The sequence below is a fragment of the Cuculus canorus genome, chromosome 1, assembly GCF_017976375.1.
Source record: "Cuculus canorus isolate bCucCan1 chromosome 1, bCucCan1.pri, whole genome shotgun sequence".
NCBI classification, from domain to species: Eukaryota; Metazoa; Chordata; class Aves; order Cuculiformes; family Cuculidae; genus Cuculus; species Cuculus canorus.
The window spans coordinates 147,819,344-147,932,376 of NC_071401.1; the positions used below are offsets into that span (position 1 = coordinate 147,819,344).

General features: G+C 43.2%; 2 protein-coding genes across 3 annotated transcripts; one reads left to right on the forward strand and one right to left on the reverse strand.

Annotated features, from left to right (window-relative positions):
* Positions 1-58,955: 58,955 nt before the first annotated feature.
* ASCL1 (achaete-scute family bHLH transcription factor 1) lies at positions 58,956-59,927 on the reverse strand. The gene is made up of 2 exons (XM_009560549.2): positions 59,241-59,927; positions 58,956-59,078 (listed from the first exon to the last, which is right to left on the reverse strand). Exon 1 carries the CDS (start codon positions 59,877-59,879, stop codon positions 59,247-59,249), a length of 633 nt encoding a protein of 210 aa, XP_009558844.2. The 5' UTR covers positions 59,880-59,927; the 3' UTR covers positions 58,956-59,078; positions 59,241-59,246.
* A 9,648-nt stretch (positions 59,928-69,575) lies between these two features.
* PAH (phenylalanine hydroxylase) lies at positions 69,576-110,893 on the forward strand. 2 transcript variants are annotated; one of them, XM_054056277.1, is made up of 14 exons: positions 69,576-69,649; positions 70,005-70,089; positions 74,236-74,343; positions 84,647-84,830; positions 93,478-93,566; positions 95,738-95,805; positions 98,585-98,781; positions 99,145-99,280; positions 100,549-100,618; positions 102,213-102,269; positions 103,254-103,349; positions 103,682-103,815; positions 106,501-106,616; positions 107,238-110,893. In XM_054056277.1, exons 1-14 carry the CDS (start codon positions 69,591-69,593, stop codon positions 107,279-107,281), a joined length of 1,443 nt encoding a protein of 480 aa, XP_053912252.1. In that variant the 5' UTR covers positions 69,576-69,590; the 3' UTR covers positions 107,282-110,893. The 2 variants fall into 2 exon arrangements, with proteins under 2 accessions (XP_053912252.1, XP_009558803.1); XM_009560508.2 differs by lacking the exon at positions 69,576-69,649 and adding an exon at positions 69,665-69,683 and having other exon boundaries at positions 107,238-110,892.
* The last annotated feature ends 2,140 nt before the right edge of the window (positions 110,894-113,033 follow it).

The following is a 113,033-nucleotide window of genomic DNA, read 5'->3' on the forward strand; positions in this document are numbered from 1 at the left end:
TTCATGATAAGATATTCTGGGGGTAAAATTCGGACCTTGAATTTGAACAGACACCCATTTGGAGGGAGTTCCAAGGAGATTGGTGGTAAGACCTGCAGTGCACCTACAGCAGTATGTTTCCGAATACCAAGAAAATCAAGAAAGTGCCAGTATTATTACTGGTAGATTAAGCTCTGGAAGCACTAGTGAATGGAACAACTATAAGACCGGACAGAGCTGGACAAAGCAGAAAGGTCAGCTCTTAGTTACTAGAGTTTTAATACAGCTGGGTGGCTCACCAGCCAGTATTATTGCTGGTAATATTCCAATGGATGCAGAGGTGGTTAATGGATAGTATGTCTCCTGAGAGCATTTTACACTGGATATCATTAGTCCTGTTTAAAATGTGGACGTATAATAAGACAAATATGAGGTAGCTGAGCCCTACTTACAAGTTCTCACCATTCTGATGTTGTAAAAATCTGCAAACACCTCTTTTGCAAAGAGAAGGGAGAAAGAGGAAAGGACAAGGAATGAAAAGGAAAAAAAATACACCTAATTTCTTGTGATACACCAAAAATCATGTGATATAATACCAAGACAGAAAGATTTGGGATGTGTTTCTTTAATGCTTTAGAGTGTGTTCTCGAAGACTCGTCAGTGCCTAGTTGTGTATGGCAATGCCTAAATTACAGATGTAATGTTTCGGGGCCTTCTTCAGTTTTCCTGCCCCAAAGCAATCTTTTTCCCAAACAGTTTGTTCTCGTCAACTTTAGCATTAAAATTTTGGGTGCTATTTTGCTGGCTGTGCTAGTAGGGCTTGTCTCTGCTTCCATCAGAGCTTATTACCCAGCCTTCTCCCCTTCCCCCTACCTCCCTCCCCTCCAAGCAAGGCAGCAATCTGTTCTTTTTAAAACCTTCATCATCTTTGCTCTCTCCATCTCTGTTTCCCCAGATTTTAGAGATTGTTCACTATTATGTAACAGATGGCCTGACAGACCTCCGACTCTTTGCAGTGATGGCTAGCTTGGCGCAGAAAATAGCAGCACTGGAGTAAGTATTCAGCAGCATAGACGCTCATGAATTTTAACTCCTCGGTGACAAAGGAATTCAAGGGGGTAAGAGCCAATCTATCAGTAGTTGAAGTAATTAGAAGACTTAGATGACTCTCTAGTGCAGAGTATCCCTTCACCACTACAGGCTGTTCATAGTAGATTAGGACAGTCTATGTCCCATTGATCTCTAAACCATAACTATGCTTCAAAACAATGGGACAGCCTAATCTAGACATTGAGACATTTGAGTAACCATCAGTGAGGGCTGTTCTTTTGGCTCATAATGAAAAGTACTTTGCAGCATCAAGTTGGGACAATATATATTGAGCACAGTTAAATTTTGATTTTTGTTTCTGTCGCATTCCAAGTTAGTAGCAGAAATCACTTGTACTAAATGACCAGTATTCTGTTTCTAAACATTTAATACTTGGGGAATTAATTTTCCTACAGACTTTACATCTTCTATACTCTTCCTTCTTTTTCATTCTTATTTCTATGTATATACATTAAAAGAAGTATTATAAATAACCACAGTTTTTGCATGCTCATATAGTTTTTCGTCATCTCTAAGAAGTTTCTGAATATATTGTTCCTTTTTCAGAAATCTAGCTGCTTAACTTTGTGAAATACTTCAGTGTTTGACTAGTTAATGGAAGATTTCACTGCTAAACTAGTGGAAAGAGGGAGAAAAGACAGTCAGCTCAGAGCAGTATCTTGAAAACAATTTTTTAAAGTATTCAAACCAGGGCTGGTTTATATTATTTTTGAGATTAGTTTAAATTAATTTAAAATATAATGCCTGGACTAGATTGCTGCATGGACAGAAGAGCGTGGAAGTAAAGATGAGGTCAAATGAGCTTCCAGTGAACTGAAAATAAAGGGAGGGCTGAGTTTGAAGCTTGACTTCTTATAGATTTCTGTTGACACTATGCTGTATTTATATGCCAGTCTGTGTAACCTGGCTAAAATCTTGTTGAGGAGCATAAGAGAGCTGGACGTGTGTCTGAGCAGGCAGAGTATGGCTGAGGTAGGTGCTGCAATATCTCCAACGCCAGGGCCACCAGCTCCACAGGGGCACAACAAGAGCTACCATGTCCTCACACACATGCCCACAGCAGGGACTCCAGGGGCTCCTTCTAGCCCAGAATTTTTTTAGTTACCTTGAACAACCTTCTTTTTTCAGTAGGAGACTTACCAAGTTATCAGTCAAAACAAATCTCCCCTTTCTGCTCTTATGTGTACTATGACACCCCTATAGATGAGGGGTGGACTTTCCACACATGCTCCTGCAGTTTAAGAATATTTGTCCCATTCAAAACCACTTGTGGCTAAGTTTAATTCCAACCCATAAAGTCCACAAAGACTAATCGCAGTATATACTTCCCAGCAAAATGTTTGCTCACCCGTAGTTTACGTTGGATCCAAACCCAGAGCTAGCTCACAGCCCTAAACACTGGTAAATGGTATAGACAATCCTGCAGGGACAAAATTCTCTCTGAAGGGCTCAATTACCTGTTGTCCGCTGTCCCTGCCCATATGTAGATGCACATATACACACAGACACAGGCCCCTTCCCTCAGCACATCTCTAACCTGCTGTTAGTGCTGTAAGACTGTGAGACCCCAGAGACCCTCCAATGCACCTTTGGGACATAGAAAATCATCCCGCCCCCTCTCAGGGCTCCTTGGCTCTATGCCAGTGTTGAGTTCCCAAGGCTGATGTATCAAGGAGAGGATGCAACAGTGAGGTCAGCTGGCGACTCCAAGCTCAACAACAAGTGACAATCTGCCTAGACTCTGTGAGTGCTAATAATGTCACTTAGCAGCAATAAATCTCTCTGTTTTAAATTGAGTGACTGTCCCATATGGCCATTTTAATAAGATTTGCTGATTCTGGACACAGAGCTTTCCTTTTGCAGCCCATAGTAACTAGTTAGTTGTACTTGAGGTCAAACAGCAATGTTTGGTTGGCAAAATTTTTGTTTTACAAAATAGCTTAGAATGAGATGAGCTAATGGCATCAGTGTTGTAAAATTGGCTTCTCCATCTCTGCCAATTGTTTATCCAAGTGTCACAGCTATGAAATAATTCCCACAAAAGGAACTCCAGCATTCAGTCTTGGGCAAAAGAAACCTTGGTAAGCATTCCAGCTGGCTGGAGATATTAACATGTGACGTGATCATTTTGTTCGTTCTTAGTTTATACAGAAAGAGAGACTTGAAACATGATTTTTTCAGACATTAAAAAATAAACATTTCATTCTTAGGTCACTATTGTTTCTGGGTGCACAGTCCAGTGGGGCTGGGAGAGAGGGAGAGAAAGATGTTTTTTCCTCCCTGGGGTTAATCTCAACTGTGGCTCCACAAAAGGAGCCCCAGATGGGAGAGGGCAAACTTGCCCAATCATCTCTGTCTCAGATGAAAGTAAGCAGGGGATGTGCTTCAGTTACTTATATTTTCAGTAGGGGCCTATAAGAGGGAAAAAAAGAACAGGTTAGGGAATTCTAGCTTGGGCAATGTGCCACGGCATGTGCCTCTGCAGTTGCAGTTTCACTCTGTGTGCTACCTATTCATAGCAGAGCCTCAGAGAATAGCAGCAGTTCAGGGTGTTTTTCACCTCCATGTAGCCAGGCTGAGGCTGCTGAGATCACATCTTACCAGAAGTTATGACTGTCTACCAGCTGTTGGATGGTCTGTATAGTTAGTTTGGTTTCAGCCCAGCTGCTGAAGGAAAGCTGGATGCTTCATGAAGCCTATTGCTCTGCTGGGCACGCTGTTTGTCTTGCAGAGCCATCCAAATTCCACTGCTGCAAGGAATAGGGGACCTAACTCTAGCAAGAACATTAGTTTCTCATGGTCATTGCAGTCTTCCAGCAGCAAGAGCAAGGCTGGACTTGTGATTGGGGAGGCTGCTGCCAGGATCCAGAAGGCAAGATCTCTGCTTCACAGTGTAGGCACTGAGCTCTTCTCTTTTGTAATATTCCATATGCAAAGTTCAGAATAGCAGTACTTACCTGTAACTTCAGGCAGGACACAGCTGGGGACTGTAAGGTGATTGAGAGGAGGAGCTGTAAAATTCAACAGAGACCTCTACTCACAAGTAAAACTTGTCACGTAACTAACCTTAATGGGTCTGTTCTGCAGCTGGGGAAATATTTAGCGTCTTTGAATCACAACCAGAAACAGTTAATTCTTGTCTCCCACTTTGTTGTGCAAATATTTTTCATGCAATTTTGTATCTTCATGTTTTCATTTTTTTATGTTTTTATTTTTGTGCAACAATGCCTCCAAAGCTCTTTCTATATAATGTTTCAGTAACTACCACAATTTAATAGTTCAGAGAACTTTTATTATTGCTAATACAGGGCAGCTAACTGAGAAATGGAGTTACACAGAAACCTCCTGCTGAAATCATATCAGACATCCAGGATTTCTCTGACAGGAACCATGCTGTTCTGCTTTATTTTTGCTGGGCTAATGTTTATGCTTCCATGTAACAGCAATAATAATTTTAAAAAGCCTTTTTACATTATTTGTTGTTGAATTTATCCTGTTTAGATGAGCCACTTTCTGAACTTCAGGCAAGTAAACAGATAGGAATATCCTGCATCTAAAATCAATAAGACAAGTGCAGTGTGGTCTGCTGTTTCTTTACGAGTCAAACGTTCCAGCCCCAAAATAAACATCTGCAAAAAAGAAAAGAGGTCATTTTGATCGGGTGTCACATGTGAGAACTACCTGAGGGCACATAAATGTGAGGATCACATTCTTATCAGCTCTTTCTGATAATAATAGCCCAGTCACTGGGGACAGTCTGTTAGTGTTGGCCCGCTGGGTCAGATAACAAACAATCCTGAGTCTCTCCCTCTCTTCCCCTGCTGTGACCCAGCCCATCTGCTTCTCTCTGGCCATATGGTACAGAAGTATCTGGGACTGGAGACATTATAGTTTTATGCATCTGAATGCTCCTTGCTTTCATTGAAACTTTGCTGACATGACATTCCTTTGAATATTCCCTGACAAAAGTGGGGTTTGTTTTGGTTTTGGTTTTCACTTCAAAGTATAGATGAACAGTTGGGTTTATACTGACAGAGGAGGTATCTAACAGATACATGGGTGGGTAAGAAGTCTGGCTATTCATTGCCTCCTCGACTTACTTTAAATGAAATCTTATTTATTCTGTCTCTTAACAAATAAAATTGACCACAGCAAATGCAAAAGAGTGGGATGTGTTTGGTGACGTTGTAAATAAGCTCAGCCTGACAGGGTGCCTGCACACCATGGATCAAGTGCAGTGTAACCTGAAAGTTTTAATGCTGCTTTACGAAAATGGGAGGAAATAAACCCAAGGGACAAACCGTGCTCAGACCAAGCATCCTTCCCCTACTCCAGACCAGGCAAGAGGGGGGTCTCAGGATGTTGAAGTGCTGTGCATCAGTGCAGCTGAGATCTCAGCCCCCAAGAAATACAGTCTGGTTGTATCCTTACTGCTGCTCCTGAGGTCTGTCAGTCATGCTCTGGTGCTGCTGGCCCTTGTAGATCTTCAGCTTGTCAGCAGAGAACAGCCCCGAAACCTCCCTTAAGGAGACATGCCATTCCCCAGGCACACCTTGGGCACAGGGAACACTCAGGTATATCCTTCACTGAGGACACGTTGCAGAAGTCCAATTAGGCTTAATGAGAGTTCAGCCCAGGCGTCAAAGGAGGGAGAGGTAATAGCAAATGCACAATATACCTCTTCAATGATCCCTTTACCAAGATGAGGATGTAATTATTGTGTGGGCTTTAACGCAACAAAGTCTATATGTTCATAATGTGCCCTCATCCTGGGGCCCCTCTCAGCTGGGACCTCTGGACATAGTAGCAGCCACCTGTGTGATGGAGGCCTGAACTGAAAAAGTAGAATAGGGATTATAACACAAATATTAGCACAACAAACTGATTTACAAATCCTCTGGAAAAAAAGTATCCAGCAACACACTGGTCTTTAAGCTTCTGTAACAATTTTAAATAGTAATAAAAACCCAAGCAGCTGAATCCATATCTACGTCACATCTTCCACTTATACATCTTACAGCATCCCCTGATGTTTTCATCTGCTTTGTGGAAAACCCCATGAATTAGTCTTGGAAAGCTCCAGGGAATTATAAAATCTGTGAGTCTCTTTGAAGAATGCAAGGGCTTTGTCTATATTTTCACTTTGTCAATCAACCCTGTTATATCACTTTTCCAGGGAGGTGCCTAAAATTTGTTCATTTAAAAAAAAAAGTGTTTTCATTTATGACAGGCTTTAAAAGTCTTGAGATTTGCTATCTGAAGCTATTTCTGATGACTAGAAGTCAGAAAGTAATTGACAGGTTTTCTTGGGACATCTGAAAATTCAGTCTTGATCGAGAGTCTTAGTGCTGGAATTTGATGTAGATAGGCTGCCTTTCCTGCCAGACAAAGAGGCTGACCACCTGCTGCTTGTGTAAAATAGACCCCCCCAACCTCATGAGGTCACAGTGAGTTTTGCCATGCCCTGGACTGGCATTTAATGGATCAAAATGTGTAAGTCTATCACCTCTACAGCCCAGTCTGTGTGTGCTCAAAGGGGTGGTGGTGGCACTGTTGGGGGAAGAAGGGGAAATAAAGAGGGAGAAACTATGCTTCATCCTCCTCTCCTCCCATCCTGCTGGTCAGTGGAACATGTTGAGATTCATTAACTTTAAGGTAATTGTCCTTTTGCTTTAACACCTTTCTAGTTCCTGTTTCCTTGGAAAATTTTATACTTATAAAGCAAGATTTGGAGCCTATTAAACAAAATGCCATTTTACAAGTAGTTTTGAACCTCAGCTGTGATTGTGAAGTAGTGCTGCTGCCCCACTGCTAAAGAACAGCTTCCTCCCATAATCTCAGGCCTGACTGTCATTTACCTTCTTTCCCTTCAGAGATAATAATACTCTGAAACAGGATTGTGTGTGCTGGGAAGAGCTAAAAAGCCGACACGATTATTGTGTCTTTGTTAAGAGTTTGAAAGTAATATTCCCTCCCAATGAAACTAAATGCATACAATAAGGTGTATGAAGTTGTATGAGTATGCGCATGCACATGTGCACATAATCACACGTATACATTCAGAGCCTGCATATGAAGCAGCCTTGGCTGTGCGGCATTAACTTTGGCAGTCTATAATTGGTACAAGGTCAGTCACTGATGTGGCCCACATCTTAAGACCATTCATTTAGAGCAAAGGACACTTCTTTCTTTACTTAAGCTTTCACTGCCTAATTTATGAAGGAAAAGAAGAAAGAAAACAACAGAGAAAATGTGCCATAAAAAAATTAAAAGGAGATAAGAACGATGACATATTTCTTGGATGATACGATAACACTTGCCACCATGTCGTTATTTTCTTTGAAGAGGCCCCTCCCTTGAACAGGGATGAGGAGGGAAGAGATAAAACCAAAAATTTGTTTACTCGGACTTGACAATTGTACTCAGTGATGACTCAGAAACCCTCTGGACTGGGGTCCTTTTTTATTAAATGCTACATGGAGATGTTATATTGTATGCATCATGTTGTAGAATTTAATATAAAATAAGAATAATTGCTAAAGTGAGTTTCTCAGTAATCTGCAACAATCTCTTTTGTCATAGCTATGATCAACCCCCCTCTCTAAAATGTTTTTGTTTCATAAAATATGCAAAAAAATTTATAACAAAGTTCAGAAAAAAGTACTATTAAGAGTATATGTTATCCTATATTTTATTTGAGAAATGTATTCCTAGTTCATTGGGTCATATATATACATACATTTCTGCATTTTATAATAACCACTAAAGTGGTTATTGCAGTATACTTTCCACAGTTTAAGGATGCATACTAACAAATCCCCAATGGCAAACAAAAGAACACTGCCAAATTCTTCAGTGTTCACCATTCTAGTCACAAATACACATTGTTTGTTTCACCGCTTCAGTTCTTGGTGAGAGAACTTATACAAGTGCCCTGGACCTGTAAGCCTTTAGGAAGACTCTGTGTATTTATGAAACAATTATAGAGCTCCGTAAGAATGTATAGTCAATAATAGCCTTCAGCAAACTGGATTTCTTATAGGAAATCAGCCTCATGCTAACCGAATAGCCTGTTGCAAGAAAGGGCTGTACAGTTGTTTCACTGAATGCTGCACACAGCCCAGAAGGTGGTGATTAGGAGATAACGTGCCCTTGTGGAAAGGCTCTTCCCAGGCTGGTGGATGGGGATGATGCCCTCAAGCAAGGGAGTTTATTTCTCATTCTGAATTTTTGCTTCTAATGCTCGATACTTTCATGCTACAATCTCTTATTTTCCCATTCAGTGATTGATCAAGCAAACCAGGAGTTCAAGATGCACGGTTGGAGTAAGGTTGAGTGAACAGAGCATGTTAAGTACTGGAGAGTGGGGCTGATAAAAGAGCACATAAAAAGGGTGAGTAGTGGCTTCCTTATGGATTTGTTTCCAAGCATGTTAGTAGATGAGTGATTCTTTTTACTGTTCTCTGTTCTTTTTTTCTAATGTGAGCTTTTCTGAATAAAATTTATTTTTAGCACAGGTTATTTTCATATTTGCATATAAAGTTCTCCAGTACTGCCTCAAAACACAGTCAGGATTTCTTATGGTTTGTGAGTATATGAATGAAACCAAAATCAATTTGACACCCATCTGTACAGTACAAAGACCGAGACAGGGTGCAAGCTTGAACTTACTCAAAGCTGAGTAATGCTAGACTGTTATCTTGTCATTAAGAATTGCTTTGAGTCCCTATCCGTTCAGCAACTCTAATTAATGATCATTTAACTGTACTGTCAGCCCCGTTTAAATCTGAGTGTTGCCAGTTGCTTCCTTCATGCAGGCAGCCAATAGGTGCTGGGGGAGTCATTCATGCATAGCATTGCCCCAGTGGTGCTGGGCCTATAGCATCCCAGTTTAATAGGGCATTCAGGGCTCATTAGCGAGGAAACACATCAGGAGTGACCGCTCCACTGCCACACGTTGCAACTAATAGCCTCGCTGAACAGAATCGTTTCTGTTTCTGCTCACTTGTTTTTGAATCCTTTCAATGTCAACAAGTGGTCATGTCGGCAGGAGCCCGCCATTCTCCCCAACAGTTTTATCCGTTGCTCTCCTGAGCCAGACTTGTGTCCTCCTCCATTGTTCCTGCCACAATGAAGCCTGAGCAATCACAAAGGCTTCACCGCCATTCATCATCAGCTCACGAATTCTGGGGTTGAGATTACCCGCCAAACTTTTGGGCCATCATTTTGGCATAATGTGTGAATGCCCATGAAATACAAATAGTTTCTGAAGTTTACGCTTTTGTTACAAATGCCTAGAATGGTGGTTGAGGGGGTTGGGGCCGGAGGGCTGGACAAAGGGAAAGAAGGGGAAATAAAACCCAACACTGCTATGGCTAAAACAAGAAAAGATCCTGTGGAAGGGAGATAAGAGACAATGAGATTGCTGCTGGAACAAGAGGTGTAGAAAGGAGCAACCAGGGAAATGGAGGTGTGTCCTAAAAAATTGTAATCACGCTTTTGGCTCATAGATTTGGAAACTGTCCCTTGCCTTTGTAGGGAGGCACAGGCAGCTCTTGTGTCACTGGGTGGCTCAGAAACAGGGCACCCCTGCACAGGCTCCCCATTCGTCCTCCTCCCGTTCATGGGATTAGCCATCATTTCTTCCTGGTTACTGGAAACATGACTGGCAAAAGGCTCCCTGGAAGTGTGCACCTGCTGCTTGTTATTTGTATTAGGTTAGCATTTACACCCTATTGTGCTAAATGGAGATTGAATGGATTTTTTACTCCTGGAAACCTGAGAACTGAAGATGTGGTGACTTTGCCTGGGTCAGAAGGTAAAGGGCAGAGAAGAGAACCAAAGTTAGATCATGTGTGTTCCAGTTATTTTTGTGTCTTGCTTTTACAGTTTCATACTCTTTCTTGTATCTGAAGCGATGGGGCCAAATCCTGCCTGAATACCAGGCAAGACAGGCTTTCATTTATTGTGTACTGGCTAATGTCTGAATGTGTTCAACACAGCCAAAGCATCCTCCAAACACTCCACTTGGGTGATATGGAAAGGGTGCACTGTAACCACAGTGTGTAACAGTGCCATCAGATGTTTGCTCAGCACACAGCAGAGAGCTTGCTGGATGCTTCCACCTCTTCCTTACCATGTGCTCTTCCATAGTATTTACATTGTATTTATTTTGCCTCAGTAAGGACTAACGCTGAATCTTGGTCAAAAGGATTTGATTTTAGGATCATTTGAAAATCCCTGTGGGCATCCTACAGTCTCTTCCTGGTCATTTTGGCAATCCAGGAAGTTACAAGTGGTCAAAACGTGTTCATAGGAACAGTGAATGTGATGGGTTTTTTGCCTGTCACTGGAAGATTAAGTTTGTCATAAACTACAATGCTAGCAAAAGATGCTTTTCAGTACAAGAACCTAGAAATTATCTCCTACTCTACTGTCCACTGTGTATTAACTTGAGAGCTCTCTTTTTGCCTGTTACAATAATCTGAATTTAAAAAAAAAAACAAACAAAAAACAAATAAAGTATGACTGGGCCATTATAAAAGTACTAAGAATTATTGTATGACTATCAAACACATTTCCTGGCAATAATTTTGTGTGTAGAGCTACAGCAGTCCCCATCATCAAAGGTAACAGAAAGCACCGTGAACATTTTTAGGCAGTGTTTTATGTGATCATTGCCAATTAGAAACAGTCAAAACGCACTGATTTTGTAAATATTGGGTTTCCTGTAATCACATTAAGACCTGCTGCATGTGTAAGGGACTAACTCTGGGAAGCGGTCTGTGTGTAATTCCTAGTTATCTACTGTTTGTTTCTCTCTTGATTTCAGTATAGTTACACCCAACTGATACTGCAGCAAGGCAGGTGTTTCTTCTTGCCTTCCATAGTGTAAAGCAGGAATAGCCAAAGCAAAATGACCGCCTGCAGAATGCTTCAGTGCTTTTACAATTGGGGTATAAATTAATGAGCCTGATCTGGTTTTACTTTGAAACAAGGCTGGAATAATCACACTGATTTCATTCACCTGTGGTGTACACAACTGTGAGGAGTCAAACTCTTGCGTGAAAATCATAAGTTCTAGTTGTCCTGGTAATTACCACGTATAACTGTTGGGTGAGTCATCACTAGTGGTAAAATCTTTACGAAGCACAGTAAAATAAATACTTTGAAGTCAAAGTCCGTGTCAGAGCAGGCCTCTATGCAGGGATGTGCTCAGTGAAGGATTCAAAGCTACGTCTACAAACTGTACCTTGCAACTTCAGGGGCCCAGAGGTGTCCTTGAACCATCCAGGAACACCCAAGGGCCAAAGTTAGATGAAGCTGTTTAAGTAAAACTGAATAGATGAAGGCAGACAGGAATTGAACCCACAAAAGATAAGTGAGGAGTCATACAGGCTAGAAATACCCCCTTGCTGCATTTTGTGTATGGCTGCTCTGGGAGATAGGCACACGGAGCACTCATTGTCAAATCCTGCAGACAAGATAAGCCAGAGAATATCACAACAAGGAATCTCAGCTGGTTGAGGTGTAATCCAAGTGCATTTCAGCTGCCAGATTAAATGGGCATGTCCATGCTCAACACAACATCTTTAAGGATCCTTAGAAATACTGGCACCCCAGGGCCTCACCTGCCCCTGTGGTTAGAAAGCAGCTTTACGGAATTTACATGTAATTGTGTCTTGTGGAGCAATGCCACAAAACACTGACTCCGGTAAATCAGGTAGAGTTTTGCCCTCAATATATTTTCACATACTTGCCTCAGTCACTTCTACTAGAGCCATAAAGGTACATGTCTAGTGAAGCTTTTCAAGGACAGAATTTTTCTGTTTTCTTTTCTTCCTTCCATGCTTCCTCCCCCTCACCCCAGCAGCTTATGAAAGAGGTAACCGCTCCTTTTCACAGTCAAAGCAGGATATTCTGAACTGAATGCTAACTAGACTTGGGGCCAGACAGAAGAAGGATTTGAGCTGTTGGGCAGATCTGGGGTTTTGGCTTCAGGATTATAATTAATAATATAGAAGTGGAACTGTATCTGGAAAATGTCTAGATAGCAGCCTCTGAAGTTTCTTTAGTTTTCCTACAAGTTGGAAGTTTTTTCTAGGAGAAGGGGAATCGTGATATGTAAAAATTTCACTCTTTTTTGTTGTTCTTGAATTTTGCAGCAGTTTGATGAGATTATTGACTAGCTGCATGGACTTGAATGCCTTGGAATTGAAAATTTGCCAGGCTGGATAAGTAACCCATTCCTGTGCTCTTCGCAAAGCCTCCTTCTTGAGTTTTATGTAGCCTTCTACAGCTGGATACCAGATCTCCTCTCGAGTCCAGGTTCTCTGAAGACTTAACTCTCTGCATCTGCCTAAACATAAACTGCTCGCTTGCTTAAAATTCCAAACATTGTGATGAGTTTTGGTTATTCTGGAAGAGAAATACAGTGAAAGTTATGTGTATGTTTAAATTTGTGGATTTGGGGTATGCAAGTGGACAAAGCAGTAAACTGAGAGTGTGTTTGTGTCCCAAAGCAGGGCTTTCTCATTGAAAAATGCTTTTTCTTCATAGCTTCCAAACTCACATCTGAACATACAATATTTCACTATATACAGTCGAAGACTGCAAGGGTTTTTTTTTAATCTAATTTAGAATGAAAGTGTAGCTGACATCAAAAATAGCATGTAGAGAAGTGTTCTGAACTGTATTAAGCAACTGGCTCGGATCATGCTTTGTCCCTGATACTGAGGACATTGGTACATAATACTGACCTCTAGTATTACATACCATACTGGTGTTTCAAAATGCTACATCTGCATCACAGCTTCTTTTCTTGTCATCACCAGATGCATTATTCAGTGGTAAGTAAATAAGGCACTTGAGATGTAATGTAAGTATTTAAGAACCTAAATCCTTAATATCTTGCTTCACATTCCACATTTGGTCATGAGTGTTATATTTAGACTTAGAAGTCGTATCTAGGTTGAGACAAATAAAAATCTCCCTTACCTCTCTCATGATTCAGAGGGTTGGTTTACCTTCTTTTGATGATATTTCTTCCATGCTTCACATCTGAATCTCCTAGGTTCAAATAGTAGTATTTATGAAGTCGGGGTAACCTTGGGCATTACAACAATAAAAGACAACTAGAGAGTGATGGTAAGAGAGAAAGCCTGGGCTTCAGTACTAGTCCCAGGGAACTGATAAAAGAGTTAATATGTTGATCAAGCATGAGACAACCCAATTTTCACTGCTGTGTGCTCTTCGGAAGACAGAGGATTGCCTTTGGTGCAAAGATTTCATGGTCTCATAAGAGCAATTCCCTTCACACTTTCTGTGGATGTAATCTTGCTTTTTTGACTTGGGAGTAATTCTGATTATCCAGTGAAAAACTAGATGATCAAAACCAAACTTTATGTTTCTAGCACAAACTTTGTTGCATAGCTGTTAGGTTTTCTCTCTTTTTTTTTTTTTTCTTTTCTTCTCTTTTTTTTTTCAGGCAAGTAACTTAAAGAACAGCCTTGCATTGTTGATTTCTCTACCATTCATCGGAAAGCATATGGTTTTTGTCTTGGGAATCATCCAACATGTCACAAAGGAAGTGATACTGGACAGTTAATAGGCAGCTTTTGTATACTTTGGGGATAGGGGAAGATGGTATTTTAATAGATTTCCTTAGGGATCTCTTAGAAGGGTAATTTAATTCTTGAAATCAAATTTTTGACCCCTGTCACAAATCATTACCTTATCTTTCATCCATCTATTCTCTAGTTGTTCAAACTAATAAAACATGCACACTGCCTTCCATTTATGTGATCCCCCTCCTTTGTTTTTAACTGGTAACCCTGGCTAATAATGGGTAGGTGGCCTGCTTCTGGTCAAGGATTTTTTTGAAGGAATGAGTAGTTTCTCTAGCTACCATGTCAAAAAGGGTGGCAACACTCATTCACTCAAAGTGAACAGCCACAGGGCCACATGAATGTTGGTGAAATTCAAGCAGGAACGTTACTGAAAGATGAGGACGCAACCTGGAACATGTCCTCAAATATTTGCATTCTGATCATCTGCAGGTGAAATCTAGATGACTGAGCCATCATTGAAGTGATCTCAAGACCCTTCTTGGTGGAGCTGTTTCTCACCATTGTTATGGTAGTTTTATCAGCTCTGGCTTTTATTAATTCTTTCAAAAGTTGGTATGCTGAATTTTGTTGCAACTCTTCGACTGACATATCTGAGATGGAATGCACCAAGACAATGGGAAACAGCTTGCAGTCCCACTACCTCAGCTGCCCTTTGCCAGGGCCAAGCATTGTGCCACCTGCAGAAATAGTCAGACAGCACCTGCATCCATCCTGCCCCACACTCAGCAGTGTCTCTGATTTACTCAGGAGTTTGTGGCTCCTGCTGTCAGTCTAAGACCTGCATCTCTCTTGAGGATAGCACAAAGGGCTGAGGATCTTTATTCCAGCAATTTAGACAGTAAGGAGACACACGGCAAGGAAATTATGAGCTGGCAGAGGCAAGTTAAGGCAAGAAAAAGTGATAAGGCAGCAGAGTCGGGGCAGCACATGCTTTGAGGTTAGCAGTACCATCTCAGAGCATTGTTAAACCTTTGCAAAAGCTCAGGTGACCTTGAATGTGTTTGGTCCAAAGGCTCCTTCAGCTTTCTGTTTGCCCCTCAAATTTAGGAGTGGAGAATAGAAATGTGTGTAGGCTGCTCATTTCTCACTGCTCAACCCCATTGCTCAGATATCTCTGGTCATGTGGGCTCTAGGGCATTTTGGGTTAAGCGATTGTGATTTATAGGCAGGATTTCTGGAAGTGTTCAGGCTTGCCCCTGATTTACTCACATAGAGAAAACTGGAGTTCTAAAAAAAGACATCACTGTGTCATTAAAGAACACAAAGTCCTCTTTAGCACTGAACAAGCAGCGTCCAGACCTACTGTGAAGTATTTATCATCTAAAAAAAGCAGAAAACGGAATATCAAGGAGTATTAGGTTCAAAAATAAAAATCTGTATGTTCAGACTGAGAAGGTGATAGTTAACAGCTGCACACTGTTTGCTCACTCATTTATAGGCCACACTTCTTTGATCACTTCTTGTTTCTCACTACAACATCCTTTCAAGTTCTATTCCCTTTTACATTAAGAAATGTTTTCTGAGCTGTAGTAATCTCAGAAAAAACATGTTTAGCAACTCACTGAATGCCTTAAAGAACAATGACATTTAGAGGTTGTTTCCACCAAAGTGTGGCTACAATTCCTACCATCTCAGTGTGGAAATTATTATGCGAGTTAATAGATGGGACTGTAAAATAAAGGGACTTTTTTGTAGTTAGTTCAGTGAAAACAGGATCAAATCTAACGCTTCATGCATTCAGGAACTGATTACTGCTAAATGCAGTTCTTGCAAGTTTCTTTTTTCTCAGTGCTAAGAAAACCCTAGATTTTTTTATTTTTTTTTATGTTTCATCAAAAATGGTTTTCTGGAACAAACCAAAACAAACAGAACTCAACTGGTCTTTTGTTGGTCGCTCCACTTCCCAAAAGGGTCCCGGCCACTTAGTGACACAGCATCTGTCTCAGATGCTATTGAAGGCATTCAGCCCCTAAATGCTCTTCCACTGACATTCTTTTATACTTCGGTAGTTGTCAAACTCATGCAACTGGGGTAGAGGAAAGGAGAAAGGCATCTTTTGAATAGGGTGAAAAATATTTATTCTCTCCACCTGATTATCAGTTAAAATTCTCAGGAACCTGTGCATGTTGCTTCTACTTGTTTTCTACTTTGGAAGAAGACAAGTATTGATATGTCTTTTTGTTATTATTGGATTATTGTTTTTCTTGCTACTAACAACAGCAATTAGAATAATCCTGTAGGATTTAAAATTGGTGGAGGTCTCCAAATCTCAGTGCCCTTTTACTCAATGTGTGTTCAAGATTAGAACCTAAATTTTGTGCTGCTCAGTTAAATCATGTTTTCACTAATTTTAGAGGAGAAAATTAATGAATATAGATTCTTCTGTAGTGGAGTCTGTGGATGGAGGCTGATGCTTGTCTTTTGAGGACTGTCCCTTTAAACCATGTGAGGTGTTTATTTTGTGTATGAAGAAAGACTTTACTGCTTTGACTAACATAATCCTGCCTGTGTGTAGAACTGGTGTGTGTATGTGTGGAAGGAGGAAGGACGATTGTTCTTTTTGTTCTTAAAAACCAATGTTCCTTTTTATAAAGAGATTTTAGCGTAGCCTTCTGTATTCTTCCTCATGATAGAGAAATCCAGTGAAATAGTATCTATTTCCTTAGATTGCTGTCTTAGATAGCATAACACCACATGGGTAGTAGATCTACTAAATTAGAAGGGATTTTTTATCACCTTAGTGGAAGTGTTTGTTCTTGTATCTTTTCTTTTTCATAAAAAAAAAAAAAAAAAAAAAAAAGAAAAACTTCACAAAATAGTAAACCTGAGACACGGATTCGAGTGCCAGACAGTTGAATGAACAGGATAATCGGGGTATTTTTTTGACAGGTGCGACAGCCTGCCTATGACTGGCATTATAATCATTACCATTTTAATAAGGCTCTAATAGGGGGGCCGATAATTCAATGGGGTGTGAGGATCCTAATTCAACTCCCAATCCCACATGAATGTGCTAGAATTTGTGGGCTTTGTTTTCCTCTTTTGTAACCCTGAATGCAAATAATTACTGGCTATAGATTCAAAAATTCTTAGAACTGGAAGCTAAATTAGCTCTCCTAATACTGCACAAGAATGTCAATACTCAGGGGGGGAAAAAAGGAAGTAAGTGGTTTTTGGTTGTTTTTTGTATTACACTCGTGGTACTGCAAAGGTTCTGTAGCTTAAGTGGTTTGGTTGGCAGCGTGAATAATACCAGCACTGTTTCTAAAGGACGTGCAGCTCGCTTTTTTTTTTAACCCCTCCCCAAAAGGGAAAGTAAATGTATTTATCCAAAAATCCTTTCTGAAAAATCGTATGCTGCTTTCTACCTGCTATTTTTGTTGATATTGCCTCAGTCTATTCTGGATGTGTCTGTCCACTCTGTATTGTTTCAGCATTTGCATGTGGTATGTTCAGCATCTGTGGCCACACTTTCACAGGAGCCCTTTGGCCTCTAGTGTAGTCAGTTTATCAGGTTCAGACGATCTTACAAGACAAATTCAAATTACGACAGTGCCTCACATTGCAGTTTGAGGCTGGGCGCTGAAGCTCAGCACCTGAAAAGATTTGGTCTCTAAACTTAGGAGCAGACACCATCTCTGCTTAGGGTAATACTTACGATTGTGCTCAATAGGTCTTTAAATAGCTGTTTTAAAACCCAGGAGGGTAAGTAGTAAGCACCCTTCTTCCTTACTCTTGCTGAATCTTACCATGTGCCTGACTCTTAGGATACAGGATCGGGTAAGTGGGAATGGACCCCTCCTCACCTCTCTCCCCACTAATAAGCAAAACAAAAACCAACGGGCCTTATGCTTTTTTTTTTCAGTTGGTTTTTTTTCTTCCTCACAGGCCCATGCAATGTATTTCTCCATTCATTTGTGATCAGCAATACATATTATAATTTCTAATTAATGAACAACAGTGCTACATGGGGCAGGACTTTGAAAAATGGAGAACCATATTTCCATATAACCCATTGCAGCTGGAATCAGCTTCTCCCGCCCACTATTTCTGATCTCAAATTAACTGTGGAGTCTTGCCATGATTTCAGTCCTCTTGCTCTTTTTGCACACACACATTGCCTGATGTATAAGGAGTATGAGTAGTACTTGATGAACAAGGGAGTGAAAGATAAGCAAATGCACTTTATACCATGTAAAGCAGGAAATAACTAAGGTGGACAAACTGATCTGGGAAAACCAGCCTGAACCTTTGCCCCAAACTGAAATGCAGAGTTTTGGAGGTTTGCCAAAATCTGGTTAATCTTTCTCCCTTTCTGTCTTTTAATGGTATTTATGGTTTTGCTGCACTTCCTGGTTTCATCTGAGTCCAAAAGCAGGAGACTGAAATATCATTGAAGAGGCTATTCACAGTGTTTCCAGCTGGCTAGGACCATGGAATGAAAGATCTCTCACAATAAGGTCTGTTCTAGAAGGATTTTTGTCCATTTTCAATCCTGACGAGATTCTGATGAGCAGCCAAACTGTTGGAAAATTATCCTAATTAAACTGAAACTTTGAAAATATGCCCATCTACAAAATAATCAACATCCTTCACCTGAGGAACCTGCATACAGAGAATTCATGAAGTTTCTGTTCTGCTGCTTAGTGCAGATGTTATTCTTGCTTGGCCTTGGAGGGCTCCTCACTGAATTGATACGAACACAGGACATTTGTGTTCTCTTCAGAATATTTATTGAATGTATTTCAAGATTTTATGGATGTTAAACTGCAAACCTAGATAGTTTCTGGTTTGGTTCAGACAGTGAAACTCATTTTCAATCCCATGGTCAATGTGAGAGTTGCAAAACTGAATATTTTATCTATTATGATGAGGGTCCATTTGTCCAGACTATGACCTCAACTGCTGATCTTACAAGCTCTCCATCATGGTCAACTAATGACATATAAGTTACCTCAGAGACCTCTAGTGAACCACCCTTTAGATTACTCAGAATTATTGTACGAAGACACTTCGTTTTCAGCTCTCCCTGAACGTCCCCAGGCATCCTCTTTGTCTGAGTGTAGTGAGTCAGAGAAGGCTTTTTACCAGCTCCACAAAGTTTTTGCTTTTCTACCTTTTGAGCCCTCAGTTCATGTCCTATACACAGGACTGATAACTGTGTGATTCGGAGAGGAGGGTATCTCCATTCAGAGGTGGAAGTTTTACATCAGCATTGACTGAAAGACTCATAAGTATGCTTTAAATATTTGCTGTAGCTGCATGGAAATGAAAATGATTTTTTTATCAATAACTATCACCCACAATCTCTTGATCAGCAGATTTGAACTCTACATTGGACATCTTTGTTTCAACCAGGTTAGCTGGTGTCAAACAGCTGTCATTGTGTGGAAATACCATGTTTCCTCAGGCAGACACCAACAGCGATTGGAAATGATCTCTGTCTTTCTGCAAGTATTTTAAAGAATATATGGAGATCCATTCTCCATTGCATATAGTTGGATTTAGGCTAGATGTGGTTACAAGATGCTGGAATTGATTGGGAAGAGCAAAACCTCTAGCTGCAGAGGTTAATCTTTCCCTCTGTTTCATCTTACATTTGCTGACAATGAGGCTAATTATTGTTCCTGTATAACAATTTTCCTATTTTGGCTAAAAAGATTGTTGAGAAGTTTGTGAAGAACCGACTGAAGATGTTTTTCTTTTCCTTGGGCTTTATTCAGTCTCTGTAGGGGACAAAGTAACACCTGGTGGTTTGGAATACGGTCTTGAGAGTACATGAAGCTCTCCCTGCTAACTTGGATTACACAACGTGGTTGACATGCATCTAGGCACTGGTCAATAGCCTTATTCTTCTGTCTCAGAGATCACAACAGGCTGTGCTGACTCCTATCCTGCAAGTGCTGGCCTTGGGGACACTCTATGACTCTTCTTGTCACTCTTTAGGTTCAGTGTATCCACAGGGTTGTTAGGTGGAATAGACAGGGGCCAAGAGCTCTACTGGTTATCCTCAGTCTCAGTTTCATTAGCTCTAGTCAGTACTGGTGGAAATTGCACTTTTTGTCAGCTGCCGAGTTTGAAATTGGCCCAGTCACAGAGAACAAGCATTTGGCTATGTCTGGGTAGAAGTAAAACTAAGCAATAAAAAAATGTTACAGCTGGGCAAAGGTGCCAGAAAAAAATGTCATGTATTTTAAAGATTCGCTGAGGATGTGTGCTGATTTGTGATTGAGAGGGGAAGGTTTTAGGACACAAGGTAGTAGTCTGATCTGATCTGCTGCTAGGTGCTCATAAAGCATGGAAGTGTAATGCTTTCAGATAAATTGTCCACCCAAAAATATGGACCCCATTTCTTTTGCAAGTCAAACTTGCTGCTGTTGTCGTCACTGTTAGCGACCATGGGCCCAGAGCTAAGCGAGAGTCTAGAACAGCTAACCTGCTCCAAATAGCTCAGCAGTCTGAGAAAAATAAAACAGCAAGCCAGAGGAACATAAGGGAATAACATTTTTCTATGCTGTAGTGATATGAATGTGATGGAGAAAAACAGTTCTAAAATTAGATAATTTCTTTAGGCTATTTAAAAGAGACCACAGAGTAATTTATCTTGTTTTATAGACCTCCATGAACTCCCTAATGCCTACCTGTTTGAATGAAGTTTTCTCTTGGGTCATCTTTCAGCCATTGCACCCACAGAAGAAATTCAGACAAATGTTCTTTTGTATTTAACAAGAGCGGCTGTCAGGCTGGAGTTCGTGAAGAGAGATGCAAGCCACCAGGACTCTTCCCCCTAGATAACAGTCCTAATGAATCCAAACCTGCGATGAAACATGAAATGAGGCAAAGCTTGGCCTTCCCTGCTGGGTGTCAAAGGGTGAGGGGAAAAGGGGTGTGAAGATGTTGACTCAGTTGAAGATTTTTTTTCTGCTTTTGTCACCAGCTTGCTACCTGGCCACAGCATTTAAATTCTCTTGCCTGTTGCTTCCCTTTGTGAAAACAAGATCTAATAGTAAGCTGTCTCTGAGGAGATGCATTCATCAAGGTTCATAAAATGTTTTGGGGAAGTTGCTGTTGCTATGAGAGTTGCTGTAAAAGTTTTGACCATTAGCATTCACTCTGATGTGTCAAAATAACCATTTTTCCCTGAGATGCTGGAAGTTTCATTGTGTGAAGAATTTAGATTAACATTAAATGCAGAAGGTATTAGAAATCATTCACCTTGAAGATTGGCAAAACTGGCATATTCACAGCAGAAGTGAAAGACATGTTTTATCTGTGTTGTCCTTTGTAATTATGCTGCTGAATAACAGAAGTATTATCACACCAGGGTTAGTGCCAGAGGATTACCCAAAGTTTTTCAAATGGGATGGTAAAGTGGTGCAAACAGGTGCACAGACAAAGAGCAAAAAGAGAGGGGGAAAGTGAGAGAAAGAAAGCTGAGGCCTTCTAGTTTCAGCCACACAGCAAAATTAATGGTTTCTCTAAATGAATAGCATGACTAGATTACTATTGAGCCTGTAAAATTAGAGGAATGAGTCAGATTCTTCATTTCACTGCTGTTTTAATTTAAGCAATAGAGGTCAACCTTAATTGTGCTTCACCTAAAAAAAAAAAAAATCTTTTCATTGGAATAATTTTGCAGTGGACAAAATGGCTCATAAGAATAATATGGTCTCTGAAATCTGTTTGCTGATAGCTCCCTTTGCAAACTGGATCCTGCTAACCAGCACTTCTTTTTGAATGTCCCACACGTGTATTCAGAAAGAGAGAGGGAGGCATTTCTAAATGAAGTTGAAAGTGTTTAAAGCAAAACAGCCAACATAAGCACATGAGCTGTGTTATTCTTTTTTCATGTTGCCTCTCTAATCTGTCTTTGCGTGTTGATTTATTTGTGTACATTAGAGCCATGTGGACATTTCCTAATCATTTAATCTCAGAAAATAACAGTGTACATTTGCATAGTTCCTTTGTAAGATTAAATAAGAAGGCAGTTGGTGCAAATTTCGACTATGAAACACTGTGTATTAAGAGGTATGCTTCAGCATTTACTGTAAATTACCACAAATATAGCTGTTAAGGGTTAAGGATTCAGATCTGGACATTTAGGAGAATTTGGAGAGGTAGAGAAGAGGGATTTGGATCTTCCTCATGGGAAGTTCTTTCTTGTATGGTAGCTTTGGGAAAACTTTGTAGCAGGCAAAAGCAAGACTTCAGGGATTTGGGTCACTGGGGACAGATGTCTGTGTTAGCTCTGTCTGTTGGTTCTCACTGAGAATAGGGGTGGGTTCTGCTTATCGATTGCCCTGTGTTTGAGGGAAGCCTCCAGGTAACTATAGACTTGTTACCACCACTTTGCTCCCTCCAATGCCAGGAAAGTTATAGAAGCTCTGTATAAGTCAGCAACAGGGGCTGGGAGAAGTGTGGGATCACATATATATTTCTCTGAATAATGTCCTATAGTGGGATTTCTATGATTCTAAGCAAGACTTTGAAGGCACTTATAGCTTTGCTTTGTAATTAGAGTGTGGTAGTCTTTGAAAAAAAGACCTCAAGAGAATACTTGCTATAGAGAATTGTCAGTACATAATCTGAAATTACAGGTCTGTGAGTCACATGATGTGAGCAAATCATGGGCTTCACAGCCAGGCAGATAAACAGCAGCCTTGCAATGCCCCATCCCCTCTGCTCTGCTGTCGGCTCTGTTCTTGTGCATCACTAAAGGGCATTGAAATTGCACAAGTCAGTCCTCTCAGTAGGCTCGGTGACCTGCTGACTCACAAGAAAAGGGACAGCAGGGAGTTTATGGGCAACAGACTACACATGTACGTGCTCACTCCACATGCACGTCCTGCCTGTCATCCCAGAGAGACCTGTCACCCTCCTGATTGTCATTTTGATCCTACTTCTTCAGCTGATGTGCTCCAAGTCCTCCAGGCAGGGTTGTGAAGGACGGATATTTTTCTGTCCCAGAGGAGCCCTGAGAAAATACACAGTAGACTTTATGACAAATCAGATGTGGCTTCTATCTGAATTTAAAGTGGTGCATTGACTTGATTACAGTAACTGACCATGCTTGTCTTATTTGTTACAATGCAGCCAAGAGAGGACACCTGAGATCAGATCTTGGTTTAAAGAAACTTAGAAACCAGAAATTCACTTCCTGTGAGTAACTTTATAATTTCTGTGGGGACATGTGAATAAATAGCACTTCCTTATGGTTTAGAACTTTACTAAAACAAAATGGTTTTATGTTATCAAAACAAACTTTTTTTCTGTTATTTTTTAAAAAAATCGTTAAACTCAGCTTTGTTCAACAGAGTCTGTATAGTGTAATTCTTTCATTTGAAAATGCAGGGCAAGTCCAGTTGCATGGTTCCCAGGACTGTTTCCAGTAGGTGAAGCTTCTTCTTTGCTGGTGTTCAAGCCCTTTGTGACAGATTTCTATTTCATATGTGATACTGCAGAACCTGAGATCAGCAGAAGTGTCTGAGATGAGGCAATCCTTCATTAAATACAGCTGATAGCAGAGCTCACCATGCAAAGTACTTCTGTTTTGTTGATGTGCCTGAAGTTTGGTGCATGGATATGGATATGGATATGGATATGGCTATTGTGAGGCTCTTTTAATTACTGCTTTTTAGTACTGTTCCCTAGGAAGCCATGCACAGGTAAGCTGGCTCTAGGTCTCTACATACCGGGTCTCTCTTATTTCAGAAATTTTCTGCTAGGTGGAAGAGAAGCAGCCAGATGAATGTTTCTTATAGGAAGAAAGGCTGAAACATGATCTCAGCTGTACTTTTAACAACTGAGGATCTACATGGTGGTGTGGAAGGTGCAGTTGCAGGTCTCCAGATGGTCTGCTAGGACAGTGCCTCCTTCCTTTGATAACTTGTGGGGTATCATGTCTTACAGTAATGTTTCACTGAGAAGGATGACAGCAAGATGGAGTTTGTTCTCAGGCTGAGAAGGTCTTTCCCACCCAGTTTTTCCTGCACTATCTTTTTTTTTAAAAAAAAAAAAACACATTTTATTTCATTTCTTGTAAGGCCGATTGCCAGGGGACACAAATCACAGGTCCTACAAAGGTCGCCCAGTCAAGTGAGCTGAGACCTGCCTCTTACACAGCACGTAAAAGAACTCAGGTAAATTGTGCTTTATAGAAGTGTTGTATGACAGGCATAAGTATGGTGTGTGAAGCATGATACTTGTCACATTAGTAAGCAGAAATGCATACAGGAGTATATGAGAGCCCATCAAAACACAGCAAAAGAAGAAATGGATCCTTGGAAAGGATAAACTGTTTATTTTTGAGGTGCAAGCAAGTAAACAGAATGAGAAAAGTTTCGACTGTCAAGTTGGCTTGTGTGGCACAAAAAGTAGGGTGGTTCAGCTGCTGTGAAACACAATGGAAGTATCATCATGCAGCTCTGTCTGGGCAGGGTGCTGCAGATCTGTGATGAGGAGCTGTGCAGCTCTGATATACTGCCACAAGGCTGGAGCTGGTAGGGAAGCAGAAGGATGTTGTAGTGTGTACCCATACATTATCTTCCCTTGCTTATCCACCTCTTAAAGCAAGCTCAGCTTTCTTCTTTGGTTTTGTATGGGTCAATCAGCTTGCCAGCAAAGACAGGCAATGAGTATGAATCTATGATACAGGGCATTTTCTTCTTTTCTGAAGGTGATGCTAAAAAAAACATTTAAAAGATGTTGTCAACATGCTCTGTGATTTTTTTGAACACGGAATCAGCAGAACAAGAAGGCAACCGCTAGACCTTAAGTTCAGAGGCAATTTCCTTTGAAACTGTCAGACAGAAATCCATGATCATAAATTAAGTACCTGGGATACAGGGATTTAAGTGGATAAGTGGATTTACTTAAGCAAATGGCTTGTTCATTTGCGAAGGTGAAGAGTAGAGCTTGCACACAGCATCCACCACCCTACGAATGTTGGCAGGTGAGAATTTAGCAGCTGGACTAAAGTCCCTTTGAAACTCTGGCTCCTGAGCCATTCTTTAACGCTCTGCTTATAACTCCAGCTCTGGAGCCCTCAGCACAGGAGGCACATGGACCTGTGAAAGCGGATCCAGGGGAGGGCCACAAAAATGATAGAAAGCCTGGGACACCTCCCCTATGAAGAAAGAGTAGGGGTTGTTCAGCTTGGAGTAGAGAAGACTCTGAGGAGACTTCATTGCAGCCTTTCAATACTTAATATGGGCTTGTAAGAAAGATGGGGAGAAACTTTTTAGCAGGGCCTGCAGCAATAGGAGAAAGGGTAATGGTTTTAAACTAAAAGAAGAGAAGTTTAGACTAGACATTAGGAAGCAATTTTTTACACTGAGAGTTGCCCAGAAAAGTGGTGGATGCCCCATTCCTGGAAACATTCAAGGTCAGGTTGGATGGGGCAGAGCAACCTGATCTAGTCGAAGGTGTCCCTGTTCACTGAAGAGCGGTTGGACTAGATGACCTAAAGGCCCCTTCCAACCCAAACCATTCTATGATTCTATGACACCGTCACAATTTCCAGTCCTTCCTAAGCACAGATGTGCGTGCTGCAGTGTGGGGAAGCTACTCTCAATCTATCCCCAGCTATGGAAGTATGTAGGAAAGAAAAGACCGTCCTCTCTATTTATCTTTACCTACTGCCTTCAAATAACTAGATCTGAAATAGTCCTGTACCCTCAGCTGCTGTCTTCAAAGCTCTCACTATGTGAACGGTAATAACAAAGTGGGCTTTATCTAGATGGTTTTTTATTACTCGGTCAGAATATGCAGTTCTGGATGAGCAGTCCGTTTTTTCAGCAATGCACATTATAGACAACAGAAGTTGCAGGAGATTCTGTTTTACACAGACACAGAAGGATGTGGAACCTCCCACTGTTTTCCTGAAGGAGTGCAGTTTGCAGGTAAAGGGCTCACTTATCCTTCCTAAAACCTTGCTACTATGCCTTTGTCATCCTCCTGTTTGAACTGCTATCGAACTGGTGGTCAATATATCTTGCTGAAACCACCTGCCCCATCACATTTTTCTCCTATATATGCAAGGAAAGTTCCTGCTTATACCAATCCTCTCCTGTCATCACTCCTCAGAAGCATATTTCTGTAACATTTCTTTATGTTCTGTATGATTTATTATTAGCACTTTGGCAAAAAGGGTTTTTTTGTTACTTGATATCTGGATGGTGAAAGTCATGAAGCCCTTCAGTGGGAGCAGGATATTGAGTTTTCACTGCAGGTAGATACAGATTTTTTTATCCCAACCCATTCTGGTGTGGGCAGTTTGCTTAACTGAAGAATAAATTACATCAGTCCTGTGGCTGCTGCATCTCAGAGGCATCATCTCACCCTTGGCTGTCCTTAGAATTAAAGCAATGAAACGGCCCTGCCACTTTCCACCACACTGGTCATGAGCTGTGACTAGCATCAAAGTGGTCTCACAAAAACCTGATGTGATTAATGGAAATTGTGGATTTTGAACCAGCCAAAGCTCAATAGAAAGTGCTTAATAAGAATAATAATCTCCTTGTTTCCCAGCAATAATTGCTGTGCAACATCGACTCCCATTCACATAGCACTCGACCTGGTTTTAGAGGAGCTGTGTGCAGGAGGGAGAAGACCAGGACATGAGCGAACAACCAGAAGGGTGGTACAACTTGGGCACCAGCTGGGGATCCCAAATTTCTTAACCTGTCTGCTTTTCATCCTTCAGATCCATTGCCAACCTGCTAGGAGATTTTACGATAACGTGACAAACTAACCTGGGATGTAGGAGGGAAACCAGAACATCTTAATGTCTTCTAAGGTAGTGTTTTCTTGCAAGAGCTGCTATGGTAGTGGCACAGAGGTTGCAAGGAACAAAAGATAAGTGGCGGCTCTCATTGTTTTGGTCTGAGGTATATCATCTGGAAAAGGCCAAGATGTGGGAAAACAGATTCCATGTGAATGTACATTTTGAATGTACTCTGCACTCATACTTCTGAAAATACACTCAGGAATTCAACATGTCTGTGAAGATGTCAAAAAAAGAGAGGAGTTTTGTACAAGATTATGGAGATTTCAAAAAAAAAGCTGGACAACCGTAATTGTTCTTGGTCTGTGTATTTTGTTTACATGACATCCTAGGATCTTAAAAAAAATAATCTGCTACTATCATATATATTCAAACAAACAAAAAAAAGCTATTGTACAGGAGGATGATAATGCCAGGAATTGACATCTTTCTTCTCAATTTATCTCAGCAATGCACTCTTACTCTGCTGCCTGTGATATTGAGTATTGTCAGGTTGGGTTTCCACTAATTAATGAAAAACAGGCTGAAAGCACAAAGGATTAATTTGGTCTATTCAATCTGATCACAAACATTTTGAGAATCTGTTTAGATTTTTTGAATGGTGTGAGGTAAACTGAGAGAAACAACATCTTGTTTTGGCTACTCAGCCACAAAAGAAATGCGGATTTACCTAATGGGGTCAAAGCTAAGAGAAGCAGAGTGTTGTTCCCGGGAGCCAGACAAGGCTGTTATCTCATGAGAAAGCTGATACTGGGGCTCTAACAACTTTAAAGCTACTAAATATCCCTGTGGATTTAAGAAATAAGCTTTGCTCTGCCTTCAGTGGGAGTTCTGCACTGCCAGTATCAGGTGCATCTAACAACACCTCCTGTGCCTTGTGACAGCCACTGGTGCTTTCACAAAGATTTTGCTGTCTGTGTAACATGAAGTATCTGAGTCCGGTTCTCAGCAGGTGAAATCGATGTACTCGGCCAGTGAAGAGACTGGCAATCTATATTCAGGCATTCAGGTCCTACTTGCATAGTATTAAGCGTCTTTGATTAAACTATAATCATAAACCAGCAAAGAGATAATTGGCATATCTATTGCTACAAAACGTGTAAAACAATTCTCCTAGACTTAGGTTATAAATATGTACCTATGCTGGTGCATTAGTAATGACAGAGTTGCTTGCTCCAAGGAAAGGTGTATGCTGACTTAATTACGAGTTATGCCAATCAATGGAAGGTCAAAACAGTTGAATCAATATTTTATTACACTGTTGTAAATTGTAGTTATAGCATATTAGACTACAAAAGGCTGTCAATTTTAAAAGCACGTAACTGAATCAAAATCTGTGTAACTGTTATATGACCAATTTAGAAACAGTTAATACTTTCCAATTGAGAGGATTTGTTTCTAATTAATATAAAAGCTGTTTATTTAAATCCTAGGCAGGCAGTATTTAAATACAACAAGTCACCCGGGAATTTCACCTAAACCACTTTGTGGAAAGCCATTATGTTGTGCTGAAACAAATCCAACATGAAGTAACTGTACCCACTTCATTCAGTGCATAGTTATTCTCTGCATGCTGTTTTCCTTTCTTCTCCATCTTCTTCCTCTTCTTCTTCCTCTTCCTCTTCTTCTTCTTCTTCTTCTTCTTCTTCTTCTTCTTCTTCTTCTCTTCTTCTTCTTCTTTTTCTTCTTCTTCTTCTTCTTCCTGAATATGCTAAAATATTTTTTGTCTCATTCCTGATTAAGGAACAATGTAAGTTACAGCACTGCTTCACTTTCCTTTACTTTTATTGCATGCATATCAAAAGAGTATGAAAAAAAGTCATAATTTCATGAACGTCACCTTTACCAGTTATATATTCTTTTCCTTAATGTCCCCCAGACAGAATCATAGAATCATAGAATGGTTTGAGTTGGAAGGAACCTTAAAAATCATCTAGTTCCAACACCCTTGACAACCTTCCACTAGATCAGGTTGCTCAATGCTTCATCCAACCTAGCCTTGAACACCTCCAAGGGTGGAGTATCCATGATTTCTCTGGGCAATCTGTTCCAGTGTCTCACCACCCTTACAGTAAAAAAATTCTTCCTAATATCTAATCTAAATCCACCCTCTTTCAGCTTAATAACTTTGTTTTCTCTCCTCCATTATTTTCCACATTTCATCCAACCTCTCCATTCTCTACCTAGACACTCCATGGTGACAGTGAGACCTGCAGCCCATGTGAGATTGTATCACTATCCATCTGGGTCAAAGAAAAAGCCAACAATGCTGGTGAAGGGTGATATTGATATTTCCCTGCTCCACCTGCAATTCCTAGAGTAGGTTGTGAATCTAGGCAAAGTTTCCTATGGAGGTATCAGGGGGAAAGCAAAAGCTGATTTTTGCCATCTGATGGTTTGGGTTAGACTTTTAACTGAAATTTTGGCAGAGGTTGTTGAGTGGATGTGAGTAAGGAGTCAGTAATGACGAGTTCAGTTACATGCTCGTTTTCATTATGTCCATCACGTAACAGACAAGTTTGTCCCTTGCAAACTTAGGGGAGTCAATGCTTTTATTTCATTTTCACTTGCTCTAGCTGCAAAATTATCCTCAAATAACTTTCCCTACTTTATAACTGTGTGCTAATGAGGTGTTTTGTGAGTATTTCTTCCTTCATACATCATCCTCCAACCCTCTCAGCCGAGCTCAGGCCCAAACAATGTTTGCCCATCCCCACCTGTCCTTAACCCAGGGATAGTTGCCCTGCAGATAAGTGAGAGTAATAGAAACAGGGGTCTAGCTGGTAGGTCTTTCCGCAGCACGCGGCATATTTCTCTGAAAGTTAACAAAACAGTAGGTGAAGCACAGAGCTCTACTTCTGCAGGGCTTTCCTTGATGCATTTTGTGGCACCTCCATAATGTACAGCTTGAAAGAATCTCAGGAGAGTAAAGCCTGGTATTTCAGTCAGTGGGGAGGAACAGCATCATATCAGGCCTAGGAAGCACGGAACGTTGAGGTCCTGGTTCACAGGAATGTTTGCCATGCAGACAGTTGTAATTTACAAGGAATAAATGAATCAATTCAGATAACAGAAGAATGAGGCCAAGCCTCATCTGTCTCTGGTTTCTTTTCTTTCCCCTGCATGAAAGTAGTTGCACTGCCTCCTAACAAACTTCTTTTGGCACAACTCTCTGTTTTCCTTTAAGTTGTGCCTCTCAGCAGTTGCCTCACACTGCATATTTTAGGATGGATCTGTCACTAAGCAAGGGAAAGTAATTTCCTATAAAAATGATAAATCCAACTGTAAACTGAGACCCAGGCTCTGGGTGAAATGCTTTTAGAGTCTGACTTCTGACTGAAATATAAATGTAACATTTATCAGCTTTCACGATGTCTGGGCTCTAATAATAAGCTGTGTAGGTGATAGCGAGAAGGTTATAGAGAAGTTACGTGCAGTCTTCAGCGCACTTGGAATAGTTCCTCCATAAACCTCAGGTGTACTAAATCAGGTTAGGCCATTTCAGGTTGGACTGCATGCCTTGGGGTGAATCTAGAAGGAATCACTGTCGGTAGTCCAATATTGATATACTGACACACTCACTGATGTTACTGTAGTTTGAGTCATTTATGAGTCTTTACTTAACAGAGACTTAGAACTACATTAACTTAGAGCCTGAATTATCTCTGTGCCCTGAAGAGCAGGTGGCCAGTCAATGCTCAGGTGGGGATTATTGCTGCCGACAGTGTTAGAAAGCTTGCTTTTGCACCTGCCTCCTCCTCATAACAAGAACACAGATAAAAAGAGTCCGGTTCCCTGGCACTGCCAACTAACTCCTCCAATCTTTCAAAAACAAATACTCAACCTTGACTGTAAAATAAAATAGAAAATAGGAGTTGCCACTACCTTCTATTGACTGTTGATTGACCTGAGCACTCTCCAATAGCCAACGTGAAAGATTAGATATCATTTTCCATACAGGTGTTTAAGCAAAACATTTTTTTTTTGTTTTACCAGGGGACTGAATTGTTCAAAGTTCTGTAAAATGTCTGCGTGCAGCTTTACAAGTGTACTTAGTAAAAGGAAGGCATTGCCTTATGCTTTCAAAGGTGGTGATTTACAGCGTCCTCTCCAATGTTTCCAAAATCAAGAGTTCTGTTTAAGCTTAGCAGAGTGTACTGAAAGGGGATTTATGACACGGCGCCTGTATTTACAGTGCAAATACAGGGACGGGCTTTTTAGAAATTAATTACTCAAAGTAATCTTACAGAGGAAATAGCCAGCACTATAAGGGATGAGTAATCAGGGTCTTCTTCTTAGAGACTGATGTAAGCCAAGAGAAACTCTAACAAACAGTAGGCTCTATGTGGTAAAATCCGTGCTGGGGGGCAAGGAGTAAAAATGCAATCTCTTCTCAAAGGAGATGGACAACACCTTGGTTGTTCTGTGTAGATTTGAATTCCAAATTAACCAATGCCCTTTGGTAAAATAGTCACACATGTACAAAATGCATATATATATATATATATATACACAAAAGGAGACAGCATTTCTGGCAAGGAAAAATTCACCAAACTTGGCAACAGTGTTGAAAAGAGCTCATGAACATTTTAAGGTCAGTTTTCAATAAGCACTTGTCATTTCTTTCAGTAAAAACTCTGCTATATCCTTCATATCTAAGCCTAACAATGATTTGTAACTTGATTCTTGAATGGTTTGCTATTCCCCAAAATATAGGGTAACTCAGTTTCTCCCTTGGGGACTCCGAAAACGTTCTTTTGCAAAAACTAGAAATGGAATTTTTGTCGCATAGTGATGGGTCACTGTTGAACAGATATCACTGCAGGCGATTGCAGTGCCAAAGACCCTTATCTGGACAAATAAGGCTTACTGAACTGGAAGTGAAGAATTAAGGAAAGAAAAAATTAATTCAGCTTCATTATGCAGTTTTTTAAAAGGGAAAGGATGTAATTTCTTAATAAGTGGTGATCTTGCAATAAAAGTCCCACCTTTGCAGCACTTAGCAAAGCGAAAGATAAATCTCTCCGTTTCTGTCTGCAAGAATGAGCTAAGCCAGGGGCTAACTATCCTAATCTGAAAGCATTTATTCATCTAACAATTAAAAGAAAAGATTTACATTGATATTTCTACTGAGGTAAAGACAACTTTTTTCCTAATTGAGACATACTGTTAGTTGACTGGTGTTTTTGTGATCTACATCCTTCTGGCTACTTAAAATCAAGGACAATATTGTCCCTTACTTCATAGTGTCCTATGATACAGTGTCCCATGAGGAGATGCTGTATTTCAGTTGCTGACATATTTCAGGACATGGCCTTGCGATGGTCAGTGTGTGGAGGGAAGCTATTGACAGTACTGTGGTGAACATAAGGTTAGATCCATGCTGCCCATTGAGGATCTCCACGTGGATGTTCTCAAGGCCTGACAGACTACACGCATGGAAAGACATGGGACAGATCTGGGACAGATGCGAACTCTGAAGAACTGGCACCAGCTTTCCCGCCTGTGCGTGGCTCCATGCTGCTACCACACATCCATGTGTGTACGAGGCTAGTAGACAGCACACACCACCATCACAGCTAGTGTGGCAAATATTTTTCCATACAATGTAAATACATCAATTTGACCTAGTCCTTTTTTTCAGATTTATTTCAGATGGCTCTGCGTGAAACTGCATTTCTTCTCTTTCACGTAGTCAATTCCTGTCTTACCTTGGGGGGGACAATATTCCTGCTCTTCATACTTAACATTGATCCTAAAAGGATTCACCATCATTCATGAATGCTTTGGAAATACATTGCCGTGATTATTCCTTTTGTGGCCAGTTTCTTGACTAATGATTTGTATTGTGAGATGACACTTTGTCTTTGAAGTCCTTTATACTTCTTGGTCTCCATATTTTCCTTTCAGTGAGCTTTAGAAATCAGAACTGCCCATCTGCCTTTAAGAAGAGAATGTTGAGGCCTCTTCTGGCGTTCAGTGGAGGATCCATATTCAGGTATTACATAACTGTTCTTCAAAACAGAAATACATTTACTAAGGGATGACCAGTTGTGGGCCTTAGCCCATACTAATGTGTTACTGACTTTTACTTTGTATACGGTGTCTATACTGAAGGCCACAGTTACCACTAGTCGGGAGTAGGACCTTGTTTTTTGTAATTCTGATGTTTTAATTGCCAGTGTTTTATCTAAGTAGGAATTGATTGGCCCAAGTCTCTTAAGCCTTTTGCCACTCTTCAGGCTGTAATACTCAGGACGTTCAGTGCCAGCCAGGAGGTTCAAGCTGTAAGTAAGTGCCTTGCTTACCAGGCTGCATAGGATCTATACTCACTTGCTGAACACATCAGACTCAGCATCACTAACCAGCTGTTCACCAGAGCAGAGAGATGCTGACCTCCAAGCTTGTTTGTGCATCTGTTCCTTCGCCTGTGGGAGCAGTGTGTTCAATCCTCCTTTTCAGTAAAGCAGAACAGAGGTCTGACTCTCCAGTTTCTTACATTTCGGTGAAACATCCTAACCCTGTACTGGTCCAAGGTGGCTTGGCATGAGTGGGCAGGGGCTGGAGTCCTGACTGCACCATACCCCCATATGCTGCAGCAGAGAAGAGGAGATAAGCTGCTTAAAAGATTGGCTACTGCAAACTTGCTTCCTCTTTGGGCAAAGGCTATCGTGGGCTTTCCAAGCCCACACTGCATCCCTTGCTGCCCAGGTCTGTACTGCCTGCATTCTGCCCCTGTGGGGATGCCATGAATTAGACCCAAATGCTAGGTGATAGCCACAAGTGTGAGAACAAAAATGCAATGATGAAGTCAGTGCCTATCTGGTACTGTGTTTGTCATGTGGGTCTATTGCAAAGAAATCTAAAAAGTTAGGGTTGGTGATAAAGGATAGGAGAAAATAAAGTGTCTTTCCCTGTTTCAAATTATACCACAAACAACAAACTGTAAGTGAAAAAGGAGGGCAGGGGATGGTGGAGATTATTATATTCTGCATGCTTGGCTGAACCTCAGACAGGGTGAGAGAGATTGTGGCTGTATTGTGAGGGAGCTCAGGGAAAAAACACTCCACTGGCTCTTCACTTACTAGTTTGAGGCTGTGCATGTGCTGACAGAGTGCTGAGCCCAAGCGAATTCTCCTGGCTGAGAGGAAAAGCCCCTGTGTGTGTGTGTCAGGCTGATAAAGCTGCTGATCCTTCTGCAAGTGTGCCTGTATGGCAGTGTGCTCCTCCACGCAGACGTGTGCCCCTGTGGGCACTATGCTCCCCTGGGCTCTGCCCCTATTTCAAACTGCCCTACGAAATGGGCAGTCATCTTATTAAAAACAGTGGCTGCGAAGCTTCTTTCCTTTCACCTTATACCTGTTTAAACAGTCAGATCTGTTACAGATGTGAAAGGGCTTTATCTGGCATATATAAATCCTTATTTCCCATAAACTTTCCAAATTCAAGAGCTTCTGGAGGTGTCTATGGATGGCAGAACACCATAAAGCACTATGAGTGTCTCATGGCTGTTGGACGGAATTCATGCTCTGCACTGTACATTCACAGAGACCCAGAACACTCTTTCGCTTACATGTATTTTAAAAATCCCAGAAAAAATGACCAGACACAATATCTGAGAATCACAGTTTGGCTGTATATTTAGTCCCACAGCCATTGTCTCATAAGACTCATGTTTGGCTGGGTGAATGCTGCTGAGCAGCATCCAAGATCTGTTGCATCTGGTACCAGGAAAGGTGGTGTTGGCATCGAAAAGAGTGTCTGTATAGTTAATCCTGAACATATTGACTGAGTCCTTGATGTCAAAGATGTTAGATTAAACTTTGCACCTGCTATCTAACCTTGCACTATACCTAGACCAATACAGTGTTAGGAAAGCGTACAGCCAGTCACTCAGTCTGCTGATGTCTTTCAGACTTGTCTGCCAGTCCTGGAACTAATTTCTACACGTAGACTCTGCCATCCTTCTAACACATTTATATCTGCTCTTTTAACCACCACCAGAAGGCTCAGCTTACTTAATCTTGCCACTCAAACAGCTGCCTTCTTGGCCAAGTAGTGAGCACTGAGACTTAATGAACTTCAGCTGTTGTGTCCAGATAATACTAGAGTGTTCTTCCATGACTGCATGTTCAGCAAGAACCACAACCACAGTCACTTTGAAGCTAGCATTATCATCTCGATCAGCCCATCACTTTTGAAGACTTTACTGGCTAGGGAAGTAGCTGCTTTGTGGATTTGTGCTGGGGCATGAGAGGACACAATAGTGATATCTATCCACTATTATTATGGCTGGATATGAGTTATTAAAAAAAAGTACATGAGGAAGCACTACCGTAATAGGGAAAGTGCCCATGCCTTCGCCGTCCAGTGGTGCAGCATGGGAAATAAAGCTCTTCTTGATGTGCTTATTTGTAAGAATGGTTTCCAGGTAGGCATATTTCCTAAGTGTTAAAGCCAGGTGATTCTAAAAAATATTATCTTCAAAACAAAAGGGACACGGCAGGGATTTTCGCTTGTTACTGGGATACTGAATTGTTTCCACCGTGGCTTTGCCTCTCCGTCCCTTTAGCGAGTATTTGCAGGGCTACGAGAGCCCGGACGGGAGGGCGCGGGGCGGGCGGGGCGCTGTCCGTGGTGCTGCCCCGGCGGCGGGGGCTGTGTGCGGGGGGGGGTGCGTGTGGGTGTGGGGGTGCAAGCGTGCAATTGTGTGTGTCAGTGTGCACAGATGAGTGTATGAGTGCATGCTTGATTGTGGATGAGTATGAGCAGATGCTTATGTGGGTGTGTGCGCACACAAAGAGGTGCGTGTGTATGGGTATGCATTCAAGTGTGTGTGCAAGAGCATGAGCGAGTGCCTACACAGGTGTAAGGATGTGCACGCGTTCTGAGGTATACTTGGTTATATGTGTGCTTATATGGTCATCAGCGTATGCAGGAATGCATGCACATGCATGCATCTCTTTGTGTTCTAGATGTTCATATGGAAGCAAGTACGTGTATATGTGTAGGCTTACATACAAGCATGCCTATGGGCTCGTGGATGAGTGTTTGTTTGCATATGTGCATATGTATGTGTCCATGTGTCTGAACATATATGTGTTCATATGTCTTTGAGTGGGCTTGACTTTATGCCTGTGTGGGCAGAGATATGTACAGGTGTGCGTGCTTGTGAGTATATGGGCTCACATATTCCTGCAAACGTGTATGTCCACAGAGAAGGCTGGTGAAGTAACAGATGATTTCTCCAGTGAGTAGGCATTTTAATAGCACTTCAAATGCATAATTCCTTAGCAGTGAATTAATGTCTTTTTTGCACTCAAAAGCATACTGGTATGACAAAATAGCGAGTTGTTATAATTTCAAACAGCAATGAGAAAGTCGTCATCTTCATTTATCATAATGGTGGCTCCCTGCAGAAGCCAAAACATTCAGCCCTACTATTAATATTTAAAAGTTTTATCATTTTTATATCTTATCATTATAGGTACAGTGTCAGACTCTCAGTGCAACTCTTGGAAGTTCCTTACAGGCCTACAGTTTTCAAACCCCACACAAGACAGAGAAGTCAGTGTGATCCAAACGACATAGAATGTGTTACTATTGCTCTCATATCCCTCTATTTCACCTGTTAGAAATATCACACAGAGACTGTTTTATGATAGACTGAATTATATCAGAAACCTTTGAGTGATTCTGATTAATATTTTTTCTCTGCTTGATGCTGATAGAGAGCAGAACTTGTCACATTAGTTGTTGTAGTATTTCAGCCACATAATAGAAATGCTGAAAAAACCCCACCTTATGTGTGTATATATATATGTATCCTGCCAAGCTTGATTTATTCCTGTGAATACAGGCACAGACACTTGTGTCAGTTGCAGCCCAGGCATGGGAGTGAGTATTTAAACTGTTCCTGGGTACCAGAGAAACAAGCCAGCAAAGGGAGCATGGCAAAACTGTTCAGCGAAACTCATCTCACAGCTAGTGAGATGTGGTCCATTGCTTCATTTCTGGGCAGCATTCATGCCTGGATCTATTCAACAGAGATGTGGACTGCTCACTCTGGTTTGTGCTGCTGGTGGCAGCTACCTTCTGATGCCCATGCTCCTTTATAATCAGGTAACCTGTGAAGAATGACTTTTAGCCTAGCAGGTGTTTCACTGACGGCAGAATATGTCTTTCCCCCACTGTAAAAATATAGGTCTTTGGGTCTCAAGTTTCACACCTCCTTGGGTTGTGGAAGTGTTCTTCATGGAGAACTCATCATTCATGGTATTCATATACAACTTGTCCCAAGTAGCAGAGTTACCCAAACACAAGTACAGTTAAGTCACAGTGGAAAAGTGTGTCTCTCCATGTTTTTTGGTGGTGTCTTGTGGGGTTTCAAATCCTTTCCCAATATGTTAGCACAGGGAATGTGGCATAGCCACCAAGGAACTGTTTTGGCCCACAGGATGCCCAGAGCAGCTGCTCCAGCACTAGTCAGATCTGGAGTACCACAGAGGCAGCTGCTGGTAGGCTTTGCACTCCCTGAGGATCTGGGGATGCTGTTTCCATTGCCTCATGCTCTTGATTTGAACCTTTCAGTGTCTGTGTGCTGACCTTTGTGTACTTACCATCCTCTTACTGAGTGAAAGAGATGAGTAGTTCTTACCCCTTTGTTTCAGAGAGCAGTTCATTGTCCTCTCTGTTTTCTAACAAAATAAATAAGGAAATAATTTCATCATTATTTGTTAGTTTGGCTGGGTTTTAATAGGGTTGTAGGGCAGCTGCACAGAGCTCTCAGAGTTTCCTTAGAAAACCTCCGGCCTTCAATACTAAAGTGAAGTCTGAGAGAGGGCAGAGAATGACAATGTACTTTGCTCTCTGTGACTGGCAAGGCTAGAAAGTGGATATATAATGTGTTGCCTAATTACAAGGGAATCTATCATATGATCAATTACCCTTTAATTTCATCACTTTACTAATTTAACATCATTTTGGATTTGTGACACCATCAGACATCACAGACAACCAAGGTTTAGGATATGGCCAGTCTTGGTGAAGAGGATCTGTTCAGCCACACACCTACACCCAGTATCTCAGAGGTGGAGGAGCCTTAGAGGAGGTGGAGGCTTAACTTTGCTCTCTTCCTTAGCAGATTCATGTTGCTAGGCTGAAGATAAGTATAGGATGTAAGGGCAATCATACACAACTGAAAAATCCATTCTGATTTACAATTTAATTCGGAATATATTTTTATAGAAACTGGAGAAAACAAAACAACAAAAAACCACACCCCTTCTAGGACCCCAGAATGCAGGAAAGGTATTAATTTTAGCTACTTATCTGGCCCACTGCCTGGAAGCCTCACACTCTGATATTTCCCTTTCTATCACCTCCAGAATGCAAAAATGGTGATTATCCTTACTGTACAAATGAAATCTGAAATACAAGGAGGCAAATTGTAGGGCCAAATTGTAGACCAAAGCCCCATCTACTTGGTTTTCCAAGCTTGCCTTTCACTGTAACACACATCAGCTCATGCCGGCAAGACTCTCGGCTTCCCCTTTTCTGCCTCCAGATGAAATATTTGTTGAAGGTTAGTAATCGGGATATGAAAGGTAAATAGCACTTCCTACCAAACTATCTCTGTCAAGATAAATACCTCTCTGTGAATCAGATTGACATCAGGAACTTAGCTGAAGACACAGTCTGAAGCCTCAGCCCTGTAGGATTGTTAGGAATATTACTGTCCCGACCTAATGAGCTACCACTGATCCTAAACAATGTCTAGGACAAAAGACTAAGGGGGGATTGGCTGCCCTCACCCTGCTGCCAGCAGACTTCTGACAACCCATTAAGGTTATAGCTATTCAGCCTTGTTCAGACAACCCTTTCTTTCTTCTTTCCCCTGCTCCCCAACAACCTCCAGCTAATGAGCAGACAGTGTTATTTTCATTTTGCACAGGGAATGTATGGCTAAATAAGTGTTTGTTCATGGCTCTGGAAGGAGAGGAAGAGTGACTGGAGGTCTTTCAGAAATGCCTCCTTCATCTTCATTCGTCAGGCAGATGTTTGGCTGAGGAGCCCTCCCCAAAGAGATAGGTGAGGATTTGAGGCTGAGGCTGTGGTGCTTTGGGCTAGCAGACAGTAGCCTGGCCATGCTGCTCCCCCAGTTTTGCAGAAATGAGCAGGGAAGGCGAAGCCAAAACCCAGCTTGGCGTGTGCCTTCGGCTCCAGGCACTCCTCGGACGTAGCCTTCACTGGCTCCATCCACTTTTACTATAAAAATTCCCGAAGGTGCCAGTCCTTTTCTCCCTGTGCCTGCCCACCCCGCTTTCCCTCGCACTTTACTAAGTGATTGGAGTTGCCCTCTTCCTTTTGCCTCTTCCCACCTCCTCCAAGCTCTCTCTTCAGCGACAAGCAGCATCACTAATTGCTTTTTAGGGTCCCTTTTCTGCTCTCTGTTCAAAATTCACGGGGCATTCCCTGGCCCCATTATGCTCCTTTATGAACCTTTTCAGCTTTCTTTTACAAACTTAGCACTTTCTGTGCTCCTTTTAGCCTTTGCAAAACAAAAAAGTTTGGATTTTTTTTTTTTGGGGGGGGGAAGACACACAAGACGAAGCTCCCCTTCCCTCTGCATCCCCCCTCCCTGCCAAAAAAGCACACGCACCGACCCGCCTCCCATTGAATGGGGGGCTTTGTGCGGGGAATTTCCGGAACACAGCCCAGGGCTGGAGGCTCAGTGTGAGTGGAGGGGTTTTGGGCAAGGAGCCTCCCTTAAGCCCACCCCATTACCACGGTCACTGTTTGCCCTGGGCTCTCTAAAAGGACTATTGTTGCCTGTTGCCAGGTATTCCCTAGCAACACTTAAGCCAAGCTGCCTCCTCTATTTATGGCAGAAACTTTTCAATGGTCTCCAAAACACGTGCTTTTCATCTTGGGAGAATACCTTCAAACAGACACAGAGGGGGCAAAAAAAATAATCCCAAGCGTTTGCTTGAGTTGAAATATGTGTGTTGGGGGTGTTTTTCCATTTCTTGTCATCTACCTTGGATCAGCAATCCAAACAATTGCAATTCAAAAAATATAATCCCTCCCCATCATCCTCTCCCAGGCTCAGTCCCCTGCACTATCCAGCCTCTCTACTGGCAGGTGGGTGGGGGGTGTTTATTAGATGGATGAGCCTTTGCTACACTTGGAAACTTTTTGCACAAAAGATAGTTTCATTATCTTAAGACAGATTTTGATTTCTTTATGCACAAGAACCTTTGCAAGAACCACCTTACTTCTCTTGTTGTCTGCCAGCCAATGGCCTATTACCAAGGGGAGTGGTGGGTTTGGGAGGGGGACCATTGTATGCCTGTACAGCATAGACACTGCACCAATAATTCACACCACGAAACTACTGAGGTAAACACTTTCTGGTGGATAATGGTTTTGAATACATATGTGTACATGTGTGTATTGATTCCAGGAAGGACATATTTCCATACTTGCATTTCTGCAGTCATAGACTGCCAGCAGTCCAGACAAGTTTGAAGGTGGAATTAAGCCGCTGCATCTCTAAAAGATGCATAAACATTTTGATGACTGAGTGTAATGATGTCACAGAAAAGATCTTTATGGTAAGTTTCCCAGGATATAGATAGTCTTTGTTCTTTGTATGGCACGTTTTACAAAGGGCTCTAGAGTAAACTGGTATCTTTGCCTACCAACATCATATTACTTTGCAGATTCACAGAGTAGTGAAGTCATTGTCACTGTTCAGAAAATCTTATCAGACAATGGGAAAATGTAAGGTAAGCTCAACGTTTGCAAAGACAGCTGAAACAGTGTGGTACCCAACTCATAGTGAATCTCAGTGGACCATAAACACCTTTGAGCTATGCACCTGTATGTCCATGCTAGCAGTGGGTGCATTTCCACTACTACGGAGGACAACAACCTGAAGCAGCATCTGCACCGTGTCTGGATGATAAACTGAAGTTTTCCCATCTGCAAATTCATGTTGGTTTTCCTGACATGTCCTTTAAAGCTCCAGTACATCAACACGTCATCCTCGCCTGGGAACTTGTTTCTTAGCTGTAACCGCCAAGTTATTGCGGTGGTCACAAGAGCTGACTGCACAGAGCTGTGCAGGAGGCCAGCCTGAGACAGTCACCCACAATGCAAGCACCAGGGAGGCCTTCGGAGCTGAAGCAAAGCAACAGGAATGAAATGGGACTGGTGCTTTCAGAAAGCCTCTGGTCTGACTGAAGGGGAATTATTATGCTGCCTTTTGCTGCTTTCTTTCCAGAGCAGATGACAGAGGTTAGAGTTGCCTTTCTTGTTCTGACTGAGAAACTGTAAATATTGAATACATGCTAGTCCTTCTGCACGTGATCTTGGGTTGTGACCTTCTGTGGTAAGCTGCATCAGGCTTGTAGGAAGGTCAGTGTGTATGACAACGCAGTAGTTCTCTTTTAGGACCTATAACTATGGAAGCTACTCAGTCAATGAGAGTGTGTTCTTACTCCAATATGACATGCACATTTTATGATAATACATCAGTTCCTAGGGATGCATGCTGGGTCTCCACAGAGAAGTAAAATATAGTACACCTATCTGTCTGCCTTGGTGCTTCTCCATTCCCATCTGCCATGGAATAGTCCTTGCTTTCAGCTCAGCCTTCAAAACTCAGCTTTGTTTCTGTTTTATAAATGTACTGTAATTAGAAGATGCTACATTTCCTGTGTTAACATATTCCCCTGCAGAGCTTGACATTAGAGGGAATGTAAATGGTTTCATGAAGTGCAAGATTAGGGCTGTTTAAATAATTGTTGTAATTGAAAATATGTGTATTATTATCTCTCAAGATGTTTTAGATTAAATTAATGAAGTCCACATCTGGAGGAGCAGATCTTAACCCTTTATGTGATTCTGATCCCCTAACTAGGAATCTGAAGCTCATATTTTTTTGGTCCAGCCCTCCTAACACAACTGTTCTTAGCTCTGAAAAATACTTTCTCTTAGCCTTTGCTACTTATTCTATTAATGTCTGGATTACAGTGCTTGGCTTAGAGCACGTACAGCAAAAACTAGCAGTTTGATAAGTTAGACTCACAGTCCCTTCTTTCTTTGCAATTGGCTACCATACTCAAGGTGATTCTATAAGCTGGATAAAAATGATGGTTCCTAAATGAAGAGAAACACCGGGCAAGCTGTTCTTCTGTGGACAGGCTTCCTTAGAAACACCTGTGACCACTCGTGTTTGCCTGTCTCAAACTGTATACTCATGGCTTCCAAAATAATCCATGAAAATGGTATTTGCAACTGTCAGTCATCATTTCTAAACAGCAAACTGCTAAATAGCATAACTGTTGCACACATTTCAAATAAATTTTATACTAGCTCAGATATTCATCGAATGTTAGTTTGGAAAATAGTCGTTAGTACATAAGCCAGTGCTTTAAGCAATTCTGGGGCAGATCTTTCACTTTCTGTTGAAACACACTTTCACTTTGTGTGTTGAAACACACAAGTGTTGCACACTTGTCCACATCCTTGAAGCTACAATACTTTTATCTAAAGTCACTTTCTCTCTCATGAAAGGAGAAGTCTGCCTTAAGTCACAATCACATTCCAAAACACATTAGTATGCCTTGCAGCCACGTGTAGAAATCTCTAACTTCCTTAAAATTCAAATCCCAGCACTTGAGTTCTGACCACCCAGGAGCACTGAGCCATCACTCAAGGGCAGAGTCTTTCCTCCTGGAACACCTGGACTACAGAAAGTTACCAAGAGTGAAGTTGGAGTGATTCTTATTCCTATTATGTTTGTATGAAAGTCATTCTTGGAAAGTAAACTGTGTCTACCAGTTAAATTTAATGCATATGCAAACTCATGGGGACTTCAGTATGACACACCCATATAAACATAGTGTCTGTCTCTCTCATACTACAAAGTAACCCAATTTCAATGAGAATGACTAATTTTCTCTACATTTTCTTTATTGTCCATCCTTAAGGTTGTTGCACACTGAGGAAAACACACAAATATATGTACACAAGCACCACCTAGGAACTTACAGTTTATGAAATGCCTTGGGATGAGAATTCAGAGGAAAGAAATCTTGCCCTCTCTCTGTCCAATAATCAATGGTAATATTTGAGCCTTCAAATACTTCAAAAGACCCGGCTCTAGCAAGCTTCCAGTCTGATTGGATACAAGGTAGTGTGCTAAGAAGCTTGAAGGACAAATAGTTTTCTCATGCATAGTTCATTTTGATTTGAAGATGTCCATGGTCCACATCAAGTGTGAAGCTGACTCAATCCAGTAACTGGCAATACGACCAAATTTGCAAAAGAACTTTTAAAAAACTGAATGGTAGTTCTGAGTGTTTAGGGTGAAATACCTTGAATGAGCTTGGTTTGCAAAAAGCATTGAAAACATCATTCAAGACAAGGAAACTTCTGAAATGCCCCGCCTTGTATATTCAACAACTGGGGTCTTCAGACTCACTCACTACCTCTGAAAATGGTCCAGTTCACCTTTAAGCAACAGTTCAAATTGAGATCAGTAAACATAAGGAACTGAGAGGTGTGAAAACCAGTGTGAAATAAGGTTGACCTCATCGAACTGCCTAGCAGGTGGTTGGCTGGCTCACATGTGCCACACTTGAAACAGCTGGTTCCAGTGGAAAAATCAAGTACACAACTTTTGGGGGGACTTATGTGGCTCTGTCAGTGCTAAGCTTTCTGCAGAGGCTGGTAGAGGTCTGATGCCAGTGGGTATCCTTGTCTTGCTCCCATCTAAGTTACTATTCTTGCGGATGTGGAACTGCAGGACAAGCTCCACTCACAGAGAAAGCAACTAAAGAGGCTTTTAAATTAAAATTCATTGTTTGCTGACTTTCTTATCCTTTTCAGAATCAGCTATGGGCACCCAGACAAAATGTTCCTTCCAAATAGAGCTGCTTTTGTCCTTTTTTTGTTGTGTGGAAATTTCATACTTTTGCAGCTTCCTGACTTTCATGGAGTCAAAGAGGAGGAGTCTTAAGCAGACTTGGAGGCAGCATCCACCTCAGAGGAAGAGTACCGATTTTCAGAGGTACAGGCAAGGTTGAGAGCTAGAGGCCATAGCATCCCCAGAGTGAAATCTGAGAGGTTTGAGGGCTCTCCACCGCTGCTTTTTCTTCAGTCCTTGAATCAGCCAGAGCGGTTTTTTCTCGCAGCCCCATGATCCTGCTGCAACTGTAGGGTTTTGCCTCCTTGAGAGGTGGTATCTTCCAACCACTGATGAGCTCTTGCTGTCCTGCATAACCTCTGCTTCAGGGCTGATAACCACAGGCCAGCAAAGCAGCATTGAAAGGTTGTTGACCCTGATCTAGTCCGTCCCTTTGCCCTGAAGGCAGTGTCAGCTATGCAGCCATTCATAGGTTAATAGACTTAAATGCGCAGCAGCACTATCATGGCTGTACAGCAGTGTGTTCACAGCCGATTTCATTTATTTATGTATGTATTTGAAGCAAAGATTAGTTAAAAACCTAGCAAATAGTAGGACTTTAGTAGCATATCACTGCGGGTTGGCTCTTGGCATAAGGGTGAAAGCCTCTGTACAGAGAGGGGAGAGTAAATGCTGCTTGCTTTGAGTGTATTCATAGCTGGAAGTTCGTTACTTCTTCCTCTCCATCAGCAGGAAACTGATAACTCTGAGCCTTTGAGTTACATATTGTATATTTCCTATTCATATTTAATATTGAAAATTTTTCTTTAAACAGGCGCTTTTTAACATCTTGGGCTCTGAAGCCAAAGCATGGAAGAGCTGCTGTTGCCTATGTTAGGATAAGGGAGAGATCTTCCCAAAAGGATGGGTGGCATCTTAGTCTTCACCCTGGACATAATCCGAAGTGTGATATATTTGCGCAAGTCTGGATGCAGAGGAGTGCTTACATTTGTGCCTAAATTTGGAACCATGATGGTTTTCCAAAATCAGGATCTCGGCACATTATGCATGGAAATAGGAGATACCTTTCATATGAGGGTACAATGTTATTATGAGGATTCAGTGTTAGCACAGTGGAACTCCATTCTAGGCAATTCCATGACAACGATGATGGTAATAACAACAACAACAACAACAACAACAACAATAATAATAATAATAATAATAATAATAATAATAATAATACATTAAGGTTGGATCTTCTATACGCCCTTCTAGTTCCTCTCCCTTCAAGTCAGACAAAAAGGAAAATAAAAATGAATGAATCATTAAGGTGTACGTATGCAACTGCAACAAACTAATATCAGAACCCTTTCACTTATGAGTGAATTGTTGAGGCTGAAACTGACAATTAATAATGGAAACAGGCACATATATAGATTATTCTGTAATTATTTTTCATCCTTGTGGAAGACAGACTCCATCTCCGGTTCTGTCCTTGCTTTTCCTGTTTGAATTTATTTTTATTGAAAACCATTTCACAAACAGGAACTATGAATAAGATAACTATCATCAAGTCTCATACTTTGAACAAAAGAAGTTTATAAAGTGGTTATTTTACAAACAGTTTTTAACTGGATACAGATCCTGCCGAAATCCATGAACAAATCCTCATAACAATTCATATATGGAAACTGAAAGGAAGACAAAGCTTTCACTTCAAAATCTGCTTAGTTTTTCAGATTTCATTTATACGTTGGGTTTCAAAAGATTAACTTTTCTCTTTCAAACCGCATTAATAGCATTAGGCCTCAATTAATCAGATTCAAAATTTGGAAACAAAGAAAGTATTTTGCCTGTGTAATCACTGAGAGGCCATATACCAGGATCTTTTCTTACCAGCCTTTTTAATGATTATTTCAGTCCAGAATTTTTTTTTAAAGGAACCGCTGAAATCTATGCTTTGAATTTTGTAAATGAGCTTGCTGCCCAATGCACTTCTCGGCAAGATAAGGGCAGAATGGCATTTGCAGAAATGCTTAGCTATCTTTCTAACAATCCTGCTTGGTTGTGGGCCCCTTGGTAACAGCTTGGCAAATCTGCAAAAGGAATGCAACTATATAGTTTGTGTGTGGATTGTTGAGTCATTATTGCCTCCAAATTGCACAGCAGATCATTAATCATAGGCCAAGATAGGCAATCACTGCAGAAACCTGATGAAAAGGCTCCAGAATAATGCCTGCTAAATCATGTTTAACATGCAGACCTTGCCTGTGCAGATATGGAAAGGGGGAGGTAAGCAAAAAAATCATTCCCCTTTTAGGAAAGAAAACTTCTACTTATCTTTGATTTGCATTCAGCCCTCCCTCAATAGTCCTTAAGCCTGTTATTTAATTCATTTTGGTGCCAGGTCCCATCACAAAGCGAAAACCCTAACCAGGACCTATGCAGTCTATGACCTCCAAACCCCCTGTCTTTTCTTGTCAGTTCTATGTCATTTGTGCAGTTGAACTCCACCAATTTGAAATGCTGACCTCTTCCATAGACAACCTTATTCTCCTTGAGTGAAAGAAAGGGCCAAGGCCTACAAACCACTCAAGCGAGAGATGGCAAGAAAAGAGAAAAGTGGTTGACTCGTAAATCAATTTCCACAGCCCACCCAAAACCCACACGGACAATAACGATGGTATTTTTTAAAAGTTGTGTTGTTGTGGTTTTCTTAATTGAGCTCATTCTCCTTAGAGAAAGTTTTGCACAAAGTAAAATTGTTTGTTCAGGATGGAAAATTAGACTAGAACCCACTCACAAACCACTTCAAATCAGGGTATATTTATATCAGACCACCATTCCCACCTGTCATCCCTGCAGAAAAGGAGTGCAGCCTCACAAACAGGTCTTTGTCTGTGCTAGAAGAGGTGGCAATATCTAAAGAAAGTGAAACAATTGGGGCACAAACGCATGCTCAGACCATGCAGTACCAGTATGCAGGAAGAGAGATGGTACCTGGCTTTGTGCCGCACAGCCTGTCCATGGGACGTAGTCGTGCAGCTCTGTCTTTGGGCCCCTGCAGCCCCATGTATCCTTGTGCCCTGTACCAACCCCCTGGTGTGTTTAAAGTGGGGAAGGAACATGCGTACGTATGGGCTGCACTGAGCCAAGCACATGCATTGTGTGACATGTGAACAAGCATCCAGGCATGCAAACCAGCCAGAAATCTGCCACCACACAGTCAGGTAAATTTTTAAAGAGCCATATTTCATTCCCTATTAGTCTTATTCTGTCTATCTACTCAGTTGGGAAGGTTTCCTACTCCTCAGGTGGCCTCACTGGATTCAATGATTGTGTCTTTGAAGGGCAGCTGCAGAAACTGTCTGGAACACATCATGCCCCAGGTCCCCATCGCCACTAGCAGCTTTCCATTTTTCAGAGGTCTAGATTTGGCCATGATGTTTCTTACTAGATGGTAACATCTCTGTGTTTAAAGCTGAGACATCCTTAAACAGCATTACCCATCTACACAATGGGAAAGAGCGCTCCTCTCCTGCAAGGCTAGTTTGTCTCAGTCCTCCTCTCCCAAGTTCACAATCCTCTTCAGTATGGAATGGCTAGTTAGTCTCTGTCAGTAGAGGCAGGCCCAACCCTCAAGTTTCACATAACAAATGAATCTTTTAATATTTCTGAATGAACGGGCTCAGATTTACCTGTACCCAAAGTTTAGTGTCACTTACAACATATGTAGACAAGTCCATTGCAGAAAAAAATCTCCAGGGGTAATTAAATGCATTAGACTTGCCTTTGGCTCTGCACATCCTTGAGTTGCATATCATTGAAGCTCATATAACCATATGCTACCCTTTTCTTATTTTTTTCTTTCAGTCTCTGGCATTGACCCTTTCTGGATCATTCAAACCCTTCCTCCATCTTCCCTTTCTTGAAACAGAATAACAGTACTGTGGGATCTAAAAATTCTTGATACCTTATAAGCAAAATACAGTGTGATGTGTTGTTACAGAGGTAGGAAAGTTACTTCAGGAGAGAAGTACTTACAACGGCAGGCTAACTCCTCCAAGGAATATGGCCTATTACATTAGATTTTCTCTAAACAGCTGTGAAAATGCTGGTGGGATACAGTCAATGGGAGGGGCTCCTCATCTGGGTGAGCAACTGCTCCAAAAGAATCTGCCTGTGGAGCCTGCTTAGCCAATGTGCCCCCATTGGGTCTGTGCTTCCTTGCTGTGGGGCTTACTGCCTCTGAGTCCTTGGGCAGAAGGGAGATTTGGAGCTGTTTATACCACTTGACCCTCCGTCCAGATGACCTTCCATCATCTGGGGCCAGCTGATGCTAAGCAGTAAATTAAATTCAGTGGCATGCTGTCTTACTTCTCAATGGCTTTTTAGTGTGAGAGCCGGAGTCCATAGAGCAGGGCTCATTACACGCTGCTACAGCAGCTGGAGCCAAGGGAAGTGTCAAGCTCATTACCTTTTATAATATGCCCACCGATGGAGCTAGGTGTGCTGTAGATGGATTTGTCAGAGGCCAACACTTTTGTTTGGGGGTGAAGCCCTGCATTAATCTGACAGGCAAGACTCCACATTATGCAAAAGGAAGAATTCAACGGGAAACAGATGCATGTGGATAAAAATAATCAATGTTTTCACAACCTGCACCTCTGAGTGCAACAGCACCTCTAGCAGTTTAAAGGACCTATCTTCTCCTTCCTCATCTCTTTTTCTTAGCAAATGAAAGCTCATGGTAAACAGCTTGCAAAGTTTCACTCCAGTTCAGTGAAACCCTAATATGTTACAAAAAGTTTTCAGCAATAATTTCCTTGGCTTTATTAGTCAGCTCTATGTATGTCATTGTGTAGCTCAGGATACCAGAGATAACTTTGCTTGTCAATGTCTGAAGCCATGCATCAAACCCTGTATTAAAATATGCTTGTTAGCATTCTAGCACACACTTCCATGCAAAACTAACCTTACAATGCCTTTTTGTTTGGAGTGCAGTGCAGCATTATTTCAATAATCAATGTGAACTCACCTGAATCTTCATACTCAAGAAAAAAAATGCCGCATGCCTGTAACGGAGAGAAAATGGCAGAACTAAAGAAGGAAATCAGCCATGCCCAGGCTTCGTGGCTAGATAATTAATCTGTTGAATCTGTCCATTAATATGTAGATCTTTTGTGAAAAAGAACCTCAGAAATATAATGATGATGAAGTCAGAAGAATAAGGTCTGTAGCCTTGCTGCCTACAGTCTGTACAGTACAGTGGTGGGCAGATGAACTGGCAAATTTAAGAATAACCCACTTGTCATTGCAGATTGTCTTCATGGAAGCTTTGTTGCTTAAGATCTTGAAGGATAAGGGGCTGTTTCTGAACTTCTGAGCTCATTAGCACTTATTGGTTATAGCCACTGTGTTACTAATGGCGTGCAATGTCTCTGCTAAAGGACAGAGAACAGCTCACAGGTCTGGGAGGAAGTGGACTTAAGGGAATGCACCGACATTGTAAACCTTGTCCTTTCTGTGCCCTTTGATTCACATTTCACACATCCCTGTTAGAAGAAGTAGACTGCTGTACGGTAGGTGGGAATATCACACAGGCCCATCACTGAGGCGGCCAATTATAATTTCCTGTTTACTTAGATAGGGACATGACAAGGATACACATGCGCTGTCTCAATTATAGCAGTAGCAGCTAGCAGGCATGCATTTAACAGTGGAGTTCAATAAAGCACATGCTTCTGGTTGTGTCTCACAGAAGTAGTTGTGCAGCCCTTGCTTCTTTTCATGCTGTGGTGGCATCTGGCACAGCTAGATCCTTGTTTGGGTTATTTAATTGCTTCTTTGCCTGCCTTATGCAAACTGCATTTGTAGCTAGGTCTGACGTGGGCTTTTGGGCACTCGGACCCATGACTGCACTGCATTTAGTAAGCACTCTGCTCTGTCCTGTAGGCAGCATTTCACAAACTCACACAGTGACTTTATTAAGCTCACTGGTCCCTAACATTATTGTCACTCTGCATCATTTACCAATACAATTTTCACAAACAAAATTAGTCATTGCAATGTAGGTGTATGGAAGCTGTCCCGCTCTGGAAGGATTCATTAAAATTCCCATAATAGTCTCCTTGTCAGGACTCTTGCCTGCTGTCTGGGAAGTATTTCAACAAGTCTGTCCTACTGTTGTGTTAATTAAACATTGTTCTATTTATAAATGCTCCATTGGTCAGTAGCAGTTCCCCACACAGGGAGTGTGAAGGAGTAGTGGTAACTAAAAATGATGTGCCAAGAAGACAGGATTTGGCCATGCAGAGAAGTTATGGGACAACCCAGACTGAGCAGAGAGCCCCTTGTGGACCTGTCATTGTTCTCCTCACCTGCTCCTGTAACTGTGGTGTTCTTCTGACAAGAAATTTTGCAGCAGGGGTAGAAGAGAAGAGGTTTACTCACTGTTCTGCTAGTAGCTATTTTATTTCTGTTTGTCAGTACATCATAATCCCTTCATGGTGATTTCCACGGGGTGTTGTGGAAGGTGAAAATAAATCTGAGTTGAGGAAAAGACCAGATAGCTGAATGGAGAATAAAGTCACCATCCTCCTGTGCTCGTCTTGCGATCCCACCAGCCTCCTCTACTAGCCACTCAAACAAATACATCTCTTTTCTGACGTATATGCGGACATGAGGAGAGCAAGCTGCCAGAAACCCAGAATGTTACTTGCTGCTATGAGATCATCTGCTGGAGCTGGCACTGCCTGGTGTTCTGGGAGGTGTCTGGGTCTGCTCAGCATTGCTCTTTCTGTATGCTCCGTTTTGCTCATCAGCAACCCTGCTCTGTGCTGACATTCTGCCCAGCAGTATATGGTACTGCTATTTGGTAGGAAACCTCTCTCCTTTTCACAGTTACAGTGACTTTCTGTTATAGCATCTTGTACTGCATCCTGTGATACTTTAGGTCCATGCTGACCCCATTTCTACACAGGCTGGGGCAACTGCCAGCATTTTTAACCATCTTTACATGCTCATTGGCTTCAGAGACAGGAGAAGTTGGCCACCATCCCCACCAGCAGGTCCCTAAGAAGCAATTCTTCAGTGAAGCCCAGGGGCATTTAGAACTCAGGTGGGTAGTGTTTGGAATGAGATGCATCTGAAAGTCATGTCTGTGCTTTCTTCTTGATTTTCTGATTTCCCTCCACCTCACACTTGTTTTCGATACACTATGCTGGTGAGGGCTGTAAGAGTGCTGGGTGAAGATGTATGCAAATAGGTACTTACCCTGGAAGCTGGTTCTATGTGTAACTCTTGAGTTGTGGCAGCCCCAGGTATAAGAAGTGATGGAGACTAAAGAGGAGGCCAAAGTTGTGGAGAAGGAAGCAAAAATTTGACAGCAGGAAGTGTAAAATGCTGCCAGGCTCATCGATATACGTCCACGTGCCTATAACCTTACCTGGGTGCTCAATTACAACCACAACTCATTGAGCATGCGAAACGTGTGAGGACTACGTGAAACATTGGGGTTCATCTGAGCAGGAACACAGCCAGTGAGAGATGTGAGAGATGAGATGAGATGAGCTGTATTGTTTGTTCATTTTCTCCTGGCAGTACCTCAAGTCTGAAACACTCAAGGTTTCCTTGCAGGCTGAGGACCCATACCTAGGCAGACCAACCTGATGGGCATTATAGTAACCTAAAAACGTGTTCTGCTATGGAAGTTAAAACAGGGTGATGTAAAGTGTGTCCTACTACCTGTTCTTCAGCCTCTTGGGTCAACAGCTCCTAATGCAGTTTGTATGGCATGGAGGAATATGCAGAGACATTAGAAACTTGCAGTAATAGCCTCAGATCCTGGAAGAACACTCTTCATCTGAAAGGCTCAAGGGGTTATAAACAACCCATCACTTGTAGATCAGCATTCTGACATTATCCCATCTGTTGCCTGAAAGCTATTGCTGTCTTGCGGTGACAGATAGCAGTGGATGCAGAAGAGACTGTAGGGTCTGTGTCAACTAGTTATACCAACGTTTGCTGGTATACCCTCAGATGCAACAGTAAAGATGTCCAGTACATTGAGGTATTTAAGCACATGCTTAAATGTAACTGATAGGCCAGCCTCCCTCCTTGCTCATATCTCCATAACCCTCTTGCAAGCCCTTGGCAAATGAGAGCGAGGAATTTCTCCATGTGATTACCCAGGCTGTGTTTGTCCTAGATGAGATATAGGACTTCACTCTCCCGCTCTGTCAGTCAGGTGCTTTTCAGGAGCGCCACATTCACTTTTCTGAGTGCACATGTGATTTATTGTTTGTTCAATAACAAATCAAACAAATTCCCTTTCCTAGTCAAAGTAAACTGCGATGATAAGGGAGGCTTGATTTTCGGTATTATTAGCACTGATTAATGTCTTCCCTTGACTTGACTGTCTTTGACTGTCTATTTCACATAAAGGTGGCTTTTTATCCTGTTCTCTTTTTCTTTTTTTTTTTTCTTATTTAAAAATGTCATCACCACTTAATTAGCAATGCATTGTTACCTGAAAGCAAAAGCAAGCCTATTTTAGGCCATATGGCAGGGTTTTAATCTGCACTGTCATGGTATAATCTTGTCGAAATGGCTTTCCTTTTCAGTCAAAACTTCATTTCGCACTTTACTAATATGGGGCTTTTCCTTTCCTGTTCCAGAGTAATATGGACCTGCCAGTGTAGCAATGGCAAATTAGAATAACTCACAGCTCCAGCCAGCAGCAGAGGTGTGGCTGAGGAGGGAGGGAGCAACGAGGACTCCATCCCAAAAGAGGAACATGGGCTCTTTCTGTGATCTGCCTCTGTGAAACTGGACCGAACGAGTTCGAGCTCCATTTCAGAAGACAATCCCCACTCCATCACAAAGGCCTGAACTACTCCGCTGGGGCTGGTTGTAGGTGTCTTTGTGGTTTTTACCTTTCCTTCCCCAGTGATACCAAGAGTTTATAAAAGCCAAAAGCAAGAAAGCGATATGTTGCTGCAAAGTAGGAGTGACCAGCAGAAAACCCGGGCAACTAGACTGCTGCATTCTTTTATAGGATCGAAGAGAGAGTTGAAACACACGGGCTAGTGGGTAATTCAAAGGAATTTTGCTCCCAAGCAGCTTACAGGTATGATATAGGACAACATACAGATGTTTGCTCTGATGTGCTAGGGGAAGTGAAGCTCTTCTGGGAAAAACACATAACTGTCTCTTTCTTTCTGGGGTGGTAGGTGAAGAGCACAAACAGGACTGAATATTGTTCACAGTGCGGTGAAAGGAAACATGGATTGTCTGTCCCCCAGAAAAATAAGGTGCACTATTAACATGCACTGGCTTTTCCCACAACACTTTGCACAGGAGCAGAGCCTGGAGCAGTGACTGCCGGATCTTGCCAACTTTCTAGCGTTCTCCCAGTGCTGCATATCCCCAGGCATTTTTGAGGGGTCTTTGTTAAGCATTTGTGGATCTCAAGCTAAAATAGACAGGACCAAATCATAGCCAGCAATGATCTAGACAGCTTTCCCTTAGTTGTCTTTCCCTGCATTTTTATCCATCCCCTCACTTTGCAATTAGAATAGCAAGTACCAGGTAGTTGGCTGGAGGGGGGGAAAGGGTTCTCATGAAACTTCTCCCCTTTCCTAATGGTTGCTTGTGTTTGCCCAGGAGAAGTGTTTGAGCCAATGAAAGTACCAGCATTCCATGGGTCTCTCTTTTTGCTCATGACTTTCTGGAGACGTATCTGCCTCCAAAGCTGCAGAAAATGCCTGCCTTCCCTGAAGGGTGACAGAAGCACAACGTTGCCTGGATGCACTGTGCTGCTTCGGAGTGTGCATGGGATGTAGGGCTGGGCCTCTCATCCCCAAGGCCAGAGCCCCTTCCCTGTGGGATATGTAAGAATCACACAGGTCTCTAACCACACGCAAAGTCTGACTTGTTTTTTATGCATGTTGTCTAAGCTATGTTGCTGTGTCCTCTTACTGCTATAACCCACTAGAACAACTCAGACGATGTCTAGAGATACTGTTTTTTCCTTTCACTTCATATTTTGCTGTAATTTTATTTTTTCAACCCACATTTGAATACTACAATACACAGCTATACTCTTCCCCCGTTCATCTCCCTCGTTCTGCCCAGCAAGGGGCTTGTTATAAAACAGCACAGTACTGATTTGGTCATTATCAGATATTAATATATGTACGCATTTGCAGTGGGACAACAAAGGCAAAAAAGGGCAAAAAAATAAGGGATTTAAGTCATGGTCTGAGGTTTTGCTTACAGTAAGAAAAGAAGCAGAGCACTCTTGTAATTGAGATGCTTGGGAAAAATCTGTGCTTTGGCCAGGAAAGTCAAAGTTAACGTGTTCACTTACAGGGAGTGCAAGGGAGACTTAAAATAGTTTGGTGTCCTTATTAGTAGTTAGTTCAATAGGGAAAATGACATGAGCATGTGGGTAGTGGGTTTGGATAGTTGAAGCTGTACATCTGAAATACATTTTCCTAAAAAAGTCTGAAGAGCAAGATAGCTCTGGTGCTATGCAGGAGCACAGCTCCTCTGACATGAGGTGTTTCAGCCCAGCTGTGGATCAGCCACACTGGACATCTACATGTCCACAGACATGGAAACTTAGAAGTAGAACTTTGAAGAGAGCAGAAAGCAAAAGGTGGCAGCAGCTCTGCTGTACTGCTGTTTTTTTCAGGCACTTCACATGTGCTTTGCAGGATATATGCAGGACAGTGCTGAAGATACAGAGAGGCAGTGTGAGAGTATACGACTGTCTTGAGAGAAAATGCAGTTCTGGAGCATGAAGCAGAGGGAGAAATACCAAGAGTAAATAAATACCCCATTGCAGGTCCTTTCCCCTTCTTTTCCCAGCTTTTGGATGGACTGCGAAGAAGAAGAGGGGGGACTGTTGACAGCCTAGGCCTGTCCATTTGTCTCTCTCTCTACTTCTCTGTCCCTAAACCCCCCTCCCTCTCCCCTCACACAGCTCCGGAGGGTGGAGGTGCAATTCGCTATGCCAGTTTTTTATTTCCAGCACGCTTGACAGGCTGGGCGAGGAAGGCGTTAATGTTTTCTGACAGGCCCCCTCTAATTGTTGGAGCTTTTCTTCTCTGCCTTTTCTGTGAAATTCTGACTTAGGCGAGCAGCATAACAAAATGCTCTGGCATTGAAATGTGCACTTGCACTACACTAGGCTCGGGGAAATAGCATTATTCATGAAGATTTTCAGCTGGTTTTGTCTTTTAACTAACCTTTGAGTTTGATCAGAGGCTAGCCGGGCTCCCTTTTTCAAAAGGCGGTCTTGGCAACCCGACAATGGAGCCAAACTGTTTTCCCTGTTAAAGAGATAACTATGCCGTTGAGTTGGTACATGGGGGAAATTAATCTTCAGGCGCATACAAATGATAGCTTTACCTCGGTCTGCAATCGCCTGCATGGGATTATTAATAGGATGGGTAAGGAGCAAGAGAAATTCAGTCTGGGGCAGGGAACTTTAAAAAAAAAAAAAAATCCCAACCCCAAGCCCATCATCCCTTTTGACTGCATAAAGCCTGCGATTGATTCCTCACCACTTGCCTTTTGCAGCAGGAATTAGCCCTGCATTGTGCGGGCTGACACGCTAAAAGCGAGCGAGCTCGGGAGCACGAAGTTGCTGGGACGGAGCGGGCTGAGGGGGGCCAGGAGGGAGGGAGCGCTTCTCCCCGCTCCCCTTTCCAACAGCCGAGGAGGGTGGGGAGTCATAGAATTCCCCCTCCCTACAGTTCAAGGCGAGCTAATCCTTGAATGCACTGAGTAATACTGCATTATGGAGCCGGAGCCGCGCCCGCCTCTCCTTGGGCAGGTGCCCGCTGTCCTCGCGTGCTGCCCGCCCGCCCGGTCCCGGCCAGGGCAGAGCGGAGCCGAGCGGGGCGGCAGCTGCAGCGGGCGCACGCCGAGCCCCGCTGGAGCCCCCGCCGAGACGCCGCCGCTGGAATAAAGGCTGAGGCGTGACACGCGCGGGGGCAGCGCTGGCCGCTGCCTGCCCGGCCCCCGCCACCCCCCTTTTGCCCCTAGGAGCCCGCGCACAAAAGGCAGAGCCTGCATCGAGGAGAAAAATAGGAAGAAGAGAATAGGAAAAGGAGAAGGAACGAGTAAACAAAAGTGCAATTAAAAAAAAAAAAAAAAGAAAGAAAAAAAAAAACACACGGGGGTGGGGGAAGAGTTTTTAAAAGGTCCAACGCGCTCCAGACTTCCAAAAGTCCGGTGCTTGCCGGGGCGCCTCGCTTCAGGCAGGGAGAGGCTCTTGGGGGTGCCCTCCCCCCTTTCCAGGAGCAGGGATGGGGGCGCTTCCCTCTCCGCTCCTACCTGAGCCGGGGGGAAGCGGGGGATGCGCTGCCCACCTGCTCTACCGAGCGCGGCTGCGGAGTGGAATGGAGGGGGGGACGGGGACTGTCTCACAGTGCTTCTCCACCGCGGCCCCAGGGTCTTGTTTTGGGGACGTGGGGCAGGAGAAAAGTACTGGAGAGGTATTTGTTAATGGGACGCTTTTTTCCAGCGCTACTATAAATAAATACATAAATAACTTAATAAATCCGTGGTCCAGAGATTTCCATCTGCACACACACACACACCCGTCCGCTTCTCTGTCCCGTCACCCCCGAGCCCTGAGTAGCTCTAAAACTTCTACTGCGCCCAAAGAAGTCCCTGATTTATGGAGTTTACTAATGCTAAGTGAATACTGTCTGTCAGGCAGCGCTGAAAGGCTCTCCGCGCTAATACAAGAAAAGGCTTTGTGTTGCTAAGCGATTAGAGCAGATGTAATGAGATTTACCCCAATCCTGCTTTGCCCTTTCCCTATCTTCAGTAAAATTGTGTGTGTGTTTTCTTTCTCTCTTTCTCTCTCTTTCTTTCGCTCTTTCTTTCTTTCTTTCTTTCTTGAGGGGGCTGAGGGGAAAAGGGAGGGAGGAGGTGGTGAATTTCTGAGCCTGCCTTATACATTGTAGCGCACAACAGCGTAACTTTGCCTTTAGTTTAATGAGTCTGGATATTTACTATTCAGAAGTGAGCAAAAAAGAACACCTGTCTACACAAGGAAGAGAAATTTCGCCTTTGTAACAGAATGAAACATTATCCTAATGTTATATTCATAGCTATAAATTACTCGCTACACTTTCTTTACATACCTTATCTGTGCACTTGCAAGAGTGGGTAAATAAAAGAGGAGATGCTGTAAAGGGAAAGTGGATGGAGGCATATAACGGTTATTATTTTCATAACTAAACATTAGTTCCACGAGCGGTTAAAACAATGAGTGTTTGTGCTGAAGTAATGACGGATTTCGTGACCCCAGCGTGTCCCGTCCCAGTCCCCTCCCCGATTAAATCACGTATTGATCATTTCAGGGCGAGGGGGGAGGAGGCGAAGGAGCAAATATGTGTACACTTTTAAAGCAATGCAGAAAGGACTACACGTTGATATGCAAGCGTATATACGTCCATGTGTGCATATGCGTGTGCGCATATATATATAGTTCCACATACAGACATACAGAGAAAATTCCGAGGTGCTTCACCGAAGTTTTTCCCTCCACTTTTTTAAAAACAGCGCATCCCTCACAACTCGACAGCACATTTGTAGCAGAGCGGGCTAGGTTTGTTTGGTTGGTGTGTTGTTTTTTTTTTTTTAACTCCGTACTGGCTCTCCCCGGTCTTTGTTGGCTTTGCTTTTTTTTTTTTTTTTTTTTTTTTTTTTTTGTAAGATGCATTTTGCGCTTTTCTTTCCGCTTGGCTTGGTGCACGCAAACTGAATTTGCAAGTGATGCAGGAGCCAGGCGAAAAGGAGAAGGCGAATTCTGGTCACGTCCTTGCTAACTGACAACAAGCAGGCTAGCCAAAAAAAAAAAAAAAAAAAAAAAAAAGGGGAGGGGGGAAGAGTCCAATTTCTTTTTGAGTCTTGGTAATTGGGTACTTTTACAGGCAGATCACGCTATTTGGGTAGAATAACAAGCTTAGAAAGCCCAGTGTCTCTAAGCTGCCACCCATTTCTACTACTTTATTTATTTATTTATTTTTATCTCCCCATTCGCTTTCCCCGACGGTTTTATTTATCCAGCCGCTACTTTTGCAGAGGCAACACAGTAGCCCGTGGTTTCAGCGGCGGCGTTTGCACCTTCCCCTCGCGTGGCTTTTTTTTCTTTGCCCCGTTGGGTTAGAGGCGCGAGTCCCATCGCCGAAACGCGGGATGGAGCGCCCTCTTTTTTTAATACTTGGGCTTTGGGGGAATTCTTTAACGTGCAGTGATTTCAGGAGGGACAATGCAATCATTAATCATCCCCTCGCCTTTTGATTTGGATACACATTTGCAACACAGAAGGGCAAGAAAACAATGGTGATGCCGCTAGATCTTTGCATATTTATACAGAGATAGATAAAGATATATATGTTACATCCATCAGATACAAACACTTCATATGCAACTTAGCTCTGGAATAACATCATTTAACAGTCTGTCCTTACATTCATCGTTGTCGATAGCAGAAAGAATAATTGCATGCAGTAGGCAGCCGATCATTTTAATTAAAAAAGTTTTATTACGAAACTAGTTGGTATAAAACAGGGTTATACAGGACCTTTGTAAGTTTGTAATAAAACAGTCAGAAAAGGCAGTGGCATGGGGGGGGGGGGTTGTTTGCTTGCTTGTGGGTTTTTTGTTGTTTTGTTGTTTTTTTTTAAAGGCAGCATATAAAAACAAATGGCTACCATTTTGCGTTTGGACAATAGCTGCATAAACTTTGTTCACTTTGAACATTGTTTAATAACATTATTAATACATTAACAAAGTTTCTATAAAGTAAGACACGTTGGTGCTAAAGTACATCTGGAGGAAATCCAAGTCCTTTACAAAACCACATACAAAAATGGCAGTTGTAAGGTAATGTCGACTACAAGTCTAAACAGGAAGAGGTAATAAGCATTACATATTAAAAAAAGTATCAAGATATACACATTTTAAACCATTTGTACAAAACCTCTATAAATCTCTCTCTCTTATGTACAAAAATAGCTTAATTTATCCCCAACCCGGTCAGGATAGATACAAATAGATTTTCTTATAATAAAAAAATTCACAAAAAAAAAAAATTGGAAGCATTCTATGATGGAAACGAGAGGAAAAGCTCGGAGCGAAGGCAGGGAGAGGTTTCAGGAGGGGGAGGGGGAGACGGGGATCCAGGGGCTTCTTTGAGTACAGCATAGCTTAATTTCAGCATCTCCACAGACATCGGGGAACTAACTCTGTCCACAGAGGGATGAACGCCAGTCTCTGCAGGGCCACGGCCGGGGTGCGGAGGGGGTGGGGGCCCTCTCTGCTGAGGAAGGAGGAAGAGCTCCTCCGCCCGGCCGCCGCCGTTCCCCCGCGGGACACACGCTACTCCGGGTCGCAGTTCGCAAGGGCTCCGGGACTGGGGGCGGCCGCCACCACCGCCCCGCGGCGCGCAGCGCTGTGCCCGCCCGCCGAGAGACGCGCCCGCACCGCCCTCCCACGGCGAGGCAGAGGGAAAGGCAACAGGTCCTTTTTTCCTTTTTTTTTTTCCTGGGTGGATTTTTGTCTTTCTCTGTGTGATACGCTTTTTGCCTTTTTTTCTTTTCTTTTCTGTTTTTTCCCTTTTGCAACTGTCCTGTAACAATAAAAGAGAGAGGAGATGAGAGCCGCGCCGGGACCAGCGATGCTCGTAAGTACCGCGGGATGCGCGGGTGGGAGCATCCCGGTCGCTCCCCCTCCCCGGCGGCTGCACCTCCCGCCACCCCGCGTCCCCATCGTCCCCTTCCCTCGCACCCACCGTCGCTCAGAACCAGCTGGTGAAGTCGAGCAGCTCCTGCTCCTCGGGGCTGAGCGGGTCGTAAGAACCTTCGTCGGAGGAGTAGGAGGACACGGGGGAGCCCGCCATGGAGTTCATGTCGTGGGAGTAGCTGGGCGAGATGGTGGGCGAGAGGACGCCAGCCTGGAAGGCGGCGCTGACGGCGTCGTGCTCGTCGAGGAGCTGCTGCAGGGCTCGGATGTACTCGACGGCGGAGCGAAGCGTCTCCACTTTGCTCATCTTCTTGTTGGCGGCGCCGTTGGGGACGTGCTCCCGCAGGGTGGCGAAGCCCAGGTTCACCAGCTTCACCCGGTTGCGCTCCCGCTCGTTGCGCCGCGCCACGGCCGCGGGCTGCTGCTGCGGGAGGCTGTACCCGAACCCGCTGAAGTTCAGCCGCCGCTTGCAGCGCATCAGCTCCGGCGACGCCGAGCGCTGCCGCTTGGCGGCCCGCGGCGCTGAGCTCTTGCCGCCCGGCGACGGCTGCCCTCCCGCCGGGCTCAGCTGCGGCGGCGGCACCGGCGGGGCGGCGGCGGCCACCGCGGCGGCGAAGAAGCACGCCGGCTGCAAGAAGGGCGGCTGCCCGGCGCCGCCGGCCATCCTGGCGGGGCTACCGCTGGCCATGGGCGTCCTGTGAGGCGGGGGGGGCGCCCGAGCGGCGGCCGATTCCCCGTCCCCCAACCGCCGGGAAAAAAAAAAAAAAACAAAAAAAGATTGAAAAAGAGGAAATTAAAAAAAAAAAATGCGGCGTTCGCTTGAAAATAAAAAAAATAAAGAGGTAGGCGAGGGAAGGCAAAGGGAGAGGGGCAGAGGGAGCGGAGCCGGGAGCGGTGGCTGGCGGGCGGCTCTGCCCGCCCCCCTCCCTCTCGCCCTCGGAGCGGCGGCCGCGGGGAGGCTCGTGGCGCTCGCGTGTGCGCAGCCCGCTTTGCAAAGCCCCTTTTGCAAAAAAGTGGCTGGGGATTGTGTCTCTTATAAGGGGCGGACGGACTCGCCCCCCCCTCCCCAGACTCACACACACACATACACACACATACACACACACTCTCTCCCCCCCGCCCTCACACACACACACACACACACGCACACACACTGCACCTTGCGCCTTCCACACTCCCCGGCTTTGCCGGCAGCGCCGCCTTTTCGGGGGGGGGGGGGGGGCCCACACACACACGCACCCCCATCGCCCACCCCCCCCATCGCACACGCGCTGCCCGCCGCACGGCCCCGCCTCCCCCCCGCCCCCCTCCCATGCTTTCTCTCTCTCTCTCCCCCCCCCCCCTTTTCCCGGTGCCCGCTCCCCCCACCCCTCGCGGGTTTGTTGTTGCAAGTGCGTGCGCCCGGCGCGTGCCGCGCTCCCGGCCCTGAGCAAACACCCGCGCCGGGGCGCCGCGCGCACGGACGAGGCGGGAGGCGGCGCGCGTGGGCAGCCCGGGGGGGGGCGGGGGGGGGGGAAGCGAGGGACGGGGACGACGACACGGGGGGAGAGAGAGAGCCCTGTCCGGGGACCGGGTGCCCCAGCGCCGTTAGGTGCCTTGCCCTCCCGCTCTTCGCCGAGGATGAGGGTGGCTCCCGGGGTGCGGGAAAGTCCTGGGAGGTGCGAGCATCCTTAGTGGTACCTGCCCGGCTTGGGATGGGGGGAGAAAACTGCTGGCACGAAGCAGTCGGTGTGTGCCCACGGGAGAAGCGCCTTTGCCAGCGCCGTGTGCTCGGGCAGCCGGGAAAGGAAACTTCCCCGTGTGTGGGACCGTGAAGGGGCGGTTTTGCCCTTGTCCCTGGGAAGCACCGGGATGCCCGACGCAGCTTCTTTAGCTTTCCAGGTGGTGCTGCCAGCCTGGGTTTCCGTAGAATCCATGACCCGCCCGCCGGGGGCTGTTCCCCAGCCCCGCACGGCTCTATCAGCTCGGGACAACGGCGGGAGAACCCGTGCGGGTGTTAGGAGGAGCGCTGCGCGGAGCAGCGGTGTGCACAGCCCCGGGAGAAGTCACCTGCAGTTACCCCTTGGACACGCTGAATGCCAAGGTGCGAGCTTGTCTGGAAAGAAAGAATAAAACCCCCAAAGTGGACGGTACCGGGAAAGTACTTGGGCAGCCTGATCTAGTGGTGCGTGTCCCTGCCCATGGCGGGGGGAGTGGAAGTAGATGATCTTTAACGTCTCTTCCAACCCAAACTGTTCTTTGAGTCTATGATTCTATGATTCTATGATTCTATGATTCTATGATTCTGAGTGCCACAGTACTCCGGGGAAGACCGGAGTCTCATAGGGCCGCATAAAATCTGGGTGTCCTAAGCAGAGCAAGCAGATGTGGAGCTCAGCTTTCTCTTTGATGCCAGAGCCCATTTCCCATGTCACCTTGTCCACTTGGGGCAGTCCCAGGGAACTTATTTAGCACCCTATAAAGTGGAAGGAGGTCACCACCTTTCCAAATGGGCGATGACATTTGCTTGTAACTGGGGATTCAGGATGGACCTGAACAATTGCAAGAGAAATTACTCCTGCTTCCAGTTGAACTCTCAGTTGGGGCTCAGGGACAAGTGTGGAAAAGCAGTGCTGAGATCTGGGAGCTTACAGCTGGCATTACTGGGTGGTCGCACTGACCCTTGGGTCTGCCCCGGGTGTGGGGACCCTGGGAGACATGGCCAGGCTCAGCACTTGAGCACGCTGGTGGCCCTGCGGTTGGCACAAGCAGCAGTGAGGGTCTTTTCTTCCTGCCTTCCTGCCTTTTATATATCCATATATCTGTGCGAGCTTTAACAGATTCTTTGCCTTCAGCTCTGTCTCATCTCTACCTCTCCCTGCACCTCTCCACTCTCAAAACTCAGAGATGTGTGCTCTCTAGCCCCTTAAAAAAGCAGAGTAGTGGCCTGACAGTTTTGCCATGGGTGAGATTATGGCTCTGGGAGGTTCCCTGGCAGGTGCATACCAGCCCTAAAAGATGGAAGGAGGGGACCTGCACAATCCCTCTTCAGGTTTCAGTGGAAATGAGTGTAAAAATAAGCCTCGCTTTGCTGCTGGCCTAATTGCAGCATCCTGGAGCTACAGAGGTCACTTCTCATTTGCCACTGGATGTGTTTAAACTCCATGTGAGTTTAAACAGCAGCATCACATGGTAGAACCTTGATGTGCACCTGCTAACTAGACTTTTTTTTGCTTGGTTTTTTTTTTTTTTTAACGTCTTAGCTTTTAATACATGTGTGATGAAAAAGGCAAAGTTGTTCTGTCTGGTCTAACTTCTATCGTATTTCTTTCAGGACTCTCTTCACTGGGCACTGAGTTCTTTTACGAGTTTTAGCCTACTGTCTGGTCACACATGAAACCTACTAAATTATTTTATTTTTTCTTGGGCAGGACATCCAGACCCAAGCAAGATAAAACATTCAGTTTTATTTTCAGTATAGGGAGCTCTTCGTCTTCAGTCCCAGGTCTTCTATTCGTTCAATATCTCGTCTGACATCAGAATTCTCTGCACTGGAAATGGTTGTTGCATCATCAGGTCTTCATTGTGACATCACAGGAATAATAAATAGTAATGAACAAGCGTTGCTATTCCCATCCATGTGCTTTTGGAAGCGGCAGCAGAAATATCAAAATAATTGCAGCCCTGTGAACTACATACATATTTAAACAAAGTAATTCTGGAAGAACCACATAGGGAAATCCTTGCCTTTTTACCCCAAAATGGCAGAATGAGACTGGAGTTTCTTGATCCCTCCTCCTCAGGTCTCACAGGGCTTTTTAAAAGGCAAAGGACATGAGTCTCAGTGGTCAGCGAGTCTAATTTGTATGTAATTTTGCCTCCGTGGCTCTGTCCCCGCTCTGCTTCCTCGGCTCCGGGGATGGAGGTGCGTGTATGGGGGGACGGCAGAGCCTTTTCCTCCCCTCGCCCACCACGTCCCTCGCCCTCCACTGCCGCAGGGGAGCAAACTCACCCCTCGCCTTGTCCGAGGTAATGCCAACCTTGCCAGTTCCCCTGTCTGCTCACTGAGCAGAGTAAGAGAACTGGGACTGCCAGATTTATAGATAATAAATATTGTTTCAAGGTCCCCCGCCTCCACCCACTTGTATGCACAGTCCTGCACCTGCACTTTGAAATTCTTAATTCTAACATAATGATAAATAGCCCTTGCCCTTTTCATTGGACTTTTTTTTTCCCTTTCCTTTTCTTTTTTTTTTTTTTCTTCCTCCCCCCCTCCTTTATTTTATCTTGGACCCTCATTATTTTATAGTGGCTTTTTTGTGTGCCTAAATTGTAGCCACACTCATGAGGTCTTTTGAAGTCCTTGCTTTTTTTTAAAAAAAAAAAGTTTAGGTTTTTTTTTTTCCTTTTTTTTCCTCCGCCCCCTTTCTTTTTTTTTAAAGGCCATTTACGTTATGATTAAATGCCGTCTTGGAAAAGCAGAACGAAAGTCGTTAATCTATATAGATCTTCAAAGAATCGATACATTCGGGACTTCTGTAGGATTTGTTACACTCCATTTTGTTACAGTAGGCAGCTCGTCTGGATTTGGGCACATGTGTTTCTCTCCCTCCTCTCGCCCTCCCCCTTCCCCTTTCCAGCCCCCCCCCAAGAGTGAAAATAAAGTAAAAGGTCTTTCATGGTAAACAAAACCAGCTTATTCTCCACATAGAACACATGAATAGCTGGAAAAAAAACTTACAATAAATGGTGCATTTTTTTCTCTGCTGGGTATAGCATTCAAGATCAGTCCAGTATTCAAGAAGCAGTCCATTTTTTGCTCAGCAAGAGAGTTTAGAAAAGAAGCGTGGGGTCTATTCAAGGATCTTTTCCCCCTTCACAATTGCTGGGCTTTATGAAACCTATCTTCCATGCCTTGTCAGAGTATTTCTGGGGACCAATTAGTGCTTTGTTGCAAGGCTTCTTTGCTGAATCTTTGAGCAGCAAGAAAAAGCTCTCTTGAGTCTCCCCTTATTTTGACTATTTCAGTCATTACTCAGTGTAATAATTAATATGACAACTGGACGCTGAAGTTTGTATAGGAACACCTCGGCTGCAGGAGAGAGCGTGCAGTGGGTGGTAACAAGCTACAGATCAGACTGAGAAGCCACACACACAAGGAACTGGAAAAAAAAAAGAGAGAGAGAGAATAATGAATGAAAAGAAAGAGAGAAAGAATAAAGATAAATAAATAGTTGGTGCAACCCGAAGAAATGTAATACAGACTTGGAAGGCGGGGGGGAAAGGCGTTGGGGTGGGGAGGGGTGGTCGACTATAGAGGGGAAACTTATTTTGGAACACTTTCTATGTGAATATAATTTTCAAAACTTCGCTACTTTCAGAAGTCAGAAAAGAGATTTTTCAAGAAGCATCTGCCTACACTTCTGCATACTTGATGAACTTTAACGTCTCCTCCTAAGCGTTCCTGGAGAGAAAGAGGGGCTTTGAGCATTAAACCGTGTTCGTAAGTAATTGTTGCCCATCCCACCCAGGACAGACAGAGGCTAGTTCTCCCAGCAGCGAGTTGTACGTGTTTTCTTAGCGCTGCATCCTCTACAAGCGGCATAAAGCCTGTGCCCCAAATGAAGAGACACTGACGAATTCTTTTCGAGGGGCGTCTTGGGATGAACACTCATCACTTTGCAGACACTTCTTGGGCTGCCAATTAGGGCATAATAAATAATTAGAGGTTTTAAGCATATTAGATACAGCTCATGCTAATGAGCTACATCAGGTCTTGTGCTAACCTGAAGTGACAGTTTGCATATAAGGCTGCAAAAAAAAAAAAAAAAAGAAGAAGAAGAAGCAGAAGAAGAAAATAAAAGAATCAGCAGCCGCAGCAGTCTTCCCTTATTCGAACCCCCCAGCCCCATTCCCGGCTTGTCCGCCCCTCGCCGCTCCCGCGGGTCCCACGGGCGCCGGGGCTCGCTCGCCCCATCCCCTCCGCGCCCGCGGAGCGTCCCCGGTGTGCGGCCACGCGTCCCGCGTCCATCACAGCCCCGGGGGATCAATCACACCGGGCTGCCCCTCCGCCTCCCCCATCAGCGCTTTCGGGAGGGAGAAATTTTGGAGGCTAGGGGGGTATTTTTTTTTGTCTTCTTTTTTTCAACCCTCCCCCGGCGCCTCCGAGAAGGCAGGAGGGGAGGGAGGGGGGTATGGATAATGCCGGCCGCAGCCTGGGAGGCGGAGACCCCCCCGTTCCCAGGGGTGGGCGGCGGGGGCAGCCAGGTGTCCTCCCTGTCGCTGCAGTGGGGACACAGTGCCACCTCCCGGCCACGCCGCGCTCCGGAGGGAAGAATCATAGAATCATGGAATAGTTTGGGTTGGAAGGGACCTTAAAGATCATCCAGTCCCAAACCCCCTGCGATGGGCAGAGACACTTTCCACTAGATCAGGCTGCCCAAGGCCCCATCCAACCTGGCCTTGAACACCTCCAGGGGTGGGGCAGCCACAGCTTCCCTGGGCAACTTGTGCCAGGGCCTCACCACTCTCACAGTGCAGAAATTCTTCCTCATGTCAAGCCTAAATCTGCCCCTCTCCAGTTAATACTCATTCCCCCTCATCCTATCACTACAAGCCTTTGTGAACAGTCCCTTCCCAAAGAAGAAGATGGGGGAATCTTCTGGGAAGGGAATGGGACGCAGCCAAAAAAACATTTGGCAGCAGGCTGCAGGAGGTTTTGGGGTGTCCCGGCTCTGCAAGGGTGGGTGATGCGACTGAGCAGTTTTACAACCTTGATGTGACAAAGAGCAGCCTGGCTGGTGCGTGAAGGAGAGCTGCAGCACCTGGAGACCTCTGGTAAATGCATACACAACATGCGTAAGGGAGACTCTCCTTCCCCATACACACACACAAGAAACATCCCCCCACCCCTGAGATATTCACTGAATCCTCATTTTGGATTGATTTGGGAGCTTCTGGTTTTACTTGAAAAGCCTCCGTCTATTGCTCACTGCCCCCTCAAATCGACTGGGATGAACCAGCTTGGAATGAAGAGAGGTCCTGTCCCAGTGTCCTTGCACGGGAAGCCACATCCCAGCCCAAACAAGCACACACGCAGCTCTGTGGGAGTTGCCACTCTGCAAATACTGGCTAAAGGCAGAGGCAGGAAAGAACAGTCTGAAAAGCAGCCAAAGTTCGTGGCCCTTTGAACTCGCATCATGCCAGCCAGGGGAACCTGCCAACTTTCACTGCAAAGAGCCCTCTTAGTTGTGGCTGAGGAGCACAGCCAGGAATAGACGCGTGTGATGCGTGTGTATGTGTGTCCCAAGAACCTGTGTGTTTCCAAGTCTGAAAAGGTGCTTTTGGATGGAGGTAATGTGGGACACCAGTGCATATCTGTGTATGGTTGAAAGGAGTGGGGTTGTACAGTGCTGCAGCAAGAGCCCAGAGCAGGATTAGTGGACCCAAAGCTCAGGTACTCACCTGGAGTACCGGCAACGAGGCCCATGGAGCAACTTGAAACACAGGCTGGGGATCCCAGTTAACAGGGGGATGAACCCACATGTTGAATAAGTACTTCAAAGAGGACAGGGAAGCGTAGGCGATTTGGACTCTCAAATGGTCCAAGGTAACCAGTACTGATGCAATTGTGTGTTCATAATGTAGTGGCATTGGACATCCACCTACCCCACCCCATATGCCCCTTAGCTTCAGAACAAGAGAAATTGAGAATTCCTCCTGTCAGGAAGGAATGTTACTTCTCCAACCAGTGCCTTTTGCTACCAGGTAACTTCTGTGAGTCCAGGCTGATCAAACAGTGGTCTGGTGGCAATACACTGGTGATATTATGATGATTATGTAGCAGTAATAAGAAGAGATAAGCTTGCAATATAAACTGAAAAAACAAGGAGTAGGAGGAGTCAAAATAGATATTTATGGGGATTTGGCACGATCAGTATTTTGCATACCCAGGATTTCGCTTTGCCTTGCCATTACTGTCAGGGCAGAGAGAATGCAGTATAATACATAAGAAAAGGAATGAAAGAAAGGAAAAAAAGACTAAGAGTCACAGAGAAAGAAAAAAGATTGATCAAAGGCTAGTGAAAAGAGGAGGAAAAAAGAAAGAAAAATGAAGGCACAAACAAATGACAGAAAAAATAGTTTATGACTTTGGATGTCACAGTTATTTTGGCCAGCCTTAGAACACGTGTTTAAGCTTTTCAAAATCTAGTTGAAAAATATACCAGGTAGTGAGGCATGGTGTGTTTGGAAAGTAAACAAGACTGGTTGCTGGAGGCTGTCCTGCTCTGTACAGTGACTGCTGTAATCAGGGTTGTCCCTGTCTTCATCTCACTGTTTCTCTTTTTTTGCCAAGGTGGCCTTCGATGTCCCAATCATGGGTAGGACTGTGTCTGCTGCAGCACAAACACAGGACTCAAAATACTGCCTACTGCAGTGAACTTACTGACTGAGCAGTTAAAAAGTAGTAGTTTATACACTGCTGGCAACTACTAAGGTTAACCTCCCTTTCCCCTACTGTTCCATTTCTACCTGCTGCCACGGTGTCAGAAGGGACTAGTGTGTAGTGTGTGTATTATATTTGGCTGCCAACCTTCATTCACCACCCCACATACCCATACAGGCTTGCTTATCACTTCAGAAAGTAACTTTCTACCTCTACAGGCAGCCACAGAATGCACAAATGCCACAGTTTAGCCCCAGCCCAGCTTGACTGGCATCTAAAATGTGAGCATTTGTGGTGGTTCCAGTCCCCTCCACCCCTGTCCCCAGAAAAAAATACTTTTGTATTGGAAACTAAAACAGATTTAATGCAATAATAATAATGAGTAAAATATTATTCATAACAAAATAATAATATGTACACAAATATACAAAATTTTGCTCATCCCCCATTACATCACCACAGATGCTGCAGAGCAAGCACATGGAAATGGCCCGGGGCTGGACTCAGCAGCAGAAAATGGATCCAGGATCAGAGCAAAACCACAGATGAGGTCTTCACTGGATGTTGGCCATCAAAGAAGAAAAAGAGGCCCTTATCATCCCTCAGTTTTATACTGAGTATGCGGTACATGTGAGGCAATCTGTTGGTTAGTTTGGGGTCACCTGTCCTGTCCACCCCTCCCTGCAGGTGTGACCCTTTTTTGCCTCTTTGACTTACGACATTCCACCAGATTCAGGATGGCCTTGGTTTCTATAGAGATAAGTATAAGCGATGGCCACATCAATGACCCATCTTATCAATTTTTAAAAATCTTATCAATTTAAAAATTGATAAGATGGGTCATTGATGTGGCCATCGCTTTCAGTGATGATTGTTTTTCAGCAATTTCACTGTCTGAAAAACATGTAGTTAACTTTTAGAAAATGAAGTTACTTAAACAAAACTTAGCTGAAGTTAGAAAAAACTGACTCTGCTTTAGCTTAAAACAGAACAACAAACAAGCAACTCTTCTGAAAGAGGTAAATATTCACACCCAAAGCACTGAGTTATTTCAGATGTACATTATACAGTTGATAATTTCAGTGGGCTGGATTTCGATTCCACAGTCATGGAGTTCAATATGGTTTTGGACTGAGACCTCTGACAGCGGCTCCACTCAGTTTCCCTACCATAAGACTGATTAGATTGAGTAGCTACTGGACTTTGTAAGTATCAATAGTTCATGGTAAGTGTCAGTATTCGCTAATCTGAGTTTGCACTGGTGCGTTCAGTAGAGCTTCCCTCAAGGCTAAAATAACTGTAAAGACATGATTTCTCTATCCTACAGAATCTATCTTCATCACAGAAATACAACAAGATTAGCTGACTTGACCATTTGCCTCGGCACAGACTTCATCTTTCCAAATAGCCAGATAGATATTTGACAAATTGTTCTTTTTTTTTTTTTTTTTTTTTTTAACTTGCCCTCTGGTATTGGGCTACCACTTTCCAGTATTCCCTTAACTCCTTTGGCTACTCTTTCTAAAGTAAATCTGGGCTATTTTATACCATTCTTTACCGACCTTTTGTGCGACCATTTATGCACCCACCCCATTCCCCTTGTAACTCTCCATGGCTGTTAAGCACACATAGATCTTCTGCAGTCCTTCTGCATCCTCCTCCCTCTAGCTGACCTACTCTTCCCTGCTCCCTTTTTTGTTCCTTTACCTTCCCTTTCTCCACGTCCAGATTCATATCCCAGTGTGAGGTGTATGCAGCTAACTCTTGTCTCATGCTTCCTTTACACTGGGTTTCTCCAATGTATGGTGCGTGGGTCAATGCTCTCTGACCTCCTGGATACAGCCCAAAAAGTCCTACTAAAGAACAAATCCCTGAGCTGCTGCACTGTGCCACAGGCCTCCCTGGCTCGTGTCTGGCACCCAAAGAGCAGATCCTGGAGAACATCTGATCCCTAGTCACGTGGAGTGAGCCCCAATGGGAAAACCACCTGAAGCTGAACTTGCACACAGCGCTGGAAATGGAGCAGGGAGAAGGTGAACAGAAGATGAGGTGTTGACGTGCAAAAATGTAAATAGCAGCTGATGTTGATCAGGAGGAGGAAGGCTGTTAATTCAAAACATGCTGCTCACCCACATTGGGAACAGATAGCAACAATGTGCTGGAGAGTGGGACTTGCAGGGGCTGGCTGGTGTGGAGTGGCTTGTCCATGTGCCAGGGGTGGGTGATGGAGGGGGCGTGTAGGGAGAACGCCCCCTTGGCATGCTGTCCAGGGGAGGGAGCTGGGGAAGGGGGGGGGGGGGGGGGAAGGGGATGGCTCTGCCTCCCTTGCTCCACTTTAAATACCTTTGCATAGAGCTCTGTGGTAAGGTCAGAAGGCTTCACTTGCAGCTTTGAAAGGGTCTTTCTGCGTGGGTATTGCTGCCTCTGCAACATGGATGCACAGCACAGCAAAATGAACGGTGACCCTTTCCAGGTAAGTGATGGAGTCTGTGTGCCCACTTTTTGCAGGGAAGGCTGTGTCTGCCTCCCTCCTGCTGGACCCTTCCCTTCCCACCCGCCCTGCTTGCAAATCTTGTCCCCCTGCTCTCTGAGAGGCAGTGTGACCCAAGATGGCAAGAAACAACACACTTGTCTCAATGCTTTTAGGTGCCCGGTTGCCATCGTTCTCCTTTTTGGTGGCTGGCATACATGTCTGTGGTTAATTGTGCTCGCAAAAGTGCCGTAAGAACAAAAAAGAGCATTGCAACTGTATCCTTGCATATATGGCAAAGAGAAGAAGCAGAAAAGACCAGCAGCTAATTAAAGGTCTTAAAGCTGTGTGATGAAAGCAGGAGGTTGTGTTCTGTTGAAGGAAAGCAGCTGAAGTTACGTGCTTTTCTGGTGGAGTTATTTTTTAAATTTTGGCACTCTGATGTCCCCTTTTTTAAATATTTACTGATTTACTTCGAACCCTTTACTTTGGGAAGTACAGACAAGTCCTGAAGCCCATGCCTTTCTATTATAGTCTCTATAGTTACTGCAGGGGCAAGTAATGTAACCTGTATCATGGTTAATTATTAGGACCAAATTCTGCAAGTGTGTGTCCTACGCAATGCTACTGAAGCCAGAGACAAATTGAAGAAGAGTGCAAAAAAGGGCTTCAGTCTTGACAAGCCTTTTTAAGAGCAGAGCAGCCAAGGAAGCCTGATTTCCTACTGTTCTATGTGCTGAGGCTCAACTCCTTAACAATTCTCTTGGGTCTCACCTTGCCGTTTTTCCCAGATGTATAATTGTTTGGTCCCAATTACATCTATGGGAGCTGAGCATCTAAATGCTTTAAGAAAACTGACTTGGAAACTGGTTCAGTTTTCAGAAGGAGCTTAGGAATTCTCTTTCCTTTGAAATATACCACACTCCCCCCCCTTTTTTTCCCCTTACTATTTTGTATATCTAGTAGATTTGAATTTATGACAAAGAGTTGAACTTTTTCTCCTATTGAAACTGCAAGAAAAAGTTGCTTTGTCTTAACAGCATTGGAATTCACTCTGAAGGGCTTTATTTAACCAGCTAAAAAACGGATTAGAAGACTAGCAGGTCCATGTTATTGACCTCCAATGATGTCGTGTATCAGAAAGATAATATCAATCTATGTGAAGTGTTAAACTAAAAATGCTGATTTGCATTGCACTCAGGTAAACCCATCTTTGCATCTACACATCACTCAACTTTGGGATTGTACTAACTCCAGGAACAGATGTTCATGTTCATCAGCTGGTTCTTATTTTACTTTCTGAAATTAAAAAAAAAGAGGTGGAAGAAAATTAGAACATAATTTGTTCTACGCTACATTTATAAATCATACCTACGTGTCACATGGGCAATATTTCGATGACAGTGAAATAATTTGTTCAGTTCTTAAACATAACAGTAGTAATAGAACAGTAGAACTACCCTGAGGTTGGAATTCCTCTCTATATGTTGAAAACAAAAAAATTAGATTAGAATTGAGAATAAACTGTGATCAACAGCTAAAGCTATGCACAGGAACTACAAAAAGCTCAAGAGTAAATGTGAGTACCTGTATGTTGATGTGTATTACTTCCAGTGTATATGTTAATGTATACTGTCTTCAGTATGTATTGATGTATACCGATAAGAACTAGGTACCAAAAAACCAATAATTTTACTTGCAATGAAAGCTTTCATCTCTGTGTACAGACTCGGATATAAACTAATGTTTGTACAAAGATCTTCTGGTGAATTCAGTGCATATGCAGATGTGCAAGAAGTCAAGCAAGTATTACTTTGTCTGCAGGATTAGTGCCTACTCCCTACCTCAATGTATGTTACTTTTAAGCACCAACATACATCAATTTACAAGACTGGGAAAATGAGTGATCATAGATTGAAAGTGACTGATCTCAATACGTCAAGGCTAGTGACCAATGAGAATCAATCTGTGTTGGAAAGAGGGCTTTTAAGGCATTTCTGGGTAATCTCATGGTATAAAGAGATCAATTAACATCAGAATTACCTTGAAGGACTTGAACCTTGCATTATAGCCACAAATTCTTCCCTTGTCACACAGATTCAAGTCAACCTGCGTAGAAGCTGGACCTCACACATGCCTTGGCCAGAGTATTTTAAACACATAACTGTATTGCTTTTAAAACTGTTCCAGTGCAGACCATGAAAACCAAATTCTCAGTTCGTTGGGCAGACACTACTGTAGCACAGTTCTGCCCTTGAGATCAGTTTTGGTTGTGGTGGGGGAAAGGAAGAGGGCAAAGTATTGTATCTGGAATACATTGACAGTATTCCAGATGACAGTTTTGGTTATGCCATCATAAAATTTTCTGGACTATCATTGTTTGATTTACCTTTTGACAGACTTCCATTGTTGTTTTCCCCTCTGGCTGCTTGAGGTGTAATGGCTTTCACTAGACAACTGCCACGTCAGTCCTAGCTCATTTACCTCTCGGTCCCTACCCTAACTGGGTAAAGACCTAGAAGATACAGGGATGCTGTGGGAAGTGTCACAGCTGAACAGGTGACAATCTCTCTGGTGCATAAACCAAATATTTTTAATACAGTTCCAAGCAGAGATTCCCCACAGAGATGGAAATCATTTGGATAACATTTTCAGTCTCTGAAAATAAAGTCAGATGGAATACTCTCTTGTTGATGTCCAGCAATGAATTCTCAGGTTAGTGGCAGTCTCAGAGACAGTCTGAAGAATTAGCAATTATTTAGTTTACAAAAGAAGGCAGTTCCTTTTAACACTGTCACAGAAAATTTAGTCCCACCAAGAACTTTATGACATCAGGGCTGCTGGATTTGATTATTAATTTGTCTGCTATAAAAATTGTCTTTCTAAAGACAATATTTGGGGATTGAGTCTAGTTATACTCTGATTTATATGTTAGGTTAAGCAATAGCTATAATGAGGACTGGCTCTGCCTGAAAATACAGATCTTCCTAAAGAAAAACTGAATTGTTACCTTGAGTCAAGTTTTGGCCCAGGACTTGTTACATCAGTACTCATCTGTGCTGCAGATGTCTGGCATGATCTTTGAAATACCACCAGGGGCAAGTTGCCCAAGGCCAGGAGATGTTTAAAAATGCCCAACAAATAAGGCATTAATGTGGCTTCCAAAAGTTTATGATGGTTATGCATCAAATTTACTCTGACATCAGAAAAATCAAGTGATTCTTTAAATCTAAGCAGGCACTTACTTGCCACGTCAGGTACCCACATTATTTTGAAAATCTGACTCCACTGCAGGACTCAGTTTTCTGTTTCTGAAGTGGTGAAATAGTTCTTCCCTACTTAACAGGAATTTTGTGGCAAGAAACACATGTACTGACACATACTAAACATTTTGGTAATGAGAACCATGAAAATAATTAAAATAAACATTCCTCTTGCTTGGGAATACTGGAAATTGCCTTTTGGACTTTGCAGAGCAGAAAATCAATACGAGAAAGGGAACAAACGTAAGTGAAAACACATCTTGTCCTAACTGAGTCTTTACTCACTGTGGGACTTAGGGAAGTTCTAAATATTTGCTCCAGTATTTCCACCTCTTTTTCCTTTGTTTGTTTGTTGTTGTTATTTTGTCTTAAAACCACCTTCCGTATTCCTCTTGTGAATACCACCTTTCCTGCAGCTCCCTGGAAGGTGGAAGAAGAACTCAAGCAAAACATGGATCATGGCCAGTACCTCTGCATAGAACTCATCTTCATTGCTCTGCTTAATCCTGAGTGGTAATGAAGAGAAAGCCTGAGGGAAGATCTTTGCATTATGAGTGCAGTAATGTTTCCAGTCATCCCTGAGCTTGATACACTTGAGAGGTGAAGCAAGGCAGAGATGATATTAGACTATTTACAAGTCCTTTTCAACTACCTCACTCCCTGCTATGGGCCCTGGTTTGAGAGAAGGGATTTGTGTCTCTACAGTCATAAAGCAGAGCAAACCCAGAGCTGCTCTGCTTCTAGCAGCAACAGTTGCTTTTATTCCCACTTAAAACAATTTTATATCCTATTTACATTGCTAATGTTATGCAAAAGGAAAATGGAACAAAGCCGAATGGACTCCTAGGATGAATGTAAAAATTTTTTTTTGTTACTTTTCTTTCAGGAATCTATGTACATTGAAGAGTCCTCAAATAAAAATGGTGTGATTTCTTTGATTTTCTCTCTGAAAGAAGAAGTCGGGGCATTGGCTAAAGTTCTGCGTATGTTTGAGGTAAGTATTCTTCTTCAGGAGACCTGACCAGGTCTTTACATTTTTGCATTGCAGAAATATTTACTCAGGGTATTTGTGGTCATGTTTGTGATTCAACTTCAATGCCATAATAGGGAAAAGCAACATCAATTTCTTTTCTGGGGCTAAAACCCCTTAAAGTCTTGAAGCAGAAGTAGCCTTTTTAAAGTTAAAATTTGGTTTCAAACTTTTCACTTAAAACTCCTACTTTTAACTGATAACAAGGATGGAAAAAAAATGCGGTTTCTCTATTTAAGAAGGAAGTATTCCACTGCAGCTGCTTGAATAAGAGGTGGAAGTGAGTTGGGCCATAACCTGAGATTGGTATCTAAGTATGTCTATGCATAGAAAGGCAAATATAATCTGCATGTGAGCAGTGTGACTCATAGTGCAAATGTTGCATGAAATATTTCTACTGGAGGCAGCTATCATCCTCTTAGTCCTTGTCCACCTCAGCAAATCTGATATAAATAAGCCCACCATCTCCCACCAGTGATACTTCTACAGAGGGGGTAGAGGGTGTCTACAAATCAGCATAAAAATGGCAGCACTTTGTTTACACCAAAGGGACACAGCAACTTGTAGTGACTGGTTGGGAAAGCTTTTGGGGAAACAAGGAAATATTTACCTTCCAGGACATAGAGTGACTATTTATTCTTGCAGAAATATTTCCCAGATGTCATGGATGCTGTGTAAAAAAACCCATGAAATCTTTGCAATTGAGCTGTGTACTCTGTGCGCCCAAGGAAATACACTGTTATACTGGGCTTTTCGCTCCCTCTTTTTTTAAAAACGTTGTCGTGCAATAGTTGTGCCTGAAAGCAGCTCTTTCTGTAGAATATTGCAAGAAGTTGTGGCCTGCATACTTTCCATTCGTAAACTTAATTGACTAGATGTAAGGTTTGTATGGTATTAGTATAAATGAAAAAATAATTATGATTTACAGGACATATTTGGTTCATTAAGATGAAGGGAAATTCATACCAATTTACAGACCCCAATGCTCGTTAATTCACTGATGACAGCTCTGAGGAGCAAAACTTGTTTAGGTCTGTGAATTAACCATTGTAATACAGTCCTGCAAAATTTCTGTGTGTTGGTGGCACGCATGTCTGTTAGTGAATTAAGGAGGCTTTAGATGTCCTTGGGTTAAATTTGTTGCTGTCTACTGAACAAATGGCTATCATCTCTAAAGGACAATTTGCAGGGTAGTTAGTATAGGAAAGAGAGAAATAGCCATTTCTTGGATGTGACATTTCTTGCCCCAAGCAGGTCCGAAGCCATGATTTTCCCCAGCAACCCTGATGGTGACAGGGGGATAGGGCTCAGCTACAGATATCTGCACTGCTGGCTGGGTGGTTTTCTCATTCCAATGAAGCCAGTTCTTTCTGCAAACTTTCAGTCTCCCCCAGTACCAAGGCTTGACAAGAGACCTGGCATAGGCGCTCTTACATCAGTTTGCATGCTGTTGGCAATGTAGTAGCGAAATTTGGTGAGTGGCTGGAGGAAAGATATTTAATGGTACAACCCTGATTTTCATCTCCTCAGAGCTGTCGTCAGTGAATTAGTAAGCATTGGGTCTGTAAACCAGGGCAGCTCTAGGGCGATTCTAACTCAACGCAAAGAACCTTGCCCTGTGTACAGTGGGGTTAGGCTTACACACGTGTGCCTGAGATAACCTCCACCCTTTCCTACCGGCAGCATGACCATGGTGCCTCGGAGACATAGGCTTTGTGCTCAGTGACATCCACAGCAGAGACGGGGAAGGTGGTGATTCACAGGTGAAGAGTGGGACAAGGAGGAGGATGTCAGGAGGACTTTACTTTCTTGTACTCCTTCCCTGCTTAATAAAATCAACTGTCAGATGCAGGTTAGCTACAGGATTTGGTTCAGACTCTCTGTTGGTGGGCTTCTCTGGGCAGGGAGACCTCTTGACTTGTCCCCAGGGTTTCTGTTACCAGTTTAGTGCTAGCCTGGGAAAATCCAGTGAGTTTGTCTCAGAGAGGTGGCACAGAGAAATGGGATGACTGCTCTGATTGTTGTTGCCTCACACAACCACATGAAGTAGAAAAAAGCAAAAGCCACAAAGTAGGATCACATTGTTCCCTGGAGTGGATGCAGCAATGCATCTTTTGACTCCGATGGAGGGCCAGACCTTTTGCTGCCACTGGTGCTGATGGTCATGCATAGTACATTTGGAGCCCTTCTGTTCCCTGCTGAGGCTGAGGTCTACCCAGGCTGCTGGGGTGTCTCTGGGCACTTGCATGTGGAAATGCAGGCAGAGAGCACAACTCAACCCTCTACTCCTCCCAGTTTGCATTTGGGAGTGATTCAGGGACAGTGCCTCTAGCACTGACTTTGAGGATTTTGCATTTTCTCTAGACAATCTATGAAACTACTCTGGGACATGAAAGGAGGAGGAGAAGGATTAAGAGAGCTGTAAATATGAAAATCTTGTAAAAAAATCCTCTCTCAAGACTGGAAGAAAATGTGGAAGCAAGATCCAGACTGAGACACAGGGACTTGAGGGGATACCTAAAGAAAGGAGAGCAGCCAGGCTGCCTTTCTGTAAAGTATGTATCCATCTGCACGTGGGCAGAGTAATCCTCTCAGTGGTTTAAGAGCCAGAGAAAATCATTCTCTTACTATGTGAGGCCTATTCAATCCTCAAATTCAGGAGCAGCTCCTTACTCTCAGGTTCACACCCTGCCTATGTCCTACTTCTGTGCTGGTGTGAAACTTGGCCAGGCATGAGCCCCCACTACAGCTTGATCTCCACGGGAAGCAAGAATCTAGTGGGAGCTGCACTGTGCTCCAGCCTGGCCCTGCACCTGGATGACAGATCCAGGACTTCTGTCTCATCAAGCACCATGGCTGCTTCTCAGTTCAGACACAATCTGTATCCACCCAGGAGGCAAACATCCCAGGGAAGGAAGCTGGCTCTTGAATCCACTCTATTCTGCAAATGCTTGGCTGGCTACACGAATCTGCTTCTCATGGACTTCTCTGTACCCAAAGTGCCCTATGCCGCTGTTGACAGCACAGTCTCTGTAGCTCCTTTGGCATCTTCCCTGTGGAGAGGCAGTGTCTGCAGGGCCAGACTCGCACTCTAACACACACCATAATGCAATATCAACTCAGTCATACTCAGCAATAAGCAGATTTTTAAAACTGAATTCACTTGGCTTCCAGACTAGCTCCTCTGTGTGTATATTGGGATGTGCTAAAGATTCTCACTTTCTGCTCATCAAATCCAATATTTTGCACTTAAAAAGCCTGTTTGTTCATAATCTTTATCTATTCTAGTGTTTACACAGCTTCCTTGTAGGTTCTGCTTGGGTAACACCTCTGTCCTCATTGCAGGCTTGAGGGTGGCCATAGAGACATCATAAATCCATCAGCAGAGTCTCTACAACAGCTTCATTTAAAATTAATTTCAAATTTTAATATAACATTTCTGTACACTAAGGTGCTGCTTGGTGCAACCATATGGTGTTTATTTGTCTCATGCTGTTACAGAAGATGATAGCTAGGAAGCCAAAACTCAAATAAATATCTTAGTCTGAACAGAACATCACACATAACTAAAAATATCATGCTTAAAATCAGGAAGACACAATAGTCATTATGGAATTACATTTCTTTTCTTGATTCACTGGGTGCATCAAAAAGTTAGAATACAAGTCCAAGTCAGAAAAAGGCAGACATCTTCCAGGTTTCTTATCAAAACTGAAAAAGCAAAGCAGAGCATTTTGAGGTAACCCAAATGTTACACTTGATTAGAATATTTGTTTTTCTGCATAGTGATAAAAGCCTATTGACATTGACATCACTTTTTAAAACAAGGAAATCCATTAAAAGTTAAATCCATCATTAAAAATACCGGAACTAAACATCTCAATATGTAAAAAGGATTACCCTCAGTTTAAATTGAATTTCTTTCACATGAATTTGTAAATACATTCGACTCCTCTGAAGTTCTTTTCCTGATAGATTCACAAGTAGTAGAAGACATGTCAGCTGTAGTATGTGGTAAACATTGGGTTGCAATGTACTACAAGTTTGACCAACTCCTTCCAGTGAGGAAATAGGAGCCTTCCATCTTCTCACCGACACGACCTTCCCAAATATAGAGGAGGACTTCGGTACAAGGTCCAGCCATCAGTGGTGTTACTTAAAGTGGGAAAGGCTTTAGCTCAAAAGCAGCCCTGTTGGTTTGCACTGAGTAGTACGCCTGCTCCCAGGGGAGGACTGGATGGGAATAATGGGCTATACTAAATGAGACCTTACACTTTCAAAGCCAGAAAAGATGACTGTGCTCTTTGTCTGTTTAGGAGCTTACTTTAATCAACAGGAAGCCCAAAGTGTCAGTTATCATTTTGTCTCTTAGGAAGGTATTGGCTCTGCAGTGTTTTGGGTTGTTTCAAAATCAGAAGTGAGCCGTTACTTTGCCCAGGGGGTGTGTTGGAGGTGTCTGCAGTGATAGGTGAACAGGCCAGGCATGCCCCTACTGAGAGACTTGTTTTTTCATCATAGTATGTACATAAACAGCTATAATCATTTATGACATCTGAACTCACTGCTCCAAATCCATAGCCTCAGTCTGAATTCTCCTCTTTCCAGAGCCAGGAGAACAAGATTCCTTCATCTCGTAAACCAACAAGAATATAAAGAGAGGAATGCCCTCTTGCTTGGTGCTTGTGCAGGACCACATACTGTCATATATGCTTTTTGGTTTGTCTTACTCCACATGTTTTGTGGCTAGAGTGTGCTGAATGCCTCATACCAAACTAGGGCTGGAGCAGAAGCGTCGAGGGATGGTTACCAAGGGCTGCTCCAGGGCTGGCTGTCCTCTGGAGCTGTTTGCTGGCAGGGCCCAGCTCTGGGTCCCTTTGCGTCTATGAGCTTGTCATGCAAGGAAGAAAGCAAGTCATGCATGTCACGCATGTGAAAGAGAAGATGGGGAAGCATTGTCTTCAGTGGTGAAGCAGGCCCTTGGACAGTGAAGCTGAACTAGATGGCTACCTTTGCCTTCACTTTGGGAAACCATGGCTGAAAGCATCACTGTTAACTTCCTAACTCCCCTGCCCTCCTGTGAAAATTAGGCACTGAGCTTCTATTTGTGCTTCTGAAAGTGTCCTTCTTCAGGAAGCCCTGAAATCGCTTCTTTTTGTATCTGGAAAGTGCAAGCAAATCCTCTTTTTTTCTGCGAGATTTCACTGAAGTTCTCAGTGAATGTTGATTAGTGGCACTGTAGTGGTTGTTGATGGTTCTTCATCTGGTAACAATATAGGATCTCCTGATGAAGCCAAACTTACTTAATGACAACAGTCATGAGAACAAGATAGATTTCACATCTATACTTAGTTTTAGCAACCATATACAGGAACATTTAATAGTGCGTAATCAGAAAGACATATGAATGTCCTTATAGGACATGCGAGGAGATCTTATAGCGACCTTCCAGTACCTGAAAGGGGCCTACAGGAAAGCTGGAGAGGGACTATTCATAAAGGCTTGTGGTGATAGGATGAGGGGGAATGGGTATAAACTGCAGAGGGGCAGATTTAGGCTTGATGTAAGGAGGGATTTCTTCACCATGAGAGTGGCGAGACACTGGCACAGGTTGCCAAGGGCAATTGTGGCTGCTCCATCCCAGGAGGTGTTCAGGGCCAGGTTGGATGGAGCCTTGAGCAGCGTGATCTAGTGGGATGTCCCTGCCCATGGCAGGGGGGTTGGAACTAGATGATCTTTAAGGTCCCTTCCAACAAACTATTCTATGATTCTATGATTCTATGATTTTATGATTCTATGAATGTCATGGGAAGCAGTAGCCCATAATGTTCCTAGAAAGTATCCATCCATACCGAAAGCTTCCTTGTGTATCTATGAAAACTTTTATTTTCCAATGATCAGACGACTCTCTGAGTGTAGGATTAAATTCTCTTGGCAGTGGCCTCTGCAAGACTGCTAACATAGTGTAACACCAGGGTGGTTTGATTGTAGTGGTGTGGAGCAGCTGCAGTGCTGGAGGTACTTGATTGGGATGGCATAACTGGAATAACCTGGGGAAGGATCTGGAGCTGCTTCACAGCCTCTGAAAGGCAGCCAAGACTGAGATTCAGCACTGCGGTATGAGGCAGGCAGGGAGATGGGCAATCCCCTCCCAAGTCTACCACTGCCTCTGTTGTAAATTGATTTGGTATTCTTGACCTTTGTCATTTTAAAACCACAGCTTACACAGAATGGACTTAGTTATAACTTGATTTTTGAGCTCTCAGAACATATCTTGAGACTGCTTTCTCTAATGGGAAGTAATAGAGATACAGTTAGCTTGCATATTCAAATAATGAAAGCTGAAATCTTTCACTCTCAGGAGTGGAGATTTTAAGAAAAAAAGCAAGAAATTTGGAGTGACTTCTGCTCACTTCAAGGGATCTGGCAATACTCTGCCTCTGTGATCTTCATTAGGTGTTACGCCTAACGCTATGCTCAGTCCTCAGGGCAAAATATGTTCTGAATAGTTAGTGCTGGCTAAACAGTATATTTGAAATGGACTGGTACATTGCTTTGAAATAAATACAAGGTGAACTGCTATCCCTCTCTACCAACACAGAAGCACTTCAACAGGTATGTTGTATGACAGGATGTGTCCAAGTAGGAGAGTGTCAGCCTCTATGCTGGTCATAAATCTGAGGAGAAGTAGGGAACCTTCTGCAAGTTCTTTTCAGTTGCAATGGATAGTGGGGCAAATTCAGCAAAGGCACGTTTAATCTCAAGCCATGGGCTCATCTGATTCCCACCAGCTTTAGAATAGGAAAGGCAGAAGAGATCAATGTAAATAGTTAAAGCGTGAACCCAGCCTCAAACCCAGATCTTCCCAAACCAGTTAGGTTAGGAGTTAGGTTCCATCAACCTAACTCAGAAACAATGAAGTCCCATAAAATAAATACAGAATTTTTATTAGCTGTCCTTTGAGGGCATACATCATCGAGATTTCAAGCTCCACTAAAAAACACAGAGATACTGAGAACTGCTCAAAACAAACAACTGAACCGAAAGATGTCCCCATTTTCCTCTCTCAGGTAGTCATTTGTCTCCAGAAGTTGGAGCTTTAAATAAAGCACCTGTGAGAAACCTGGTGCAAATGCAAGATTTACCAATATCGAGAATACAAAAATGTTTTGAACAATATGAAACTATGAAGACTAAACGCTAGATGGAGTAGTTGGACTAGAATGAAATTCAGACTTGTAAAGCAACTCCAGTAACAGAGCCACTGTAAATATTTTGAAATCAAGGGCTTAGTAGCAAGGCACAGCATATGAGAGCATGTTTCTCCAGGAGCACCAGTTTAGGGAGTTCAGCGTATGCTGCTGAATTCTTGCTTTGAAAACAGTCACCAGAAGGGTTCTCCCTTCAGATGCTCTGCTGTGAGGTCCTGAAGCTTTGGCACGAAGAGGTATCAAGTTGTTTCTGCACATTGCTGAGCTGCGAGCACCCCTCAAATGAGCAGCAAACAAGCCTCATATTCTGTTTTGCTTATCTCAGGTGTAAGAAGGGGGTTAGCTCTCTCCATGAGTTCTTTCCTCCCTGTTCACCTTTTGTTTTTTTTTTTTTCCTCCTTTTTCACACTCTCTAAGGTTGTGGTGATGCTTCAGGAGGAATTGATGCTCCTGTTTCCTTACACATGCCTTGTGCCCACCCTGTCACTTGTCCCTTCATTCCCAACTCCTGCATCATTTTGGAGTCACTGCCACTTGTGCAGTTGCTCACTGAGCCAGGTTGGAGAGTTGGTACAGCAGAAAAGTCACCTGGCAAAAAAACTAAAAAAAAGAAAAGATACCGTTAAGGTACCTGTGTGTTCTCTCAAACAGCTTTGCTATCTCCAGGGGAGGGATGCTGAAGCAAAGATGAATACTTGTGGGTAGGGAAAGGAAGCAGAAAATAATGGACACCAAAGGGAGGTCCATGTTATCACAGCCTCTGCCAGATGTAGAAAGACCAGTCAGAGCCTGGGACACCCAACACTGCTCTCCCCTCCCCCCATCAGCAAAACGTTAAAGTAAAGCAGCACCTCAATGTGCCAGAGCCAAACCTTTGACAGGGGAGATTTTACACCCACTCTCCACCTTTGTGAGTGGCTACACAGAGCATCCAAATGTCTCCAGACTCCGTGTGCCAGCCCCACGCTGCCACACTGCTCTCCATGACATGGCCACGGCGACGGCATTGGCAGCCCCCTGTGCCTGATGTCTACCAAAACCTTTCCAGCCCTAAGTCATCTGAACTTCCAGCTCTGGTTCGTCCCACCTCCCCGCGCCTCACCAAGGGAAGGGTACAATGTGTGGTTTGTTTGTGAAACAGGGCTTTGGAGGCCTAAAACAAATCGTCCTTAGGTCCCAGGACAGTGGCAAACATTCTTTTCCTCAGATGGCCATACAAGGACAGCTTCTCTCAAGAGTAACATTTGGTGAATGTGCTTTTGACCTTTTCAACTTATTGTATTGGTATCTAGCCAAACAATTTAAGCTCATCTGTAGCGTGCAACACTCAGGAAAGAGAGGAATGACATGCATGCTGTTTCCTACCAAGTAATAAACTGCCTTTTGTGGTGGAGTGAATGGGGTCTTTGCCACCGATGGCCAGATGCCTCTGAGCACGATGCAAGCACTGAGAGGAGCAAAGAAAACCCTAAAGGGCTTGAGAAGCTCACACTAGAGGGAGGTATGGAAAAAAAGCTTCCCTCTTTCTTTCTTGTAGGTCACAAGAAGTTCCTAACAGTGTTTCTTCATGGATGAAATTCTGACTCCACTGCAGCAGGAGGGTTGACACTGACACTAGCTGACACTGACATCATTTCACTCCACGTAGTCTGGGGTCTTCTTTAGCCTGAAAGCAGCAAACCAGCTGGTTCTCCAGGGCTGCTGAACACTGCATGTCAGCTCCTCTGACTCTTCTGCTGTTGATCTTCAGCCCCAAATTTCCTCCAGGGGGTTGTCTATTCCTCCCAGGGGACAGAAACTCAGAGCTGGCCTTGGTGTGTTATGGTTGCGGCTCCAGAGCCTGACAGAAAGGTCAGGTGGTAAAGTCTGCATCAACTGAAACCCATTTAAAAGGTTTTTCTCAAAACCAAGAAAGTAATATTTTCATATTCAAATTACAGTGCTCAGGAAAATATTTGGGTTCAATTAAACTGAGGTCTACATTCCTGAATTTTCCGGGACTTGTGATTTTTTAATAAGCAGAAAAAAAAGGATTTTTAGCTACTTGTTGCTTTACACATTGACATGGTGGCATGTCTGTGGTCAGGTGCCCACTGGCCAGAGTCACCAAGACAATAGTTGCCAGTGCTCCCTTTATTCACAGCTAGGAGGCACCGATGCTGGTCAGCAAAGATATTTGGTGAGATTTGAATTTCCATGCTAAAGGAAAAACTTTTTGCTGTGAGAGTGATCAGACTCTGAAGCAGTTACCCAGAGAGGTTTTGAAGTCCCTATCTGTGGAGGTACTCAAAACTTGACTGGGCACTGTCCTGAGCAATCTGCTCTATCAGATCCTGCCTGAGCAGACTGTTGGACTAGATGACCTCCAGAGGCCCCATTGAACCTCAGCAACTCTGCTATTCTGTGATTTTGTAATTTAAAACACCCATGTTTTTATTCGCACAAAACTGTGCTGCCTTTTTGGTGCAGATCCACGTTTGCCACTGGATCTCTGCCCACCACCTACTCACAGCCCTGGAAACTGTGCAGGTGGTTTTATAGGTGACTGCAGCGCCTTGGCAGAAGCTTATGTTACAGCGTACCCAGCTGCTTGCTTTTCCAACCTCCGTTCAAGATGCTTATAAATACAGCGTTGGCTTTCTCATGAGACGGTTCTCTGCAGGTGGAACGCCTACTCTCCTTGTTGATCCTAGGGGAGTATTCTTGCTAAACAAGCAAGCTCCCATTATATACTTGTGGTACTGGAGTCACTGTTTATGACAAAGAGCCCATTTACAACTTGTATGCTGCTTCCACATTTTTCAAAGTTTTATGTAGTGCACAGCCTTTACACTGTTGCTCTGCACAAGTGTGAAACCCACATCCTTCTCAGTCTTCCTTTTTGTCTCTCTCCCTGTTGTGAAAGTCCTCAGCCCAATAGCCACCAGGGGCAAGTCTCTGTTTTTGAGTTATTTGGATTGTATAGTAGGGGTTGCTGACTGACACATGAATTTTAGCTAGTATTTATGTCATATTTCTTCCCCCAAACCCTGTGGGACTCAAATTTCTCTTTCTCATAGGAAAAAGGTATAAACCTGACCCACATTGAGTCCCGACCCTCACGTCTCAACAAAGATGAGTATGAATTCTTCATTAACTTGGAAGGGAAGAATGTTCCAGTGTTAGACAAGACCATCAAGTCCTTAAGAAATGATATCGGAGCAACAGTTCATGAGCTTTCACGAACAAAGAAGAAGGACACTGGTAAGGATACACTGACAAGGATAACATTGACAAGGAATAGTTATGTCACATACTTAAATGACTTCTTTTTACCTTAGCAAAGGAGCTCCTCTTGGATCTGTATGGCTGTATCTCCCTCCCTCTGCCTATTTTGCCTGTGTTGTAAGCTTTTTCATTTGGAGATTTTCTCTCTGCCATGCTCCATCTTTTGCCATGTTTCTGACTAGGTTTCCTGATAACTGGTGTTATGTTGTCATCTGTCTGGTTGGTTGGCAGCACTCACAGTCTCTTAAAGACAGCCTTGTTTCAGTGTCTTGTTACACTATCTGCAGAAATTAACAGGAATCAAATGATGATAGGAGTTACAGACTAAGGGCTCAATGTGTAGATCCCTGAGCAATGGTGCCAGAAGTTTTAGGTCCATCTATTTTCTACTCATTGTCCCTGCCTTATTTTAAAAGAGGCAGCATTTATATGCACAGCTTTTGGCAAGTCATGCAGAGTGACAACTTTTATTCTCGATACACACATGTAGTATGGGCGAATAACAGGGCTGCAGGTGGGACCCATACCACCATGTTTAATGTAGATAGGTTAGCTTTTCAAGCCCAAGGACATGTGTCCTGAATCTCTGACTCCCATGTCAAAGCCTTTGGACAACTGTGCACTGAAAACCACTTGTACACTTTTAGCCTTTTCCTGTGTTTTCTGCCCATATGAGAACTTAGCAAAAACAAAACTATAAGGATCTCTTGGGATACATTATACCTGTCTAGTTACTGTCTGCCCTGATTCAGAAATTCCACATAAACTCTATCACAATTTAAAATGGCAAACAGCTCCAGCAAAATCTGCAGCTACATGAAAGGACTTTGCATATACATGGTAGATCAATTCCCCTGAGAAACCCAGTCCTTGATCCGTCTCCTTTTTCCTACCACCCTGATCCCAAAATAAATCTGTATCTCTGCAGTACCCAGCAGAGTCAAGACTCTATAGTACTGTTTTGTGGAACAATGTCACCTATTGAAGACTGCCTTTCACCTTCCTAAGGAATGATGGCACCTAGGAATCCCCAGGGAGGTCACCAAGAGGTTGTCCTGGAGACATTTACAAGCCTATGCATTGTGAGTCCCAGCTGGGGGACTGCCCTATCTTGAACATTTTTCCTGAAGACAAGAGAAAAGAAGCTGTATTTTAACTTTAAGTGATTCACTTTGACTGGTGAACCTAGTCAAATTTTGCTATCTTTTACAATGACCCAATTCAGAATTAATCCACATGGAGCCAACTCTGATAGATATCTTACGATTGTGATATGGCATCTTAAAAAGAGATGTAAATTTTTAAATCAGAAGATGAGGAGGAAATTCCTGCAAGGGGTTATATAGTCTGTCCCCTGGCAAAAGGCAGGACCAGCTAAACAAACATCTGCCCCAAGCAGTGGAGATCTGAGCTCCATGGCTCCACACTGTGGTGCTACCCTGCTCTCACCAGTCTCACCTGCTGCACTGAGCTGATGACTTTCCTCCCTGCCTACCTTGAACAATGGCAACAGAAGATACCCTTCCTCTTTGGACCAGCCTTTTCAGTCTCTGATGACAGTATCCTGCCTTCCCTTTCCAGAATGCCTGTTTTTTGGGCTCATGGCTGGTCTTCTTGCTCTTGTCTGGGGTGTCTCCTGTAGATTAGATAAAACCTAGATGTAACTACAGGCTATAGGGACTCTTGCTCTAGTGAGCAATTCATTAACTCTATTCAAACAGTTGTGGCTCATCTGCTGCTTATTTGATGGATCCTCCCCACAAAGTCCTTCCAGATTCTCCTTATTCAGGTAGGATTTAATGGTAAAGGGCGGCATAACAAAACAAAAAGTGAGTGGAGTTCTTTTGCGGTGCCTTCTCCCTTGCCATATATCTCTGGAGCTTCACAAAACACTCTGGCACAAACCTTGAGGTGTAGCCAAGGTGACAAAAGCCTAGTCCTGTGCAAGGCCTGGTAGGAGTGCTGGCATCATCATGGTGGGGGGATTGCCCTCCTGTGCTTCCTGCAGATGGCATGCCCCTTCAAACATGTGGGGTTACTTTCTGATTTTGGTCTCATGGATGCTGTCTGCTGCCTGCTACAGCCCCATCCTTGTGGGACTCTTGCTCCTTTGGGCTGAAATGAGAGGAGTGACTGTCCCCCCCTGCCTGGCTCTCCCTCACACAGATACATGAGGGTCCAACACCATCTAACTGCCTTCTCGCTCTTTGGGCTTGTGGATGCCCCTCACTATTCACCATTGAAACTATGGAGACTCTGCCACCCACAGGAATAACCCTCCATGCCTGTAATAAAACCCAGGGAGGTCAGTTGTAATTCTGCCTTTGGAAGGAAATAAGAAAAGATTTTTTTTGAGTTGTCTATGCTTCTAATTCTCAGACAATTGCTGGAGTTGAGGCTGCTCAGTACAGTGGTGGCTGCCCAGAATCCAGTCTGAGACATACTTAAATGCCTCTTCAGATAACAGATGTGATTTTAATAGGATTCCAGACTTTAGGTCTGGATCTTCCTCTTCCTTCCTAGGAATAACATGAAAGGACATTAATACCTTCTTGAATCAGTGCTGGTAATCCTTTTACCATTTCCTTTGTGTCCTACCCATGACATTACATTTGAAGATGAAAAAGAAGAAAGCAGTTACTCTTTGGAGTCAGTTATCTCCATTCATGAGATGAAAGGACAAAAGGTTGATTAGGTGATTTATGATCACGTCAAATCAAAGAGGGTCTCTTTTGGGGGCTTTTTTTATTTCCTGAAGAAAGCTACAGGTCCTAGCAGAGCTCTCCATTACTTTTGTTCCTCTAATTATTATCAAGAATTTAATAATAAACTTTATTAAATAATAAAGTTGTGTATAAGGACAGACCAGAGTTTGAGAGAGGGAGATACACAATAAATAACAGTCAAGAAAGGCTTGTGAGTGAAAATCTGACCTTGCAGAAGTCAAACTCCTGTGGTCAGCTGTAGGATTAGGATTTCACTGCATGCTACTGCAATGATCAAAGGTTTTTTGAGATAGATTACCCTGTCAGTCCTGCAGAAAGGGACTTGATCTCCTTCTGCCTCAGAGGATAACTTGTGTTTGTTTGTTAGTTTCAGCAATTCAGAAATAATATAAAGTGGGAGAAATTTATTGCCAAGGAAAGAGAGGAAGATTGATATTTCTTTTTGCTCTTTCTCTTTTTCTTTTCTTTTTTTTTTTTTTTTCAGTTTCAGCTACTCTCATGAATAGTGAGGCTCCAGTCAAACTGAAATCCCAAAAGAGCCATATTTTGAAAGGTTGAACAAGCCCTGTTTAGGGGATGAACCGTGTGTGGCAAATTCTGGGCTGAGGCAGCTACAAGGGCAGAGTGAGATGGGAGCAGTCTGAGCTGTAGGAAGTGTGGTAAGATTCTGTCCCTTATCAGTGATGGCATTAAATAACAGGCCTCATGGTGCCTTTTATGTCAGCCTGCCTTTCAAATGGATCGTCCTGGAAAATCTGGTCATAATCCATAGATGCGCTTGTCTGAAATTTTACTCCTAAAACACAGGATAAGAGCAATATGATTCCAGGGAGCAAAATCTCAGAAATAGAGTTTATGGGGACATTGTCACACTCTTCTCAGTGGACAAGTAGATCCTGGGAAGGTTTTATTCTGGACGTAGTCCAGGCTTCCGCAGGATTGATTTTTTTCTTTTGCTGCTGCCTAAAGATGCTCTCAACCATCACTTGCTAAGGATTTGTTTGGCTCATGCTCATGATTTGAGAAATCCCCCTCCTATTTCGCTCAGTTTCCTGTTGGAAGCATACAGTGCCATTCTTGGGGCACTGCTTTGTGGACTGTCAGAGGAAATTTCTGTATTCTGCCTCTTCTATATATGTAAGTGTTAAACACTTGTGCTTTATTGGGCAAGGGATAAATCAATGGTTTTTTTTAATTTTTATTTTTTGTCTGGCCACTTCAACTGCTTTTAGGGTCTTTTCTCAGCTAATAGCAAAAATCCATAATTTTGTTTTCCCTTTGACATACGCAAATGCTTACAAATATCAGATTTGGATCAAGAGTGCAATTTTAGCTGAGAGCAGGCCAGCAAAAAGCTCTAAATCCAAAGGTAGGTTTAGAGCTTCGGATGAGGTGTGCTAGCAGGAAGTGGGCCAAAAGTTCATTGTAGAGATGGAAAGATTTGTTGTGAAACCACAGTGCATCTCTTCATGACTCTTTTTGGAAACAAGCTGGGTATCTGCAGTTTACTGGAGCCTATGAATAAAAAGAACTAAATATTATTCTGTTGCAGCATGAGGGAAATGCAGACAATTTATTGCATTTCCGAGACAGGCTGGGAGCTGAAGTTCTGTAAGGTCCTTGTTCGCTAAACCCTGAGGCTGACTAAAGCATTTGGGACTGTTTAAAAAAGGGCTAAACCTGGGCCTCGAACTGCTATAAATTGCATAGACCTGTCTTTGACCCTCCTCACAATGATCCAAATGGAGGAGTTCTGCAGAAGTCTTCGCTGCCCTGCTTTGCTGGCTCTCATATAAACGGCTTATTAGCATTCTGCTAAGCATTTGACCCCATGGTAATTTGGTCACCACTTGGGTGTCCAGCATGATCCCATAAATGCTGCTATTTCACTTACAGACAAATCAATATTTATTACTGATCAGCCCACGTTTGCTCCTCAGACCTTCACAGAGGCCCAGTGTTGCAACAGCTTGCCCTGGCAATTCATTAATGGCTGTGCAGACAGCAAGTCTGGTGAATGGGCTGGAGTAGGATGTTGCAAACAAAATATGGGATAGATTCAGCCAGGGGCTAATTTGATTTGATCTTTTCAGTAGTTGCGGGATGGCTAGGGACCAGCCTCCTGTCACACCACAGATAAGCAGAAGACACAACAGCCTTTTTGCACCCTGGTCCCTGATGCAAGGCTGTATGGACTTGATGTAGTGCCTAGACTGGGCCTGTGCTCAGGATCTTCAATTCCTATTTCCATGAGAGCTGAGAAGGCTCAGGACTTTCCAGAATCCAATTTAACATCAACTATGCTGGTGCAATTAACGTTAAACATCTTCAGGGTTTTCCTTTCACACATTACCCCTTTCATCCAGCTCTTTGAGGTCAGAGATGTTGTCTCGTAGCTACCACTGGTGTCTGAGGGGACCTAAGAGGAGGGCAGAGATCTGCTGAAAATAGGTCAGGTACCAATAGGGGCTGCATGCCTAGAAGATAAGGTGCTGCTCCTGCACAGGGGAAAAACGAACATCTCCAAGCCCAGGACTGACAGGCTGGGATTCAATCTGTCCCAGAGTTTATAATGAGCTCTGTACCAAGTACTTTGGAAATCTTGAAACCAAAACGTATTTAATGACAGTAAGCCACTATTATATATCCATTTTATCCATTCTTGAAGTTGCTATGATTTGAACTCAACCCACCTAGACCTTTGTGATTCAGGGCAGCAAAACATTAGACATCACTGATGAAATTCACTGTGGACTTCAGCCCTCATGAATTCGTCTGTGCAGTCCAGACCCTTCAGGTCATGGTACGTCCCTGAGGACAGTGGCTATTCACTGTAACACTGACAAATCCTTTGCTGCGGGGCTGCCAGGCGCCTTTTTTTTCCCCAGTGCCTAATGAAAAAACATTTACAAGTGCACTTCAGCTCAGGCTGATAGTGAGGAGTCTGAAACACAAAACAGTGAAGCATTTCCCCACCATCACACGAATCTCAGTGGCAGAGGTAGGAGATAAACCCAGTGCCCAGCTGCCTGTTTGGAAAATAGAGGCAGGGTGGATGGGTGTGCTCACCCTTCACAGGGTGTCAGTGGGGACTCCTCTCCAGGACTCAAACGCACCTTTTTCTACTCATCTCTCCCACTACTTTAACTTAAGGAGTTGGAGGTGCAGGAAGGTTGGAGGTGTAAGAAGGTTGGAGATGTAGGAAGGTCGCTAACAGTAGGGTGAGAGAATATTTTGGAGAAACTAGAGAGCTAGTGGTACACACAGCAAACAGTCATTTTGGGAAGATCTTGCGGGGTCTGATGCCGCCATCTAGTGACTTATTCGGGTCTGTTTTTTAGGGCAAACCAGAAGCGTGTGCAGCTCTGGAAGATCCCGAGCAAAACCCACTTCTGCTGGGCTGGAGGAGGAGAGGCATAGCCAGTAGCACTACTGGGCTGGGTCTCTGCAGCCCAGGGAGCCCGGACAGCCCAGGGCATCTCCTGTCTGACATCCACCTGCTCTCTCTGATCTGCCTCAAACAAATCTGAGGGCTCTCAGTGGCAGTGTTGGGTGGAGTCAGGTCGGTCGTGGAACAGTAGGTCAGGAGTAGTGAGCACTCTGCTTGTGGCTGAGCTGCAGCTGCCCAAAGCATGCTCTGTTGTTGTTCTGGCCCCTGTGTGCAGGTGCCTCACAGAAAAACAGCACCACAAAGTGCCTTCTGTGTTGTTAGGCTCAGCAGAAAGCAAAGCTGAATAGTCTTGGAGACAGAGTGATCCTCTTATCCTGTAGGTGGTCCAATAGGTTTGGGATGAGCCCCACCAGCAAGGCTCTGCACGGAGCTCACACGGCAGCTGCTGGCTAGGGATCAGGTTCGCTTGGAACAAAACCCCAAAATCAAGTGGGGAGGTATGAGTGAGCAGCAGTGTTCCCAGTTAAGCAGAGTCACACGGCAGAAGATGTTTTCCAAGCACTGACTGAACAAGCGATGCCCATTCCTGCAAGAAAGTCACTAAATGCAAACATTTCATTAACTGCTGAGGGAGTGTGGGCTTGGACCAGCAGACCTTCGGATGGTATTAGCCTTTAAGTCCACTTGCTGACTTGTATCCAGTGTTGGGAGCATATGGGGCATGATTGCACGGCCTGAGCACGGAGTGCATCATCTTAGATGAAGGTCTTGTGCCCTTTCCTTAGGAGAAGGTATGGTGGAGCTGGAAGACTTGCAGAGAAGTGAGGAGAGTGCTCGAAGATAGCCCACAGTTTCTGAGACTGAAATGTACAGGCAAAGTCTCAGCCAGGAAGATATATGGTTGGTGTAGGATCTGACAGGGAGCTACAAAATCCTAGGTGGCCTGGAGAAGGTGGATAGCAACAAATGGTGTTTGTATGCAGGAACTAACTGAATAATTAAATAATCTAGATGAAAACAAAAAGGAATAATTTTTCATATCACATGTAAGGAAACTATAGAGCCCAGGGCTGCAGAGTTTCCAGGGCTGGAGATGGATGTGTACAAAAGATCGATCAGTTGCATTTGTGAGAAGCTTATCACAGGCTATTAAATTCAGGCATGGCTGTAGCCTCTGTCTTGGGAAGAAAGGAAGGGAAGGGAAGGGAAGGGAAGGGAAGGGAAGGGAAGGGAAGGGAAGGGAAGGGAAGGGAAGGGAAGGGAAAAGAGGCAGGCAGGTATGGTCAAAGGGCCAAAAATGTAAAAATGGGATAGCAAAATTGGCAGGTCACAGGATGTGCCCAGTTGCAGGTGGTACCTCGTTGTGGTAGATACTGATGCACTTCTCAAAGTGATGACAAGGCAAGGGAGGAGAACAGGCCCACAGTTCCTGCATCAGCTCCATTCAACTTCCCTGTCTCAGCATTGCAGAGGGCTGGCGTGGCCAGGTCCAAAGGTAGCTGACAAAGGGATTTCTTGGCTTAGTATGCAACTGGATCCTTCTGGAGGAGATGGAAGAGGGGAGTGCAGCCTGGTACAGTCACTGCACATGTGTGTCAGGCCTCTTACAGTTAAGGGAACATATGTTGGGGGACTGTCTGGATCACTGGGTGAATACACGCAGATCTGACTTGGCATGACTAACCCATGTACTTCATGAGCTGCAAAGAGCCTCTCCTAGCAGTGCAACTGTCATGAATACACTTCTGTTCTACTTTTCCCTATCTGAACACATCGCAATTGGTAAGCCTTGTGACTCTTCCTTGCTGCCTATCTTAAGTCTTTCTGTAAAGGGAGTGCCACATAGACATTACATTCCAAGTAGTCAGTGCGATCCCATTTTGTATCCTGGCTGCATCTCGGGCAGTGTGTATAGTATGTGAGTTACCAGGCAACCGAGAACCAGGTCCAGAATGTTAAATGAATTGATGCATTATTGTAAGATGACTGCAGTAATGCAATGTCAGTCTGAGGTACTAGGGTGCCATTTATAATTTTATTTCAGAATCCTAGCTTAAATGAGGCCACCAAGTAGGTCTTAAATGAGATTTTCAGAGGGTCAAATAGTCCTGTATCCTTCCTGTGGGATTTCTTGCTCTTCCTTTGAAATGGCTGATTCTAGCTGCTGTGAGAGGAAGGGTACTCTGGAAAAATTCCTACATTTTGATAAGCCCAGAAACCAGAGTAATAAAAGAAAATCATAAACATTACAAGCCAGCTCTGCACCAAGAGCTACATATTTCTGATGCTCTGTATTCTTCCAGCAGGTCTGGCCAGCCACAAATTCAAGAAAACTTGCAGGTTTTACTCTTGCCTCTTACTATAGGGAAAGGGCATTGCTGCCCAAAGAACGTAGGCCCTTGCATATGTTTCATTGTATGTATAATGAGAAGATGAGAAGAATATGAGAAGGCCCCAAACTGTGTAACAAAGCAGCATATCAGTCTGTTTCTTCTCTGTTTTGCAGTGCCATGGTTCCCAAGAAGTATCCAGGAACTGGACAGGTTTGCCAATCAGATCCTAAGCTATGGAGCAGAATTGGATGCTGATCATCCTGTAAGAAACAGAGCTTTATATTTTTTAACATGTTTCTAGTTACTGGGACAGATATTTCTCTCATTTACATTTTCTCTGCTTTAAGACAGTTGTAGTAGATGAAGTCTCACATGTTTTAGGACGAAGAGTATCACATTTCTAGGGTTAAATTTAGACCAATGACTGATTATGAAGTAAATTGGCCAAAGCTAAAGTTAATTTGAGTAAATACCAGGAGACCTTAAAAGTCATAGCTGTCCTCAGAGCATAGGACCACCAAAAGGACACCTCTAGTTTTCCCAGGTGACTCTGATGTGGTGACTTCAGACTCAGTTTGTGAACCACTAGCAACAAAAACTTCAGAAACGGTGTATCATAGCACTGAGATAGGAAGACTGTTTTTTCATTCTTGATTACATGCACACAATCGAGCTTAGTGCCTTGTTATGTGGTTGTTAAAAATGGTGAGACACAATAAAAGAAAAAGCCCTCATGTGAACTATTTTTTTTGATAAATGGTAGGGTCAGAAAGTTTTGTTCACTGGCTTAGGTGATAAAAAAATAATCAGTGTTTTTTTCAGTTCTTCGAGATACAAGAATACTTTCTGCCTCTATTCCCTCTGCAAGCAAACAACAACTTATTTTCATTTGTCAAAATACACTGTGGTCCATGCAGTGCCACAGAAATTGCTGCTATTAGTTTAATTGAGATAGGGTGATTATAAATAAATTACATGCAGCATAACAAAAATTGCTGCTATCAATTTAATTGAGATGGGGTGATTAGTCATTTACTACCTATTGCTTAATTCAAGATGTGTTATGTATCATGGACAATGATTCATGTTGTTCAATGTGGTTATATGGAAGGCAGAATGAAAGGAGATGCACAGAGTCAGTGGCCCCCTAGTGTGTCATGCAGGAATAGACAGACCAAGATTATTTCTGAAAAAGAAACTAGGGGAAAAAAAAAAAGTATTAAAAGACATGAAACATCTCTGCTCCACTTCCTAGAATCAGTTAGTGAACAGTTCGTGTCTTAAAAAGGAAACCTAGCTGCTGGGGCAGACAACTGTAACAGTATATAGAGTGCAGGAAAAGAGAAATTAAATGAGCCTGTATTTTTCATAGTTAAGTGATATGGGATTTAATTACAAATATCTCTATGCCAGGTTAATCTTGGATGGCACAATTTCAGCCATTGGCTGTCTCTTTTTGACTCACATGCTCAGATCTCTGCTGCACTTCAGCTGCCTCCAGTGCCTGGTTGTGTTTCGTGGCCCTTCAGTGCAGCTGTGTCATACACTACTAAGAGGTGTACTCATGAAGTGCCATAGTGCCTAATGAGTTGTTGCTATTTGCCCTGCAGAAGCATGTCCTAGCTTGGAAAGACATTTCTCCACTTTAGGTGGTGAAGACACTCCTAGCCCTGAGGAACTTATAGTCTGAATAGCAGGCACACTGGGACAAGAGAATGGTTATCCCAGACGAAGATTTAGAGATTGTATTCCTTATCCATGGTTTTATTGGTAATTATCTGCAAAGGTCAAGCTTGCAACCACAAAGTCTAACAGACATTCTCTATAGTAATTAAATCCCTTCAGATGGTTGAATTTGTAGTTCAGATAGAGGTTTTTGGCCTGCTATGTGCCTACTGTTCTCCTAGCAGTTTGAAAATGGATATTTTTAAGAAGGATTTGTGCTGAAAATCTGCCTAAAAAGTCTGACTGAGTTGATGAGTGTGTTTCTAGTGTGGTTAACTCTGATCCTCTAGATCAGCCCAACTGTGCCAGGAGCTGCAAGACGCTTCATGAGAAACCAAAAGGTCATGTTTATCTGAGTGCAGTTAATTCAGTGTATTGCTCTTGCAGGAGCACTTTTTTGGTGCTGTAAAGGAACCCATTTACTTCTTTTTTTTTAGCAAGTGGAAATGAGAAAACGAAAGAACTTGGGGTATGAGAGGTACTGGAAACTTGTGGTTGAATGTTTGCCCTGGTGGCCCCACAGATGGGGAAGAAGCAGTGCCATATGCAAGCAGGGTGCAGTGGAGCTGGGCAGGATGGAGGAGGTTTCCCCAAACACACTCTTGCACTTCTTGGACTGCACCGGCCATGCCCGAGGATGCTCAGTGACAGAAAGGCTGTTCACCACCTGCACTTATACAGGGACTGACTATTAATGCTTCTCTTTAGGGGTTCAAAGATCCTGTGTATCGTGCTCGGAGGAAGGAGTTTGCAGATATTGCCTACAACTACAGACAGTGAGTTCTCAGTGCATGAGCTGAAAGCAAACTCACATGTCCCGGTCTCTCCCTGGGCTCTCATCGTGCTGGCAATCTCTGTTTTTCCGCAAGTGTCCTCCTGCTGTTGGCTTTTCTCTGTCATGTGTCTAAATCTTCCTGTTCATGCATTGATCCCCAAATCACAATAAAACAAAAGTAAATTGTTCCAGGCACACATTCAGAAGAGAATTTAGTCTCCCTTCTTTCCCCATTACACCCCTCTTCCCTGGCTTTGTTGTCTAATTGAGCAACAGACTTCGTTGCTACTACAAAGACCTGAGCATTGCATAAAGCCACTTCTCATATTCTCGCCATTAAACCTGGGCTGGGGGAGAAGTGCCTATAATTTACATTAAAGCAGGAGCTGCATGCACTATTAAAATAATGAATAACTTATGGTTCTGATGCTAATCCAGTGTCTGATATTCTACTTTTATCATGTCTGACCCAGCTTCAATCAGCAATTTGGGCTCTCATTTCCTTAGAAAAATAAATGGAGATGATAAATTCAGTTAGAACAGGCTTGATTGATTGCTTTCAGTGATCAGATCTGGAGGAGAGAAAATTCTGTTCCCAGAGCCACTCACACATTTGCATGAGTACTACTGGGCCTGATTCTTGCTAAGACTGGCAAAAATTGTGATTGCAAAGGATAAAATAACATGTTGTACATTCAGGGCTCCACTTTGCACAAGACTGCAATGAAAAGGTAGTCCTTGAGTGAAGGGGCTAATAATCTAATCACGTAATGAGAAACAAAATTTGACTGATTCATGGAAAGCTAAAAAAGTCAGTTGCCCAGTTTATAGCTGGAAAATTAGGTAAGACTTAGTGGCCAGATGTGGATGGATCTAATGCCCATTTATAGGTAGCCCACAAAAAATTTACTTTTCCTGCATAATGGGTAGCAAATTCTGTTCCCTAATTTGCAAGTTTTCATCAAATCTTATGTAGAAATAAAACAAAAAACATGGTAACCACCCCCAAAGATTCAAACTGAAACCACTTTAGGAAGATGAAACCATTATATTCCAAGATGTAACTAATTCATATCTAGCCTTTAATCCAGATCCTCAGACGCATTGGAAATACAGGTATAAAGACCTAGATCTATGTCCCAAAAGTACCTTTATGTGAAGTTCTTTGACTTCCCAATATGGTCTTTCTGTAACAGAGTGATAAGCTCAGTATAAGTATGAAAGACCACTTGTGGGCTTCTGAGGCCTGGGGAAAGAAGGCATGATGCTTTTGTGACTTTCAGCATTGATTCAGGAAGGCCTAGGTGGACCTGCAACGTCCTTGCCTTGGGTGCTACGTCTGGCAGACGTCTTTCAGGGTCTACAGTGAGGAGAAGAGGTCAAAGAGGTGTCTCCAGCTAGGGGGACAGAGATGCAGAGAACTAGGCTGGAGGGAAGGCACAACTAAAGTTATCAGGCTTCATGGAAAGTACGTAAGAAGAAAAATGTGCTTAGTTTGTAGAGTCAGCTATAAAGGTGAGGTGATCTGTGGTTGTTTGTCTCATACTCTTCTTACTGCCATCAATTTCATGCTCTTCTGTATCCCTTATTTTGCACCTACTTTGTCCTCTTTCCTCCTATTGTTTTTCTCTCTCCTCTGCCTTTGCTCTTTTGCCTCTCTCCTCATGCATATACCAGTTATTTTTGTTAAATGTTTAATTTCCCTGAGTCCTCTTTTTTTTTTTTCTTTGCATTTGGCTTGCCTCTTCCTCTGCCTTCCTTTGTTTCTGGCCCTGTTGATCCTTGTGTTTTGTTTAATTGAAATGGTAAGATTTTTAAGCCATAGCTTCCCTCTGTAGCCCTAGAATCTGGCTGAGGATTACTTAGGAATGCTATAGGAACAACAATCCCCCAGCAATCCTCATAATTCAACATGATTTTTAAAGCTCCACAGATCAAGGAGGTCTAACAGAGAGAGAAAGAAAATGATGGTGCTCCAGTGGAGCTGCCCTAAGGCTCAAGTTAAAAATGAGGGAGTAGGTGATGGTGGCGTGTCATCAGGAGTTTAACAATAGGTCTCTGGGGCTTGGAAAGCTCCAGCATTATTCCAGCAGTGATGTTAACCCTATTAAGTTACTTAAAGCCCTTTGATTTTGCAAAGCTGCTGGATTCACCTATGGCCCTATCCATTATTGCTAAGGAACTGACTATTCACAGGAGGCCAAAATACATTGGTTATGATTGTCTAATTCCTTCTAGTCTCAAGATAAGTTAAGCACATGGAGGCCTGAGGGTGGGATTTGATTCAAAATCACTCATTTGAATTATTAAAAGTCAAATTGACTTAAGTCTGCATCCGTTACAGAATAAAGCAGAAATGGAATTTCTCTGCCCTTCCAAGAAACAGTTTTCTGGAACTGATGATTTCCCTGTTGTAATCAAAACAATTAATGTAATGTGTATTAGAGCAAGAAATACAACAGCTGTTCCATATCTAGAAGTGTGAATAAATTGAAAACAACATCCAGCAAATATTTTTAGATTAACATCTTGATAAGACAAATAGTCACTGTTTTTTTTTTACTGCAATAACGCAAGTAGTTTTCCAAAAGCCAGTATCTCAGCTGAGGTCAGTGGGGTCCTTCTGAGTCCGTGCCTTGGGGCAACTGAGGTTCTTTTTGCACTTGTGAATCAGACCAAAGACTTCTGCCCTCCTGCACCAGCCCACGTAAATCTCCTGAGTATGATGTGTAGAACATTTTCTCCGTCACTCCTATAGAGGATATCTATTTTCTTTCCAGTGGCCAACCTATTCCTCGAGTTACCTACACAGAAGAAGAAAAGAAAACATGGGGCACTGTTTTCAGGGAGCTGAAGAGTCTCTATCCAACTCACGCTTGTTATGAACACAATCACGTGTTCCCATTGCTGGAGAAGTACTGTGGCTACCGGGAGGACAACATTCCCCAGCTCGAAGATATTTCAAAATTCTTGCAGAGTGAGTTTAAAGCATATAGAAAAACAGACTCGAATCGAAGGCCTCAGCTGTCAGTGGGGGTGGCAATTCCAGAGATGGAAAAGCAGTTTTATCACAGGCTCCCTGTGGTGCTTGGACACATTACCTAGCCTGTGTCGCAGGTCTGTCTCTAAAACTTCCAGGGGTACAGTGTTACAGACGCTCAGATACTATGATAGTGGTATGCATAGGTAGAAAATTCCCTGCTTTTTCACAACTAAACTCCGTTTAACACTAGAAGAGCAAACCCCACAATTAACAAATTTCTTCCACTGTGAGGAGGCCAGATAAGGATAAATCAAGCCCACTAGCTGTTTCTAAGTTGCCTTTTTTTTGTCCCTTCAGCCTGCACTGGATTTCGCCTACGTCCTGTTGCAGGGTTGCTCTCCTCTCGGGATTTCTTGGCTGGGCTGGCATTCCGAGTATTTCACTCTACACAGTATATTCGCCATGCATCAAAACCCATGTACACACCAGAGCCGTAAGTACTTTGGCACAGAAAGTGCGTAGAATTGCAGCAGACTAATAGTAGGGTCAGGCCAACTGATAAAAACCATGTGGGACTCTGGAGCACTCCTGGGGAGAGAGCTAATGGAGAGCAGCCAAGTGACTGCTCTCTTCCGTAAACATTTTCAGAAGATTTCTAGTCTTTTTAACAAGCTGCATGCTATTCTACAAGTTCTTATGGGACTGATCAGACAGTTTTGCTACTGAGGCATGTTTGCGTGGTGGCTGGGAGGCAAGAGAGCAGTGTAAAAAGGGATTTAGCTTAGCTATTAGCACCCAAACAGTGGTGTGAAATCTAGTGCGGGAATGACTCAACATGTTGCAAGCAAGTTTCTGGCAGCAAGATAGAGGAAGCCCAGATCATTGTTCCCTTCTCTTTTTCAGTTTTATATTGTAATGATTCTCTTTGTCCCTGTCCATTGTCCTTTTCCACTTGCCATTTTCAACACAGTTTTATTCCTCTGTTTCATGTTGTTGCAGTCCCACCTGCCTTCCCTTGCTGTTTCTTTGCTTCCTGCTCCTTCCCACAACGTCTTTTTCCCCCTCCATTTTTCTATCCCTCATTCTTCTGATTTTCCTCTCTGTTTCTTGTAATCCCATTGTCATCATGCAAAAAGCCAGGCTGAAACGTTTTCCTCAGACTTGCCTTCTTGAAAGCAGCTTATCCCTCTTCCAGTTCCATCTCACCAAATCACTTCTCTATCTTTGAAAAATCCAGCAGTCCCTAGGTAAGTTCTTCCCCAAACATGACTGTCCAGCTGCAAGATTCAGCTTGTGATGAAAATATTCCAGCTGAGGAAGGGCAAGCTTATACCTTTCTATGGGCCTGAACAGGGACTGAATTTGAGCTCTTGAGGTTCATATTGTCACTATGGGGAATTGTATTAATAGCCAGAGCTTCATCCAAAGAGGTTTCTTGTCCTTTGGTGTGGTGATTTCTTTATGGGCCTTCCTGAGCTGAGTGGGCAGTTGAATGAATGTTTTCTTCCATATGGAAAACTAAATAAAGTATCAACCTTCCTCTGAGGGATGTATGATGATAAAAGCACTGAAAACCCTGGAGTGTGCAAGTCTTCCTGTCACAAGATTTATTTTAGAGCAAAATGTTTTCCTATGAGTCCTGAACATTATTTGCTGGTAGGAGCAAATGTGCTACACTCCTGCCTATATGCTGACTGTAGGATTTGGCATTGCTGGACTTCTCCTGAATTAAAGTTATTCAGATGTCGTGTTTTCCTGCAGCGATATTTGCCATGAGCTGCTTGGACATGTGCCACTTTTTGCTGATCCCAGTTTTGCTCAGTTTTCCCAGGTAAGTTACTTTGTGTTTATACTAATTTTATGATTGAACAAACCAGAGACTAGGTAATTCAGAGGATGAACCAAGGGCTATGTAGGCTAGGGTGGATCCACCTTTAAGGACATTGCTTTAGAGTGACTGAAGCTGATTTATTTATTGCTTGAAATCTTGACACAGATCACTTAGGTGAACTCATACATCCCAAATCGAAATGTCTTCCGTGCGTGAGTCGTTTTTTTACAGGCAAACACTTTGTGAAGCCATCATCTAAAACCTTTTTTGTAGATGTTTATCCTTCTGAGCAAAGTTAAATGGCTCATGAATCAGATGACTTATTGCCTTATCCTGCAGTCCAAATGTTAGGGAAAGTGAAGATTTTATTTTATTTTTTTTTCTATTGAAGCCACAGATGAGGCTGAGTAAAGTGAGGAATTGTCCCAGCTGAAAGCATGGGATAAGGCTGGAGAAGAGCTTTCTCTTTGGTGGTATTAATATCTCTGGAAAAGAAGCCAAACCTTGGAGAAGGAGTAAACATTTGGCTGAAAACGTGAAAAGACAGTAAGTGAGAAAGTCTGAAAAATAGAAAGACAGAGACATACACAGAAATGGAGGGAAAGAGGAGAGAAAGAGAAGGGAAAGGAAAGGAAAGGAAAGGAAAGGAAAGGAAAGGAAAGGAAAGGAAAGGAAAGGAAAGGAAAGGAAAGGAAAGGAAAGGAAAGGAAAGGAAAGGAAAGGAAAGGAAAGGAAAGGAAAGGAAAGGAAAGGAAAGGAAAGGAAAGGAAAGGAAAGGAAAGGAAAGGAAAGGAAAGGAAAGGGGTAAAAGAAAATGGACTTGATGTATCAACTTGGTCACAAGACAAATGTCACTTGATATAGTTATTAAGCACTTAGTATTGCCCTCAGGCTCTGCCCTTTCCCAGAACAAGTTAAGCCTTGTTGCACCTTGGCTTATTAGGATTTGACATATTGATAGCTGCTCCCATGCTCATGGTGTGTGTGAGGGGTCACTCTGACTTTTTCACTGTGCAGTCCTCGCTGAAGCACACTGAGAAAGGTATTTGGTTATATACAGTGTTGTGTGGCTCTTTTCTGAATGCAGTTATCACATGCTTCCTGGGAAAGTGTCCATTAGCTCCCAAGGTATGAATAAGCTCTTTCAAATCATGCCATGTCATTCAGAAAAAATAACTAATTCAAGGCTCTGAGAAAATTCCTGCAATCAAGGCCCATCAAAACGAAAAGAAATACGTAAGGTGTGTGGGTGTGATTGATTTACCTTCTTTTGACAATATAATTCTCTTGGGTGTGCATTGCAGACTTCATCAAAAGCCTGTCAAAACAAGAGGAAAAATTCATTTGACCTCAATGGGCTTTGTACAAGCCACAAAGGATCATGCCTTGTAAATGACGTTTGGACAGGACCCTTTGTTCATTTTTGGAGAGATTTCTGGTTTAAAATTGCTGTTGCATGATAAGAACATGTCCTGTAAACATTTGTGTGTGGTAGTAAGTGATGGTAACATTTAAAATGTGAGAAATTACATAAGATGAGACAGGAAGAATGTTTGCAATAAACATCTTGAAGAATAATGGTTTATTGTTACAGGAAATTGGACTGGCATCTCTGGGAGCTCCGGATGATTTCATCGAGAAACTCGCTACGGTAATTTAATAAATGAGGTCTCATTTTTCCAAAGCACCCCGTGTTGTCTTAATTCTGCTGCCACTGAAGTCACTGGTAGAACTCCCATAGAGTTGAATGGAAACAGAGTGAAGTCCATGATTGTAAAACCCCACCCTGAAACTGTTGCATTAAAGGAAAATAACTTTGGCATTCCTTATTCAAAGTGACAGTTGTGATTAAATGCAGAGGCCTAGACAAGATTTCCTCCAGCACAAACATATTGGGCAAGAAGAGATTACATGTTACTACATCCCCACAGGAAATTTCGAGAGGCAGCTTCAGTAGCTGTTCTACATATGAAGGTCCCTTCTCTTCCACCCTGCCATGCAGTTAACGTCTCCTGCAGTCAGTGTGACTCACCTGAATCCTGTTCTGAGATTATTGAGACCCAGAGTTGCAAACTTCAATTAAAATGCCTACTGAGATTAGTGTCCCCAGTGCCAAATCACTTGGGCAATTTGATGTTTCTAATACTTAAGGTAGTTCTGAGCCAGAGCAGGTATCCCTTCAAAATGACAGATGGAGAAGTCAAGCTAGGTCATAAACCATCTTTCTTCAATATTGCACAAACAGTTCGTTCATTTTCTTGCTGCTGCAGCTAGACACCGTCTGTATGAAACAGAAACTTCTATCAACTGAGGTTCAAACTTCAACTAAGTTGGCCAGCCAAAATGAAATTTTATTGCTATGGTTTTATTATCTCTGCTTTACTGAGAAATGTAAGCATAGTAAAACACAACTCTGTTTGTCAGGCCACAATTAGCAGGCACAATGAGTCTAGTACTGTACCCCTTCCAGAAGAATTTCCATCTGTGAGGACAATTATTGTATTTATATAGTTGATACTTGATGCATAACAACATTTTAAATAGAAATGTAAACTTCAAATGTATTCAAATCAATTATGTGCAACTGCTCTTTTTGATCTAGGAATCATGTGTTTCTATCAAATTTCCTTGTTAGGTTTATTGGTTTACGGTGGAGTTTGGACTATGTAAGGAAGGCGATTCACTCAAGGCATATGGTGCTGGGCTGCTGTCTTCATTTGGGGAGCTGCAGGTGTGTTCTACAAAACAGCATTTCAAAGATCTTTATTATTGCTCAAATTTCTCTTCTGAATATCTTTAGATCCTTAATTTGCTTCATATATTGTGCATAGAAGTAGCATGAAATGTTGTGCTTCCTTGAAGAGCTCTAATAAATTTGTCAGCGTGTATATACACATGGGAATCATACCTGTTTCTTTCCTAGTAAGTGACATTGTCATTGCATTCCACAGAAACAACTTTTTCCTGTCTGAAACTGGGGGGCATTCAATAGCTATATCTTTCTTTCACAGCAAATTCAAGCATTTTCCAACTGAAATAAATGTCTAACTCTTTTGCTCATAGTACTGTTTATCAGGTAAGCCTGAGATTCAGCCTCTTGTTCTGGAGAAGACTGCTGTGCAAAAGTACCCTGTTACTGAGTTCCAGCCGATCTACTATGTTGCTGAAAGTTTTAAAGATGCAAAAGAAAAACTAAGGTAATCCAGTCATTCCATAAAAGACCCAATTTCTTGTTCATTGGCAAAACAGTGGATCCCACTGCTGTAACAGGTGTTGGGTTGACAGTAATGTTTTAAGAGGCATAAGAAAAATTGTGCAATGCTTAAGGAGACTAAGTAGTCATCCCACTCAAAACCTCCTTATGGGCAAGAAGGGGAACATACCTTATAAATTAAGCCATAAATTTGTGCTTAATCTAGTTGAGTTTCATATGTATAACCAAAAGCAGCAAAAAATTGTTAGTCCAGTTGCAATGAGACTAACACACAGGGGCAAAGGTAGCTAACTTGCCCTTTAACAATCTATAGTTAAAAGTTCTTATACCAAAAATCGCCTAGTACTGGTACTCCTTTATGCTGCGTCATTACTGTAGGGTCAGACTTAGTTCAGTATGTACAGGGTAACTACTTGTTATTCCTGTCTACAAAAAAGTTATTAATAATAGGCATTATAGCACTCAATTATGCAGAATTTAGCAAAACTAAAACAAATTAGATAATAGCTACATGGTCATTAGACAATTGCTATTACAACCAAACAAAACTCCAAGCAATCCTAATAACCCCAATCCTGAGGCCTGTGTGGTTAGCTTAATACAGAGCCTCCAGCTTGTTACTAGCAGTGTGTTTACAAGACTACAGGGCTACACAGTAAATCTTTCCGTCATCTGTGATTCAAATACAGATTCAGTTCCAGTTCAACAAGACTTCAAAATAATGCTCCAGGTTCAGTTCTGGTTCTTGAAACAGGAAAGGGTCAGATTGTGTTTGGGGTTCAGGTTGCATTAGATCTCACAACAATATTTCTATTTCTGCTTAAAAGAAACATTGACGTATTTCTGGATATTAGTCAAGCCACTGGGACTTAGCCTTGGTTCACGCTCTACGAATCTTTCACTTGGAGATGCCACATGGACTTGTCCCAGTCCTGCAGTCTCTCAGTCTCTTTCTTCTCCTTTCTTTCTTTCTTTTTTTCTTTCTTTCTTTCTTTCTTTCTTTCTTTCTTTCTTTCTTTCTTTCTTTCTTTCTTTCTTTCTTTCTTTCCTTCTTTCTTTCCTTCCTTCCTTCCTTCCTTCCTTCCTTCCTTCCTTCCTTCCTTCCTTCCTTCCTTCCTTCCTTCCTTCCTTCCTTCCTTCCTTCCTTCCTTCCTTCCTTCACAGATAAACACATACCAAGACACAAGATATTTTGCTGCCCCAGCCTCCCCAGCTCCTAGGTCTTCCTAACTACCTCCACTCTGCTTCCTTGATCATCATAAGCCTGCAGTCTCTCCTTCTGTGCATTTTTCTGGGGTAATACCTGGGAAAGATGGCCTTCACTTCTGGTTTGTGCGATTAATATCCTGCACACTCTTTCTGCCTCCTCTATGTATTCCTTTAATTGAGTAGCAAATCTCTTGAGAAAATGGAATATGCTGCCTAACTCTATAAAAAAAATCATAAAAACATCATGGAGGTGTGGAGATTTTATTTTTTTTTTTGTTTCGATAACCAAATTGGAAAACTGGTTAAATTTAAATAGAGGTCTGGATGTTGGTCCAGTGCATGTGTTTGTGGCTTGCACCTGGACATTTTTGTTTGTGTGTGTGACAGAAAATCTTCCTGAAAAATTATTCTAAGGTTGATCTAATATTTTTCAACTTAAAGCTTTCATCTTCTAATTAGGATCTTAGCTTCAGCTGAGATTTAAGGAGACTGTCATCTAAAGTGGATTTCTCCCCTTAGAAAAACTAGACTGATGCCACTAAACACTTACATCCTAACCAACATAATTTTTTCCACTGTCACACCTAGCGGCCTGCTCACACTGAACTCTGTTTGAGACAATGACCTTAGCTGATAATAATTAGGACTAAACTGAGGAAGCAACATGGAGCTGGCATCCAACACATTCCACTGTTCCTGGCATATAGGATTTACAGTCACAGTCTGCATAGTGGGGCTCCATAATCAACTCTAGCATGCTTTCCTTCCTCTTTCAGCAATAACTTTAGTAATCCAAAGCAGATATATAAGCCAGTATCCTGCTGGGGTCTACGAGTAGCCTGAAACAATAGCTCTGACCATTTCATCCCATTCAGAGTCCTCCTTTCCACAGTTCTGTGGTTATGCAAATTAATGTTTCCCAAAGATACCAAAATCTTAATGTTTCTGCTATGGAATTAATTATTTTGCAGCAGAAGATGTTGTGAATAAGTAGTGGCAAAAATACTGGTTCACTTCATTGACCGTCTCCTATCTTTGTAATGATCTTGAAGCCAATATCAACCATACTAGTAGTCAGCACTCTGCTTACTCCTTGGTATGCCAGGATGGCATAGGTACCTGACCTTAATTTCCCAGAAACTGCAGACTTGGATCAGGAAAGGAAAGGAAAATGAGGTTTTCAAGTTTGACAAATCCCAATAGCCACATAGTTGACCTATACCAGGAGCAGTGTTACCATGCCAATGTGTAATTAGTTCTGTTTGGAAAAAAACAAAAGTGGTAAGGACAAATGCAGATTCTAGCTGTAAGTCTCAGATAATTTGTCAGGAATTTCAGTTATTTCCTCTTGCATATTTTCTTATTCCCCTCATTAACAAAAGCACACACCAAGAAGAGAGCGAGTTACTGAAAAAAGGACCTTTCCAGGTTTGTATATTTACTTGTATTTTTGCCTTAGGAAATTTGCTCAAACGATCCCTCGTCCTTTCTCTGTTCGATACAATCCCTACACTCAGAGGATTGAAGTCTTGGACAATGCAAAGCAGCTGAAGAACTTAGCCGACACTATCAATAGTAAGGAACTACGAATTTTTTACCCCAAATTCCTCTAAGCTCAGATCAGAAATAGCAGCCACAAAGCATATTTCATCTGGTTACATTTAGTGCCCTGAGCTTGATCAAGGTCAAGCAGCACACGTCTTGTTTCTAGTGCAGAACTTGCTTCCTAATTCTAGCCAAGCTTCAAAATAGCATTTCCATTTGACTGCAGTTTGTTACATTTGAAATATCCTGTTTTACTGTACATGCTAGGAAAGGCCAGAGGGCCTAGTGATGGATTCTGATATGTGACTCTGGCTGTTCTCAGTAGGGAAGAAAAGGAAAAGCTTGGCTTTAATCACATTTTCTTCTGCCATTGTAGCCTTTTTCATTTTACATTTTCCCCCTAATATTGGTTATCATGCTGAGGGCCAGCATGCCCAGTACTGTGAGTGAGTTACTCATTCTCACGTGGTTGATGAAGACAAAGGGCTGACTCTACAAACCTTACTCCAGTAAGATGCTAATAAATATGTCCAATCCAGCACTTCTTAGTTCACCTTATATTTTCAAGGAATGGACATAAAGGGTGAATACATACAAGAGTAGGAAATGGTCTAGCTGTAGGATTAACTGCTCTGATTATTTCCTCTGCAGGTGAGATTGGGATCCTTTGCAATGCCCTTCAGAAGATAAAATGAAGATTTGCTGCAACTTGCGAACCACTGGCTACTGACTAGAAGCAAATGCCAGTCTTCATCTAGTCTCAGTCTTTTATATTGCTGTGTATTGCATGAATGCTTATGTTACATATCTTAATTACTCTAGATTAGCAAAGAAAGACACACCTGCAGGTGACCCTTGACTCTTTTGGCCTTCAGATACTAATCTATTTTTCTCATGGATGCAGAGAGTCACCTTAGATCTGGGAATCGGAGGAAAACTGTCATATCACTTATGCCAAAGATTAGGAGGAGAAAGAGATCTCTACCATGCATAGCTACAGTCTGCTGCAGCTCTGAGGTTGTATTACCACCTTAGGCCCAGGGACAGGATCGTAATCACTAACAGACTAATCTACCTTGCTTTCTCTCACAGCCATTCTGCCTTCAGCCCCTCACATATATGCAAGGTTCCCACGGAGTCCCAAATTCTACGCCTTTCAGGGGGTATACATGTACTACTTGGCCCTCTGTACCCCCACTTTTACACACGAGCACTTCTATTCTGATTTTTTTTCCCTAAAAATGTGATGTTGCCATTGATACAAAGCACAGATGCTAGTGGAAAAAAGAAGACATGCTGCAGCCTCATTAACAAAGAATTATCACCGTGTAGAATATACTGTATTCGCAGAAACAGCAATTCCAAAAGGGTTTGTGCAAGTCAAGAAGTCAAGTATGTTGTTGTGTGTCATTGGTTGGCAGAGCAAAGTTCCTAAGCAAGGCATTGATACTGCCTGTCCAGGTTATGGAGTCTGTGCCTCAATACAGTACCCACAAAAAAGCCCCTTCAGAGAAGAGTTACCTAAAAGCAAACCTATGACACTTTTTGCTGTTGGATGTGAGGCCGGTTCGTCAATACTTCGTGCAAGCAGGAAGCCATGCAGATGTTTTAACAAGGTATCAAGGCCTTATTAGTCCAGTCTGAGATCTGCGCTGGCTGTAAAGTTATGTAACATCACAGATTCAGAATCAGCGAGCTTACAGAAAGGAGATATATCTCTTAATAGATATAATCAGTTACTCACTGTAAAAGGCTTTGGTGTGAAGACTACCTTGTGTTGTGTATGTCCTCATCTGAGACTGCTTTAATCAGCACTGTTACAAGGTGTCTCTTAACTTTCTGGACTCACAATCGAGGAGGTGGATACCAACACCTTTAAAATGGAGAAGTCATTCTTACAATGCAGTGAAAGACATCAAAGCCTTCCAACACCTAACTCGCTGTATCTGTGGCTAGTGTCCCCACCAAAGCTGTGGAAGACCTGAGTTAGCTGTGTCTCAGTCTGAGTGCATTCAAAACTAAACCTGGTATCTTTCAAGACAGCTCCTATGTCACTTTGGAGTCCTCTTCCTTCTCCCACTTGTGCTTTAATCTCCCTTTTTTTTGTTAAAGCAGTTATATTCTTTCTGGAGTACAGTTCAGCTGAGGCAGCAAATGGAAGCAAGGGTGCATCCAGCATAACCCAAAGACTGATGGAGAGGGAAGAGCTTGGCTGTTCAGAAACCTGTTTCTATATTTTATCCAATAACTTTCACACAAAGCAGCTAAATGCCCTTCTGGAGTGGCCCACATTGTATAATGTGTCCCTGTAATTCCCTAGTTGAAGAAGGAAGGAGATCAGCACTTATGCATTGGAGCAGAATGGAACAAAGTAAAGGAAAACAGTATTTGCAGCTTGAAACAATTCTGCAACATGATACTATCATGATTCATAAGACATATTTCTGTTAGAAGACCCAAAGATGGAGAGGGATTTGAAAGTCCACAAGTCTCATACCTACTATTGTACTACTCTTGTACTTACAGCTTGAAAATCAATGGAGCTTTAATGTAGGCATCATCCTTTAGAAAGACAGGAAGTACAGCTGTTTCCATTATATTTATGGCGGGTAATAACATTAATCTAAGCATACCAGCTGGAACCCTTTTCAATAGACATATACTTATGCAAAATGGTATCATTTTGGTGCTTTGAAGTAAGCTTTTTTATCTCTATATCTTTTTTCTTCCTTTTTTTCTCATGACAATGTCTGTGCAAATCTTTCAGTTTTGCCTGACGTGTATTTTCAGTGTGAAAGTAGGCCATATTTTTCTATTTTAATATTGTAAGACCCATAAGGTAACTGTGTACCACAAAGAGACAATTTCATCTCAAGGGTAAAGTCTTTCAAACTAATCCTTAGACAGCTTTCCAAGCTCCTCTGCTTCTGGCTGTTGTTATGAGTGACAGTAGCGGTAAATCTGTAGTGATACTGAGAACCCAGGATTCATGGTTGTATTTATGTGCAGGTGGAATGGTTGAAGAATATTGATGCCACATGTCTGATCCTGTGTCCATTAATGCAGATTTAAATGAGCAATAACCTCAGCCAAAGCAGCATAACACAGCTGTTCAGCAAGACTGAGAGATGAGAAAAAGTAAAATACTCAGTGTTTTAAAAACAGAGGAAATCTACTTAAAGTAGATTTTCTGGCAGAACAAATTAACTTCTGCATATGTGCTTTAAGTAGTACAAATAACGTGTATTTTTAAAAGTATTTCTTAGTGGGTGACTTCTTATTTCCATGCTAAAGAAAAACTAAAACTGTGTAGCAAACTTACCAGTTTACCTAACTAGTGTAACTCCTCTGTAAGGTAACCCCACAGGTCGATCAGTATTACCCAAGCAGGGGGGAAGCCCATTTGAGGTGGATTCCAACTCAAAAAAGGCTGTCTTGCACTGGTTAAGTACCACTCATCCATATAGATATATAAATCTCAATGTGTTTCTTACCTAGAAATGTACAGCAAAGCCTTAATTGCTCTACCTTTGCATGTTCTGTACTTCTTTGTATACTACTCCTACTAGTCTATCCCAAGTCACTCTTCTAAGTAACTTTTCTCTCTTCTGTCTCATTATGATCATACTTTTGATCTTCTGACCTCCAGATCTGTTTCAGGTGACCAAAGAAGCCCTCTCATGGGGCCCTTTTCCTTTACAGAGATCTTGGCCAAGATGAATGATGGTGATCGAGGCTAGAGGTTTTAGCACAGATTATACAAGGATGTGATGTCCTCTGGGTGTCTTAAGATGCCTAGATATGACAGCAGTCTTGGACTAGGGACACTGTATTACACAAAGGATGCAGAAATTGTTGAAAGAGGGATTTACACAAGAGGACCCCACAGAAGTGCAATTCTTTTAAAACTTGTCTCTTCATTGCTTCAAACCATTCTGGCAGCTGGCAAAGACATCTCTTTTTTCATATTCAAAAGTAACCATTTAAAGTAACCTAAATAAACAGGAATATTAATGCAACATTCCTCTTAAATGAATAGCACTGTGTTCATATAGGGTGAAGATATTTGCAGTGGGAATAGAACAAAAATGGGCAGATGATCAGCCATGTCCTTTTAAGGCACCCATCCCAGGGGCTGCATGAGAATTGGTGGGCCTACACTTGGGGTAGGAGATCCCCACTTTCTTCAGAGAGAAACTGCCTGGCCCTGTGGGAAAAGGATGACACACTTCGCTCCAGCCCTTGCATAGGGCTCCCTTTAAACTGCAGCACTAAGGCTGAGGGCTCTCCTCCTGCACTCCTACAGCCCCCCCAAAGTGCTGACAGCAGGACTTAGGATGTCTCAGCAGAGCTGGGTTACACCATGACACCGTGGGTGAGGCCTCCCTAGGCCTGCCCCAAACATGGATTCAAGGTTGTATTGGAGTATCTGCTGGCTGGGCAAGGATACCTGAAGGGCTGGGGTTCTCTGTGTTGGTTTTGCAATGTGCTTCAAAGCTCTGTCTACACTGCTCCGACTATCACACTGACTGATGAGTCCTGTCTGGTTCTTTAAAGAAACCTCCATTCATACGCAGAACCCTGAGTAGTGCTGTACAAATATATGGGAATGAGATTTTTACACTAGAGCATAAAGACAACCATAAGACCCTCATACTCCTGCTCTGCCAGTAGTTGTGACCAGTACCTTAAATATGCATCCCGAGCCTTGGGGCTTTCACCTACACACCCACATTATTGCTCTCTAAAACAACCTGAAAGGAGGCTGTAGAGAGGAGGGAGCTGGCCTCTTCGCCCAAGAGACAGGTGACAGGACAAGGGAGAATGGCCTCAAACTCCACCAGGGGAGGTTCAGACTGGATATCAGAAAAAAAATTTTCACAGGAAGGGTCATCAGGCACTGGAACAGGCTGCCCAGGGAGGTGATTGACTCACCATCCCCTGAGGTATTCAAAAGATGGGTAGACGAGGTGCTCAGGGTCATGGTTCATTGGCAGGTAGGAATGGTTGGACTCGATGATCCAAGAGAGCTTTTCCAACGTGGTGATTCTGTGATTCTACGTAGCTGGAAAAAGAGGCTTTATGCCATTTACTGCTTGTGCTATGCCCGTGGCTTGGATGTGGGGATACGTACATCCACTCTTAGTGGGAAAGACACAGTTTAGGTTCAGACAGTCAGACTCAGTGCAGTTCATTCTCCTGTGCCCAGCCTTGCTATCACTATTGGAGGAATGCGGGAATGGGAAGAGATTTTTTCCCCCCTTAAAGCCCACTACTTCTCCACTACCCCATTCAGTCGGCAGCTGCAATCCAGCCTCCTCTGAAGTGCCCCCCTTGCCCTCCCGGAGTCCCCTGGGACGCCTTCGGGGCCGGTGGGGCTGGGGCAGCTCGCGAAGAGCTGGTGTCGGCAGGAGGAAGGCGCGCCGGGTTCAGCACCGCGGACAGCGCCCTGCCCTGGGGCCCCGGCCGGGACTGAGCGCGGCCGGCGGGGGCGCTTCTTCCCGGGGGGGCATTTATCACCCTCTGCAAAGGCTGCAGTGCACGAGGTCTGGGTGGGCTCACGCTCTTCAGTATGCTGAGACCTGCCTTCTCGGCACAGGGGACCAAAATTCACCTCGGATTTTCTTTCTCAGCCAGGCAATTTATGGGGAAATCAAGACCTTCCCAAGCAGTCTGTGGCCAAGCGGAAAAGTGGTGCTGGCATGGTCTCTGGAAAGGACAGTTTGGTTACACTGTCTTTATCTTCCTTGGCCAGTGTGGAGGCAAGAGCAATACAGCACTGGGGTGTGTGACCCAGCAAGAAGCTGCTAAGGGGCCCATCAGAAATGGCTCCATATGCAAAGGAGAACAGAGAGGTGGTCTTCTCTGTGGGCCTGCAAGATAAGTTTCACAGGTGTTCCAGCACACTGTAACTTGGTGTTTGAAGACACGGTGTTCGTACCCAGAAACATGTTTTTGGATGTCAACAGCTGCCATGCCATGGCAGGAGTAGAGCTGAATCCCCATGGAGATTACCCTGACAGCTGTGAGAAAGATGTGACCCTGGAATTTTTGAAAGTCTGCTTCACTGGAGGTGAAATTATGACAGAAACAAGTTCCAATAGAGGAACTTTGTCTGGAGGCAGCACTTGGCTCTTGTAGGGTTAGGTCAGAACACATCAGATCCTATGGCCAGGAAAAGCTCATAAGTAAGCAATGAGCTTTGTTTCTGAGTCAGGTCTCTCTCACAGTCCCACAATTGTGTCCATGCAGAGAGGGCACCACTTGGATTGGGCTAGGGTTTGGGAGAAGAGCCTCTTTGATTCCCTGGAGGTGTGATCAGTGCAGAGAGGGTCCCTGCAGGCAAGAGAGGGTGGGGAGGCAGGGCAATCAGACATTGCACAGGGCAGTCCAGACTTGGAGATGTAAATGGGACTGAGGCTAATTACCTCTCCACAAAGGAGCCCA

What these genes read in the sequence shown, in the direction of transcription:
- ASCL1 (XM_009560549.2), bottom strand. Translation starts at nt 59,879, where the DNA reads ATGGCCAGCGGTAGCCCCGCCAGGATGGCCGGCGGCGCCGGGCAGCCG.
- PAH (XM_054056277.1), top strand. Translation starts at nt 69,591, where the DNA reads ATGGGAAAACCACCTGAAGCTGAACTTGCACACAGCGCTGGAAATGGA. An exon ending in ATTGCCTACAACTACAGACA is followed by an intron (nt 95,806 to 98,584) that starts GTGAGTTCTCAG and finishes TTTTCTTTCCAG; the next exon opens with TGGCCAACCTATTCCTCGAG. An exon ending in CCCATGTACACACCAGAGCC is followed by an intron (nt 99,281 to 100,548) that starts GTAAGTACTTTG and finishes GTTTTCCTGCAG; the next exon opens with CGATATTTGCCATGAGCTGC.